Source organism: Fistularia commersonii, chromosome 4 (genome assembly GCF_037954325.1).
Source record: "Fistularia commersonii isolate RoL2024-O1a breed Wild chromosome 4, RoL_Fcom_v1.0, whole genome shotgun sequence".
NCBI classification, from domain to species: domain Eukaryota; kingdom Metazoa; phylum Chordata; class Actinopteri; order Syngnathiformes; family Fistulariidae; genus Fistularia; species Fistularia commersonii.
In genome coordinates, this window is record NC_141287.1 from 16,623,942 (window position 1) to 16,767,003 (window position 143,062).

A 143,062-nucleotide genomic window follows, 5' to 3' on the forward strand; every position below is an offset into this window, starting at 1 on the left:
AGAGTGTAACCACCTTTCATCTCTCCCGCTGACCCACTCCGCCGGCACACCTGACCACCACTCAGCCTTTAGCTGCTTCTTTAATGGACTTAAACATCCTCTGCTCTTTCTTGCATCACTGCAGAGAAATGTAAGTGCTGCTTGGGATTCAAGTCAGATTGAAATTTGATAAAACATGTTTTTAGACCTTGCACCATGTTTGTTCAATTCTTACAATAAAAGAAAAAAAAGACCAAACATTTTTCTTAGACGGAGACCAGCAAGAACCTGAGTTCTATTTTTTTTTCTTTTCATGGATTGTTAATAATACCCTGGAGATTACCTTGCCATCCTGCAATTCTTTTTTTTTAAAAAATCTTCATTGCACATGGTGAAGTATTGCAGCTCATTTCAAATAAGTTATCATAATGAGATGAAATCCATTTAAAACTCTGCTCTTTAGATTGACAGTCATTGATGATTAAAAGGAAGCATAACAGAGGACGCAACGGAACATGTTTGGAGGTAAAGTGCGTTCCTGCGTGGGCTGCATACAAAACACAATTCAATTGCAAAACTACATCACTAAAGATTCTCTGCTGTCCAGGTCATGGTAAATCCAAATGAGTGGAGCCAACGGCCCAGGGGACATTTGCAATGATTGTGGCGTTCTATTGTCCATAAACAGAAATGCATTCTAATCCAGAAAGAAGCTAGAAAAAAAAAAAAATGTTGAAGAATTAAGGCATAGAAACAAGTTCAGGAACATGACCTGTACATTTAAGTTACAAGAAAATATAAATTAGAGAAGAAAATCAAAAGTAAAAATGTACGAAATTGATTTTTTTTTTTTAATTCCTCTACTTATATGATAACCTGTACCTCATTTTGCCAAAAGATACTTTAGGTCTTCATTATTTTCACTCAGTCATCCTCTATACCGCCTACCCTGCACTGAGGGTCGTGGGCGCACTGAAGTGAATCCCCTGCTGTCATCGGGAAAGAGGCAGGGTTCACCATCTGTCAGTCACAGGGCCTCATATAGAGACATGTGAGCGTTCACTCTCTCATTCACACGTCTGGGCAATTTAGACTCTCCAAAGAGACCTATTGCACATTTTTGGATTGAGGGAGGAAACCTGCAGAGAACTCATGGTGCTACATGGAGTACATGCAAACTCCATAAATGAAGCCCCTCAGCTGGTCTTGAATGAGGGAACTTCTTGCTTTGAGGTATAAGCACAAACCACTGCACTGTGGTGCCCGCCCAATTTCTTCATTTTTTTATTCTTTTGTGACCCGAACCCTGAAATATAAAGATGATTTTAGGAAATTGATTTGAGACTTAACATGCTCCTACTTTGCTCTTCCGTGATTCAAGCCTTTGTATTTTTGAAATATATCTAATAGAGCTTCAACTCTCCACCTGATGCTGTAAAGGACAGTGCCATCCTTGGAGATCCTCAGCAGCTTGTTGTCTGTTGTGACATCATGGAAGTTGGCTCCCTTCTCATTGGCAAAGAAGAGGTCAGGCTTCCATATGGAGTCAAGCATGGAAGGGTCCAGGTCCAGGGAGGAATCTGGGTATTTACTGTATGCAAGCCGTGGGTCATTCCACTTTTGCCGCAGGAAGATGTTCACTCTGTAATCCTGCAGACAAAACAAACGGCTTTGCATATTTTGCAGTTCAGTCTTGTTATTTGTGAGACAACATGCTGGTGACTGAATGTTGGTCATCCATAATCACTTGTGAAATATGATATTAATTATTTTTGGAAATATGCACATTTCACCTGTTTGATTTTGTAATACATTACAAACAGATCTCAGTGATATGCCAACTTTTTTGAGAAATTAGCCTGTTTGTCAGGATCCATTACAGGTGCTCATCTTTTTTCGGAACAGCAAAATACTATCCAAAAACCAGCAGCTTAACTATTGTTTGTCTGTCATTTTTATGCAAAGGTGACAAGCAGACATTCATATTTTGTAAGAATCAGCATCCACATGTGATTGATGTTTTTATGTGTATTTGATGACTGTTGATGGAGTCAGGTGACTGACCCAAAAACAAGCCATTTATTTGCTAGGATAACCCGTGGGAGGAAGGTCTGGAAAAAGCTGGATATCTCCTCGCCTCGGAAAAGGGATCAGAAGCAGAATCTAATAAAAATAATGAGCCTCTCATTTAGACCAAAGTGTAAGAAGGAAAAAGCTTGGTAAGCCTAAAAACACGCTGACAATATATAGGCCATCTCCAAATCTAATATTACCTCCATGCTTGTGCGTAACTACGTAATAATTATTTGAAAACAGGCCGTAGCACAGGTTCATTTTGAAGCTGTCCTGCCTCTGGTTCTGGCTTTTTCCGTTTGGCACTTGTTGTGTGGTCAAGTTTTGTTGTCAGGCACTTCAAATGTGCAGTGCTGTATTTAATGAAGTAATTATGATATTGTATTGACAATAATTCAAGAAAGTTGGCATATATCTGAAAGATGGGATTTCAAATTATAAACAAGAATAACACTCTAAAAAACAGCAATAGTTTTTTTTTTTTTTCTTAAGGCTAATGTATCAAGTTGTTTGAAACTGAAACATAAATGAAATTCTTAAATAGCCCCATCATATACAAACTATCATGTCATAAAAGAAAAATTATGTAAGGGATGAAATGTAAGAATGGCTTTCAACGCACATCTGGCAAGTTCTATATCATCCAGCAATGCTGTCATCCAGCTGAGCTGAAATTAAACCAATCTGTTGTCATTAGGGTAAAAAAAATGCTTCAATTAAAAAAATAAAAAACTTACAAAAAACTTTTCAAATTAATCATCATTTTAGAGCCATAAAAGAAGCTAAATGATGCATTTATTGGATGTAGCTAGAAGTAAACCAAGTGTCACAGAGCAGAGTGTCATGATGATGACAAGCTCTTGTGTTGTTTGACATTTCATCAGCATATTGGCGGTTCCAAATATTTTCATTTGTGTCTTAAGCCGTGTAATTCCCTGGCACTTTTATGAACTCCGGTTCTGACACAAATTAACACCCTCCATTCACGATCTAAGTAGTTATTATCACTCATTAGGAACTGTTTGATGATGAGTGTAAATGGCAGCATCACAGGTTTTATATCTTTATGCTGCTGGCAGTTTGTTGTTGTCATACATTGTAAATCAGCTTCTGTGGGAGCTCCAACCCCCCACCCACAGTTATTGGCTTCACTTAAAAGGATTTACAAGTTGGGATTTATTTTATGAATTATTAACATGGCCTAATACTTGTACGGGGGGCGGGGGGGAGGTGAAGGCATGATGGCAGCAAAAATGCTTGTCTTTTGCTGTCTGACACTATCATATTTGATTGACACCATGTGTAAACTCTGGATCCGCCAACTGCTTCTCTGATGGCAAAACAAGTAGGAATGGATGAAAAAATAAAGAAGTCAAATTTTTACAGACAGGATGATGGAGTTTTAACTCCAGAGCAGGGCTTTAGAGCACCACTCACCATTGTAGTTTCTGCTATAGAACCAAAGCTGTTGATAAATATGTTGCAGGTAACATTTACTGGTGGACCTGCAAGTTGAGGGACAGATAACACATTGACACAGTGTAGCGACATCAGCCAGAGCACTCACCATAGTCGTCTCTGTGACAGAGCCGAAACTGTTGATAAAAATATTGCATGTAACGTTTACAGGGGGACCTGTGAAATGGAATGACAATGACATGAGAGGAAAAAACCTTAAAACCATCTGGACTAGGGACGTTTCTTAATCAGTTTACATGCTGCTGCTTCACTGTACTGTGCACATTGACAAGCAAAAACAACTAAAAAAAACATGCAGGCAGCCATGTTTTTAAAGACAGATATCAACGTCATACTAGATCTGATCATTTACAGTTAAAGAGCCCTGACAGGGTCATGCTCTGAATTATTTTTTCAAAAATCACATCTCTGTCATATTATATTGTTCTGTGTTTCAAAGTAATTCTCCCCTCCCCAAAATATTGCCCCTTTCTTCCATTTTGCATTAGCATCTGTACAGTACAGTGTTTCTGGACTCAATGTTGTGTCCATGCTATTTCGATTGTGTTACAATATCAGTCGTCTGATAATTATGTATTCCACTTTTTGTTACCTAGTCTTTATTGTGTATATTATTGACCGACTGTTTGAATTGAGGTCTAAAGGAAAGGAAATGAGGATCTATTTCCAATGTTTTGATAAAGGATTTTGCATTTGGGGGTGATACCATTAGATAATTATAGTGTTGTACTTGATAGACGTATACAGTGATGCCTTTCATACTTGTGTGGTGATCTTCAGAACTTTGAAGGGTTCCCCCCCCCCACTCCCCTTTATTCACTGACAAGGGATGCATGCAGTCAGGAGCGAATTCATGCACACACAGACATGCTAGTATTGTTAGTTCATGTATCCAATCATAGCATTTTTTCACCCGGCAGAGTGAGTGTAACCAGCATGCGCTAATGAACAGTGTCATTTTTACTCTGCAGAGCGAACAGAAATGTCTTTGCGAGGCTCGGCAGGTTATGCCATTTCAAGTCACAGTAAATCTTTCCTCTCTGTGTGATAAGTGAAGTTGTAAGCCCTTCCCGTACCCTTTCCCTTCGCTTTCCTCATCAATATTGTATCAGACTTGGTATTATTATTTGCCTCAGTTTGTCGTCAGGTAGCTACATTTAACAGCGGAAGCAGAAAAAATAAAGCGGCACCTTCTCTCACAACAAACTCAGCAAGGAAATCTAGGTCAGCCTTCAGAAATTCAACATTCTCATCAAAGTATGACTAGGGGGGTTCACATCTGTTTCTATAATGCAGTGGGTTCACGTAAAAATGTGAATTGTTTCTAGTTATAGGGTGAGAGGGAGTTGCTGGAACTCTTTATCTGCCCTTAAATAAACCAGAGCACACATTTCATTTCATATAAAGCTGTGTATAATCTTTTTGAGGTTGTCCTTTCTGATTTAAGAACAAACACCTTCAGTTTGGGAGTCCCATAAAAATGCCAGCTGGTGTCAAACAAGCTGTCCTTTCAAGTCCATTTCAGCAATGTTGTCAACAATCATCCCAGATGGATCCAGAAGGTGTGCGCCGTGGTCGCTCTGTGCCGAGGCTGATCAATCGTTTTGCTTTTCTGTCTTGATGCTCAATATCCCGAACTCAAAACAAATCCCTCCCCACCTGACCCAGCTTAGATCGGGCCCGGGCCCCAGTGGGCCGGCCTCTCCTCATGCCGCTCCGCTTCAGTGACAGATGCTCCGTGTGTCTCTGGTATCACAGCAAAACAACACGGGAGGTCGGCAGCCTGCAGCCTCGCCACTGGGGCACTATCAATCATTGGATTTGACATGGTGGCATTCTCTGTCAACTGCAAGCACTTGTTATACACCGGGATGATCTCTGATATTTGCAAACTTTTCATTCTTTTTAATTTTTAATGGAAATATTGATTATATCTGAATTCACTTTAACAAATGATATCAAGCTGGCGAGAGGAGGTTGTTCTCGATCCACTTGCTGTCAGGAGAGCTGTGCTGCTCTCAGACAACGTGATTGGTTTGCTTTTTAATCACAGGATAGGCAGATGATATCTTCACAACATATTCAGAACCTAATTGGAGATAATGTCAGACTCAAATGTGTTTACAGTTAGAATTCCCTGCAGGATACTAGCCAAAAGTGGTTTTGTGTTCAAAAGAGGGAGTGAGGAGAGGAACACAAACACACAAACCTTTAAAATTGGGTCTTATTCGTGCATCATACCCCGATGTTCGACCCATGAGAGAATCCAGAAAGTCTGACGGGGACATGTTGGAGGAGGACCTGGAATCGTGCTCCTTGGCGTCCACAACTCTGAAACACACAGCAGAAGTCAGACAGGAGTCATTCAGGTTGTCACCTTATAGGGAGTGGGGAGTGATTGACAGGCAGAGATAAAGCAGAAAACACGTCAAGGAACATTCGTTCACTGAGGCATCATGCAGGATTTTGACGGTGTGTTACTACGCAGACGTCACACTGGGATATGAATCCATGAAAACACAGAATCTTAAAAAAAGGACACTCACGATGTGATTCCAGGTTAAAAATAATGCAAAGGCAAGAGTATTGAGTAGAATCAGTCCTGGTTTAAATCAATGGTGTTATTGCTCTAGTTTATAATAATGATAATAATAATAATAATAATAACAACAATGTTACTAATAATGATAGTACTGATAATAATATTATTAATAATAATAATAACAATAATTATTATTATTGTTATAAAACGCCATTCTGGACATTTCTGTTTTGATAGAAAAACTCACCGTCACCAGTTTCACTACTTCCAGTTCATTCTGTAATAACACCTTATTGGAAACATGTGATAATGGATAAGTAAATTGACCTACCTGAAGTTGTTTGTCCCCATTAAATACGACAGTAAAGCTCCCAAAACCATAAGAAAGGAGCGATTCATTCCGGGTGGTGTTCTCATGGACTCTCACTTTTTTATTTCTTCCATATGTTCAGGTTAGTTAAACACATAATCCACACGGAGATATCGCTTTCTTCCTGACCAAGTCGTGGGCGTTTGGATGTTCTTTTGTCACGCAAAAATAAAGGAGACATTCCTTAACGCGGTCACAAATCATAGTTTAGTTTCACGAAACTCTCACTCCTGAAAAAACGATTTCTCTGCGAAGAGGAGGTGCAAAGAGCCGTCAGACGTTCGGGAAGGTGGAACTCGCATCCCCTGGAATATTTCTGCTTTGGCTTGGGCTCAAGTCTTCGCCCCGTGGAGAAAATCCGACGGCCTGTTTTTTTTTGTACTGATGAAGTGAAATCTTTCGCAGGTGGAGGACCATCCTCTGTGGAGGAGTGCGAGCGGAACGCCTTTTCTCATTTCAGCACTTGGACAGCTCTCGTTGGCGTTTGCGCGCAAGCGCAAAGCCTTTAAAAGTGGCGGACGTGTGCTGGTTTTCAATAAGTCAAACGAAACGAGGTAGGCGATCGATACAGAAACTCGGTGAAATACCGGCGTCGATGGCTGTTACATAACGGGGAGTTATCAGTGTTAAATGCTACGGATTGAGCTTGGCGAGATGGGCTCGGTTTCGGTTGGAGTAAACCACCCGGGCGCGCAGCGGCGCGTCCAGGACCGGCGGGCTCAAAATCAAATAGACCACGATTTTCAACGGTGCGTTTGTGATTTGTGCACAAAACTGCGGGCTTATCAACTAAACCGCGCCTCTTGGTGACTGAAATGCACCTGGAGTCAGGAAAAGGTGAATTGAGTCACGAGGAGGTGAATTGAGTTGCAGATCCATGATTCCCGTTTAATACGCAGACGTTTACGCAAATAAACGCCCATCGTGGCCACATCTTTATGTGTTTAGAGCAACAACCTCCTCCTTGATATGAAAAGTGTAAACAAAGGATGCGCCGGCGAGGAGCCTGTGGGAGAGTATTTGGTGCCCCGGTTACCCTGGAAACAGATTTCAGTGGCGCATCATTGGAAATGCTGAAAGGTTGGCCTCCCAGAGCGAGACGGAGGAGAGCCGACTGACAGACACAGACGAGACGACAGGAAATATACTTTAGGCTAAATGCAGCCCACGGGAGGGTAAGAACAGAGATTTATCTTGCCGCGCCAAATAAATCGCAAACATTTTTCAATATACATTTCTGTATGTCGTGTGGAGGATAGAATGGATGCGGACCTGACAGTATGAGGTTGTGGCGGTGAGTGGGCTGCGAGGCCTCCTGGACCACAGGCATGAATGACTCATTCCACATGAATTCACTGGCATGTGCTGTGGAGGAAACGACTATTAAAATGTGGTGTGGAAAACAAGTATTTCATTCACATCAAACCAACTCCGGGCAGGGTGTTGTGAGTTTACTCTGGGCACATCACATGCCTCAATGCTGTGACACGCTCCGGGCCATATTACACTTAGTCTGACACTTGGTTACTGACCAGTTTCCACATCATCTTGGCCTTTTGCAGCCCCGGGACACGTCTTTGTGTTCTTCTCCTTTTTTAATGCTGAGGTCCAAATTACAAGTGTCACATTGTATCTCACAGCGGGGAATGTGTGGCTTGCTCTGGTCTGGGGTTTCAGAGTTTGTGTATCATCAGGGGACACGTGTGCGGCCCGGTCTTTGTTAAACTGCATTAATACTGAATTCTGCCTATGAAATATTCACGATAAGCACATGTACTGCATCCTCATTTTGTTTTTTAATCACCAAAGGGAAAGACGTACATTTCGCTGTGTCATGCATTATTCACATCCCCCAGATTTATGATGACTGTAATGCCTTTCCACTTGATATATGGCAACAAAAAGATTCATACCACAAGTATTTGGTGAAGCCACTTAAATGACTACAGTCTCTATTTGTAATGGCCAAATTCTACTTTGCGTTCAAGACTTTCTTTTTTTTTTTTTTTTTTTTTTTTTAATTTCCTCATCTCAGAGACAGCTGCGGTCGCCTTGTCCGTATAATGACAACCAACCGGAGCATTAAAATGGCAAAAATGGCCATTAGTTTCCATAAGGGGAGACGTTGCGCCAGGTAGGGTCATACAATTAAAGGGGAAAAAGTCAAATCTGGATGTCATTAAGGGGAGAGGGAGAGATTTAGCGTCTCTCTCGCCAAGAAGGGAGAATAAAACAGAACAATCCTTTCTACAAGAGCTGTCTGTCTCATTTATCCAACAGTTTCTGCACAGCCATTAAAATTACAGGCTCCAGACAGGCAATGGTGCTATTTTTTAAAGCTGCCCACACACAACAAAGATTAGTCATTACTGTCTGTTATACTGTAGGGAATTAAGGGTGTATTGTTGTCTAAGGGGATTACCATCACAATTTATTTCTTTAAGACATCTCAGATATATTAATAGTATAGGTTCATAGTTTACATTTGAATATCCCAATCAGGAAGTGTTCATTTTTATTCATTTATTTTTACAACACTATGATATCGTAACATTTTTCTTCCATAAGATGGTAACCAGCTGGCATGTCATCTTTGCGGGCTGTTGTCGTTCATCCCCCATCAGGTAAACTGTCTGGAGAGCTCACCTGGAAACAACACGCAGGATTTACCTCCACGATGCTCACGTTCACTAGTCTGAAGACAATTGAGATCTGCAGAGAATCCATTGCTCCATCGATTCCTTGTATCTTTATTCCACTTAATGACTTTTTCGCCCCATAATTCAACTCATGGGCTGATCCTGTGCCTTGCAAGGATATACAGAAGTAACTTGCAGTGGGAGCTATTTCTGCTTACATGCCGGAGGAAGAATCGAAAGGATTTAATGGGTGGATTCTTGAAGAGAGGGAAGGATTTGTACATTCTCTTGTGCCACAACACCCGGCACAATTATCATAATCTCTCTGTCATTACAAAACGATGCAATTCTGAGGCTTGTATGTGGCACACCAGATTGTGATAAACATTTTAGATACACGCACATTCTGGCTGACATACAAACTAAATAGGATAAATGTTTTAAAGTTTCCTGCTTAGTGTATAGGAGGCATGGAGTGGACTATGGTTGACTGAGCAGCCTAAATGCCCACCAGAGTGCTGCTCCTCCTGTTATCCCTCAGGCCACATGAAGAGAGCAGGGGCGGGCTATTCCAAAACTCATCTGTCAGTCACATCCCTCCTTCATCAGTGGGTGTAACCTGACAGCCACAGATCCTTTCTCCTTCGCTGAGCACTGAAACCCTGCTGATCCCTCGTCTAGATCCCCATACTCCCCATTACCTCCATTCCTGCACTTTTCAGCGCTTGTACAGCTCTTCTCCTGGATCCTCAATGTATGCATCCTATTGAATTCAATTGATTACTTTCTGTTTGTTAAGCAATCACTCCTCAAGCGGGGTTGTGACATGTTCCCACTCAAATTTGCATGTCATATTGCTTCCCCTGAGTTGCAGTTTCCGTGCAGTCGTCCAAATCTAAACCACAGTTTTCCCAGCCCGCTGTCTGCTGCTCCAATGTTGACACTGGCTTACAATTTATCTGTATCTCGCTCGCAGGCTTCTCTCTTGGAGTGTTGTCACTGGAGTTCTGCAGCTGTCAAAATGTTGCAAAAATAGATTAAAGATCGAATGTAATTTCAGTCGCTTAACTACTTCAGATCAGTTGTTCCTTTCAGAAGCGCACAGAAGTATGTTAAGAGACCAATTACACTGGCAGACTGAAGGAGCTTATTTCCTGGCTTTTTTAGATATTTATGTGGGAAATTAATCTCTTATATACAGAGGCTTGAGCTGAATATTAACGTGTTCATATTCCAAACTAATGGTTGGAATATTCTTATGGCAGGGAATGTCGTCTCACGAAGCCGGTTGGAAAGCCTCACCAGGTCTGTCAGAAGAAACAGGGAACTTGAGGGCTCTCTGTACATGAGATGTGATGTGCTTGCACAAACATGGCTTTATGAAAGTGATTATCATGCAGGCTGTCCAATGGAAGAACACATCAAATGACTGCCTGTCACAATACGATGAATTCGGATCTGTAGACACGAGAAGTATCCTGAAACAGAAAAGCTTGCTTTTTCATCCAATGGTGCTACTAAACTTTGATACCACAAACTAATTGTTATTTTTTCAGATTATAAGAAGTCCTTGAAGAGGAAGGGGTTCATTCTGTTCTCTTCCAACCCTTTGCCTCTTTTCGTTTCATCGTTTCATCTTCTCTATTTTTAAACTGTTTTCAGGCATCATCACTTTTTATCATTTCACACGTTATTCAAAAATATCATATTACATACTCATATACATTATTCCCTTGTTTATAACCTGACAAATTTTTTAACCCAAAAATGAATGTTTTTTGGCAGAATTTATCCTGATTAAATACTAGATCCACTTCATAATGTCTTTCTTGGCAAGATGCAATACTCTCAGTTGTAGAGGCTTTCATTTAAAACACTTCATTTATATAGTCAGTTTCTGATTCTTGTCAAACACAGCAGATGAAAGTGGTATAGGTACTGTGCTTTCAGAAAAAGGGGAAAAACAATTCTAAGGTTGAATTAAATACATTGGTCTTTTACCACTCCTATCTATTCTGTTTGATATGCTGTCCTCTGTGACTTCCATGGATTTCACGAGAAAAAATAAACAATAAATAATGTATGATATGTTTATTAACCATTGGTTGGAGCTTATGGTGTGAAAAAATGTAGTGGGTTTTGTTGTTTATATGAAATGGTTCTTATGCCATCCAGAAAATGACAAACCTCTATCCATTGCTGTAAATATTATGTCCCTTATAAAAGAAATGTAACTGATTTCAATTGTTCAATATAAAGAATAAATCATCTCATATTTGTAATATGTGGTTGAATGTTTTTCCAAAATAAAGATTTGTAATAAAATTTCAAAAATAATAATTTAAAGTTGAGTGATTTAATATTGTGTATTTTAGATTAGACAGTAGAGTCATATCAGCCGGTGGTGAGAAATGGTTGGAGACGTTGCCTTGACAGCTGTCTGGTCTTAAACACTGGGCGGCTCCTCTCCTATTAAATCTGACCAGCTACTTGTCTTCCTGATCCCAAAAAGAGACACATTCCCTGTTTTTTTTTAAATTAACATCTATATATCACATCGTGCTGGAACAATTTCTATGCGCCATGACTTCAGTAAAGTGCACTTTACAAATTAAAAAATGACATCAGAAAAAGAGAAGGAAAGCCTTCATCGTAACACAATGAAATTTATCTGCTGCATTTTGTCCAGCCGTTATAAGCGGTGAACCAATTCCAAAAATCTTTTATGGCAACAAGAGAATTAGACCCGAACATGCTTGTCTCATGCACACCTGTGGTGGCTTGGTTGCATGGCAACAGTCATTGAACATTGTGTTGCTTCCATCCATGATGAGTATTATGGACAACCCAATGCCAAACGGAGAAGACTGTGACTATCAATAGTTAACATAACGCTTTAGCAGCTGGTTTCTCTGGTTTATTTTACTCACCAGTCTAATCCGTGTGAAAATTCAGACACAGTCTTTTTCAAATGTTCACAGACTATGTAGGAGACAAATAAATGGCTCTCTAATTTTGAATGCTCGAGCAGAAACAAATGAAACCACTATGACCTTAGTCTGCTTTTCATTCATTTTTCTTCCTGCTAGAAAGCACCCAACCTTGTACCTTTAATGAGACAAAATCGCAAGGTGACAGTATCACTATATCATATTTAACACAACCTTTCCCTTATTGCCTCAGACAATAAATTGTATTGATTGTAACGGTAAGAGTCTGCCAGTTTTTCAGCAGTTTCTGATCACTCTCTGGGGTGTCGTCATTAAGTGGACGTTAAAAACGAGGATCCCTACCATGAAGTTCCCTCGGGGAGATGGAACAATCTGGTTTTATACTTATCACCGTTTTGAAATGTCTAATTAGAATGGTGGAGTTTTATTAGAACCGCTTCAACAAAATCTGAAATCCAGCTATAACTTTGCAAACATGGTTTCCCTTAAGCTGCCAGACAGACATATTTATCTTCAAATGAAGTTTTATAGCATATTTGCACTGTAGCGTGATTGAACAATTCTCAAGGAGTAGATTTGCAAGAATCCTTAAATGTTTTTGATGATGAAAATAAAGGCGAAGGGATTTGTGGCACCTTACCCAGCTCTTCTTCAGGTCAATAAAACCAATAAAACCAACTTAAAATGTATGCCTGTTCAAATACTCTTTATCAACAAGAGCTATTATTCTAATTGTTTATAATTTTAAGGCAAAATGTATCCATTTCTTATGTACTTTATTGTGCAATTAATTGAACACGACCATTCTTAGAGTACCACAAAGAAGGTTTTATATGAAGCAGAAAATAATGACCACGATATTAATAAGATATATTTGTCTCTTTTATCTTTTTTTTTTAATCTGTTTTTGATTAAACTCATTTGATTGATAATCACAATCACGTACCTCATCTTGAAAATGAAAGCACTAATGGAGAAAAGTACTGTCAGAGCTGTCACATGCATGATTAGACTTATAATGAATAATTTTCATGATAAATAAAATGAAAAGCCATTTGCCTTTGAGTAATACAATAATAAACACACATTATTAGAAGATGAAAGAAAATAATGACATTAGTTAGCCATTTTTATCCACTGTCTGGACTTCAAACTGAGTGTAGACTGCCACAAGGTCAACTTCAATTTCTAATTTGCTTCTATCTAAATTGTGTTCATCAGCTAATATATTCAGCACCTCACTACATGGCTGCAAGCAGGACTTATGAAAAGTGGCTGAAGGAAGGAGTATCAGAGAAGGGGGCCTTGTTTCTCTTGGTGCTTTAAATAATCAATGGGATAAAATTAGGCAAAGCCATACAACTTGTCATCTTCAAAGCAACAAAATCTGAAATGCAGAATGGCTTCCTCTTAGTTTAGAGTTATTTCCATAAGCATATAAGGTGTAAAGAGCACAGATGAGCATATTTTAATTTCACCTAAAGTGTCAATCATTGTCGCTGGTTGTCACATCATAGCGCCTCTCTTGCTTGTTGGCACCGTTATCACTGGGGAACCATTTTTAGAAAACTGAGGGGCAGTAAACACAGTTTCCATGGAAACATCGCAGAGACACATTGATAAGCGGATTGGAGCAGCTGTATTTCTCTGATGACGAATGAAACCTCAAAAGCCGAGAGGGTTTCAGCTGGCGAACACAATTAAACTCTGCCAATATGCTGGAGAAGAGGGTACCACATAAGCAAGCAAAGGAATCTGTTTGATTTCTCATTATGGAGCAGATAACAAATGACTGTTATCTGGTTTTGCCAAAGCCCCCCTCCAGCTTTGCCTCCTGCCAGCCCAGTGGGTCTGCCTGTGTGTCTGAGAGCAGTTGCAAATGGGCAACAATTTCCAATTAGATTTCACCTTACAAATGGATATATTGATCGGGTGAGGCTGCCCTCATCAAGCTCGAGAGAAACAATCAGGTGCAATTTAATCTGGCGTTTGTCAATAATCTCAAGCACATAAAAAAGGGAATATATATAAATGTGTTTACTAAATATAGAAATAATGCTACGTGCATTATTCTACATGTAATTTTGTGAGTGAACCAATACGTTTTTTTTTTTGTCCAACGCTGACCAGCAAAGAACAAGATTATCAGATCATAAGTATATATAGATCATAAGTTTATATAGAAACACTGACGTTTTATGGTGGTCTGTTACAAGTCTTGAAATAAGTATGTGTTGATATATTATCAGCAAATGTAATTAATATGTTTTAAGCCTCCACATTCAAAATGCTAATTTTTGTGGTTGTGTTGTATATCTTTAATGCATTTTTTTAAAATCACATATACATTTAAGAGCATTTTGATGATGTCCTTTGATGAGCATATTGAAGATTCTTTATCACATCATAGGTGTATAACCAATATGGTTGGGGAAAAGTAAAACATTTTCCTCCAGAAAGTACAAAGTAGTACTGAACAGAGGCACTTACTTTTCAAAATTCATATTTCAATATTTGACTAAACATACTTTCAGTCTATTCGTTCCTCTTGAGACCCACAAAGGCCATGTTAAATGTAAGTTGTCGCTGTGTTTGATCTGTAATGGGGTTTTGAGATGAGACTGTTTCAATAAAATATAACTCGATTCCGTTGTCTCTGATGGTTCTTATGAGAGAAGCTTTGCCCTACAGCAGCAAATCTCCCCTCTGTGGCTTGCAGGGTTCTGGAAAGGCTGCACAGAAAGTACAAGTGCAGTGACCTTAAAACAAAGGAGGTTTCCTCTGAAACACCAAAAAGGTGAAGCTCCAACCCTGGCGTGTTGATAGAAACCAACAAACCGTCCAGTGTCAGCTAATCTTGTGAGATTTTGCATTGAAGACCTTCATTGGTCCACAGGGAAAATCTATCCACCCCACAGCACACAGATAGCTTTTGAACAGTATTGAAGCGCACTGATCAATGGGGGAGAGGCTCAGGAATGAGCCTTGCCGACAGTCTGATGTGTCTGTTTTCCAATCAGCACAGCATCAACGGAAGACAACGTCCCAGTGCAATGACGGAGAAATATATGACGATTCAACCTCTTATGAAACAAAAATCAAACTTTGAAGCCTCATGGGGACTTTAGATTTTACACCTTATACCTCATTCTACTTGGCTCTGACAAGTTTGCTTCTAGAATTAGCAACATCTGTTATCACTTCTGCAAATTCAACACAAAATATCAACTTTAATGATCTAATTAATGTGTAATTCCTATCTAACTTATAAGTGATAGTTATAAACCTAAGATTCATTCAAATCTTAGATAAATGAGGTAATAAGTGAAGGTGCTGCTGATTATCAAATACTTGTTTGAGGATTTTGGGACCTTAGTTAACAAGGGTAAAAGAAATAAACAAATAAATCATATATCTTTTAATATCATTATATTTTCATAATAATAAAATATCATGTTGAATAGATCAATATAAGAAGCCTGTAACATGTGAAAATAGTACCATGTAAAATCAAAGGACATCTTTTGCCTTTTATTTTTTCTTTCTTTCAAAAAACCACTTCATGTACAAAGACAATGTAGTTTAGTTTCAATACTTATTCTGGCACGACTGCTTCCAAATAGCTGGGAGAAATTAAAAATACATGACAAACAAAAGCTAAGGTCTTAAGAGATTAATGATGCACATTCACAAAGAATCCTCAAAAGTCCTTTTGTTTTCTTTTGTAGTAGAACACAGACAAACTCGGGTCAAAATAAGCCAATGTCTGACCGGTACTGAAATCAGCGCATTTAATAGCTGCACTGAGTCATGAGTGAAGTAATTGAAAGTAGTGATGAATGTTTGCTATTCTCATCTCCACAGAAGACAATCTTCCATTATGTTCACAATTTAAAAGCCCAGTTTCCCTTGAGACAGTGGAGCTGCAGGCGAGAATGCATAAATAGTAACATCAACATAAAACGCATATTACGGTAAAACCGCACAGCATGGAGATCATTTGAAGCCATGCGCCGGCAAATTAATTTATATGATCATAAGATGTGCTTTCTAACACAAGCATCTATGTAACAGTTCATAACTGTTGTGACGTCTCTAGGTTCCCCTCTTAGTATTCCAGTCATTTGGTCTTTCTAAACGAGGAATGAGAACTCTGGAAACAGTGAGGAGACTGTTGAAAAATCCATCAGCCTAATAAGTATACACTTGACACAATTCAAGGACTGGACCACATGCACAATGCTAACGCATGACAGCTCTAATGGCTTCTCTGTGAACCCAGTCCTATTTGTTCGCAAGGTGCAAAACTCACTATGAATCATTCCCATTTAGAGGTTACCAAACCTGTAAATGAATAAAATATGAGATGGTGCATATATCTCTAATTAGTATTGACATTGTGTTTAGAAAGGCAGCAGGGAAATTATCTTCTCAGCAGGGATGGAGTAATCAGCCTGAAAATGAAGGTTATGAAGCATCACTTCAATGAAAAACATGGATGATACAACCATTCAATTTGACGTAATTGCTTTGAAATATATAAGTCACACACACGCACACACACACACGCACACACACGCACACACACGCACACACACACACGCACGTATGCACACAAAACCATCTCATATCATGCATCATCATACTTGGGGTACCAGCAACGTTATCAAACTTATACAACTGTAATACAACCTGTATGATTGAATCTACCAGAGAGGAATGATGTTTCAATTTCATTTAGACAAACATGATCATTTGTCTTGCTGTTTAAATATACCAATTAAGCACTGTTCCCTATTGGGGGGCACAGGGGAGGATCTGAACAAAACACTAATTTGGTCAAACCTGATGCGTTATTATATTTGTTCAGTTTTGCCTTCAAAAAAATCCCTCACAAATCAAGTGGACATTAATACATTGTTAATTCATTTTACGAGTAATATCATGTTGATTCTCTTTCCCCCTTTCGATCAAATGATCGTATTTTGAGAAAATCAGAGAAAAAAAAAACATTTCTTTCATTCAAATATTATGCTTGCAATAGTTTGGTGTTTTTCCAATTTTGTATTTTTCCACCCCAAAGGTTTGTGCGTAATGAACAAAATAGACAGCCTTTGTCGCTGTTCAACAGAATGCCAGCATTTTTGTCTTTCCCAGATGCGCATATACAGATATAGTCATGACAAAACAGAAACAACACTCAAGTTCAACATACGCGTGTGTATGTGTGTGTGTGTGTGTGTGTGTGTGTGTGTGTGTGTGTGTGTGTGTGTGTGTGTGTGTGTGTGTGTCTGACTGTAGGCCACACACATAAGCGAGTATGCATTATAAATATCAAAAAAACAGGTTCATTAAAAAGAAAGCAGATGATACATTGCAAATGTTTCTTACTCCAAAGACATTTAGATTTCAATTTCAATTCACAAAGACTGCTCTCACTCTTTGCCATGTGGAGCTTTTGTATTTTGTTGACACAGACATCAGATTGTTGCATTTTCACGTCGACACCGCCAGACAAGATGTGAAATAGTATTATTTCTTTGAACAGTAAAACACAGACATGCTTCCTGGCACGGCCTATCCATATAAATGCATACTAATAATAACCTGTTTATGAAGCTTCTCAGAATGATGTTGAAATAAATGCTGGCAAGCTTTTCATTATTCAGCAATCACATCCTGGCACAGTGGATTTCTTTATCTTACAAGTTCACAAAGGGACAGAGATGTAGAGCTCGCACACACATGCACACCAGACGACATGGCCTCATTTTATTCTCAAGAGAGTCAACAGGAGTACAGCTGCATGGAGGTGATACCATTCAAATAACTTAAGTCGCCTGTCATCCAACGCGTTGATAATTTCCCTCAGGTAAACTCAAGCACACTACTTTCTTAATCTGTCAAGTACCATAACGGTGCTCCTCTGGAGAAATTTACTTCCAACAACTGAGATATGAGAAAAAAACCATATCAATGGCACTTGTTAATTGAAAATGCTCAATTATCTGCTATCAAATGGACAGCAACTGCTGTGTGTGCCATTCCTACGCGCAACTTTCTACTTGATATGCAAACCGTTTTAAAATGAACACCGCTCGGTAAATATTTGTCGAACATGAGGAACAGAACGGAATATTCCATTTGGCAGATCGAGAAAATATTAGCTTTCGACTAAATCGAGAAATTAAAGTTTGAGGTTAATCCTTTACCCTTGGTACAATTTCCAATTTCAGTGTTTTTCATCTGATTGATCCCGTTATTATGGAGAAAACACTTTGGCTTTATTTGCAGCTGCACAAAACAGTCCAAGCTCTTACTCACAGACTTGCACACAGGTCAAAAAAAAGAGAGAGGCTATGGTCCACAGGTGGCCCAGAGGATGAGAGGCTGCCACAAATTGCAAAGTACTGCAACCATATTTGACTAGCTCTACTTAAGCATGGATATATGGCTAAGTGGGTTTCGTCTCCAAACTCTATTAAAAGTTGTGAGAGGTAGAGGCTTCTGTGGGTGGCTTTTCTGCTCTTTTAACCCAAAACCCTCCGGCTGTCAGAGCTGGACCACATGGGAACCTTCATTCATTTCCAATTCATTGACTAACTGCAAACGAGCTGGTCGTCCTGTCACCGGGCCAGATAAGGTAGAAATATTACAGATCGACCAATTAGGTTTGTTCAGGCTCTATACTGATGCAGATTACTCTCGAAAAATATGTTCTTAAAATCAACGGAAAATGAATGTGTGTTGGATATATTAAATATCTATTTGACTGTGGCCTGTGACATCCTTCTCTCCTCTCTTGGCCAAATACTTTCCTTCTTGCCAGCCAATAAAAACAAAGTGTTACTGATAATATGAAAACTCATAATTCATAAGCCACTTATTAGTTACGTCATCCCAAATCTGCATTATATAATCGAGAAAAACTTCAACCCTGACATCTGTCCAGGCATCTTCAAGTCAGTTAGCTTAGTGGGTGTGACACAAAAACAGCTCATGGAATAATTTTGATCTTGAGAAGTATCATAAATTTGGTAGCATCCTTTAACAGTACCTCACGTTGTCCGTCATGAAGAAATAAAACATATTTGGATGGTGGTGGTTTCCAAACATATTTTCCTGGCTCATATTACAAAAGCACATTTTAGTCTATATTCAATTATTTTAACACAGCAAAACATCTGTCAAGTCATATGTGACTTGTTAATTAAATGTAGTAAATGTAGTAATTATATATTGTTTAAATCATAGAAATAGATTCAAACAGACTGGGGAAATCTGGCCCTACAGCCAATATAATACTTTTATGCTTATGAGGAATCTGGTTTGAATTAGGGAGCAGTAGAGCTCAAGTGGCAAGTGCACCCAATAAGCCGGGCTGAGAAAAACAAACAAACCAAAAAAAAAAAAAGAAGATTTATTTATGGATTTATTTATGTATTTATTTATTCCATTGTTAGCCTTTGAGCCCAAAGTCATACAAACCACAAGATGGCAGCACAACACAGACAACCATTACATTAGTTGATAAATGTTCCAGTTACGTACTTAAGTCATACAAATTTCTCATTCACTCCAACATATAAGATGTGAAACAAACAACTACAGAAATAGTGGATTTCAGCCTTAATCAGATTGTTTTTCTGCTCATCTATCAGATTCACCCTTACACTGCAAAGCTTCCTCTTTACATTTAAATTCAGTCAGCGGTGCATCTTTTATGCTATTGTGAGTAATAGATTTGCCGTGACCCAATTATCCCGGGAGTCATGAGGGTGTGCATAGTTGCTCTTTGTTTTTCCATTCCTGAGTTAGTCTAAATGAGTTCACCAAATTTGGTCACTCCCAGCTCTTTTCACCAGTTACACTGCCAGATACCAAGAGTGGCAGATGTGATGTAGGTTGCTGTGTTTCCATCCTGCAGCTGGAATGTGTTCTCTCACAGCTTCACACTCCAGCATGAACGTATCAATCCTCAGGGATCATATGGATAACACGCTTGATAGAAGACTGTCTCCTGCAACATAGGGCTCGGAAGGAGAATTAGCCTCGATGCTGCTCTGCTGTGTGGCCTCCAGCTGTGCACATGCCTGTGGGGTTACTGCCCTTTGGCCCCGGCCACAGAGGCAGTAAGTTACGGAGCATATCATAAGAGTGTTGCTTACATATTCATCACTCCCCTTGACCCATATGAGTCGGTCACCATTGTGCAGATCTGTTTAGACTTGAGCCCCTTGGTGTTTGCAGAACCACCAGCAGAGATATGAAACTCCTCCAAGACCACGCATTTCTTTTGTTAAACTCCACGTAGAATGAATTCATTTGGAGGCTAGTGAGAGCTTTCATAAAGGTATACATAGTCAGAAATTCAATTCCCAACATTCTTGGTGGCAAAATTAAAATTTCAAACTGCAGGTAACGCTTTTTTTAATAGATTTTTTTAATTGATTTTTTTCATAGATAATGTTTTCAGGGCACTGTCCTTAAAATGACAAGGACAGACTCTTTTCCTGGCTGCTTTTTAAAATACTATGCCAGATGTGATTTTTTTCTTAAACCCTGCATGTTCTTCAGTGTGTTTTAATCTTGGTATACTTTCAAAAAACTCTAGATTTCCCTGTCACTTTTCTTTTTTTGATAAAACACAGTCGCAACACATCTGGATTACACAGACATAAATCACATTGATACTTCATTCACTAATACAACACATACTAATACAGTAATACACAATTAATACATTGATATTATTAATACTTTTTTCAATCTTCAAACGTATTTTGTCTGCCCGGTATTCTTCACTTGATTTTTTCATTACAGCACGTGATGTCGGAAACACACTTCATTCCACCAAAAGAGGCTCTTAAAAGAAATCAACGACGCAAAACATGTCATTGAATGTGCAATATGTGACACAAAACTTTTGGTTGTGACTGAAAGGAATGAATTAATCTCTCAAATCTCAAATCAAGAGTGGAGCTGCAAGTTAACCAAAGAACAACACAATACACAATACACTGCCTGGCAGAGGCTGCAACTTTGCATGGAGGTCAAAGTTCAACCGGTGAAAAAGCAGCTGAATTTAATCAAATCCATGCTTATACGGGTGGGGGAAGAGACATAGAAGCAGAACGATTCTGTGTTTCATGGACAAACCAAAAAAATTATCACACTTTTCACACAAAATGTTATTCATAGGAAAGTATTGGCAGTCAAATGTCAGATTTCATAAACAAGCATAGCTAATGAGCGTGGCTAAATCCATTTCTGAAATGTGCTGTTTAAGTAGTGACCCAAAGTGACAATATAAAAAAAAATTAGAGAGTTTGGATCCCAGTTTAATGGGAAACGTTGTTTTCTGATTTAAGCATGATACGTTTACGAGTTTACATGACTCGCGTACAGGGAAAACCATCAAAAGTGTTCAGTGTAACGATCACCAGCAGGATTCAACGCAGCATAGCTGAACCGGTTGCAATTTGTATGCACTAATAAAGCTTTTTCCATGAATTTCTGCTTTAAGTAGATATTTTCTGTCTCTGTACCAAACCCTCATCGATTTGGCACGGTCAATAATAGACTGCAACTTCAGCATGTGTTCTTTTGATGCCAAACAGGATGTGTATCTTTTTTTAATATTATTTGTTCCTGCAGGATTATGAACTGGCTCTTTCCATATGTCATTTGAGGAGAAATTGGTCAGACGACTCCAGCAGCGTTTGCTTTGAAATCTCTGCATTACATACACATTGAAAGGATTCTCTTTTCCAGCATATCCTGCATCGGATATACTCTCACTGCTCTGAAACCATGGGAGCTTTTGTGCTTGGTTGAGAGCTTTAATAGTTTTTCCTTGTTTGCAATTAGATGGCTGTGTCTTACCTCAGTTTATTCTTTTTGTTACCCGTCTCCATATCTTTTTCTCCGTGCTTTCATGTGTAACGCTATGTGCATACAGAGGAAACTGTTTAAATAAATGTTCTGCCTGTTGCTTACACTCTGAATATTTGGTGAGAAACAACATGTTGGACACCCAATGTAAACCAACACTTTGCTCGCTTGAGATATTTAAGATTTCAGTTTGAAACAATGAAACACTCAACAAATCATGACACTGAAAGCCTAAACCTATAAGGATCATATTTCCAGCATTCCATTTCTGTGTCACATTATTCAAAAATAATAAAATCTTGAAAATTTGCGGCCCAGTTAACCATAATAAATACATCCACACAGAGTAAAGACATCATTCATTAAACAATGTAAAGGGCTATCCTGTTGTACATTTCTAAATAAGTGACATGGCCATATGTAGCTTATATTGTCAGATAAAAAGGCTTTGTGTGATGTTTTGTTATGCTCTGGTCCACCCTATTAACAGTTGCATGCCTGCTGCCTGCCAGCTGCTGTGCCTGCTGTAACAGCCAGCACAGTGCTGGAATGTTCCCATGCAGATCCTCTATTCACACAGACAGGCAGACAGACATAAAGACAAACACATGCACTCACACACACACACACACACACACACACACACACACACACACACACACACACACACACACACACACTCACACACACACTCACACACACAAAACCATGCTAACCAGTCAATTTTTATTTATTTTGCATGGCAGCTTAGTCTATGAACCTTTTTATTACCTACTATTTTTTTGTTTGGCTCTAATCAGAGTATCTTTTTAGCTTGTGCTAGTGAGAGCTGAGGCATAAATTTATCAAATTCAAAAGCTGACTTTTTCATCATTGACAGGTTAAGATCTATCTCAACCTTTTTGAAATTCTGCCTAAAACATTGGTTTATTAAAGCAAGTATCTGTTGATGTGATTCCTTTCCTGCGGCTGCACAGGCAAAGCATTTCAAGTTGGGAAAAATCATAAATGTATCAAACAATAAAAACAATAAAAATGCATTTTTAAAATAAAAGATAAACTCCTATCGTTCCTCCAGGGTTGACCAATTAAATATTTGCCTTTCTGCAGCTTTTGTGCCCACCATGTTGGGATGATGCCCTGTTTGACCATGACACAGCTCATTGAGAGTTGCCCACTTGGCCACCCATGAAAAGATTGGATTGGATCAGGGGAGGACAGACCTCCTTGGTTACCGGATACCAGCAGACTGGATTGGTGGTCATTGGCATAGTTTCAGCAAAGGTTCAAAGAGATAAATTGCAGTCACTGACCGTCCACACACATATTATTATTATCATATATATATTTACAATATAGAACATCAAATATATCAATCAAACCAAATATTGTTAAAATCATGTTTATAAACATAGACACAAAAATGCTGTTGCTCCAAAAAACAAAAAAACAAAAAAAAAGACCCACTTGATTTTATTTCCTGTATAAACCCCGAATGTTCGGATGCATATGTTTACCATGCAGACGTGTAAATGTTTGTGGATTAGTTAAGTGCATCATTCCCCATTACAGTGGTGAGGTTGAGAACATAAGGAAGCAGTGCTGCATTTCAAAGTATCACGTAAATCTCTTCTGTCAACAAGGTACTAATAGGTTTCCTATTCTCTAATTTTTAACAAAATTTAGCATTTGTTGTGCAAATGTCAAGCAAATATACATTTTTTTTACCTTTTTCATAAAGAACTAGACAGTTATTAATGTATTTTTTGTGGATGCGCTTTACTAAATAACCATCTCTGACCATATCGTACACTTGCAGCCCTTCAACGTTCCTCGGATTGTTAAAAATATAACTTTTTCTGCACACATTTCTTGAAGCAACATTTTAACGGGACAACTCATAACCAAAATGTAATAGAAAACTTTAATGTTCATAAAATCCAATTGAACAAAGATAAGTAAAAATGGAATTGTAAAAGCCGACTTTCCTTATTCTACGATCTCTGACCTCTGATGGTAACTAACTGTGAGGTCAAAAGAGGTGAGAGGATAATGATTCAGCCCAAACGTGTGTTGTTCCCTATCAAAAAACAGAACAGAGAGGATTTGTTCCACTTAAAGGGAACAATCAGTAGCGATGATGAAGTTGTGAACAATCGGAGGTTTATCAAAAGTGGACGACGACCAGAGAATTACAGGCATGTTTTAAAACAGTTTAGTTGGTGAAGAGCTGGTTAAAGTAACTTAATGAGCGCTGTCTGACTATTCTTCACTGAATACTTCACAGTTTTTGCACTCTTTGACTTAACGTCAACAAGTTTTATTTGTCTTAAGTGATCACAATCTTGCCCCGATGTGAAAATGCTCAGGCTGCATCAGCAGGTTTGTGGAGAAGTGCTTGGGTTTCTTTCTAGATAAAAAATGCAATGCTAATCTTCATTTAATTTAAATCCATTGAACTCATCTTTCCAAACACTATTTGAAAACCGATCTGCACTAAAACAGACACTTTGGATGGAAAAGAAATACCAATTAGAATGTTATGGTTGTTTTTTTTCTTTTTTTCTTTAATCCATAATTCTTTCGGCTCATCTAATCTTATTTATTTTCATTTCTCCCTGTATGGAGCGTCTGAGCTCACACTGGGATTTCCTCCAGGGATCAATAAAGTATTTACAGATTTTTTTTTATTCTGAAATGAAGCCAATGAACAACAGAAAACAAAACACAACAAAAGAAAAGAAAAGAAAACAAAACAAAACAAAATCTTTACAATTACAGATAGTGGCATTCTTGGAGTCATTTCTTTTCCATTTTTCCTATAATAAATGCACCCCCCCCCCTCCACTGGGAAACACTTGCAGCAATGATCTGCAGGCAGACTCAGCCTGAGCGCCTCCCATCCCTAATCCCGCCGTGACGTCACGGGTCAGCCTCCAAAGGGGCGCAGCGGTAGGTGCTGGAGCAGCCAGGCGGCCAGTTCGCATCCCGGGACCCAACATCAGTGTCGCTGCTGGGGCTCAATTTTAGGCTCGATCGCTCAACATCGGGGAAAAGAAACCTACAAGTATGGGTAAGTTGAACCGACGGAATGCGGAGATAGAACAAACAAACAAACAAGTAAGCAAGCAAACAAAACAAACGCGTGTTTGGCCGTGCCTCCGCCACAAACTTCTTTTACTCTTGGTTGTTTTGGTCGCTCTAAACGGATTGTTTTGAGCTAAACTTGAAGTTAAAGTGAGTGTAGAAGTGGACCGGTTGTCATAACCGCTTGCATGTCAATCGCTCTTAAAGCAGGCTGCAGGAGCAACGTGAAGAAAGCGATTAAGGAGATTATCAGGATTCCTGCACTCCACCGTGCGAGTCAGCATAGGTGTTAAACCCAGATCGACGTGCGGTCTCTTCTGTCTGTCTCACTCCCACTTATTTATTACCCCTTTCGATGGTTTTGTTTGATCCAAACTTTTTCAATTGGCCCCGCCTTTCTGTTATTAGTTTCCGATCACTTCTGATCTGCGACCACTCGACGTGTTGTTGCACCGCTTGCAAGGTTCCTGGTTGGGAAAGGGTTATTCCCTGCACGGCACTGTAGACGTAGCTGAAAAAGTATTAGTCAAATGCATCATAGCTGGAGTTTAAAGCAGGCTAAAGTTGGTAATTACTCTAGATGGGCTTAGCTGAAACTGTCCCAACTTCAAATCAGTCCCAAGTGTTGACCATCTGTGCTTCCAACCTGAGGGGATTCGAGGGGAGGGGAAGGGAAGTGGGGATGCATTTGAAGGTCTGACTGACTAAGTGATAAACTGTGTGCCAGATGTGATAGAAAAACGGGAAATACACTCAGCTTTCGCTCTCATCCTGTGTGGACTCCGGGGTGAAACGCCCCGGAATGAATCCTGTCCTTGTAATTCTTGGATTTTGAGCTTCAGCGGCTTCTAGAGGCTTGCGTCGTCGCCATGCTGCAGCCAAGGCCTTGCTAGACGGCGGAGCTGGAATGAGCATCAATGCTCATTAATTTGCTGTGAAGCTCCCACAGAGGCGTCTTTATGCTCCTCATTTGGAGCCGCTTCTTTGTGAGACCTCGGTGATTCTTAAGGCCGAGAGAAGTTCTGAATTGCGAGCTTCAGAGCTGATGTCCACTGAACTAATTCCCCACAGCCCCCGATTCTCTGTCTGATCTGGGCTGTCAACCTTTGTGTATCGTCCACTTCATTACACACAGATATTCTGGACAGTGTAGCCTTTGTGTGAGGAGATTAATCCGAAGACTCCCTTTCACATGAAGTTTGTTTTCCATGAAATCAGTAAAGTGATTGACTTTGCATAACCTCTCCATTCTTACAGTGTGTTTTGATGAACATGGAAAACTTAATTCAAAGATCATATAACTTATGTCAGATTTGACTTTAGGAAGACCTTCGACTCACATGGGGAAGGGGGGGGGGGGGTCGTTTGTTTCACAGGAACGATTTAACAGTGCACAGGCTTGTGTGCAGGGTGTGGGAGGATGACTTGGCCCGTCCTTGCCGAGCTCCGAGTGGTTGTCGATTAAGAAAGTAGGCAGCGAGTCATTTTCCACAAATGCCTTGTTGGATTGTTGGTGTCAGTCCTTGTGACACTTACACCATCCTCCAGTTTCAGGCTGCCATTAACCCACAGGATTGGATAAGATTGTTGTTTTCACTTTTGCTTCGCAGCCTACCTCGTGGAGTAGCATAAAATGAACAAAATCCTGTCCGTGATTTGGCCCTTGCTTAAAAAACAGAAAACTAATATGCCAAAATGTATTTTATAGTTTTTCCTCAAAGCCGTTGGCAGGGTTTAGGACATTTTTTGAGGAGGGAAAAGAAAAGAAGGCAAAGTTCTATTTGTTAAAGTGCAAAATGTTCATCACTTTTCAATTTAGGTGATGCGTGACTATAATTTATATGCATAACATTGAGATTATCCTATAACAGATGGTTTAGCTAATCAAATACAGCGAGTTATGGACACCAGGAAAACTCCTGGAGGCTGGTCTGGGGTATACTCTATAAACTTTTTCCTCATGGAAATACTTGCAAACTTTCCTCTCAGAGAATTCTGGACTCAACATGTTTTGGTCATGTGGGCTGGATGCAACAGATCCAAATGTTACATCACTGTTTTTGGGTAATTAAATAAAAAAGCGACTTGATCGCATCTTGGCCAGCTGTTCCCGACTCATGGATCGTTTCTACTCGAGGTGGCCTAAACCTGGAAAAAAACATGTTAATAGGACCTTGACTGCAGATCAGACTACACAGTAAAATATTTTTGGGACCTTGATCGACACACAGGCAGATAGCGTCCTTCGCAATGATTTTTACATGTGTGTCTGGGATGTGTCTTCTGGCTCCCACTCTTCAGTTGGAGCATTCCTGTTCCATCTGAGCGAGGATGTCTGGAAAGTGTCTGATTTTTCATGTGCACATCAGCGGTGATCCCTGTCACCCGCACATCTGGTGGACTGTGCGCTCCGTGACCCTGCATCCCGAGTCCAAGAGGAGGGAAAGACCCACATCTGCCAATTCTGTGCCAACCAACTTTTTCTTTTTTTTTTTCCTTTATCTTCTTTAGTCAACAACTTGTCAGCTAACGGCAAAGCAACGACAGGGAGTCAGATTATCCGCCCCCGAGGGGAACTCTGGGCCATGTGCTCATGCTTCTGTTCCCCAGAGATCCACGAGAAAACAAAGTGAAAGAATGATTAACGGGAGAAGTGGCCAGATGATGCAGAGCGAGACATTGAACTTTGGTGTTTTCGTTTGCACGCGTGAATCAAAGCATTCTTTAGTTTGCTCCAAGAAGATGCCTCCCTTTTATTTTCATACCCTGAAATGTAGTAAAAATAAAATGTGCTAAACTTTCATGACCGATCCCACATTTAACTCCATCATCAAGAATTCCGATAGCTTTTTGTCTGTAGTTGGCTACCATTAACTATGTAGAATATCCTCAATAATGAGGTTGCTGATATCATGGTTACACGATTTTTGGCGTTCTTTCCATTCGACATAAGATCCAGCCTCTCTAATGATTATACTATAGACGACTTCCATACAGTATATTTGCATTTGTACAACTCTGGAAAAGAATAAACCCTGTTCGTTTACTAAAACTTAATTTATCTTTGTCTTTGCTCCCCACTCCACTTTTGTTTCCCCTCACTCATCTTCTCGTCCTCCGTATTTTCCCCTGTAACACAGCAGGTCTGCCAGGGCAGTCATGTTAATTTGCAAGGATTTAATAACTCCTCTGTCAACAAAGAGGACCATTGAGCATTGTGACATGAAATGATAGGAATAGAAGTTCCTGAGCGGGGATGCCTGTTCAAGCATGTGCACTGGCCATCACTTTCACTAAAAGCCTATTCAGTTGAACAGAATGGATGCAAGTGTGTGTGTGTATGTATTCACCCTTGTTAGAAATGTGTCACACTGCCCCATGCTAGAAACAGGATGGCATTTGAATATATGATAAATGCTTCTTATACAAATGAATGAGGCCTTTTGGAACATGGTATTTAAAATGCAAACAATATTGTTGATGTAAGTTCATGCATGCAGAGTGCAAGGGGATATTTGCCCCCCGGGGCAGCAATCTGTATCAGTGTTTTGTTCAGTCAGATGATTGTTCTAGAATGCCTATCGAAAATAATGGGACAGTGCAGCTGATGAACGTTCATTCACACATTCAACTGGCTTTCAGCCCCATACTTTTCTGCTATCTACAGTAAACCGCACCGCTTCGCTCCGGATGCGTACGGCCCCAAATACACTGTGTGCTTTGATACATTCTCACCGTATCACATGAGCAGGAAAGTTTGATTAAATAATCAATAATGCTTTCAGAGAATGCCCTATTTTTCCTTGTCAGCCTTGGGCATGTAGCCTAATTGATCATAATGAATGCTCTGTTGAAGAGACACTGAATATAAGCATTGCCTCTTTCCACAAAAAAGGTCATCCATGGCAGAAAGGCTGGTACCCTCGATGAGGTGAACAGTCTACTTGTGGTAAAGACCTTGGCCTCAGTTTAAATACTGATGCCACTGCAGAAACTCTAAAATCCCTTTAAAGGTTGGATGTTTTGACCCTCTGATATGATAAATACACATAGCTTTTTTTTTTTAGGTCTGTTTTAGGAAGCAATGTTGAAAAATAAGGATGATTCATGGTGCTTCACAATGTTTGAGAGTTGGTTGGGTTTAGAGATGTCCAAACCACTGAATATTCTATCTGTAAAGCTAGTTGAGATAAACACAAAAAAATAGTTCATGCACTGTAGCGTTCCAACTCCTGGTAGAACTTTCTACAGCAGATCTTAACAACTTCTTTGACTCATCTCCATGTAGAGGAACAAAGTCTCTCGCGGTGGACCTACTGTCGTGCTGCAGATCGAAAGCAGGTTGCAGCTGGTGAAAAGTATTGGTCCATATGTGGCTATTTTTAAGATGAGTATTGTGGCATTTTTCTGGCTGTGTCATGAGACTGTTGCAGGAGGATGATAATGGAACGCAACTTTGGAAACAACCTTCTCTCAAGGCTCAACATTTTTGCTGCGTCTTGACCCAAATCTGAAGTATGTCCAATCGGGGATTTAGATCACAGAGTTTTGCAAAACCCTCTTTGTTGCTGCATCTCCTGCCAGCATTTGCCACACAGTCCTTGTAGATTAGCTTGTTTAGCCTGACCCATATTTTAGTGATGGTGCACAAAACACCATGAGCATCTGTGGCTCCTCTGTTGTCTATCTATTCCTCACTGATTTCAAATGTTTCACTAAAAACGCTGTTTAGTCTTTAATTGCATCTCCCAAACATTTTATCTCCAAACCATGCCTTCCTACTGTCTACTGAAAATGTTAAAAATACATATATAAACTAAACACATAGTTATGAAAGCCTCTCCACTTAATCTTTCTCAATTATTTGTACACAATCAAACACACACTGACTTGCCACGCAGCACATTACTCCTTAAGAATCACATCGTTTGTCTCATCTTTCGTTTCAAATTAAGGCATATAATCAAATTCAGACATCAGATTTGAGCGATCATAGTTTTTGTTTCATGTTTGTACGTTTAGCATCAGCAGCTTTAATGATTTTCTGACCTAGTTTGTGTGGGAACTGCTTCTTCCTTATGAAATCTTTCTCCTGTTCTGAAGGTGTATTTATTATTTACTTTTCAGTGAGTTTGTTTCCGTCATATCCAGTGTCAGTCCTTTCCAGCCCTTACATGTCTGACCGACCACATCATTTTTGTTGCCAGGATATTGTCCTTATTTAAACATTTTTCAAGACTCAAAGCATTTATTGTCTGTACAGTGTAGAAATGAGTTTCCCTGTACAGTGAAATTCCTACTTTGCTGTCCGCAGTGCATTGGGACATGTGCTGCCAGAAGAGTTTCAGTCTTCAAATATTTAAAAAAAATCATTGTCAGACTCTGCACACACAGTCTTCAAAAAGAAAATCTTTGACAAGATGATTTCTTGATTTATTCTATTGGTTTTCTTTCAAGTCATTATTGTGTGCGATGGCAAACACATTATCTTGGAATGTCACTCTGACACTTTTAGACGATAGGACAATATGATATGTTTGTTTTCTTCCTATTAATTAAATATATTTTCTTTTTTCTGTACTGTTTATGACTTCTACCTGAATGAATATGAGGGCTCAAAGCCTCAACTTGAGACTGTCCCTGACAAATATGCTAATAATTTCAATCCTGGCTATACACATCTGCTAAATAATCAAATGGACTAAATTAAGATAACAAAATATGAGTCTGCAATGTGGTGGCTGCACCTCCAACTTTTTTTTTTACAGTTTTAACATTTCTTTTATTTCTTTTATTTATTCATTTAGACCAATTATTATTGCGATGCTCCAGGCGGCAAAGTTCTCAGATGGAATGAGAAGAACTAATAGGGGAACCAAGTAATTTCCCCTGCAAGATCATGTGTGAGAAGTGAGAGCAGAATTCATTAGTCTGCTTTTCAACTGTGGGATCCTGTAGGATTGAGCTGCTGGCCGTCAGCCCACTAAGTGTATTCAACCCTTTACAGACAGGCCTTTGTCCTCAGCGCTTTTACACAGCTGCTAAACAACCGTAAGACAAAAGCATCTGGGGTACCCTGGCTCACTAAAGAGAAGTGCTCACCATATGAAGAGCCTTTCCAGACAGCCCAAGACCATTTGGATCCTGCCAAGTACTGTGCTGGGTAAAAATTGAACTGGAATTTAAATTGATACCTATGTAAGCCCAAATGACTTTCCCCATACATATACAGCATATGTTAAAATGTGTATGTAAACATTTGATGGGAAACAAAGAAGTAGAAGACGTGTTTCCTCTAGAAATGAACATGACCGCTCTCCCTTGCCCTGGAAAAAAGAGAGAGTTTTATTGTCTGTTTATGATGGTCTAGAGCTGGGGTGTCGAACTCATTTTCGTCTGGGGGCCACATAAGGCCTAATTTGATGTAACATCATTATCTAGAAGTAACACTAAGTCCAAATTTTTCCTTTGTTTTAGTGTAAAGGAGGTAAACAGGTAAATCATAAAAATCTTTATATGCAATGAACTGTTCCTCTAAAAAAAAATACATGATGAATTGATATTAAAAATGAATATTAAGAAAAGAATTGATGAAATTACACCCTAAACACATTGTTGAGTTAAAAGAGAAAATCTTGTCACTGTGGGAAAATTTGCCGCTTGAATTTATTAGAAAAAAATTGATTGGTAGCAAGTATATGAGGAGGTATAATGTTTACAAGGCTAATGGTGGCTATTCGGGTTATTAAATCAATCTTCTTAATTATGCCTATTTTTTTTTTTTTTTTGCTATCATTTCTGTATTTTTTATAGAAATAAGAAAAGATCGTTTTAACAATGTCACTAGATGTTTTTTCATCAAAAAATCATTTTGTTTTCAAATTTTGAAGCTAAATAATACATTGTAAAGTTACTTTTTCACTTTTTCCTTGCCCGTTTTTTTTTTTGGAAACCTACTGCATAAACCCCCCAGATGCATGTGAGAAAAAACATGCGGGCCACACTCACACAAAGTTTGATTTCAGGCAGGAGGCCACAAAATATTGTGCCGAGGGCCGCAATAGGCCCGCGGGCCGTGAGTCTGACACCCCTTGTCTAGAATGGCCTGATAGACCAGAAGAGGTACTTTTGCCAAAGCAGTTGGAAATATGAAATTGCTGAGCTTTTCAAACAGTGACCAATGCAGCAAATGCAGTAGCTGAGGAAGAGTGTTTCATTTTGACTCAATTGCTGACCACTGGATCTTAAAAAAGAAATGGCTCGAGACACAAGAATGAGAAGTGAAATTCCTGTCAGGAAAAATGGCAGTTCCTGTCAAGATTATCAACTTAAAGGGTCATTTGTCTCTGTTCACAGTTTATTTCTCTGAGAGATTCTGAAAATCAACTCATGCAGGTTCAGTGCTGCTGTTTATGTTGCTCACCTGAGGTTCACCGCCGAAGAAATCACCAGCAAATAGCAGCTTCAGGGGAGAGGAAATCCCAGATGTTTCTGTCTGAATAACAGCTTGACCTGTAACCACATGAAGACCGTTTTAATATTTCAGCTTTGTCATTGGACAACTCATGAATCATTTAAGATTTTGACCTGATCTCAATTGCAAAACAATGCTGTAAGTACAGTACAGTAGCATGTGCTTTTCATCACTAGATTTGACTCTGCGTCCTGTCTCAGTATCAAACTTAACATGATGATGCTTGTGTGTGTCAAATATATTTACCTTATAATGCTAATTATATTAATATATTATTGTAATTTTTCTTTTTCAGCTTTTTTAACATATGTTTATCATTATCTAATAGTACTTTTAATTTCTGGACTATTGAGCGCACCTGAATATAAGCCGCATGGGCTAAAAATAAATGAAAAAATATATGTGTACATACATAGGCAACACTTGTCTATAAGCCGCAGGTGTTCACGTTGTAACATGAGATATTTACACAGACAGATTTTACAGAGAAACCTTTTTTTTTTTTACTTTTAATTAAATACATACAGTAACATCCACAGATACGTATTGGAAATGCTTTTTTCCAAACACTGACTGTAGGAAGAACTTCATCTTCCTCCTGCGCACTAAAACCATTAAAGTTGTCTTCTTCAGTGTCGGAATTAAACAGCCTCAGATGTTCACGGTAATTTTATTGGTGCTATGTGACGAAACGAAATGTTTTGGCGACATGAAGCTCGTTAGCCTCAAAAAATCCATAAATTAGTTGCATCATTGTTTAAGCTGCAGTGTTCAAAGCGTGTGAAAAAAGTAGCGGCTTTTAGCCTGGAATTTACATACTTGCTTTTTATGTGAAGTGATCTTGATTGAAAGGAATAGCGCCAATGTTCTGTTTTCCCCTCCATACAAAGCTTATTCTCCCAGGAAAGAAAAATGAAAATGAACAAAGTGAAAATTTCTATTTATTAGTTATATTCTTTAAACTAGGAGGGGTGTCATGCAAAGAATGATTACTTTTTTTTCAACAGCCCTAAGCTAGAACAATGTGCACATGAAGTTGAGGAATTGAAAATGGGAACAGTATGACCCAGGAAAAATAATTCTCATCCAAACTCATACAAACCTCAAGATTGTTTTATAACACTGTTTCTATTTTCTCCCAGTATGAGTGATCAAATTATCGAAAAACAAATCAATGAGAGGTAAAAGGTTTAGAACATGATAATCATGCAGGCAGCACATAATTTCACGAGCCATACATGAGCTACACTTTGTCCAGTAGATGGTTCTGAGGAGCTGCTTTTCAGGGTCTAAAGCAATAAAGAAGTGGATGGAGCCTCTGAAGAGCTAATGCTCCATCTCTCTTGCCAGGTACTGTATATACTGCTTATTGATTCACGGTTGTGTGTGAAAAAAACACTTCTCTACAGGGGTTCAACCGTAAAGGTTCAAGCCAAAGCAAACTTAGTTCTTGTAGGGTCAAACCTCATGATGCCAGGCTTCGATACACCCATGAGGGAACCATTGCCCAACAGTGGTCTGAAGTTGGCTTCTCTGTTGTAATAGCGCTGGAGATAAATCCTCATAACTTCAGGTCTGGGAGGCTGGTCTGCTATGTCGGACTTGCTGAATGGAGGTTTCGTTTCCTTCCATTCGGGGTTGAGGAACTGTTCTAGTGGGGGTTGAAATGGGTGAAGTCTCGGGTCAGGGGTGAGAGGTTGGCAGCGTGAGACTGATGACAATAATACTGGCTGGAGCAATGCGAGAAAGAGATCCCAGCAGCTGAGGGAGACTTTGGAGGCCGGGCACCACTCATGGGAACCCCTCCCCACCCCCACCTCTCCGCTGTCGTCTTTGTGGCTCATTATGTCTCTATTGTATGTGTGTTCACATGTCTCTGGTCTGGCGTTAAGCAGCTGGAGGATGAGAATGTTTGGAGTTGTGGGGAGCTTTAGCAGTTGATGAACCTATGGAGTGTGAGACATCACATTGAAAAGCCTTTTACGTAATTCTGTTGTTAGACTATTCATGTTCTAGACCTCCCTCTCATTTGGTTGATATTTGATAATAGATTTTGAAAATGAAGCCCAACCAAATGGCAGTCCCAAAACACATTAATCATACATCAGTGTTGTTTTTAGATATCATGAGCATCTTTAACAACCTCAAATCCCCCCCAAAGTTGGATATTTAAGTTAAATTGAATTAAAAGTGATCCCATGATAAGTTCAAGACAATATTTCTACAACATCCATCTTCTTCCTCTTATCCTGCACTCAGGGTCACAGATTTCCAAAACGGTTTTGACAGTAAAGTTTTTGTAATGTAAAAATTGAATTGAGCATCAAAAAGTGATGTCACAGATGAAGCCAAAGATCTGGCACCAAGAAGACAATATTGCACTGCCTGTGTCTGGGTTAAAAGCAGTACAGGCCACCATGACCCCCAAAACAGCACTGGAACTCAGTATTTTCATCGCAGTACAGTGAACCGTCATTTATTGTGGGGGTTTCGTTCTAAAAAATAACCCTTACTAGGCGAAATCTGCGAAATAGTCAGCCCTTGCTGGCAGTAAATGGGCGTGATACTCTTTGAACAGCACTCGTCGATGACCTGAGATCCTCCTCCTCTTTGCTGTTATGAATGTCATCACTGTCAGCGAAGGTTTCAGAAAGTTTTTTAGCTTTGGTTTGGATAACGTTGGTATCCTGCATAATGTTCTTTTTCCTGCAGTCATTAATCCACAAAGCTAAAGCAGACTCCATCCTTACAATGGTCTTGTTGCGATCTTATGTTATTGTCCTCCATCTTTATGTAGCAAACGGAAGGTTCATTTATTCTGTAATGGCGCCCTACAGCCGTATAGCTTCTACCTTCATTCGGCATGTTCAGAAGTTTAACTTTTCTGAGATAGTTAACATCTTCCTCTTCCTTGGGCGCGTCGCCTTTGGCGGCGCAGAACGTTTCGTCAACATTGTGGGTTCTGTCACAGAGAAAAATGTACAAAATGTAAATTTGGCAAGCTGTACAGAGACAAGGCGCAGAGATTGTTGACACTGATCTACCGTCCTTTAGCCAATTAGGATGCAGAAAACAACATACTGTACTGTAAAAAAATAAAAGCAGTTAAAAAACTGCACAAAAAAAATCTGCAATACAGTGAAGTTGCAAAAGGTGGACTGCGTTATAGCGAGGGTTCACTGTACTGCGAGATGAGACTACATTAGATTGAAAAGATTTTGAGCAGGTGGTCTCTTGCATAATGTAAGTGAAACTAGTTAACATCTATTCACTTTCACTTTTTCTCTCACACTACTTCAGTGAAGCTGATTGGACAATCACAGTGCTTACTTTTGCACTGTATTCTCTGCAAATTTGACATGCACATTTGGACAGAAAAAGCTGCCAACATGTCATGGTGTTTGCTGCATGTCTGACAACAGTGGCTGGACTGAGACCCTTCAGTCCACCTTTGTGTCAGGAACTTCAAGGTGAGTCACAGTATGTGGACTTTTTGTTGGATTTTGCAGTTCAAAACAATATGATACATCATCCATGTATCCTAGCATTTGTAATGTATACAGAACAGCCAACCTATCCAGGAAAGTTCTCCGTTTGCTTTTAAGCAATCAATACATGTCACAGAAGTGCACTTTCCTACAAGTACTGACACAGCTGTTAAAATAAATAACTGTTTTTTTGTTATAAAAAAGTATTTTGTTTTTTTGTTCTCATCACACACAAGCCATTTCTCTCACCAAATAAAAAATTACGACAATTTCCCTGACTACAATACATTTCTCCCCTTCAACACACAGTAGTCCCTTGTTCACATCGATGATTTAACGGGCGTACGTGGATTTAATTTAAAGTCTTTAGTACTTAAGATTTTGCCAACTGACTTCTTTTCATGGTATCAGCTGGAATAATCTTAATACAACACACTTTTTGGTACAAGTCTGGCTTTTTCAGCTGCACATTTAGTACCTCCTGGATGGATGACTCTAAAAAATGTTCCAGAGTGAGACTAGAGATTCAAAATTCAAAGTGTGTATTGTCATATGTTCAGAAACATGTTTCCCTGTTCAATTAAATTATTACTTTGGTGTCCACTGTGCAAGAACATTACATTATTTTCAATACAACAAACATTATTCAATAGCAAGTTCTTTGTTTGGTGTCTGCTGCATCATCTTCTTCAAGAAATTATAGGTCTTTTCTTATTTTTATATTTACAGTTTGGCTTAAAAATCACTGGTCAGTGCTTGTGACTGACAGGCTCTGCGGCCTGGAATCCAAATGTCACTTTTCTGAAGACTTTGTGCTTTTAAAATAGATTCTCACCATGAGGAGATCAGCACAGGTGTCCTTCAAGTTTTTCAATATGTAAAGAAAATAAGCAAAACGTGTGCCTCGTCATTCCCTTCATCTACACTTCCTTCAGTGACCTGACCCATTCCTTTCATGAAGGCATAGAAATTCCTCTGCGGTTGGTGAAATCGCAAAATCCCACCTGTTTTCTTGGGGGGATTTTCTCTCTTTTTTTTTTAATAAGTTTTAATGATTTTTCTGGCGCAGGCTGGGCAAAATGTTGATGCTTTGCACATGTTTGCTCTTTACAGACTTGGCTTTCACTTGATGCTGCATCTCCACCAAGTCATGATTTGAGTCATCTTGGGCTTCTTGGCATCAAACTGGACGTTTAGAAATGTGATGTTGGTTCTATGCCCTCCAAAAATCATTTAGATATTCATTTTGTCCTTTTTTGCCACAACATATCCTTATGTCACAAACCCTGTCACCCGAGCAACACAAAAGGCTAGTCACTGATTGTGGTTCTGAGCTAAATATAAAAGTGGTTATGGTAATAAATATTGCATTTAAAAGCATTAAGGACTGTTACGGAAGGGTTGCAGGATTTGCTGTAGTTGATGGATTATCATGTGTCTGGAGGTGTGAGGTCTTTAAGTAACTGAAAGATGGGTGCAGTTTTCCTAAATTGGTTTAGAAAGAGTTGCCAGATGAAATCAGATTAACTCACAAAGTTTTTTTTTTGTACTTTTTCTTTTTGATAAATATAGTAATATATGAAGCACAGTAGCTGTCGGTATGAGTGGGTTATACGTTTGACATAATGCGGTTGCACTTAGAGTTGTGATCTGCTAATAAAGTGGAGTTTTCTCACACATGGTGTCTCTGAAGGCTCCCCAGAGAAACTTTAATGAGTGTTACCCCCCAATATGGAAAAAAGAAACAAAAAAACAGTGGCTGGGTATTTCCTAATTCTCCTTGGCAAAATATGATCACTATAAGGATTGAAGGAACATAAGGCTATTATCATGAATTATTCTAACTGGATAATGGAGATGTATTTTCTTACAGTCATTTTTGGCTGATTTACCAACTCATAATGTAAGACTGACTGACCACCAACCAAGGACCCGTTCTAGAGTCATCATTGAATATTTAGTATATGCTCTTATTCATTGAGGGAAAAACAAATAATAGTGCAGAAAACATTTGCTTGCAGTCATCTGGCTGTATGGGGGGGCGGGGGGGGGGGGTTGTACTTCCTGGCAAAGATTTTCTCATTTGACTCCAGCATTTATTTATGAAAATCTCAATTTTCAGGTTTTGGTATTTTTGGTTTTCTGCTCTGCCAAGCAATGGTGACTGTTTCCAAGGAACTTAAGGCTAACAAGGCTGGATAATATGAAGCATCTGTGTTCTCTCCCCCTTCCTGCAATACTGTTTTAGCCAAAACCACAGTTGCTGTGAATTTGCCAGGAAGTCAGGGCTGTGAAGTCATTTTTAGAGGAGAACCATGGCTGCCAGGCAACCCAGAGTGTTGCTCCATTTCCAGACCTAATATGATAGTAACACAAACATGCAATTAGAGAACTGCTGAGTCAGATACTCTGGGCATTGTTTGGTCAAATGCTCATTACAGTGGGTAAATTTCAATTTGGAACTTGTGAAATGGAAAAACACCAAGGCATAAAGTATGTTCCTGTTAGCAATTGTTTGAATAGCAATTTTGGTTTTCTGCTGTCATACCGCAAGATGGTGTGATTTCTCGAGCCGATCTTCTCTTGTGGGGAAATTCAGCAGCAAACTCACAATTTGTTGGTTTGTGGGATAATATTTTTTTCTGAAAACGGATACAAGAATTGCTCGTTAAGTTTTGTTTTTGAGGTTAAGTGATTGTAGGTAACACACGAGACGGTCTTGGTATTATAAAACATGCCTCATACCAACAGAACAAGTATAGGTGGTGAAGAAACAAAGCTTCTACGTCAAGGAAGGGAGTATCTTCCTGTTAAGTAGTATTTCAAATTAAAATGAGATGACTATGCATCTCCACCTTTATTGATCTGATACTTATTTATGTGTACAGATTTGTAAACTTCTAATCTGTTTCAAGATAATGTGTCTTAGTCCAAGCAGCAAAGGAATATCCCAGATTTAAAACCCAGTTGATACAACTGTGAATAATCAAATTTACTGCTTTTTGACAGATCCGTAAAGAAAAGAGTGAAATGCATCATAAACCATCCCACGGTGGTTTCTCTTCTCATGTCTGCATGCCTCTCTGTAGTGACAGAGGACAGTATTTACTGCATGTTTTTCCATACTGCTAGGGTTTGTTTTTTGTCTTAGTGAAGTAAGTGTCTTTGTATAGTTGAATTCTTCCACCCGTTGTGACACACAGTAACAGAAGTCTTTATAGGATGACATGGAGGCACACTTACTGCTAATACTTTTAGGTTGTAACACAGGTGCAATTTTGTATGCTTGCTCATTTGGCAAAAGTGATTTTAAAAAGATGGGAAATCTGTTTGTTCGAGGGAAGTAGGTCGACAAACTACCGGTCGATGTGTTTGATTCATCCTGCCTGGAACATGAGTGCAGACACAGACCATATAGCAAATTGATCTATGACGTAGGGCTGGCCTTTAAAACTAGGTTAGTAATGTCACTTTAGGACAAGACACTTATTGAGGTCACATGAATCTCAAGAGGCTTTTATTATATTTTGACATTAAGGTACTGTTCTTTGGTACAGTACTTTATTCCAGCTTTTTGGATCAGTTACAGACGTATAACTTCGTGTGTATATTTTCTCAGACTGTTGTTATTGCGCTTAAGTAGGTTTTTTTTGGCTTACACGGACACCGATGCGATTCCCTGAGAACTTCTTCCTCAGTGCAGGCCGAGCAGGGTGCAGGTCCTCATGGGTGACTGAACAGTGAGGAGCATTCAGGCCCCCAGTCTCACAGCATGAAAGGTTGACCCACAACCAAGCCTCGTCCATTTGTAGGAGCTTCATCATCATTCAGATGACGCCTTCAAGGAGTGGTGCAGTCACAACTCTGGGAATGAGCTTGCACTACTCCAGCCGCTCCGTCTGCCATGGTGTTTCTGGGAAAGCTGAGCGTTGTCAAGCTTTTCTTTTGTGTTGTGGTTATCAATGGAATCAATGCATTTAGGTTGGACATGTTTTCAACTTGAATAGCCATTAAAGGTCAACCAACCACTATTTATTGTATTTGAAAATGAATAAATAACACAATATAATAAGCAGAAAAAGCGTTGGTGGGTTTGTAACTGCAATTGTGCTGATTGGTGACAACTAAGAGGACTGTAAATGTATATTGTTGAAACTATGTTACCAGAAAGTGGGACAGCCACATAGGTGAGGACTCAAGTCTGTCTTCACCAGTTTGACGTGAACACGAAGCTGCTTCTTGGCATTGAATTGTTTTATGCTGTTAATGGGACACACATGCTCACTCATATAATTTAAACGTTTAACTGCAACAGTGCACTGAAGTACAATGATTTTATAGTTATGTTTTTAATCGTAATGGTTTCAAACATCTGAAGTAACAGATGTTTGTCTTTTCAGTAAAGAGCGGGAGGTCATTTTTAAATCTATGTTTATTTCATGGGGTGGGTAACACCTCTAATGCTGCTGTAAACCGATACAAAATAAGACAAACAGGAGACTGGGAGGGGAGTATTGGGAGCTGTTTGAAATGTGATGACTGAAGATCAGCGATTGGGATTAGTCATTCCTAAAAGATGCTGCGCCTCAGCCCTTCTAGTTAAAATTCATGGTTGTGTTTAAAAAGAACTGCGAATAACAGATCTCAAGAATCTGTCTTTGGCTTTCCATTAATTTCACATCTTTTTAACTCCAGAGTATTGAAAATAATAAACTGTCTCACCAAAACTTAAATCATCTGAATTTAGAAGTGAAAAGAACAGTTTAACCCTTCAGTATTATCCCAATTGAAGTGGACCGCCTCCCTTGTTGAATTTCTAAAGCTGCTCAAAGTGTAGAGAAAATAGATTATCATGGTGCCATGCCATGAATTAATCCAGAGATCTTGAGAGCATCTGCCTATGGTGTTCTCTTTGGCAAAACAAAATGGTTCCCACACAGAAGTCGCTCCTAACAATGTCTGTTGATAATTTGAAGGCGGTAGTTCGTGACTTCTTGCAGGAAACTTTTTCCTTTTTTAGATTCAAAACATGTTTTTGTGCTTTTGACACAATAACACATTCCAGTATTTATCATTTTTGACAGCTCATATCAAAACAATCAAGTTGGATAAATAGTAACTCGTTCTACCTCGCTGTTAGATCTGGTGCCATTATTTTGAAAACGTAATTGACCAGTGAGGACAGGTAAGGTCCTGCATATTAACTTGGGCTCCTACATGAACACAGAGGAGCAAAGGATTAATCGACAGCAGCAGGAAGTACCGGGTATTATGTGTCTTGCTCAAGGGCTGTCCTTTGTTGAGGAAGGGAACACTTGTGTCTTTACACCCCTCCTCCTCTCACACGCAGCAGAGCTCAACAATGATGTCCACATTTTGTATAATGAATCTGCATCCATAGTTTTCTTAATTAAAAAAAAAAAAAACAACCTTAGATTTTAGAGAAAAGACATCATCTTCCGTTTGAAGTCAAAAGACGTCGGGTTCTTTATTCGCATACAAAACATGCTTCATCAGCAAGAACGTGCTTTGAGTTTTGCATTGACTGATCATTTCCTCCACTTTCTTCTTGATCTTGAAATTAATAACAAGAGGTTTGTCTTAATAACAGGGTGTTTTTCATTATTTCTAATTAAATCCAGGTTCTTTAATGCTGGAATTAAGATGTTTTGAATTTTCCTCAAATGTGTTTTAATATATTTACACATTGTAATTTTGAGACCGTACAGATGGATAGGGGGTTTGCTTTTTATTTGGATAGGCCTCGATACCTTGGAACTGGCAGCATCTACCGCTCACTCTCCCATCATCATGTGAAGAGTTGCCGGCTAAACTCTCCCAACTTCATAGTGTCAGTTCTTCTCGTGTTTAAAATACCGAGGGTGAAAATGTTTGAAGATTACTGGGGTATTTGTTATTATGGGATCCCCGCTAAGTTCACTTCCCTGACCCCCGAGGCTCCCCCTCTCCTCTTGCGCCCCCTCCCCCCCGCTGAGGTCTGGTATCCGTGAGAAGACACCACTCCAGTGCCCCCCTCTTCCACGCCAGTGCCCCCCCCCATTGAAAGGCCTCTCTCCCCCCTCATTAGCATGCCCCCGAGGCTGCTCAGTGTGCCGCTGCCAAACAAACACAGCCAAGATCTTCTTCCCTCTCTCTGGTCATCTTCTGCCATCAGTCTTCCCCTGTCTCCCCCAACTATTTTTAACAAGTTGCTTTCATCTTCTCTGCATTACCTCATTTCACCATCCTCGTCACCTCTTTTAAACCTCTTTAATTTGGAAATTTCTGCACTCTTCCACTTTCCTCTCAAGCTGTTTCCTTTGTTGCTTTGAGCTCAGTTTCCCCCTCCAGGAAATGTAGTGTAGATGTGCTGTACTTTGCTGTGCCTTCTTTTATAGGAGTTAGAAAATGCAGGATGGACATGAAGACAGATGTCAGGTTGCTGATGTGTGGTGAAGGAGAAAAGGGTGTATGGTGCAAATTGCAGCACAAACACCTCCCGCTCTTGAGCTCATACTTTTCACCCCTGCCTATACACCACTGAGTGGGGTTTTCACTCATTCACACTGCTGAAGTTGGGGTCCCAACTCCCCCATTCCTAACCCCCACTCTGAGGTAACAAGGCAGCTCATCAGGAAACCTTCTTTTTAATATTCATTAATCCCTGTACTACAGGGCTGTTGCCATTCATAGGTTTGGTTCAGGATCTGTGTAATTAATTTGACTTAAACTGAATCACTAAACAGGTGGTATTTAATGTATAACCGGGTATGCACTTGGATCATTTAGATCCTTTCCGACAAGATCTGCATATCAGACAGATGGTACCTTCAAGGCAAGAGAGGGGGAGAGAGAGAAAGAGAGAGAGAGAGAGAGAGGAAGGACAGAGGAGAAAAAGCTAGAGGACAAATGTGCAGGATAGACAACAGTGAAGCAGAAGTAGGAAGCAAGAAGGAAACATTTTTGTTGCATTGGAGAAAAACAACCATGGAAACTCCATCTGAAGAAAACCAAGACCAGAGGCAGAACAAAAGAGGTACCGATGAGTACTTACAAAGAGTTGGTTCAGTTCCTTTGACTGCTATGTTTACTGGGGCTTTAAACTACCTCAGCCTGATTTCACTCCAAACAATAGTTAGGCAATTTTTTTCTCAGATTGCCATTTAAATGTCACATCGTCCATCTTTTAGAAGTGCAATGCACAAAATTGTTGTTGCTTAAGTTATAGCGTATGCTTCACTACCTCTTCAGACTTATTGTTGATATCTGATAATTAATATATTTGTTCCATGGTGGGCTCCTTTTGCTTTTTTTTGTGATCTAGTTAAGTTGTGATGAAATGAGGTTTCCAGCAGACAGTGCTTCTGAATGCGGATTGTTGTGCAACCACTGGTCATCATCCTTGTTTTAAGGACAATGAGCCTGTTGCAGAATCCAGAGCAGATCAATCAAAGCTCCAGGGTACGTTTGAGTTGCTCTGTCAGGGGAACCGGTGATTAATGAGGAGGACGAGGGGCCGGCAAGGACAAAGGTAAATGAGCCAGGCAGTCTGACAAACAGATCTGTGAGGGCTGTGTACACTAAATGAAGACAGTATCATTAACTTGCTCACCCCCTTTCATGTAGGTATTATCGTTTTTCCACCGCTATCTTTTTTTGTGCGCCATTTCCTGCTTGAAAATGGCCTACTCTTTGCTTCATTGATGGGATGTTCTACAATGAAATTTTAACAAAATAAACTTCTGAAGAATGTACCGTCGGATGTCCTAATATGATTTTTGTGAGATAAAAAGTTCTTCCAAATGATCCATTTATCACATAATTCATAATTTCCTGATAGTGTTATTCATTTATAATTTCCCTGCCAAATCCTCATCGGGATAAACTCTTCATTTTTAAACATGTGAGTATAATATATAAAGACTACCAGATAAGACAATAAAAGTTCAAACTTCAGTGCACCTCAATATGGCCTGTAGGTTGAAAAAAAATCAATAATGGATATGTGGCAACTGGACTTAATTTTCTTGTTCAAGACATTTCACCACTCATCCATGAATCCGGAGAACTTAAGAAGCCTGTTGGAAAAGAAAAGGAAGAAAAGAAAAGAAAATCAAGTCCAGTGACCCCAAGGAGAAGATTTTGACTGAGAACCTCCACAGATGTGAAAATGTGTTATTTTCATTTTAGCACAAATTAACATTAAACAAAGGTTCAAGAATCGTATCCTGCTGGAACATTTGCTGCTTGACTAAAAAAAATCAAAATTATTCATTATTGGCCTATCTCTTTGCCAGATAATATCATTTATCTTTTTTTTTTCAGTTATCTATTTTCTCTTTATTGTACCAATTGTAATCCAACATTACCAGCAAGAATCTTCATTATGATTTGACTCATGAGAACAATTATAAAAAGTCTAACTGTTGCAAAATAGTATCTTTACTTGATAAGTGTCCAAAATTTCCAGTAAAAGAAAGAAATTATTGTCCAAATATTGAACAATGTATCAGAATTAAACCTTCAATTCTGCTCACTGCTCCAACACCTAAATGTACACGCCTGAATTCTGCTCCCATATCTACCCCTCCTTTTCCCATAAATGCACATGAAATAATTATGACCCATTAAGGCCATTTTTGGCTGTTATTGTCATTAAATGCGTCCACACATTGGACTTCCTTCACACACACACGCGACAGGCTTAGCTCATTAGCTATTATTTTTCCCCTGTTGAATAAGTAAACCACTTTTGATCACTTTGCGGGCTCAAATTGCCCTCATCTCTCGGGAACAGCCATTATAGCCATTATGGCATGTTTAAGAATTGTTCCCCTCAAAGTAGAGCGTATGGAAAATAAGACTGTTTCTCATAAGTGGTGCTTTGGCAGTTCTCCCTAATGGAGCAACACACAACAATATAGTCACAGCTGTAAACAGGCGCATCTGTTAGCAATGAGGCTACAAGTTAGAATCGCAATCAATGTTGTTTTCAACCGAGCTTGAAATCTCCAGTACTCAATGGTGGGATGGAGGAGTGAGAATGTTGTCTCACTATTATGTGTCCAAGTTTGTCTACTTGCTGATCTCAGATCTTTTGGTATATATATTGCATACAAGTTGTTACTGCATGACTGTGTGATACCTGTGTATGTTTTTCCTATTTGTGGGCGTATTGAACAGAGTTGGGACCCCCCAAAAATTTCTACAGCTCTTTACATGGCCTTTTGTGTGTGAAAGCCCAGCATCAAGGGAGAAGTTAGACATATTTACGTTCCGCCAGCTGTTGGGAGATTTCAGTTTTGTGGTGACGACAAGCCACGTTGAAGATATAGATGTTACTGATGGACAGAAGGCCTTGATGAAGCAGGGCCAGCTGCTGTTTGGGACTGTGCGCCCGGGAAAACCAGGGTGTTGCTATACAGGAATAAAGTCCCCCTGGAGCTGGTCCATATATCAACTCCATGACCCAACTCGCAAACGAATTCCAGTCCCAGCTGACATTGGGCGAAAGGCCAGTTACACCCTGAACCGCCCGCCAGTCGATCACAGGGCCATATACAAGTAATGGGGAAATAGCACTGACAAAATCTTCAAAAATCTGCAAATAAACCAAAAAACAAAACAACAAAAAAAACAATAATAACAAGAATACATGGGATGTAATTAAAATAAAAAAACACTATCTATTAAAAAAATCAGCATAAAAATTTAGAGAATTATCACATACTGAACAAGGCTCAGGGTCATTTATTGTTACTCTGAAACATGTCTGTGTGTGAAATGTTGTGAAAATCACCAAACCCTGGTCCGAGGGCGCTGCTCAATAAATAGATGATGAAAACGTGGCTGTTATACATAGAGAGGGAATGAAACGTTTGAGTGTTCAGAATACGGTGATGTTCATATGATTCATATGGACATGACTCCACTCTAAAAACACTTATCAAGCTGTGACTCTTTCTGTTGTTCTGCACAAGACGTTCTGGCTTTTTCTTGGATGTCTATCTTCTTCATCTATCAATGTCATTCTCTAATTCGATGATTTGAGTTGCTCTTACAAACAGGATCCTCCCGGAGTGTTGAGTGGCTGCTGTGGCGCATTGCGTACACATATGAGTCTGGATGGGTTCACAGGATGGAAGCTCAGTGGTGGGCTTGTCCTGGGCCTGGAGCCTGTGGGCCGGAAGGACAGGGGTCGTGGTTCACTGGGCTTCTGAATGAGCCCTGAGAGCCCGGCGTGATGGACAGTCTCGAGCTTTGCACAGTGGTTCTTTGTATCAAGGCTGCTTGGACTCTCTCTGTCTCAGTTTTATTCTGTCTCATAATGTGACACACACACACACACATTCTCACACAAGACTCTTGTGATGTTGATGTGGTAAATCGAGCCTCATGTTGTCAACTCAAACAGTCACCGACTTGTTTCTGGCCTTTTTTCTTACTCTATTTTCACAGTAAGGTCTTCCACCCCTTTGCATGCTGCAGCTGAGTAGAGAGTCTAACGAGAAATATTAGTCAGGAACAGGACCCATGTGAAAGTCATCAAAGGGACAATTTGCCGGCGTGATTTCATTTGTGATGCTCACAGAGAAGAAACCAGTAGAATCCAGTTAGCGCAAGCTTGTTGCTTGAGAACCATCTGCTCATGCTGTTATTCCCTGGTGAAGAGCATGATTTTAGCTTTGGTCAGCAGAAAAATGCATGTCTTCTCTAAAGTTTACTGTCTTGTAGGCCCACTGACACTTGCCATCTGTTCTTGTACTCTCAAATATACTCAACAGCAATAGTCTGGGCGCTTTTTGTTGCCCATCAGTTTGAAGACTAAAGGTCAACCTCCTTAATGCATTGTGATTAGTATAATCACAGTAGTATAATAAATAATAACCGGAACAGTTATATGACGTTACTGGGTAATGAACAGAAATAGCAAGCAGTGTTAGTTTGTATTTCAAATGTTATCTAAGATGACTATCAGGTTTGGTGAGGAAATGTAACCACTGATGTTGCAGTGAGCTGTAGAATAAACTTAAGTGAGACCCCCGGAGTGGTAGTAAAGGAGAAGTGAAAAAGAAATAAATAGTTAGGGTTAGGCTTAGCCAGCGTACTGTTTCTGGACATTGGTGTCACAACCGTCATCTAGTGTATCCGCATATGTAACGCGTCAACATATCGAGATCCCAACAGAAGTGGTGCCCAGTTGGATATGACTGTGCGGGAAATCGATTAATATTTTCCACGTGACAGCAGCAATTAATTCACCCAACATCTTAGTACAAACTTCTAAGCTCATAAAGGTGAATTCAGGATATTGTTGGGTTGCTGTTTGTGATAAGAAGGGATATATCTATTTTGTACTTCAAACTCAATCGCCTCCTCGAAACCCATCTGCTCAAAGAATTTGAATCTTTGAGGTATGTGTGTAGGACTGTTGAAGACTGGAGTTCAGCTTTGTCGATCCCTTCTTTGTCGATCCCTTCTTTACAAAGAGCTGCAGTCAGAACATGGTAAGTTCTGACTGCACCTCTTTGTGAACACAACAGCCTAGTATTTCTGAGGGTACTGATCATTCAACCACATCAACAGATTTATTCTGCTGTTGGTTATGTGTCAGCCAATACATTCATTAAAGCTATGAAAATACCACCTTGGATTTATTGTATAATAAGACAATTTGGGTTTTGCTGGTGAGAGAGGTGTCTTTGTTCACCACTGAATAGAGTGCCTAAAGACATGTGTGTGGTGGAAATAGATCTGTAATATTTAAGCCTTTAACCAGCAGTGTCATTCCGAATAGACGGATGGCCTCTACAACAAACCACAATGGCGAAATGGACATTAATCACAGCGATGGTTTCTTGATCAGCTTATTGGCTTTCAAGCATAATTTCTTTACAGTATGTTGTCAACCTGATCCTCTGCTGTTAGTCTGTTAGTGGCTGAAGTCGTGTGTGTGTGTGTGTGTGTGTGTGTGTGTGTGTGTGTGTGTGTGGGTGTGGGTGTGTGGGGAGTGGCAAACATTGAGTATGATCATGTCATATGATATTATTCTGACGTTATTGTTAAGTATCTTGTGATTTAGTTTCATAATGGACAACTTTGCCTCATCCATTTTTTTTTAGTACAATGAGTAGGCGATGATCGTGTGTGTGTGTGTGTGTGTGTGTGTGTGTGTGTGTGTGTGTGTGTGTGTGTGTGTGTGTGTGTGTGTGTGTGTGTGTGTGTGTGTGTGTGTGTGTGTGTGTGTGTGTGTGTGTGTGTGTGTAAAAAGAAAAAAAAGCCAATACTTGTTCCCTTTGTTCCCTCCCTTCCCTCCCCAGCTGTCAAATCTTCTGGCATCTGCTTATAAATAACTGAGAATCGTGGCAAATTTCTACATCTTAAAGTTTCTGACACTTTGTTTCGACACAATTTCAAGTTATTACCTAAAAGATATAAATAATGACCACCCTTTTTCAATAGTAGTGGGCTTTCTAAAAGTGGTGTTTTGTGGCTGCGGAAGAATTGCAGTGTTGATTCTAATTGTGAGGGCTTGTTGATTTATGTCCAAGATACACTGAATCAAATCTACCTGGAAGTGACAGCCCCTCTAATAGCAACTTTTCTTTTAAAAGGCCTTTATTTACTTTGCAGCAAAGCTCAATATCCTGTGTAGCGCTGTGCTCCAAGTCTTGGCCCGCTTGTCCTCCATATTTGCACATTGCAGAGGAGTTTTGTTTGCTAGAATGTCGTGACTCTGCTGTGAACTGAGTTGTTAACATTCTGTCGCGACAGTTCCTCCACTAAGATGTGAGATGTGAGATCTATTCTGATGCAGATATTAGGAGCCCAGGTATTTATGTTGAGTTTTGCCTTCCATTTATGTATTCTATTTCTTTTTTTTGTTTTTTTGTTTTTTTGTTTTTTTTTACTTTTCAAGGTATTGACATTAGATCCGTTATCTGCTATTAAAGTGATGTTAAAATGGTACAATATTATTTTTTCCTGAAAAATCAAAACATTTTATCTGCACAACACAAAATATAGAAAGGTCTGACTGACAGTTTTTTTTACTCATCTAGAAAAAAGTGGGAGAGGAAAAATTTAATGTTTTAGTTGTTATATTTCTTATACATCACACTGAACAATATTTTTGTCAAACAAATTAGACACATAATGTCTGAGGTGGCTCCAGATATCAGGAAAGCTGAGGATGATGTCAAACTACAACGTGGGAATTGAACAACATTAACAACAAAAACGGGGTCAAGAAATGGAAAGATTTCCCTTTGTGTTTACCTAAAAAAAAAAAAAAAAATGTTAAGATTGAAGGAATGTTAGATTTAACACCGTAACTTTACAAGAACAGAACTGCTCCAGAAGAGAACAAATAAAAAAGAGACCATTGCAGTACAGTAATCAAAGAAGAGTGAATAAAGAAAATTGGTGTGTCCACTCATATAGTTTTCTCCCTAAAACCGTAAAGCCCTGGAGACTCTCTGGTGCACAGCCCTTTCCAATCCCAGAAGTTCCTCAATCTCAACCAAATACTTTTTTTTATCTCCCAGCACTACACAAATAGTCAGGACGAGGAGTCTCACTGCAAACATATGATCCGAGCAGTATATCTCGTAATTCCCTTTGTCACAACCGAGAAGGCAAATACAGATGAACTTTTAAGATGCTCTCTTCCTGGAAGAGGCAGAGAAATGAACATTGTTGGTAGCATTTATCCTTAAACTTTTTCATTTACCAACTAAATAAAGACAATGACAGTTAAATTAAACACTACATTGCGTAGCCTTATAGCGTTACTTGTGGTTTCACACTGCAAATGCCTTTAAGTTATATTATGTTGAATTATAATAATTATTTCATTTGATTTAAATAGTTTACTCTATTTCTCCTCTGACATGCCTATAAATATAAATACAAAAAAAGAAAAACTCTGTAAAATCTGTCATTTGATTTTGAAGCCACTTGGTGGCAGCACAGCAGCTGCTGTGTAAGTAAACCACTGCCCGTTCAGCGCGAGAGCAGACCAATTGACCAAAGCTGCATTTAAAAAAAAACAGTTGAAATCAAAGTGAAGATCAAACTGTAAAGAGATAAATGAGTGAAAGGAAGGCAGTTACAAGGCCAGAGCAGAGGAGGAAGTGTAATAATGATAATAAGAAGAGGGACAAAAGGCGAAGGACAAGGAAGACTGGGCTTGCTGACGATTTCAACACGGTGATCTCGACACTGTTCATCACAGGAAGTCATCAGTCAGGCCTTTGGCATCACTGGACCGAAGCTGAAACATTGTCCAAACATGAAGGCCTTGTCTCTTAACATGCAGGAAATAGAGAGTGAAAGATGAACCATGACTGAACGTTATAGTGGGGTGAAAATAAAAGTGTTTTAAGAAGTGGAGAAGCTGCTGCGAGGATGGAATGTAGATAGCAATATTACTTTTATACTATCTACAGTTAGGAAATAGTTAATCAAACTTTGGTTAAATGTTTTCATATAATAGTATGCAAGCTTTCATCATAGCTGAAAGCTACTCATCACAGCTGCCGTATCTAGAGGCAAATATGAGTGAACAGTTGACATATTTTCACTAAATTCAATCGCATGAAAGCACCCGCCAGAAGTTAGGGAAGGAGAAGCAACTTGATCACGTTGAAGAAGCATGATGTCCGTAATGTCGCGGAAGGAAACTGCACTAGTTCTGTAAAACAGCTCTATATGAAGACACTAAAAGAATAATGAACTTATGTTTATATGCAATTTTACTTGCTTTAATATGACTATTGCAGTTATTGGGTTTAATTTTTTAGCTGTAGACGGAGACAAGATGAGCTATGAGGATAACATCCTGTCAGCCACATGTGTGTCTGATTGAAAGCACATGGTGTGTTTGCGTGTGTGCACACTTGGTAACCAGTATCAGTTCACAGGATTTCACAAGGCATAAAAACACATGGGGTGAGACCCGCTCATTGAGGTCATTTCGTTCTCTCTCTCTGAGTTGGCATTGATTTCCATTGCAGATCGCTGACACCCGCAGCTCTGACCTGCTGGATGGCCATTAGTGCCTTTTTATATGAAGTGATGAATTTTTATTTTCAACATAAAGCACGGCAGCTGCTCGGCGTTCCCGTTGATCAGGATGTTTTCCTCCATTGAGGCCTAAATTAAAGGATGGTGTTTTTGAGATTGTGGATCTTAAACTTCAGACGACTCTACCTTTTCACTCACCGTGTGTTTATGGTGGGGGAGATTTAAAGAAAGAGCTTACCCACTTGTTAAGACTTGCCTTAAGACATACCTGCTGTATCTCAGGGATGCCTTCTCGCTTTTGACCTGACTTTTATTTGGGATGCTCTTCTTCTATCTTTTATTTGTTCTGTCCACACTGCAATGCATTATACACGGTTTACAATACAATTACTGGTAAATGTCCTTCGAAAAAAAAAAAACCTTTAGCAGTTTTTTAATTTTAGGTATACAAGTACATTCTTATCTAGGAATAGACATCCTAGACCGGCCCAATAGACATCCCCAACCTTTTTTGCGCCATGGATTGGTTTATGGAAGACACTATTTTCACAGACCGGCCTTCATTTGCTCCGACCTACATTTGCTCGATAATCATGTTTGTAATGACGCATAGGCTGTAGTCTAATAATAAATCATCCGCAGTCGCCTTACGTCAAATGCAAGCAGCAACATACAATAAAAGAATTTATTCATAAATTAATAATCAACAACATCTCTGTAAGTTAAATTATTTATTTTAGAACAAAAATCCTTTCTAATAAGAAATAATTATAATAAAAAACTTGATTCAAGTTTGAACTATAGCGACGCATGCATTCGTCTGTGCGTTCATTCTGCACAGAAGTCACTTTTTCAAAATAAAGCATCTTTAGACTGATAATCAATTAAAAAAAAAAAAAAGAAAAATTCAAACGTTCTGTGCGGCCCATTACGTAATGGCCCGTGGCCTGGTGGTTGGGGAACGCTGTCCTAGACCTCATCAGCTACCGTTCCTCCAAAGTCTTGAGGTTGAGAGGGTGAGCAGCTTCAAATACCTGGGTGTCCACATAAGCGAGGGCCTCACCTGGTCCCTCAACACGACACAGATGGTCAGGAGGGCTCAATAGCGGCTGTACTTCCTGAGGAGGTTTGGCATTTCACCTTAAATCCTCAACAACTTCTACAGCTGCATCACTGTGTGGTACGACAGCACAACCGCTCTGGACCGCAGACGCCTGTAGTGAGTGGTAAACACTGCAGAGAGGATCACCAGAATCCCACTGCCTTCTCTTCAGAGCATCAACCACTGCATAGTCCACAGGAGAGCTGCCTCCATCGCCAAGAAACATGTCCAACCCCAACATGGACTGTTCACACTGTGTACACGACATGATTAAAGAACTCGTTCTACCCGACTGCCATCAAACACTTAAACAGCTGACACTCATTCTTCTTGCACATGTAAAGCCTGCTGCTGCTGAAATTGCACTCAGCCTTGCACTTGCACCTCGCACTGTGAGTTGCGCACCAAGCTGCACTCAAATGTCTAATTTCACTGCCACTGTTCTATTGCAATGTTCATATTCATATCTAGAATCACATTTATAATCATTATTACACTATTTCTATCATCACATCTCCAAATGCACCGTGGACAGCAAAGTAGGAATTTTCACTGTGCAGGGAAATATGTTTCTACACTGTACATGTGACAATCAATGCTTTGAATCTTGAATTTGAAACGTTCAAGGGATCTGCCTTCAGCTTACGGTAATTATATTAGGAGGGTATTCGTTTTTCCAGAATATAATTTGATTATTTATATTGTTAGCCTGTTGAGCTCACTTAAGAGACTAAATTAATTAGATTTTTATTTAGAAGAGTAGTTTTTGTTGAAAAATATCCTTATGTATGTTCTAGATTCTAAAACAGTGTTAAGGTTATCTAAAAATTGCTTACGTCTATAGATGATCTTTTAAAATCACACTTCTCTACACTGATACTTGGAACTAGAGTCTTACTTTCAAACTGGCATGTGATGAGATACAATAGATTGTATAAAATGTGGGGGTCTTGCATGAATTCCTTAAATTGTAGATTTTACTCTGTGTTCTCACTGTCTTTGCGGCTCCAGTGGCGGACGCATGGGTCACACGAATATTCATCTTATATTTGATATAGCCACCAGTGGCCTGCAATCCTGTTGGTCCATGTTGACATTAAACCATTTAGAAATCTGTTTCATGATGTCTCATGACACATTCCTGCTGACAAGTCTGTGCTCTTTGTTTAGGTTGCTTCGAGTGCTGCATCAAGTGTTTAGGCGGGGTGCCGTATGCGTCTCTGGTGGCTACCATCCTGTGTTTCTCTGGAGTCGCCCTTTTCTGTGGGTGTGGGCATGTGGCGCTCACTGGCACTGTGACCATCCTGGAAACCCACTTCTCCAGGGTCACTAGTGATCACGCCATGCTGACCGATGTGTAAGTGAATGTCAGTCTTATAAGTGTGTGGCATGCGTCTTTTTTTTTTTTTTTTTTTTATAATGAAATTGAAAGCCTGATCAATTTTAGGGCTCTTTTTTACCAATTTTATTTTCCATAAAGGGCTTCCATTTTCTCACAAGATAATGAAAATTCTCAGATGTGTTTTATGAAAAACATCAAGCCCGAGCACATGAGAGCAATAACACTTCATGAGGCTAACTTCACTGAGGCTATTTTTTGCTTATAATGTCTCCCATGTTTCACTCCTAATATGGGCTGCTTTTATATTTATTTATCTATTTTACTCGGTGTCCATAAATTCAATAAATAACAGGAGGATGTCAACATATGTTTTATATTAGTAAGGTTTGGAGTTCACTGTTTTACTTCAGCAGTCAGTGTCTTGGCTGATGATTTCCAGAAACATCTTTCACCTGTTATCGCTACTTTTAGACCAAGAGCCTCTCTTCATCTTACAAGAGCTGGACCTTTGTCTTCATCAAAGCTACAAAATTAATCAAAACTCCATCTGTTTTGATTAATCATCCTGAGTTTAATGCAAAAAAAAGATTTAATGCAAAAAAAATGAGAGAAGTGTGGAAGCAGTTTTTTGCGACACCATGAAATCATCCTTTTACATTATGTGTCATTTCAACCATTTGTAATGTTGAAAACTAAAAAGTAAAATGGTGGTTGACCTGTGTTTAGCTCCTTTTTTACATTTCCGCCATCTCTAATCTTGTTTTTTTTCCTTTGCTCTAACCAGAATACAGCTTATGCAGTATGTCATCTATGGTATTGCATCATTTTTCTTCCTGTACGGGATCATTCTGCTGGCTGAGGGCTTCTATACCACCAGTGCCGTCAAGGAATTGCACAGTGAGTTCAAGACTACCATCTGTGGACGCTGCATCAGTGGAATGGTATGTTAAAACAAGCAATCTGACTTATAAAAGCTTAAATGATGTCAATATCTAAAAAAGGAAGGTGGAAAGTCATTCACCTGATAATGATGCAAAAAAAAAAAAAAAAAACCTCTTCTGTGTCTATGAATACAGTTTGTGTTCCTCACATACATTTTGGGAGTCGCTTGGCTCGGCGTGTTTGGCTTCTCCGCTGTGCCGGTCTTCCTCTTCTACAACATGTGGTCTACCTGTGCTACCATGAAGTCTTCCATGGCAAACATCACCAATATCGACTCCATCTGTGTAGATGTTCGTCAGTACGGTGAGAGAAACTACTCAATTTTAGCAGAACACACTGCTATAACATTTAGATTCACAAAGGCTGATGATGACTGTTCCATCTTCATAGCTTTGCTTTTGTAATTTAAAGCGACACTGGGGGACTGGGAATGGTCAAATAGAGACATATTGGAGAAGTCCAAATTTCTCCCTTTTAAATAAGAATTGATTTCTAATCAAATTCTAATTGACAATATTACCTTGTGGTCAAACCTGTTTTTCTCCCATTTTCTTTCTCGGATAAAATCAAAGTCTTTCAATACAAATCATATACTAGTCCTCGTTTACGTGTCAAAACTCAAAAATACCACTAGAGACTTTTGTTGGTTTGTATTCTCAAAACTAAGTAATGCTACAATACACATCTCTTTATCTGAAAATATTCACAGTGATGAAGAATCATATGAGGGGATTTTTTAAACTCAAATAACCATTTTATTAAATAACATTTTGTGGCTTCAGGAATTATCCCCTGGAATGCCACGCCAGGCAAGGCCTGTGGATCCACACTAGGTGACATTTGCAACACCAGTGATGTAAGGCCATGTCTTAATCTCACACACATTTAACATTTTATGCATATTTAATGATGTGTATATATTTTTTTGTTCACCAAAAATGACTATTTACTTTTTCCAGTTCTACCTGTCTTATCACCTGTATATCGTAGCATGCGCCGGTGCAGGAGCCACTGTGATTGCTTTGGTAAGTTGACCCCCTCTTTTGTCTCCCATCCTTTCAATCCCCTTTTTTTTCATATCAAAGATCCGTTTTTATACCTTTGGGTAGTTTTTGTAACTACGCCAAGTTAGATTACAGATGGACTTTTCCTCGGCTTCTGTTCCATTTGCTGTCTACCATCTGCTTAATGCAGATGATCATGGCACCATATTTATTATAGGATGGATTGAACGGAGTCAATTCAGCTTGAAGGAGTGTCTTGTCATCTAAATATCTGTTCACTTTACTTGCTTGTCACATTGCTTGTGACAAGGAGGTTACTGGCATGTTCTCTTACTACCTTCTCTGTTCTCTTCCACCAGCTGATCTACATGATGGCTACCACTTATAACTTTGCTGTTTTGAAGTTTAAGAGTCGAGAAGACTGCTGCACTAAGTTTTAAACTGTTTAAAAAAAAAAATTTAAAAAAAAAGCACAGTGCGGCATTTGACGCTGCGCTGAGTAGAGACCATGCCACTTACAAGAATTGAACTAAAAAGCTGAGAATAGAAAAGTCTACATCTCTCCATTAGTATGAAGTGTAAATAGCCGATTGTATGCTTTCTTTAGCACTTGGTATCCAGGGATTTTGCTTGTCTGGGGACACCTGATGACATTGTCTTCAGAATCGGATGCTGTTAAGTTGACTAGTTTGTCCTGCTTTACATGGCAATCACCATCAGCCTTTTTAGAAATGTGCACGCTTAAAAGACCACACAAGTGTTATTTATATTTGTACTACATTAAGCTTTTTTTTTTTTTACCTGCACATTATAGTACTTCGGATAAAGAAAATCACAGTATTTAGCAAGCGGTGCTTCACCCTACATAACTGAATCAGTCAATAACAGTCGGAGCTGAAATGTGAATTTGTGTACAAACTGATCCCATGGAGATGTACGATGAGTTCACATAGACAACTGATGACAAATAATGAAGGTGTTCTCAGGCTTTATGTTTTAAAATGCCATACTAGCAGTATTGGTGACCACTAATTTTAATGAGATTCATTTGTGAAAGGTCAACAGACCATTGGCAAAGTGCCTTAAGGTTATCCTTACATTTTTTTTGGTTTCTTTGCTTAGCCTTGACAATATTGCAGCCAACCCTTGCAAGATGACGTGTTTCCCAGCGAATTTTCAGCATTCGTTCATTCATTCATAGTGTTCCAACTTAGATTCAGACTGAACCTAAAACCCTTCATCAACTGTATGATGCTGATGAGTTTGATGGTTTCTATTTGTTATTAGAAGTAACTACACACAACCAGTGCATCCCATAATGACAGGTTAGGCCAGTACCACAGGTAATCTTCTACACGAGGCCCTATGCCTCATTTTAATTCCATGTATTTTGTGAAAATATATTTTCATTTTTTAGAGTAGGTTAAATGTTTTCCTTTTTTTAATGAGAGCTGATGCTGGTATTGCCTCAGCTATTTTAAGTTCATGTTTTTTTTTTTAATTTACTTTTATTCTCTCTCAAAGTGCTGTTTATTTTTTATCTTAACACTGAGCCTGCATGCTTACATTTTTCAGATTCTGTGCTGTTGATAGTCACTTACTCTTCATATTTCATATATTTAATTTTCTCCTACTTTTTTGAAGACTGTAGCTTTTTCTTTCTATATAAAATAAAAATCTTTGTTTACAGAATGTATCCTTACCTGGTCTATTTTCTTACAAGGGTTAAAGGAAGTATACCTGAGTTTGACACTGGAACGGGTCAGATTCACAAAATGCAGAACCACACACTTTTGCACTAACCTCCAGAAATTTAGAGCTGCTTGATGCTTGCATGTCCACCCTCTAGCTCTCTGACTTGACTCATTCTCACATTTTGAAACTCTATATTCAGTAGTGTTGTGCAAAGCAAGACAGTAACTCCAACGTTATAATTGTAACAATAGTGTTACAACAATTGAGGTGTGTCTTTTGTCATTCGTGTGTATTAAATGGGATCACCAGATTTTTGGGGGCATTCACCATTTTGCCATGATATGGAACAAATAGAGAAGATAGAAGTTGATGCACAAGATAACAAGCATGTAACTTATTTCTCTTGCTTAATTTTATTCATTTGGCGTTCAGCTGCTCCTGTCTAAACTGCATTCTGGAAGCAAACATTTGCTCAATCTGTTATTTTGACATCTTGCATAACAGGGATGTTTTGTAATTTCACATAATTTTTCAAGATGGGAAATTCACAAGTCACAGTAAGTACGTGAGAGAATATTTGAATTGTTGGAGGTTGTATTTGATCATTTTAGCCAATTATTACACAGATTACCGGTACCCTTTCTTGTGGACTCTTGCCCCTGGGTATCAATAATATTGTCTCACTTACAAAATTATGGCAAATTATGGTGGATCTTCTCAAAACTTTGTGTTTCCTCTTTAAAATACGTTTTAAACGCTTAACTTCACATTTGTTTATGTCTGTGATGTACATACTCTAGCCCTGACTCCTGTAGCTTGCTTTGCATCTTTGACATGCTCACCGGCCATCCACCTCACCCTTCTCTTCCAGATCCACTTCCTCATGATTCTCTCAGCAAACTGGGCCTACCTTAAGGATGCCAGTCAAATGCATGCCTACCAAGACATCAAAATGAAGGAAGAGCGGGAGCTGCAGGACATCACCTCTCGCTCAAAGGAATGCCTTAATTCCTACACATAAAGACTCAACCCCTCCAACACAAACGTACACACACACACACACACACACACACACACACACACACACACAAAGACACATGAGGCCAGCCAGTGTGGCCCTTATGGACCAAGACAATGCCCAGCTAATATATCCTGCCAACTGCCCTGACACTGTGCAGTACTAACCAGGCTCCAAACTAACCAATGCCTCTGTGTTGCTTCTGCACTAACTCACCAAGACGTGTTTGGGAACCGCTACTTTAGGTTTGTGTTGTCTGTAATTTCCTTTTTTTTTTTTTTGTCACTAGAAGAAAAAAAATAGTTTGATGTTCATTGGCTTTCTCTAGCCCTTTTTTAATACTAGTCTTTGCTGGTGAAGCTTAAGACATTGCACTATTCCTTTACAACAATTAACCAAGAAACATGTTTTACAGTCTTGCTTTGTTATTAATTCTTACCTGTGGTTGCAAGTTGTAACTGCTGAATGTATAGCATTTAATGAACTGTGGTGCAGTTTGCATTGGTTTAGGGGTGTAACTAAACGTCATGGTGCTGGTATCCAAACATGCATGTAGTGATTTGAGATTATCTTAAAAAATTGGCGAAAAAATAACCGGGACAATTGTGTAAATCGAAATGATTGAAACATTATTAATACAGACAAACTGTTTTTTCTTATAAATTTACTTCAAAATGCATTTAAATGAATGTATAAGGACAAAGAAAATTCAATGAAATGAAAATGATATTATTTTGTGAATACACTATTCATATTTTTCATTAAAACTGAAACAACACTTATTTGCTAAATGTTTTAATTATTTCACTGTATTTCCTCGAGAGATTAAATGTGAAACCCCACCATAATTGCAGACTGCACCAATGGTCTTGGCCCAGTTCATATTAAATATACAGATAATTAAAGGCCTTGAATGTTATGCAAGAAATCAACCATAGATTTGATACCACAAGGAAATGGATGACCTCTGAAATACAATTCATTGTAAAAAAAAAAACAAAAAAAAAACAACTTGATTGTGCTTTTGAACCTAGTATATGCATATGCATTCTAACTACATTATCATTTTTTCTGATCTCAGTTTTAGATTTGAATATCCATTGTACATCTATATAAAAGCTAGAACTTCCATGGCCTATATTAACACTACCTCATCTGTGAACTATGGAACACTGGAGCAAGCAACACGTCTCCTTGTAAAACCATAGGTGAGAAATTCAACTCTACTGCTCTAACATCTCTCACATGTATGTATCAGGTTAGCCGTCCAGTCAACCAACCACATGTCAAGAGGACCTCTGTATTACTTTCAATTCATGGTAACGCCAAAAGTAACTGATGTGAACATCTGCCAAGTAAGAATAGGAGTTGAGTGACAAGTCCGGTCCCTTTCTATTCCTTAAAGCAAATCAAAAGCATACCTTTACCAGAGAAATGCTTTCAGCTAACAATCTGTTATACCGACTCAGCAATCTTATCAAAGTTGTTGAAAAAGAAAGAGTATTGACAGATGCAGCCAGTGTTGTTCCGTGTGTTGGTGCAGTAAGAAACCATTTAGATCAACTGATCTTAAGAACTTGAAGGTATGAACAATGTACAATTTTATTTAGTTTTTGTAAGAAAGAATCTTTTTATATATAAATTCCTTTTAAGTACATCAGTTCTTGATGTACGACTGTCATTAAACTCATGTAATCCTTCTTTCCTGTTAGTTGACTTACAGGGATATGCTGATGTTTCTTTGTTGCATGAAGATGTGTTTCCGGAGTTACACAAATTATTTAGTCATGTATAGTGACTTTAGTAGTAGGCAGTGTTTGCCTCTTTCCTATTTTCTTACCTTAAAATAATCAGTTTAAGACTTGAGCTCAGTTGTTATAGATGCTTTTTTAAGGTTATTTTAATCAAAGTTATATGAATGTCCATTAGTCTTACCTTGACTTTTCAGATTGTCAAGGGCTTCCTGAAGCTGAAATCATTTGCGTTGAAAATAACAGTACCCTTCAGCAACTGGTATTCGAACAATTGTATAGCAATCCAACTTTTTAATTTTAGCCAAAGTGAAAACATCACTGTGACTCAGTATTTTTTCTGCAAATATTTAGTAACTGATGAAGCGCAGACCATTCCACAGGTGTACAGTGCTCAAGCAGAAAAATTGGTAGATGTCCTGTTAAGGTGCATCAGCTATCTTAATCTGCTGCCTGCCATTCTAAATGAACCAAAAAAAAAACCTGAACTGCTAACTATTGGTCATTGAGGAGAAAAATCCAACACATGCTTTACTGAAAACCCCTTTGACATTACACAACTGGCCTGTTCGCTGTTTTTTTATGAAAATAAACACCTGAAAAATGTACTTTGCAGTGGTGATTTATTTTTATTATTTTGTTTGACAAGAACGTCTTACAATGATTTGGTCACTGTGATTTATTATATGACAATGACAAAACAAAATGTAAACAGTAATTGTCTGTTAAAAACAATGCAGAGACCTTTTCTAATTTCAGGTTTATAATAAGTAGATCACCAGAAATCTTCTTCATCATCATCATCCTTGTGTGAAAATACTGCAATGCTGGCAAAACAAAAACAAGTTAATTAGTAAAAGCCTCCTGAAACAAGAAATCAAACACAAAGCCAAAAATAATAGTATTCTCAGTTGACTCCTCCTTAGACAACTAGAACAAACAACAAGATATGAAAAGGACCAAGAGACAAGAATAATGAAAAAAAATTGAATGTTTTGGGGAGAGGATTATGTAGGCTTATATTTATTAAAGTTCCCTGAGGCAACAGTGTAACTTCTGAATTTTATATGTGAATGAAGCAGACAGTTTCTTGAATCTATTTTGCCACTGGCCAGGAGTTACCTATTCTCTTTCTCCTCCGACAAACTATTGGACTCTGGGCTCTCATGCCGGTCCTCCTCTCTTCCAGGACCCTGCCAGCCAAACACCAAGTTAAACACACAGATCAGCTGCTGCAACAATGCTGGAGAGACATGGGGTCTACTAAGCAATAAACACACGTGGTGGCTGTAGGTCACCTGCGCATGCTGCTTCTCTCTTGCTTCTAAAACTATCTTCATGTATTTCTCCAAAGGGTTTTCAACAGGGACTTTGGACTCCTCTGTATAGTTATCTGCTCCTTCCTGTCCCCCATCCTCAGTTCCTGTTTCCAGTTCCTCCGCATGCCGTGCCTGCTCCGTCTGTTCCACCAGCTGGTCATGCACAGATACGGTCAGACTGTCTTCATAGTAGTAATAAATGTGTCAGGGTCAGAAAAGCATGATTACCATATCTCTCTCTTTCTCCAGTCTCTCCAGTTCCTTCAACTCCCGCTCTCTTGCTTCCTCTTGCTCTCTTTGCCTCAGTTCTTGTTTCTCTTTCCTTTCTCTCTCCCACGTCTGTTCCTCATATTTACTTTCTGATTCTGAGGAAAGTTCACCCAATATTTGTGGATCTTCTGCAAAATAATAGGGCAGTGGTAATGATAAATGTTACTTTTGCTGGTTGTGACTTCTATCAACTCAAGTAAGATTTTTTTTTTTTATTTTGGTGCAAAATAACAACACAATTGTCTCAAGACATTTTACATGTACAGCAACTCTATACCTCATTCTCTAAAATTATTTACAAAAATTCCACCATGAGCAAGCACTTGGCGACAACAGCGAGGCAAACCTGCATTTTTACCAGGCAGAAACCTGAGCTTTGAGTGGGGCAGCCTTTTGCCTCGACCGGTTGAGGTAAAAAGACACGAGAGAAGGACAGAGAGATAGAAGAAAAGAGTGTGATAGGGGCCGAGTGGGTATAAGGGTTGGGAGGGACAGGCACAAATGATCGGATCACAATTTAGTAACCTGTAGCTGCCTACAGTTGTACACATGAGAGATCAATGAGACTGATGACTTTGCCACACAGTGCATGCAGAACTCACCCACTTGGCCGTGTGAGTCTAGCAGGGCTTCAGGGAGGTCCTGTGGGTGGGAGACGGAGGGGCCATCAGGGGCCTCCTTAGGGAGAGGGACGGCAGTGTCCAGGAGAAGCTCTGGAATGTGGCCGGGTTCTAGAGGGAGACACACACACAAAGGGAGCTTTTATGCTCCACTATAATGCAACAAGGCCAGAGGACCAGCAAAGAATACATAATCAGCTGCCCTTCATCTTCACCATTGTGCAGGGCCACTGAAAGGACACTTTGGAGGCCAGTCACAAACTCATTAAAAAACAGCCTGTCTAAAATCCAAATCCATACTGGATGTGCTCCATTTTCTTATGCAGTTTGAAGGACAACTAAAATAAAATGCTCTACAAGGAAAAAAAGAGACTAACCACAATCATTTTCTTTGAAATTCTTTACAAGAAATACTTTGCTAGATATAATTGTCCTATAACTCAAAATTTGCCAAAGTTAGCTGATAAACCGTAACCCTTGGAAAACACAAAATTAAAATGTCCATTTTCACAACTGAAGTGTACAGGCGAATCACTTTAAGAATTCTACAACAATATAAACCATGACTGAGGCAAAACACTGTCAATTTAAAAATCTGTTGCCACAGCTGAGGCCGTGTGATGATGGGAAAGTACAAAGCTCTCGCCAGTGAATTAGCTTTATCATTTTGAACTGTTGTCAACAACAGCTCGCCGATGCTGGCCATTTTAAGGGAACTGATAGGAAAACATGTTCAGATAAATTTCCAGGACTTTTGGCCTTTCCCTCTAATTTCCATAACTAGAAAAGGTATACATTTGTAATGTGGAATCCTGAAGTTAAAAGGACTAAGATAAAAATACAGGTGGTTGCTGTAATCATCCCCTCAAGATTAATTTACATATGAGTTATGTTGAATGTACATGCAGGCTATAAAATATATTTACTGTGTCTCAATTTTAGCCCTCTCATAACAGTGAACATTAAAATAGGATTCTCATAGAACAAAACTGTGTTGAACAGTAAGGTAATAACACTAAATATTCAAAAAAAAAAAAAAAAAAAAAAATCACCTGACGAAGTTCCAGTGAGATCTTCAATCTTTATCTCTTCAGGCTGTGGTGAAGACCCCAAGCTGCAAAAGACAAGATGGAGTTTCAGTGCAGTAATGAGCGCATTAATATTCATTGTCATTCTTTGAAAAAAAAGGCACAAATATACTGCATTGTCCTTGCAAAGACAAAGCCAGATGGTACCTGGGTGAGTTTCGCGCAGTGCTTTTGAGCTGAGGACTGCGGGGCGGACTGAGCTCAGAGGAAGAGTCACCTGAGGTTGACACTTTGTCATGGGGGGCAGGAAAGAGCCCCCTGTCTGCTGACAGGTCTGAGAATGGCAAAGAAACCACCACCTCAAATAAAGACAAGACTGACATGCAACAAAATAACATCCAATCAAAACACAGAGGGCTGTTTTTTCAATCTTTACATGGATCTGATATATGTTTCAAATACTCAAAAATAATCCAAAAAAAAAATGTTTATCTTCCTGCAGTTAAAGGGGTCATTCTTTACAATATTGTCAGGATAAGGCGTTCATTGAAGGTACCTTCCACGCTCTCTTTCTGAAGCTTTTTCGTGGCAGTAGAGTACGGAGAGGACGACAATCGTCGAAATTCAGGCGACTGCTCACCCTGTGCTTGATTGTCTCTTAGAAAGAGTGGTTCCGTAAGTGAATGGAGACTATGATCACTGAAGAGGCCTGAGGACTTGGACTGGTTTTGATCTTTTGAGAAAGCCAATCTTGGCTTGGAGGCTTGGTGGGGGTCCCTGCTGTCATAAGGTGCTTGAGAAAGAGTTTTGGTAGTTGGAGAAAAGCTTGATCTGTAAAACATCTTAGACTGATGGGGTGAGTAGTGAGAATCTTGTTTCCTCGGAGGAGATTCAGGACGATGTGAAGGACGTGCAAAGGAAAGAGGTCTTGGGGGAAGCTTGAGTGAGATGACGGCTGGCACTGCCATCTGCTGGTATCTTCTGTATGCTTCCTCCATAGTCTCAGCCTCCCTCTTCAGCTCAAGAATCCGAGCCCTAGCCTCAGCCACTAGCTCCGTGTTGGACTCTTGAGAACCACTCCAAGGCAACTTGTTTTCTTGCGAGGGTCCATCTTCTACACCAACATCCCCGCAACCCTTCCTGGTCCTCAGTGCAGTGCGGTCAACATAGATCTCAGGAGACACCAGATTGTCAGCACTGAACTCTAGCACTGAGCGATCGACAATAGATGGCTTGGGGTTACGCAGCACTTCATTCTCAAGAGCTGCCGTTATCACAGAGATAACACACAAGAGATGGAAGGAGAAGAGGCAAAGAAGAGGGAAGTTATCATCTAAAGATAAAGACCCACCACCATGAAAGTAGCATGCAACTAGAGAAAGGCATATTCTCTGCTAATTTGACAAACAAGTACCTATGATAAGTAATTATTGCAACAGTTTTGTTTTTTGCAAAACTAGTTTAAGATTTCCTTTACACATGTGTAGGATTTCCAAACTAATTTGAGCCCAACATTGTTTATAAAAACAAAGTACCGCATTACAGTAACTCAATTCCACCTTATCCTTCTCTAATTAAAACACATCACAGTAATATTTTTCCGTAATTAAAAACTGGTGCGCACAACAGACGTGCTACTTCACCATGAATTGCACTCATTATATTGTAAAACTGTAATTACACCTCAGGGTAAGGTTTAGAGAAATGTGAATGACTACACAAATTTTGTTGACATATTTCACATTTTCTGGGTGTTTCAGGAATGTTCATCTAAGAAAAATTAAATGTAATGAATGACCAAGCTGACTCATCTCTCGAAGAAGTGGCACACATGCATTTCTAGTCACGGGGCACCTTGATGTGTTTGACGAAGCTGCATCTTAAGGTCCTCAACATGATCCGTCATCCACTTTAACTTATCCTCATACTCCATCAGCTGCTGATGGAGCTGACCGCATCGCTCCACCTGCCGAGAAGAACAGCAGAACGTAATAGTATGAGTTACTAGATGAGTTACTACAAGCAAATCTCCACAGGAAGCCATAAAATGCTGTTTGCATTTTTCCCCACACTCAGTGAGAGGGTAAGAATTGGCCGACCTCACTCTGGAGCTGTGCCTGCAGCACCTGCTTCTGGTTGTCAAACTCTTCCTTATCCAGCCTGTGAGAGCCCTGCAGTCTCTGTAGCTCCATCTGCAAGGCGAGCTGCTCTTTGGAAGGCTTTCCCATGTCTAAGAGAGGGTTATTAGAATCATTCCAGTTCAGACAGGCAGTACCTATTCCTCACTCAGCTATTCCAGTGAGAAAAATAATCTGATGAAAAACCACTGGGTAATAGAAAGACATTGGTTTATATTTGAGATTTCTCATGGTTCAGCACATGGGACTTAAAAATGGAGAGAAGCCCAATCCTATGTGGACCATATCCTTGAAGATTACTTTTTTCCTCCAAGACAGGTAAAACATTGGCTGTCTGTTTCTGCTCCTCAAACCCTCTTCCTTCCCTGTTCTCAGTTCCCAGTTACATAACAGTGCAGCGAATACTCCGTCCCAAACTGCCTCTCACACAGCTCAATAAGTGGATTCAAACAAACTAATTAAATTTATGCAACTTAATAAGCAATACTTGATTCTGATACACAGGAATTTCAGGGTGAATCAAATATCTCTTTGGTGTTCCAAACATTAAAAGTAAAAAAAAAAAAAAAAACCAACTTCATTTGGTACAGCGAGTTGATCAGACAAATACAGCATCTCATGGGAACAGTAAGTGCTTCTCACCTGCATGGAGAAGCCGGTTTTCCTCCTGAGCTTCCTCCAACTGCTTTTTTAAAAGCTCAGCTTGGCTATGCAGCTGTGTTATCTCCCTTTTCAAACTGGGATAGTCACTAATGCTCTCTAGTCTTTCCCTCAACAGTTCCTGCTGCTGGCTCAACAGAGAATTCTGCTGCTGTGCTAAATCGAGCTCCACCTAGAAAGCACAAAAACACAGCCAACAAAGCAGCTGATATAATCACAACCAACCATATCGATTTATTGTACTGTATTCAGATTGCATCACTCACCTGCAGCCTGCTCTTCTCTGAACACACTCTACTGTGCTCATCTAATGTGGCATTAATTGCAGCTGACTCCTTTTGGATGCGAGCAGTTTCCACTGAGGGAAAGAGTGAATGTGACAATGATGTTAAAGTCAACAATCAGATGCTTTCACTTGCATTCATATTAACACTAACCTTTGTTTCTGCTCTCATTCTCTGATAGTTTCTCTGTTCTCTTGATGTACTCCTCCTTTAGCTCAAGCTGATACCTTACAGACAAGAATTTAAGACAATTATACTCCAACAGCAAAGATCTTAAAAAAGGAAATGTGGACTTTATGTAGCTGTTAGCATGTTTGTGTCACAAATGAATTTACTGATGTTTTGTCATAAGCTGCCTAAGAAAATAACATACACTCAAAATCAAAGCATTCCTTATTCTCTGTGTATAGTTTGTATTATTTCATAAGAACATATTAATACTCAGACATCTGACATCTCGACTGAGGTTGCCTCTTATTGGCAATTTCACGATGTGCGCCTGCCTTCCTGCTGTTTTCTGAATCATTATTCATGGCTCTCCTTGCAAATCCTTCTCCTTTACTACTATGGAGGATTGCTCTATGATCCAAAAAGACCAATTCTGATGGAAGTATCCATAAAGATATAAGGACAGCATGTTCGCCTGTATTTATTTTCAACTGTAATATATCTCCATTGTGTTTCATCTTTATATTTTTAATTTCATTATGAATGTATTCTTCTTAGGCGGCATGGTAGCGCCATGGTTAGCGCTTTGGCCTCACAGCATGAAGGACCCTGGTTTGATTCCAACAACGGGACCTTTCTGTGTTGAGTTTGTATGTTCTTCTCTGTGTCTGCATGGGGTTTCTCCCACAGTGCAAAAACATGCAGCAGGTTAATTGGGAACAATTGCCCCGAATGAGTGAATGGGTGTCTGGTCTTTGCAATTTAAACTGTCACAAATACTTCGGATCCAAAATGCCTAAATAATCAGCATCCTTTCTCCTGTTGAAATCATTGACACTTGAATGTGATGGGTCTGTTGCCCATGAAATTATCTAGCTTTTAATTCTATTTTTGTTTCAACTTCTTTACAAGAAATGTTGGTCTAACTTGTGGCCCTTATTCTTGATTGTGTTGTACAGTAAAAGATTTTATGTTCTGTCTAAAATAAAATACTGTGATTCTTTTTTGTGATTGTTATTCAGTTATTTAATCAGCTATGTTAAAAGGTTTACGAGATCAGCTTAAAAATGTTTAGGGTCAAAAGAACATGGTTGTCAGAATTTGCAAAAGTATGTTTCTTTCTTAGCCTCCTATAGTGTTATAGTGTCCATACAGGCCTCCCTAAGAAGTTGTTCAGAGGGTAAAGCTGATCCGGAATGTTGCTGCTCAAGTCCCAGGTAGTGCCGAGGAAAAGGCTAAAATCACTGTGACCCTTTAACTTCTTTCCAGCTATACAATTGATCAAAAAAGTGACTGAATTACTGCTAGTTTTATGCCGCACTGAATGGTTGTTTTAGCATAAATGCATATTTGATCTGCTGTTTGCTTATGAGCCATCTGAACTCCAAGCTCACTCCCCAGACACCTGGTTGTCTGCTCTCTGTCTCCAGAATCGAAGCCTCCAGTTTTTGCTGGCTGATGATTCGGTGTGCTGTTGCTTTTCATTACAACTGATTTGGAGATTTGATTCATTTCTGGCACTGCTTCCAATTTGTTTTTTTGACTGAATTCTTGTGCCCATTCTGGCCTACTTCTTTTTGTATATTCCTATAATCATTTTTAGGAATGTTTTAATTGTAATTAAATGCTATTTTTTTGTGTGCGTGTGTGTGTGTATGAACACACACACATGCACACACACGTGCACACACGGACGCATATAAATACATATACTTACTTCCAATTTCCATATACTTTTTCTTACCCATTCAGTGCTTTCTTGACTTTTTTTTTAACTGATTTTTTGAGGAGCCGTGATTTTTGCTTTCCTCTATTGTCATGTCAACAGCCTAAATGCAAAATATATCTTCTAGTTCCATGTTTTAAAAAGCATCAACTAGAATGACTTGGCAACAAGCAACAAAATTCTCAGGAATGTGTTTTCAAATACCTGCAAATAAAGTTATTTGGATTTTCTGGTTTCATTCACAATCAGGCTGATCAGAGGAACAATCTAATGACCTTGTTTGTATAACTGGACTATGCACTTAATATTCTTTGTCTTTGTTACTTTTGTCTCAATGAATCTTATGAGAATATAAGCCAAAATAAGATAGAGAAAGTGATAATGTTCACTGTTACAATACCTTGAAAGATCATCCTTTAACCTTTGGTCATATGTACTTTCCATTGTCTTCACAGCCAGTTCTCTTCTCCGCAGCATCTCTTCAGCATTCTTCAGCTTGTCTTCTTGAATCTCACAAGTCCTGTATTAACATTTTCTGTAAGTACTATTTTCCATGGCAATATCAGACATTACATTGAATTAAATATATGATATTTAATCTCTTACTTTTCAAATGCCTCCCTTTCCAGCCTGAACTCATTTTCTCTGGCGTGCAGTGTTTCGATTTCTTTCAGTACACTCTGCCTTTGCATGTAGATGTTTTTTTCTTCGATCTAAAAAGAAAAGGAAATTTTCATTAGAATAGAATAGAATAGAATAGAATAGAATAGAATAGAATGCATTTTTAATTGTCCCACTGTGGGGAAATTTCAAATCACTTCCAATTACTGACTCCATTTGACTAACACAAGTGGAGTTTCTGTCAATAAAAGGTCAGATGTCAAACACTTGCACAACAAGTGCACTCAAGCAAAAATGGACAGCACTTGTGTGAATGTACCTCTTGCTGTTTCTGCAATCTATCGATCGCATTTTTCTCCCGAATGCTCACTGTCTGTGCCTTCATGTCATAGGTCCTCTCCAGATCTCGTTTCAGCTTGTCAAACTCCCTCTGATACTGAGCCTTTTCTTCCATCTTAACCTTCGTGATTTCAACATCTTTAAAATGCTCCATCTTAACAGAAAACATAACCAGGGTATTAGCTGTATCAAAGACACTATTGATAGACTTGGTGGTATTTGTCTGAGGTACAAATGTGGCTGGCCTTCATACCTTTGCCACAATTTTTAAATCATGAACTGACCTTTGCTTTCATTTCAGCTTGCAACTGCATTTCCAGTTCTTTTCTATACGATGCCAGTTTCGACTCAAATGAAAACCATTTGTTTTCACCGCGACTGACGTTCTCATATTCCTTGTCAATCATTTTCATCTTCTCGACTGTTTGCAAAGAGGAAGAAAGAAAACAAAATTACTATGTTCAGCACTTCAGAATTAATTCAAACCAGTCAATAACAGACACCGCAGCATACCAAGAGACTCTCCGTAACTTGCTGGACTGGCTGTCTGAGTGTCTGCATCATGGCAATGGCCATGGGTGTGATGGTGTGTGAGCTGTGTTAGGAGATTGATTAAGAAGCCTGCTAAACAAAAGGAAAACATATTAGGGACATGAAATGCATGCAGATTTTATTGAAAGGAGGATAATAATAGACCTACCTTTATCACTGTTGTCTTTGGTCAGAGTCTGCAAATTAAAAAAAGACACACTGTTATTTATAATTAAAAACACCTGTGGCGCAGTGGTTAGCACTTCAACCTTTACAGCATGAAGGACCCTGGTTTGATTCCGACAAGGGGACCTATCTGTGTGGAGTTTTCATGTTCATGTGCCTGCGTGGGTTTCCTCGGGGCTCCCACAGTCCAAAAACATGCAGCAGGTTAATTTGAAAAAATTGTGAGAACTGCCCAGAATGAGTAAGTGAGTGAATTCTGTCTGTGTTTGTATGTGACCCTGCAATTGACTACTGATCTGTCCAGGGTGTACCCCACCTCTCACCCAATGACAGCTGGAGTAGGGTCCAGCACCCCCTGCGACCCAGAGTGCAGGGTGAGTGGTAGAAGATGGACGGATGGATGGATGGATGGAACACTTAGTATGCATTCATAAGGGCTGGGAAATACATCAATGTCTATTGAATGTCATGTGATACTGAGCAATGAGCAAAACCAAACAGTAATTATTAATACCATGTATTCCGCACAGAGGGTTATGGGAGGAGAGGTGACAGGAGCCAATTTTCAGGTACCATGTTGGTGATATGTGGTAGGGTTTATTGGTCAATTAAAGAGTTAAAAATAGATAAACAGCCATTCACTCTCTGCTGCACGGACAGAAAATTTGAGAGTTTCAGTAAACTTCCTGCGTTTTATGTTCTATGGAAAAGAACAAAACGTGCAGAGCCTGGAGAGAACCCATGCTGACACAGAGAGAATGTGCAAATACCTCATGCAAAGGCCACCAGAATCAAACCCCTGCTGGGAGGCAGGAGTACTGACTACTACCATTCTGTGTTAAAAAATTCTGAAAATATCCATATCCTGATCCATCAAAAGAGTTGAGCATGAGATGCTATTTATTTAGTGACCGATGCAAGATCGAAAACACATTGCATACACTGGCAATAATGTCGAGGCAGTTGCAAAAATATGATCAGGGAATTATCAAATTTGGGATTTTGTAAATGATGCTCAGTCAAAATCATTTTGAAAAAAATTCTGTGATATTGACACATTTATTAGAGGCTGCATGTGAACACTTTAACCCACAACCATGGTGATAAAATAATTTGCATTTTACTAAAGACAAAATTTTCAATGTTGGGTATTTGACTTCTGGATGTTGATGACAATTTTCCCCATATTGCCCAGTCCTTTCAATAACAAACATGTGAATTACCAGGGATTTGTAGAGTTCTGACTGGGGGCCAATATTGAGGACACGAAGAAGGTCCTCTGTCTTGAGTACCTGGTGAAAAGGGGATTAAAAAGCATCATTTAAACTTTCTCAAATTGCACATTCCGTGAACATACCTGTTTACACTTCAATTTGCACTCTTTCTTTCAGCGCATCATGTGATTTTTTTTTCATTTCTTTGCACTGTTTAAAATTTCTCTGCACTGTTTATATCTTGTTGCAATATAATATGCTTGTTATTTATTTATTTACTGCTACCTGTATGGCTTCACTGTGGAGAGCAAAATAAGAGTTTCATTATACAGGGGAGAACGGTTCCAGATCGATTCAACTTTATTGTCAATACACATTTACAAGTACAGGGCAACAAAATGCAATTTATCTAACCAGAAGTACTAGAGAGCAGCAGGTGCAGATATAATAAATACATTAACAATATGTAAATTGTACATTACGTCATCAACAGCTGATTTACAGATAGTGTGCTATGAACATATTATTCAGATGAATACGTATATCAAATCTAGTACACTATAGACGGGAATCATGAACATCATTTGCAAGTACAATTGTACAGGTGATAGGTTATCCAATGTGACAACTTGCACTATGGATGTTTAATGTAACTTTAAAAGGGGCAGTAATGCTCACCTTCTCTTTGAACAGACAACTTTCCGGGCTGAACACAGAAAGTGTGTACTCGTACCCAGACCTCCGGAGGTGATCCGCCACGATTGAGTTGCAGGCAGAGAGCAGCAGGGTGTCACATTTATCAGGGACGGACGGGGACGGGGGTTTTAACTCCTGGATGAGTTGGTTACGCAGTTGAGTCTGAATCGGAGAGAGTCGGTGAACAACAATAGCAACGGCGGAAGGTAGGTAAGTATGCGCAACATTAGCCAACGGAGCTTACTTTTAATGTATTTAGCACTCCCTTCTCTTTAAACGTGTGGTAAAGCCGATTCCTCAGTTCGTCGGCGGATAAAGTGTCCTCTTTTGCCGCAAACATCGCTGCCGGTGTTCGGTGGTCCTGAAAGAGGACAAACGCAAGTAAGCGCTTGGACTAAAATGGCAAAGAAAACAGTAATAATCCTCTTCCAACAAATTGAGCTAATACCGGGCTTTATTCGTCCTTTCTACGGTGGCATTTTTGCCTAGTTGTTTACATAATCTACATATGTGCCCCGTAGATTTAAATCCACCCGTCAACGGAAACGCTACGTCCTGTTGGCTAATGGTTATGACGTCACAAGAAACGTCAATCACTTTCATTACAATTTAAGCATTTATTATATTTTAAAGAAATATATTTTCTATGGGACCCCGTTTCAAAAGACAGCTTTTGGTTAACACTCAAATGGCAAATAAAATATATAACTTATATTGATAGATATTTGACTGCTGGATTATTACGTCATTTCTTCGCGACTGCTTTCGCCGCTCTCCAGGAAGTGAATCTAGCAGGTAAACAGAAGTCGCTGACATTGAATCTGAATTCTGTTTAGCATTTCTTTACTTTGTTTTTGCCATTTTTATGTCATGTAATACCTGCTTTAGCTGCATTGTTATCGAATAACTCGCTAAGCGTGTCAGGAGTGCGTTGGCACACGGTAGCTTGCTCGGTAAGCGCTTCAGATACAGTCATTGACACATCAATGCAAACATATCAGTGCTCACCTATTTGTTTTGTTTTGTTTTTGACTGCAGGAAAGTGCTATTGAGGTAGACAGAAACAGAAAATAATGTCTGGAAGTTTTTACTTTGTCATGGTTGGTCATCATGACAATCCAGTGTTTGAGATGGAGTTCTTACCAGCGGGGAAGCCCGAATCTAAAGTAAGTTGTACCTCTTCGTCGAATTGTCTTTCAGTGCAATTCTTTTTAACTTCTGAAATACCACTGGCTTTGCAATTAATAAAGTAAGAGTCATATTATCCTAGAAACAAGTGACAACTTACCCCTCCTGATCCTTTTGATTATATCTGTTGATTACCTTTTTTTTTTAACCACAGGATGACCATCGTCACTTGAACCAATTCATCGCACATGCTGCCCTGGATTTGGTGGATGAAAACATGTGGCTTTCTAACAATATGTATTTAAAAACTGTGGATAAGTTTAACGAATGGTTTGTTTCAGCGTTTGTCACAGCAGGACATATCCTTTCTCCCACGTTTCATAAAATTGCTCACTTACGTTCTAGAATGGTAATTGTCAGTAGACAGTTGTTGGGGAAAAATATCCTAATTTGATCTGTTGGCCTCATGTATCAGTGACATAAGTTCTCACTTAAAACTGTTGATTTTCCCTAATGATTTGCATACATATCAGATTCATCATGCTCCATGATGTGCGACAAGAGGACGGAATCAAGAACTTTTTTAATGATGTGTATGATTTATACATTAAGGTAAGTTATCCTGTGGTCAAACTTCATCAAAGGCATGGGTTTCTTTTCTTCAAGTGTTGTAAGTTATGTAACATTCCTTTTGTCCTCCAGTTTGCAATGAATCCCTTTTATGAAATCAATGCACCGATGCGCTCCACGGCTTTTGAGAGGAAAGTACAGTTCCTGGGAAAGAAACATCTCCTGAGTTAAATACCTCACTTCCATAAGACTGGAACATATGCTATCTACAAACATTATTTGTATGTCTATATACCTGAGTTCTGTCGATGTTTTACAAATGTTTATTTGCAACTAATACATTTTGAATTATGTGTCTCGTCTGATGTAGTTTTTCAATCAATATTTTGCAAACCTTTGTGCATGCAAAGTTTTGAAATGAGATTATTTCAAGCAAGAAAAATATCAAAAATTATAAAAATGCATTGCCTACATTTTTGTTTCCTATAAAGTGTGTACTTATCTCAGGCTTGACTCTTCCTTTTGGCTGTTCTCTTCAGGGGTTGCCACTGCAAGTCATCTGCCTGCATCTAACCCTGTTCTCTGCATCCTCAACCCTCGCATGAGGCTTGACTGGTTTTGATATTTTGTATCATGCTGTTTGTAAGCAGAGCAGCAGTATCTAAAGTCATCAGTTCAGCTCAAACTTCCTGGCAATGAATCAAGGTCAAAACTCTTTCAATTTTGCTTGGTTTGAAATGAAAATCAGTTGCACAGTTTTGGTCTGAATAGACAAAGTGAAAAAAGTGGCAAATAAGTATCATTTAACACTTGATAAAGATATTAAATTTTACATACAAAAAGTAGTTCAAAAGAAATACAAAAATTAAAGCAATAAATCCAAATAATTGGGGAAGATTCTTTACTCAGTGGGCAGCATTTCATCACACTTTTCTCCAGGAAATGTCTCCTATCATTTAAATCCGTGAGTAACAAGATAAAAACATTTTACAAAATGTTTGAAACTAAGTTTCCAGAAACTAAAGTACACCAGATGCCATGCTAACCTAACATATCAGGGATTGATTCCCTCAGTGCTTTAAGCACGTAAGCCTAATGTAGTTATTATGCAGTAATGTACACAAACAAGAAAAAAACCCTTTATTGTTAGTCACACAAGTTAAGTGCCTTAGCTTATTTTTGATTCAAAGTAATCAGGTTATTGAACTGCATAAATTGCAGGTGTATAGACAATTTATTTGTTCCCTAACATTTGGAGGCAATATTTACACTCCAAGCAAGAAAACATTTGAATTTGTGGTCACACGATGAGTTTGCCTGGCAACAAAAAGACAACCATTTGAGAGGGAAATGAAACCAGTTCTGTTGCTGTATTTTTAGGTACCCTCAGGGAGAGTGACGCCAACATAAAATGTACTATTACCCTTTTAGAGTCTGACCTTAGAAGTAGAGCAGACCTACATTATTGTTTTAGTGCTTTTATAGTGAGACTAGGACAAATTTGTAGTGCTGAGTGTAGTCTCTGATCCTAACTATTACAAGCATTACCAAACCTTTTATGGTACAATAGATCAAATGTTCATCTGCATCATTTCTTTTTTAAATAGGATGATCTTACATGTGGCACAGCCTCATCACACAATCAGCATCATGACAAGTCAACATTAGTGATGATGGCCTGATGTTATGAACAGCAAGTGGCAACAGAACGAGGCTTTCTATGAAGCTTGACTGTGTCTGTTGGGATGAGGTGGTCCGTTCTCTCATCCACTGCCAAAACTCTACGGACTGCTTCCTCAAAGGCCACTGCGACATTGGTTGCATCCTTGGCACTGGTTTCAAAATAGGGAAAGTTGCCATTTTCCTGGCACCACTGCTGAGCCTGCTCAGCGGACACCTGCCTCTCTGTCACGTCCAGTTTGTTCCCCAATACCACAAATGGAAACTTCTCTGGTTCCTTGACATCTGCGTAATAGATGAACTCCTTCTTCCAGTTGCCTAGGTTAAGGAAACTCTGGTTGTCATCAACACTGAAGGTGAGCAAACAACAGTCAGACCCTCGATAGAAAGGAGTCCTCAGACTGCGGAAGCGCTCCTGACCAGCCGTGTCCCAGATTTGTAAGGTTACCTGGTGGCCATCTACCTCCAGGTCCTTATTGAGGAACTCCACACCGATTGTGTGGAAAAGATGGGCGTCAAACTTGTTTGTGACATAACGATTCATAATGGAGCTCTTGCCTACACCACCATCACCCAGCAAGATGACTTTAAGCAGGGATGTTTTGGTTGTCATGGCTGTTCAAGCCTGTTCTTCCTCTGTGCTGAATAACCTGTAAAATACAGTAAGTTATTTCTCAGCAGCAGAAAAACTACACCACAGTGCTTCTCTGTTAAATAGTCCGAGATACCAACATTAGACAAAACTACGATCTGCAGGTTTGGTAAAAGCTCTGTGGTTGCACCTTTTTGACTCACCCCTGATTGATTTTGGCCTCCCCCACTTTTCCAAATCATGTGCTACAGACCCTGGTCCACGATCACATGCTAGTTTGATTAATGTTGATGTAAAGAGCCAAGTCGTTGAACTGGCTGTAACATAATGACGAACAATCAAGTTCCCGAGAAAGAAATAGCACAAGAATGCAGTTACAGCTGATCAACATCGTAACGTGCGAGAGGTGGCGGCTAACGCACGTCTCACAATATTACACTTGAGCTTTTTCTGTGCAAATCCCCAGTTATTTGGCTTAAATGAAATTTCAGGTTGCGTAACGAATCGTTGCAACGCACAAAAAGGCTAATAAGATAACTGAATAAACTTGAGGGTCTGTCAGCTACCAAAGTTAGTGAACACAAGATAGGTAAACAAGGCAACACAACAGGAGTTAGGTTTAGTGCTTCATTAGCTAACTCAATATTGTCTCAAGTTTATTCTAGCATAACATTTCCTGTAACGTACCTTCCCTTTCGGGGCTGGACGTGACGGTCCAACGGGGTGAAAACCGCAGTAAAAACTGTAAAATATGTTGTGCATACGTCGTGTTTGACAGCTTCACGTCGTGGCTTTGCTGGAGAGACGGCACCGTCCGTTCCCTTTCTGTATACTCCAAAGGTACGGCGCTAACGCGGCTAGCTGATAATAGCTAACGATCGCTGAACTGCACGGACAACAGCGTCTGGTCGTATGATCTTGTCACAAAGAACCGACCAATGAGCGTGTCCGATTTGTCGCCACAAGAGGGCGACGTCTAGTTGTGATGCAGTAAACGCGTACTGGTATTCACAGTGTGACAGCCGTCCATGAAATTTATGGTGGCATTATCTCAGAATAATTATCATATCACCTTGCACTTTGTCCAATGTATGATATTATTCCCTTCACTTTCATTCTGATATTTTTCAATTGTGCTGAGTTGCAGAAACCGTGATATGAAAACACCCAAGGATAACACCGGACAATGTCGGGAATAATTGAGAGAACAAGTTGTTTTGAAACAAATGTAATGGTACAGTTTGAATAATAAAGCAAAATTTACAGCAGATACGCTTGTATGGTTTCGATCATATACACTTCAAAGAGGCTCCTAATATCAAATTAATTCACTAAAGAATTCACATTATGTGTCAAAGATAATTTGTCCGTTAACTTCAACAAAGCAATATCACGTACACAACGACTAAACATACAATACTGCTAAACATAACTAACAGACAAAGGTAAGTTTTACTATTCCTGAGATCGGAGTTAACGGTATTGAGATACGATGTGGCAGCATGGTAATAAAGTAAACATGCACTGATTGAACATTATATTCCTTTCCTTGGATGTCTTTGGGTTCGTAGAGAATAAGGAACTCCAGAGAAAAGAACATGCAGAGGCAAAAAGATGCCCATGTAAGTTGGATAGAACTGTTTAGATTGCAAATTCAATTTTTGAATCACTGATTCTCAAAAGACTGGACTGTGGTCTTCTTGACAAGGGCCGGAGGTGAGCACAACATTATCCAGTCCGATCTCTCCTCCCACACCCTTCCCTCGCTGAGCTTCAAAGATGACCTGCAAGGTAATCAGCAGTGTCATTGCAGCTTTATGTTTTACATCATTGTGTTGTGAGGATCATGGGCGCTCCAGGACTTCAAGTTTCCAGGTTCACAAAAGTAGTGTGTGTCTGGTGTTTTATGAAAGAAAAGACTTCACCTTTAAAGGCTGTGTTTCGATGCATTAGAATAATCAGCTATGTAATTTTATTGTCCGATTTTTTGTCTTTACATACTTTTTTTTTCTTGTTTCAATCAAATTTTGCAGTCATTTTCATTTAATCGTTGTTATGTTTCATGTGAACTCGTAAACTTCAAGACACTTATTCATTTACATACATTTCAGATATTTGTGTCACATGTGTGAGATAAGTCACTATACTAGAATTCAAACAGTTTTGTCATTTTGGCAGTATTTATCATGCTGAGCTAGATGGTGGTTGCAAAAACTTGCAAAAAAATCAGTTTATGCCAGAAACAGATTACTTGCAACTTGCATATTGTTGATAAAAGAAAGAAATTGCTCACAGTTTGTGGGGCCGCCCCTGTCCAGGCCACAGTGAGAAGCTCTGTCTGCCAGGCTTGATCTGTGCTATGATTCTGCTCCCATACAGGGTAAGCAGAATTATCCAGGTGCACCCTGAGAGTCCCAACATTATGGCCCACCACGCGGTAGTCAAAGGTGAGACAGAAGCTGCCCTGCTGGACCCGGTCATTGAGCAGCAATTTCAGCTGGGCAATATCATCCACCTCTCCAAGGAGCCCACTCATGGACATGTAATACTCCTCACCTAAATGCAATTGCAGAGCTCATGAGTAGGGGCATGTGGCAGTGACATTTTGCTCAAATTGATAATTTTGTGCAAGTTAGAAGCAACTTTTTTTATGACACTTTCTTTGAAAGTCGGATTGAATGACTGAAGTTTACTTCATAGTGCATAAGGTGCTCAAAATAACAGCAAAAACTCAACAAAAAGTCCAACAATATTCCTGCCATATTTTTATTCGAGCCTATTACAACATACAAAAAAAAGAAACCCAAACTTGATAAACCAGATCATATTTTTCTGGCCAGTGGTATTTTTGTTAAAACAAATGTGTATCTGGCGACAGTGGGTAAGTATCATTAACGTTCATATCTCTAGAGGAGAAATACAGCTACTCAAACTGAAATGACCTTGATACAAAAAGCAGTGTAAGATAAGGAGATCATCAATATCAAAAAAAGGGATCGGTCATTTTCCTACCATTGTTGTGGTAAGCAACGCTCCAGTCAAAGTCATCAGCCCTCTCCTGGACCCACTCACATGCTCCTTGATCAAAGTTGCAGTCAATGATGAACTCTAGTAAGGGAAAATAGCTCATTTTCAAAATTAACCTGTTACCATTCATTAATTTCTGAAATAAGGTAGATATGCATATTTTTTTTTACCTTCCTGGACTGGTTTTATTTGTATTTTTTTTACATCAGTGGCTGGACCAAAAACGGATTCGAAGTCATCTGATACTGCATTTCGAAGAAAAGGGGGAGAACATCTGTATTTATTTTCAGTTTTGCATGCTTAAATGTCTAGAAATAGAATTAATAATGTCATCCCATAAGTTATTTTTTCAATAGATTCCTCAAATGTCTGTTACCTTGAAAAAAATCATAATAGTAATAATGAGGCAAAGATATTTCACATACTAAACAAAAGCCACAAAGGGGCTTTTAACCAGCAAGTTTAGACTTGCCCTGCTGTCACTCATGTCTTCAGATGGAACGACAACTTTAAGATGTAGCCCTCAAGCATTTTAAAGCTTTTGTAGCAAACCACCCCTACGCAGGACAGCTTTAGACAGTTAGACAAGTGACAGCTGGGGTTACTGAACCTGCACAGCCAGAGTAGGCTAGTGTTAGAGAAGACTCCACTCCTGATGACAGGCTTCCCTAGTTGGAGTCAAGTCTGTTTGCACAACAGCTGTTTTGGGTAAAACATAATAAAAGGCTTCGTAACCTTCCTCACCCTCCTCCCAGGAGATGGGAAGCAGGGCCAGGATGGGTCGTATCCCTCAGCTTTCACATGCCAACAGAATGAAATTCCTCCCTGGAGGTGAACGATGTCTCAGGGCCTGTCTTCTCTTGCTATCTGAGTTCTTACACAGACACGGGTGTTTTCATAAAGATCGAGATTAGTGGTGAAAGGTAACCTCATTCACAGGCATTGCAAGTGAGACTCAACGCAGTTCATGACCACACTACCCACTCCTCTTCAAGGAAACTAGTTTCCTTGTTACTGAGCTATTCTCTCAGTGGACTTTGATTTCCCCCCCTTATAGAAATTCAGAGTTATATTTGTTAGGCAGTTTCTCTAATCCATCAGTTAACTCAATTTAGTAAACTTTAAAGTTATAGTAGCAAAAATAAAAAGGAAAGCAATACATCAAGATAGATAAAACATAAAGTAATTTCATTGCTTCGGCTTGTGGTTCATAATTGCTAATACATTATGTATTAATTTTGAATTTATTGATATTTAAAAGACGCATCTTATCTTATCTTATCTTATCTTATCTTATCTTATCTTATCTTATCTTATCTTATCTTATCTTATCTTATCTTATCTTAAACTTGACAGCCTCTAGAAATGTGACAGTTACACCTATGGAAAACAAACTACACAGGTATAAGATCAACCGTTCACCCTCTGGAAAATACCTTCAATGTTTCTTGGTCTTTTCAGTTGTTTAAATTTCCTTTTTATCTTTTTTTTACTCCAGGGCAATCAAGAATTAAAAAAAAAAAGAAAAACGTTAAATTGAACGGGCAATATATCCAGAGCCATTCATACTTTTAGAAAATCAATTACTGTGTGGAGAAAAATGAAACATACTGAAAACATCTCCTCTTGGATTAAGCTGGTTGTGTTCGTCATCCTCTGCCTCCTGCTCCTCCTCTTCTTCCTCAGGAGACACTTCTTCCTGTCTCTCCTCTATTGGATTTCCAATGTAGACCTCTCCATCATAGTCAAAAGGCTGCTGGCGGATCTTTGGAGGGGGTGTCACAACTGGTTCAGGAATAATGTTTTTGACATCTTCATTTTCAACTTTGCCTCCCAGAATGCCAGGCCTCACTGGGGAGTCTGGGATGGCTACAGGTAGGGAGAGGAAATTGATGAGACATGTGGAAATGCAATCAGGAATGATCTACACTATTGTACATGTCTGGTTTCAAGTAGGTTTTATCTGTTTTTCCAGCACTGCAGTGAAGACAAAAAGGAATATAACACTACATGCAAAGCATCACATAACGTATGCCCTTCCATATATTGTGATTAGTTTTTTCAACTGCACATCCATGAGATCAGAGTATGTAATATGAGTATGCTCTGCATTGCTAATGTCAAGCTTCCTGTGTTTTGCAGCAACATTTTTGGTTATGAGTGAGAAAGAGAGTTAGAGGAGGGATTCCGCAAAAATATCAGGGGAAGGGAGATGATTGGGGATGCAGGGCAAGTTAGCAAATAGCAGAAGCAAAGCCTTGGATTCCACACAGTCTCACCATTGAGGAAATCATCTGCACTGCCTTTTTCTCCATCCCATGACCTCTGATAAAAGGGCTTGACTACAAAAAATAAACGCACCTTCATTTACACCAAGATCCCTGACCTCTTTTACTTAAATCATTTCACTATATATTGTTGGTTCAATGTGTATCGCACTACCTTCTTTGACAAATGACCAACAGCATTATATATGGTGGTGTATTTACACAGGTGTGTTAGCAATCTGAGTTCCTTTTACTAACATCTGCAAAGAGGAGCGGGATTTGACTGCAGGAAACCAGCCTTGGCAGGACTACTGATGGTTTTTACGTCAAAGTGAAATATGTAGCAGTAAAACTTCGCCTGGCTTTTCAGGGGAGCTGTTCAAGAAGTTACGAGATCTTTTCATCTCTAGTGTGAAGTTATAGAACAGATAAAATAGGTGCCTTTGTATTAATACATTGAAAAATTTCCATGTGGCGGGTTTTTCATATCTCACCGGAGCATTCAAAACCATTGCCTCTGAATCCAGACTTGCACCTGCACTTGTAGGATCCTTCAGTGTTCACACAGATGGCATGGTGGCTGCACTTGTGCGTTCCAGCTATGCACTCATCGAGGTCTGGAATTGCATAATTGTCTATTTGTAATGGAAGGATCATGCGTGATTGTTGATGATTCTTAGAATTTTTCTCGTATACCTTACCTACACAATCATATTTGCCATCGAGGTATTTCAGATCATAGCCTTCCTGGCACTTGCAGTAATAGCTGCCAAATGTGTTGACACATTGTCTGTTGTACGGACAGAGATTCTTCCCAGTAACACATTCATTAATATCTGCAGGGAATCAAAACAGGTGATGCTGCAATTATCAAGTCACTCCATAAGCAAAAAAATATGCAGTGAACATTTAAACAAATTTTGGAATAAGAAAATAAATCAATAAATAACTTTCTAGAGTCCCGAATGGGGGTTACACAAACACTAATGTTAGCTGTAATACACAATACGGTGCATATTGCAAATTATGGGTAACACATGAAGTGATGACAGGCCTCACTGCAAAGCAATGAATTAACCTCCAGTTGCCAAAATAGAACAATGTCCCAAAGGTTTCTTCTTACTTCAAAAATAGCACTGAAGCCAGCACAGATGTTTAAATTCACTTGATAAAGTTAAGGGATCTTAAGGTGTGTCCTATTAATATTGTTGTCAATTTATTTCCTTTTTTCCAATGTATTCTTCTTATCTGTCTTACCCTTCCCTGACTATTCAAAGAGAACTAATTTACAGTAAAACTTTCTATTGTTTAGGTGAGCTCAATCATAACAATTCCTCCCAAGCTTTAACACATTAATATTGCAATTAAGTATTGAATCCAACCTTAAATTGTAATGTACAAGAGTTTTATAGTGCCTGGAGAATAGCAAGGCACAAAGAATGCTATTGAATAATACTGTGTATGATAGGCAAAGTAATCTCTAAGGCTGTATGGGTTGTTTTCTTCTAAAGACTGAATGTTGAAGTTTAAGCAAGACCAATCCTGATCTCTTCTTGTATGATAAATGAATACAGCATATCTCTCTTACCACAGTCTTTGCATTACATGCAACGTTAGCAGAAAACTCTTATCCTACCACCATTATTGGTATGTCAGATGTGCTCAGTTACAGCTGAGGCAGGTTTGTGGTTGTAACCGGAGCCTAATTGCATCCATCTGATTTACCAGCCAGGCATGCAAAAGCCATATAATAGAATATTTAGAGTTTTCCACTACACATAAACTCTTAATCCACAGGTTCTTAGCCAAGTCCAGCTCTTTCCTCTCTGTCTCTTCTATTCAGAGGGAAGTCTGTTTCTTTATTCTTACAATGAGCCTAGGACTATTTCAAGTTTGACTTTCTTTATATCTGTCACTTTTGGTTGCTCACCTACGCAAGTCCTCTCATCTTGTGCAAGTTGTAGCCCTGCAGAAGGACAGAGGCAGCGAATCTCCCCATGTACTTCCTCACATCCATACTGACAGTGAGCAAGAGAGCATGTCCTTGAATCTACATAAAACATCAAACAAAGCAATAGCGAACAAGTAATTCCACAAAAGCAAACTTAGCAATGTCAATCATGTTTACTGAACAAACGATGGACAAGACTCACTGGCACAGGATCCATCGGGTAGTAAGGTGTATCCATTGAGACAGTAGCACTTGTAACTACCAAATGTGTTCATGCAGCGATGTTCACATGGACGAGGTATCAGGCCACATTCATTCAAGTCTGGGAAAAAGAAAATGCTTCAATAATGTCACTTGCGGCACAGATATTAACAATATAGCCTCTTAAATAGTGATCTATTTAATACAGGGAAAAATCAGGCTAGAATTACAGGCTAGAAATGTGACCCACCTTGATTACATGTCTTTCCTGCATACCCCAGGAAGCATTTGCATTTGTTGGGGCCAACACACTCGCCGTGCTTGCAGCCGTGCTCACATTGTGCTGGTAAAGTATTTAAATTGTGAAGAAAAAAATAGCAGCAATATTGGTGGTTGGATAACGATGGACCACAGTCAAAACCACACATTTTTTTTTCATTGTTCAAGCAAGGTTTTTCAATCTAGACTATTATTCTATCCACATTTTTGTGCATAGGAAATCATCTTTTTTTGGAGAAAGTATGCCAGACCGCAGTGTCCTCAGATTCACCTTTTGGGATAATATTTGGAAAGTTAACAAGAAACCTGAATTCAGCATAGTGGTTGTGGATGAAATAAAGGAAAAATAAACCAATATTATATAAAACATTTCCTGTCACTGATTGAAAATTAGTGGGACAATCAACTGAAACCTTTCTTACCTTCACACTGTCCCTTACTGTTTTTCTTCCAGCCATAGCAACACTCTAGTCTCCTGCCATAGCGACACACACCTGGTTGGCTGCCAGTAAGAACTTGTCGGTATTGCCTTTGTAGAAGAGAGAGAATGAGAAGGTAAGATGCATAGATTCTTTGTCATGGCAAATTTTAATTGACAGCCTGCAACATCCGATATTAGAACTGGGCTTCGAGCAAAATTCTGTCTTAAGAACGAAAAAGAAAGAGACAAGGGGAACTTTAATTTATATATATACTTGAGTTTGGTTATGTAAGAAAATAATCTGTTTTCCACACAGTCCATGCCGTCACTTGTTTGCTAAAGTGCTGGTTTTCAGGCCACCTATGGTTTAACTTGCAGTAGTGTGACAAACCAAACATCAACAAAGCATCCTCTTATCGGGCTCCCTCAGTGATTAAAGAGAGGCTCCCCATGGAGCAACAGGCAACTGACAGGATGTTCGGCTGTGCAAATGGAGAAAAACACACAAATCAGACCCTTTACGCAGTTTGACGTTCATACATCATAAATCACCTTCGTCAGTCTGCACTGAGACTGAAGTGTCACATTGCTCTCAGTTAATTGTAAAAATGTGTTTATTAAGGTTCTTATTGCAATTGGTTTGTAAATGCCTGGATAATCAATGACACCGTTTCCTTCGGCACAGCATCCTATAATATTCCCGATGTTTGGGTTTCATAGGGACGTCATCCCATAAGCGGCCTCGGCTCCAGAGAGACTGGTTTTAGGAGGAATGTGAGACTCGATAGAAATAAACCAGAATAGCCGACAGGAGAGAGGCTCCTAAGTGTGACAGGTGCTCTGCGGTCATGTGCTGCATTTAGCTGACACACAAACACAAGTCCATGGTAATCTGTGTGGTACCGAGGGCCATGGGTACATACCATCAGAATTGTTTTCCTGGAGAGTTTTAGCACATATTTCAGTGCAAAATCCAACTCCTCAATGTAACATTTTTGGGTACCTGAATTACTCAGTTTACACATATTAAAATCATCAGTGGGGACCGATTAGACAAACTTGTTGCTTATGTAAATGTAAAAATGTTGTACTCAACTGCAAGCTAAAAAAATCTGAAATCTAAAACACAGTGGCACAGAAATTCCTGAAGCATACTTAAAATATCAAATATGTGAATATATACTTAAAGTATCTAGGGGGACAGTAGTTCCTAAGACCATATGATCAATGTAATTTATATTGTAGTTTTTCTTTATTTTTTATGTGACCAACAAACATACCTGGATGCATTTTTCTGATGTAAATTAGCTTCACCAGATTGCTAAAGGAATAGTATTGTGTCATGCGTTTTATGAAACAGCATCAAGTAAATGTTTACACTGGCACTCATCAGACACAGTGTAAAACACATAAAAACAATATTAAAAAAATTAGATATTATGTAAATAGATAAAGATATGATACATTCTTCAAAACCTTTGTCTGAAAAGTATTTTAAGGTTTTAAAAAAATGAGGTAAATTTCCTCCTCTCAGGTCCAAAGTATCAATAGGAAATAGTCAAATAACATACAATTACCTCGAAAATGCCCAGCTAAAGTTTACACAAGCGTATGTGGAATTCTCTGTTGACTTACCTGAGGGCTCCTGCACAATCACAGATGTGGATCAGGAGGAGGAGAACACTGACCAAGATGAATGGCTTCATGTCTCTGATCGTGAGCAGCCTGAGTGTTTTGTTCTTTGACTTCTGTGGCTGCAAGATCCAGCTATTGCTCCTGGGTGCTTACGCTCATTAAAATACCAAGGCAGGAGCACCACTCAGAGTTAAGCCTTTGCACAGCGCTGTATTTCATCTATATCCAAGGAGAAAAAAAAAGAAAGAAAAACAGTTACTCAGTGTCCCATAATTTGCTCCTTAGACTTCCACTGAGACTGGAAAGCGGGGCTGACACTTGGTGAAATGACATTGCGGAGTGAGGATTACGCTGTGACTTCTTGAAGTAGGAGTGGGTGGGTGTGGGAGTGGGCTGGGGAATATGTTTAGGGGTGCTCTGCTCTTCCCTGAAACTCTAGACCACATGGATGCTTTTGTAGAGTCTGATGAATGCAAAAGCAACAATTTAAGCCGCAGTGAAAATACCACAACCCATTCAATTGCTATATTTTCTTGTTATATTCTTTACTGTTATATGGGTTTATACTATATTCAAGGTTCTCTGTAGCACTGATGTTTGCCCCGTCCTGTTCTTTTCTCTTTTTTTGGCTGGATAATTAGCTACATCAGCTAATTGTGGAAGTCAGGCATGTATAGGCCTGTCATTAGCAGCTGTAGCTCTCTTTGATGCCCTGCTCTCAGGTAGCACATAAAATTTTGCTGTCTCATACATCCTAACTCTGAGTGTAGCCATAAAGTTGTTGAATGAGTTTTCACACTTCAACATCTGGTCCAGTTCTCCAGTGCTTCCAAAAAGAAGGGCAGACGATATTTCAAGTGAAAGCAGCATACTTTAGTTTGCATTTGGAGTTGTTGTATGTGTGTTGTTGAAGCACTATTTGATGCCGCTTGTTGTCATCAAATCCTTCTTTGACATTACTTCTAAGGACCATTTTTGGGGTTCAGTGAAACCCCCCCTCCCCCCACCTACCAAACATCCCTGAGCAAATCATTGCTTACTCTGCATTTGTTATAAAAACCATGAACACAAACTAGGATTGGTTTTGGGCAAATAAAAAAAAATATTTTCATTAGACACTCATCTTGCAGATATTATAAAATATTAAACAGATTCAAATATGGAGTCATAATTCTGAATAATCTCATAGCACTTGCTAGCGACTTGTGTAAAGGGAAGCAGGGGAAGCACAGAAGATGTGTAGATGTTTGTTGTTGAATCAATACTAAGACAAACTGACACAATGATCATATAGCTACACTGGTTTGCAAGTAGCTTTGCAATATGAAACACAATCGTGACACCTTCAAGAGAACTTGTCCGTGGGGACCACATGAAGAAAATTGAACCCATCTGAATGTGTGTGGTTATGTTTCCTAAATTATGGTGGCAAAGATGATCCGTCAGAGGAGGAAATTTGACACCAGGTTTGTGTCTGTGAATCAGTGTAACAAGATCCTGATTTGCAAAATACCATGAAGGTGTGAGATAAAGTTCAGTCAATGTATGTTTTATTATTTGCCTCCTGTGGACTGGGTTATTGTTGGTAGATAAATTGCAACAAATTCAATTTTTAGCTTCACTTACAACCAGCGAATGATGGAAAAATGTTTACAGAATTTGGACAGCATCTAAAACAAAAGCAGTATCTCTATATGACAGAGTAGTTTTTTGGAGGTAGCAAGGTTTTTACAAGCAAGATTATTCTGGAACTAATACATATTTAATTTTCCATTCTAACAAGCATTTGTAACACCTCACCTGTTTGAACTGTGTAGCAGCGACAGGAGGGACGAAAGTCAATTCTTGGTTTTGAAAGATGTTGCTTTTCTGTCTGAGACACAGAGCAGCTATTTATCATTCCTAAGACAGGCAGGCATCATTTGTGAATTAATCGGCAAATTCCATTTTGGACACAATCTATGACTATTCATTCATAGATATTATTCGTTAATTTACTTTTGGAATGTTAAAAGACTATCCAGAGAGTTTATTTCTTCAGAATTGAGGCGGCGTCCGTCAATCATTCTGCTGGATCAAACTTTTTATAAACATATCAGTACCAGACTTCATGTACGCCTCAATGCTTTCTTTTTCTCCAAAACAGACGTTGATAATCAAATTTTCTACATGACATTTAGTGGTTAACATAATGACATGCTGGGGCAGAAATACATGGAGAATTTTGACAAAGCAATAAAGACATTAAATGAAAACATCTTGTTAAAAGTGTATTCCCAGGTTATATTCTGCAATTCTACATAAGACATATAGTCAATGCATGATTATGACCGTGGCACTGTCAACTTGCATTACACTAGTATTATTCCCATGTGTAAGATAATAAACAGTACAGACTTAGACATTTTCCTGTCTGCAATGTAATCCGCATTCTTATTCATTCTTATTAATCACAAGTATTTCAAAAACTTTCGCATAAACTTTCTTAGAAAATGGTTAAAATACTTTTTTTTTTTTTCTGTTAAGAACCCTGCATGACAAATGTCTGGCTTTGTGTTTGATTTTTACATTTAATCTGAACCTTGTGCAAATGTTAAATCTTTATTCTACTTCGTGAATCCCAAGTTGCATGGATTTTAGTGGAGAACAATTTAAGGAAAGTGGATATTCACTCCCATATTCTGTACTGTTCTGTCAGAGATCCAGACACAATTGGCGACGCCTTGTGCAAATATTCCTCAAGGAGCCTCATATTACATTTCATTTTTCTGTAACAATTTTTTCTCCCACAAGAGGGCGTCAAACAGTAGATTAAGTTGCACGTTTGAAGTGTCAGAATAAAAGGTCACATATCTGCACGTTATCCTCGTGTCTGCGTGGGTTTCCTCCCACATTCCAAAAACATGCAGCAGATTAATTAGAAAAAAAATTGAAAAATTGCCCCGAATGAGTGAGTGAGTAAATGTTGTCTGTCTTTGTATGTGGCCCTGCGATTGACTGGTGACCAGTCCAGGGTGTACCCGCACTGCAGAAGATGGATGGATGGATGGATGGATGGATGTCTCTCTTTACTTAACAGTTACTGCTAAGTCAAAATTCTGTCTTCTGAATAAAATCAACCCACTGTTCTTTCAACTAGATTGCAGATGTATTTGAAATTCCCAGAAGGAAATAGAACATCCATAGCTTTCCAGAGAATGCCAAACTAATTTTACTTGTATCTGAAATGGTGACACTAATATTGTCACTATTCTATTCTATTCTATTCTATTCTATTCTATTCTATTCTATTCTATTCTATTCTATTCTATCCTTCTTGACATAACTACTTCTGAAATTTCCCTGAGTTACTGATTGATTTGTGGTCATCATTATTTGTAGGTGAATGCAATTTGAATTGATCATTGAATTAAATTTCAAAAATCTGCTGTTTGTAAATAGAATTTTGTCAGGGGGATTCATGATGAGCTATGTCTGATTTTTGTCACCAGAGGTCCCTATTTGACAGCATATCTTCCTCTTCTTTTTCGGCTTTTCCCTTCAGGGGTCGCCACAGCGAATCAACCTTCTCCATCTGACCCTACTCTCTGTATCCTCCTCTCTAACACCAACTACCTTCATATTCTCTCTCACTATGTTCATAAATCTTCTCTTTGGTCTTTGTCTAGACCTCCTGCTTGGCAGCCCCTGTTCCAGCATCCGCCTACCAATATATTTGCTATCCCTCCTCTGTACATGAGCCAACCATTTCAGTCTGGCCTCTCTGACCTGCTCTCTGAAACATCTAACATGAGCCATTCCTCTGATAGACTCATTCCTGATCCTATCCATCCTGGTCACTCCCAAAGAGAACCTTAGCATCTTCATCTGTGAAGATTTGACAGTATATACAGTAGATTATTTTGTGTGGAAAAATGCAGTGGAATACATCACATCATGGTTCAAGTGCTTTGGCAGGAAAATACAACCATTTCTTGATCAGGGTTTTATTTATCTTGTCTAGAGGTGTAAACAGAGTTCACTAGGTTATCTAACAGATCAGAACGTGTTCATGAATTGCCTATATTAAAAGACATACAGTATGGTAACTTCTTTTTCTTCTTCTTTCCTTTTCGTCTTTTCCCTCCAGGGGTCGCCACAGTGAGTCAACCTTCTCCATCTAACCCTATTCTCTGTATCCTCTCCCACACCAACTAACCTCATATCCTCTCTTACTATGTTCATGAATCTTCTCTTTGGTCTTCCTCTAGACCTCCTGCACTGCAGCTCCAATTCCAGTATCTGTCTCCCAATATATTCACGATCCGTCCTTTGCACATGACCGAACCATCTCAGTCTGGCTTCTCTGACCTTCACTCCAACTTGTCAGCTTGCAATCTTCTCCCTTCCATTTCAGTGAATTAACTTAAACAGCGAGTCTGACAAAATGTAACATTGAAAAAACTGGCTATAACTTGATAAAGCTGATATTGAGGTTTAACACCGGACCCATCTTTAATTATATCTCTACCTGGTGTGGGGACATTCATTCATCCAAACAGTGATTCTTTGCACAATTGCATCGTGCCTTTTACAATAAACGGAGAGACGATGTTGTTGAAGCATCATTTTGGATTGCATGTATGCACACAACCACATCCTGCCCTGAGTGGGTGATGACAGCAGTGGTGAATGCAATAAATGTCAACTGCTCTTTTAAATGACTGTACATCCGAATGTACCTAATGTCCAATGACAATATTGCATTTACTTTTCCACATAAGATGTTTAACATTATAAAGAAAATAATCAAAAAGCTTTCTTTTAAATCTATGAATAATTGGAAACATTCTGGCCTGATGACATTTGTAATTTCTATAGCATTCCCAACAGAAATCTGATCATTTGGGTCTTAGCTCGCGGTAAGTCAAGTCGGTCAGTTTACTAAAATTTAATATTTTAAAACATGCCGCAAATGGTTTCACATGTAATTCCATATAAATGAAAAAAGAGCAAATGATTGAATTTTGAAGAAAATTATTTTCTTTTATCTCGAAATCAGCTTAGTACTTAAAGTTATTGAGTAAGGTGAAGGCTGATGCAGATGGATGTATCTTCATTTTATTGGTTGACTTTATAGCTCTGCCTCCGTCAGCGACCAATATCAGAAACCTCCTGTAATCCAGGTAAATGCTGTCAAGTTCAGTAGGTCCTGGAATGTAGTGCTGCAGATCCACAGATCACTCAGTGACACTGCTGCCGGGTGGGGTTGAGCTCAGTGAGCTCAGGGGATTCAGGCTGTCTGTGAGATCACACACACACTCTGTCAACCCTAAGCATGACCAGTCAACATGCTGAATGCACAATGGACTATGGCCTCAGTTGGACACCTCCTATTCCTCTCATTAATAATGCAGCAGGAGAAACACTTGCTCTGTACCGGGGAGGCTTGAATGGGAATTAACGGACATTTTGTAACAGTTAACATGTGAGACAATTATTTACAACTTGTCTTTTGCTGTAAGAAAATTCTGTCACACAAATTGTTTAAGTTACACTGCAGGAGGTTGATGGTGTTGCTTCACTGCAAACAATGTCAGATGCTTCACCAGAGTTAGACCTCTGTCTTCATTAGAGGGGACATTATTTACTGCATAATGGTGACTTGTCCTTGCACAATAGTTTGTTGTGATTCCTTTTTCTAAGTGATGCTAACTAGAACTTACGCACGCAAGAACATTACATTTATGTCTCGCAGTTTAATGAATATTACCGTTTTCTAATGTCTTTGCTAAGCTGTAGTCAAACTCTCTTTAGCTTTTCCATTACATTACATATTGATAAGTAACGTTCAAATTGCGCCATTTTTCTGGGGTTGCTTTTAACATTAGCCCAATGATAATTCTTCAAAAAAAAAACTCGTTTTTCGGCAAGATGAGACAATTTCATGGATCTCCTGGTATAACTATGTATCTTTAATGTTTGACACAGTTGAAATGGTCACTTAACCCTTTAAAGTCAAAGACTTGATATAAGTCAAAGACTTTAAAGGCCAGTGCAAACCTGGTTCTTTTTGACTGGGGGAGCGTCTATGATGGATACAATTACAAAAGTATGCCGCTTTTTAGAGAACCTACTCTCATGTTCGCATAAACTGCATGCCTAACAGGATAAGACATGCTGCTGTATGACTTTTAGCCATGACCAAGTCAGAGTTTTAATGCGCCTGCACTATTGAAGGGCTCATAGGCTCAAAATTCTTATGAATAGCAATGTTGGCTTTACAGACTGTTGTGGTTATCAATAAAGTTCTATGAAAAGGAAAAGAGCCCATTTTAATTTCCTGTTTCTCTGAAGGATACAGTTTGCAGTTATTGCTGCAGGAAAACAAAATGGCAGAGGATAAAGTAATAACTCTGCTGTTTGGAATTCAGATCAAATCATAATTAAAGGTATTACTGCTCTATATGTTGTCTTGCTCATGCGCACACACACATAATGTGAATGAAGCCCTCATATATCTCTGGCATTTCTTAACTAAAATTGCTCAAGTCATGCTGGTTTCATAAGTCTAGCAAGTAGCTGAACAGAAATGAGACTTGTCACAAAACCTACTGTTTCCTTCAATAAATGAAGCTGGAAGCAGCCTATGAGAAGAGGAAGAGAAAATGTCATTAATAGCAGAAGTTAGATGTGGCAGCAGAAACAACCTTTGGACTTCATTTTGTGTTGTTGGCTTTCATACAAAACAAAGTATTGCTAGGCAGGCGTGCTGTGACCTGCCCACTCTGTCAAAGCACCAGAATGCTGACCTTTTGTAAAAAAAAGCTAAGATATAAAGTCATGTATCTCACTTTTTTTAATTTCAGACACTAACAATGACTTTCAGGAATGTAACATGATGAATATATAATTTCTATTTCGATGAAAATAATGACATGAGGACTAACTGCTCGATATTTCTATCCACAAGTGTAAATTGTACTGAAAGAGAGCAAGAAGGCCTTCACACCGATCAGCTTTCAGTTGGCCAAGGGATTTAGCCAATTCATCAAACTTGATATGACTAACAACTGCTAAGATCTAAATGTATCTATCATTAGAGACTGGAGGCTCAAAATGTGGTTTCAAAAATGTGACGTAGTTTTGATTCCCTGAAGAGCATCAGTGTCTTACTCAACATTTGAGGCCCTCCCTGTCAGCCAAAAGTAACCATTCCTATGTTCTGTCAGGACAATGCATGAAAATCGTGGCAGTGAGAATGAGTACGAAATAGACGTTTCTCTCTCACTCTTTCTGTGTTTCACTCATTGAAAATGCTCTTTAATAGAATGTGATTGTGAAAATGTATCGGTTGGTCTGACCCTTGAGTCAGCTCTCTTTTCATATTTAATGGGTTACTCTGTGGCTTGTGATTCAACTTTCCATCAACTTTCTTGACAATCAGGCTGAAACAATATCACCACAAACAATCTGACAGATTTTCATTGCAGTGTTTGACCCATGTAAAAGCTTGACAGAATCTGTCGCTCAACATATATTAAAGACACTCATAACCATTCTTGCTGTTGATGTGTAATTAAAGTATTTTGAACAAAACTGTCAAATTTAAATATTTAAGATTTCAGACACTGATCAAATGTATCAGTCCTCAAGCATCATTTGAGGACTGATACAGAAGTTGCATGTTGCTTAGCCAGGATGGTGCTGCAGCTCTTTGGCCACATCCTGTTGCACAATTTGACTGTGCAGTGAGTTTTGACACTTTCAATAATAAGGCCCTGGAGCAACTGCACACTTTACCTGAGCTGGATAAAATTCATTTTATGCGCTATTGTAGGGGTTTCATTTAATTTGGATGATGACAAGTTTTACTTGCCTGCAGTCTTTCCTGGAAGATAAGTCACAACATTTATCTAGCTGCGGTTTTGTTTTGGCAAACTATAAACTGAAGTATAACCTCTTGTCACTTCTCTGAGTTTTTGGTGTCTTGTGGCAACATAAAAATAGAGTGATGGAGCCAGATAAACAGAAACAGAATCAGGAAGTGCATGCGCCTGTCTTTGTCTTTCAAAAACAACCTCCCACTTCTTCCCTCACATGACAACTGACACATATCAGTTGCCCTATTCACACACACACACAGACACCCACACATCCTGATATACACAGGTACATTACCTCTCACATCCTGTTTCTTTGTCACACAATCCATCTCATGACATGTGCAATTGCAATTATGCTGTGAGCTGATTTCCTCCTCATAAACAGTTATTGGTGAGGTGCAGCCTCTTGTGCCCATCAGGATGATTCTCTTGCAGTCAAAGCTTGCATTGCATGCACTTGCCACATTGCATCACACTCTCCTGTATCTTCATCTGCACACTAAGGACACATCAGCTTCACACACACACACACACACACACACAAAGTGCAACAACAGTCAAGTCCAGCTACAAAAGGAAGTAACATATGATCCCCTTTTTACAGATCTCTCACCATCAGATTGGGGGGTTTAAAACCAACGTTGTCATGCTATTTCTAAAATGAAAACTAAATTTACATGCATACACTACAAACTTGTAAACCCTACTTTCAAATAATTCAATTTGCCTCTTTTTATGTTTGTGTTCTGATCTGGTTGCCTGTTTCCATTTTGCAGTCATTTATTTGCATTATGAAAGTCTTTTAAGTTGCCTATTGCATAGATGTTGTCATTACAGATATGCAATAATAGTACATGTAATAACCTTTATAAAAGAGGAATTTAGTAATGATCATAACTTTGGGACTGTATAAGCTTTATATTGTAGTTGGTCTGGAAAATACTAAGAATGATACATTTCCTACTAGACTGTTATTCATGTTTTTACACTGAAACATTCCTTTGTTAGCTCACGTTGCACTACGAGAACACATATCTGTTTGGCTGCTCACACTCTGTAATAAGTAGTTTTCAGTTCATCCCAAAACATACAGAGAGAAAAATCAGGTCTCACAGTTATTTCTTCTGTTTGCTAATTTTGCTAATACACATGCAACTTTGCTTTTTCTATGAAGTGCATGACTGTCAATCTGAAATGAAGTAAGTGGAGATTTTATTTTGGTCACACATAGCAACCATTATTGTGTGGTTTCAGGATTGGGCAGCTCACACCCTGAGGTTTTGTGTTCGCCTATCCTACAATAGCTGCAGTTTTTTTCCCACCATGGGTGTGATAATGCAGACAAAGATGAATTGTCCTCGCCTTGGTGTGCCTTGGATGAGGCAGAGAAAGACGCTGAACACACAAGGCACATATGAATGCATATTCTTCTATGAGTTTTAGTTTTCTTTGTAATTCCTTTGTGTAAGGATAAACATGTAAATCATTCTTATTAACCTTAATTAATTGTAATCAATTGTAATTAATTTATTCTTTAAATCTCAAACCATCAAGTGTGTTTGGTCAGTAAACTCTGGCTTCTTTGCGAGGAACATTGGCTCATGGTATCAAATACATTTCCATTTTGTGAAGAATTTATTTCAACTGTTGAAACATTTGGATAAGGGGTCCAATCTTTTCATCATGTCTATCAATTGTGTTTGCCTCAATATCATGAGAGTTGCTTAAGATTGCACAAAACTTATAGACATAAAATGCTCCAAAGAATTTTTAGGTGAGACCATTCTAAAACTGCATGTGGTGAAACTTGCATCAACATGTACATCATTCCTTTGACCCATAGGTGAAGCAACAGGGCTGAGCACTAAAACACAAATCAGAGACAGGCAGTCTGACAATTCATTTACAAAATTCTTGCTTAAAATTATGTCAAATTGATAGCAATAACATTAACATATTGCATAATTGAAAGATTACAAGAGAGGAGATCTTTGGCAGAATGTTTAACTAAAGACAGGTGAGAGATGCAGGCTTAGAAACATATTGTTTTTTAACTACCACAATACCATATGTGTGTGTGTGTGTGTGTGTGTGTGAATAAAGTACAAATGCATATACGTATATAAATATGAATATATAAACATATACATATCATATATGGGTGCATGTGCCTGTGTGCATGTGTATGTTATTTCAGCACATGGTTTTGTTTGAACACTTTACTTCATTGTGTTTTATTTGACCTGGATTCTTGTCTTTATGAAGTAGTACGTTAACAAGTAAATATTGCTTTAATATGTTTCAAACATGTAATGACTCCCATTTAATGATTGTATCATTCAATTGGCCTGAAAAGTTGCTCGGATACTATTGGATACTCGGATTTAAGCTCACTGTATTTTTTGTCAGCTCAATACGATCATGATATGGGTTATTTAGTGTAGGTCATACCATCACTAAAAAGATAAAAGAGCCCTTCGCCCTTGTTTGTGTGTTTGTGGGAGGGTTGTAGCTGATTAAAAGTCTCCCATAATAATAAACTGATTCAAGTCTAACCTGGTTACTTGAAGATCATGATGCTGTGGTGACTAATTTTCTAAGTCGATCAGTCTGCAGCTCGGAAAAACACCATACCCTCTAGATAATTTGAAAATGGTATTATACTGTCTGCTGCCATGGAAACAAAGAGCGGGAGAGACGAGTCCAGCATTGATGTTTGCAGCGGAGAACAAATCAGAGATGCAGACATGGGCCTCACCGTAGGACAGCTAGCAGTTGTGAGATCCCCGATATGACTCCTCCATATGTTGTCTGAGAAAAGAACAGGGAACTGGTCTGATGTTACAAAAATTGTGCATGTTTTTATTGTGTTCAAAATATATATGCTTATATCTCACATTATAATGGATCTCTTAAATATCAGTAGGTACATCCAGACATCGCATAGTCAATAACTTGAATTGAAAAGTCAACTCACAACTGCAAAGATAACACAAGCTATGTAATGTCATGGCACTAGTGTGGACCATAGCTACCTGGAATACAGGCCATCAAAGTGGGAAGGTTAATGAACATATGTTTGGATGGGTTCTGTTATCAGATTATTAGCTTATTTTAGCAGTGGTCATTACAAAAATCGGATAGACCCTAACATTAATTTATGCATTATCTCTTCCCCTTATCCTGCCAGTGTTGCACGGGTGCTGGAGCCTATCCCTGCTGTCACCGGACAATAAGCGGGGTACCCCTTGACCAGTTGCCAGTCAATCCCAGGGGCCACATGAGGAAACATACAACCATTCATGCTATCATTTATGTGGGGGAAAGTCTGAATCTCCAATTCACCCCCAGCATGTTTTTGGACGGAGGGTGGATACTGGAGACCCTGAGGGAAACCCACGCAGAAACAAGCAGATAAGCAAACCCTACACAGAAAGGTCCTGTGATGGAATCAAACTGGGGGCTGTGAGACCGGACCGCTAACCACTTCCCCACCGTGCTGCCTGATCCAAAAATTTGCAACCGAAATGAATCAGTAAAGAAAAAGAGAGAAAATGTTAACTATAAGAAAGGGTATTCTAGAAACACACGTCCTGACTTTTAGCTCCAGATCTTGGTACAATGTCTCTTCAATTTTTCTTAATATATCAATACTAGATGCTGACAGCTTATAGTTTAGACAATTTACTGTACAATTTGGTTCACAATATAGAATATGTTTTGTCAGCAGCGTGGTGTCATTCTCAAAGCACATCACTCAATGGCTTCAGTGGCATCTGTGTTCTTTATTGTGGGCTGCAGCCCTTCAGTCCAGAGGCAGCCCTTCTCCACAGAAGCAGATGGTCTCTCTGTGCCTCTGGCATAGTTTACCACAAAGAGCCATTAAGAGTCAACACTGCATAATTTGCATTCCTTCTCATGGATGGTCATCACTTCTTGAGTTGGTAAACTCACACAATTGATACAATCAGTTGGGCGGCATGGGGCAGGGGGCCAGAAGAGTTGTCCTTGCAAACCAAATATACCTGGTTCCTCCTGGCCTGTCAGAGTGTTGTTGAGCAAGACACTGAACCTGTAACTGCGCCCCTGGCAGTTTCTTAGCTTAACTGCCTTCCTTACCTTAGCTGCTCATGGTTCATCCATGAGTTCAATGCAGGGGTCACATTTTACTGATATTGCAGTCGATATATAACTGTATGACATTAAGACATTTCTTCTTCAATCAGAAGTTGTTTGATCGACTTTTATACATACATGTTTTCACCCTGATTCTATATGGGAAGAAACCAGTTTACTGAGACAAACTGATCTGCCGTCATTGACATTCAATGGCTGCTTATTTTTGGAATAGTAAACAAACTTGTTTCAGTGTTTTTGTTGGCCATCGGTTATGTTTTGCAGATTTTAATCAGAAACAGTTTATTGGGTCACTTAATGGAAGGTGTGTTCCACTGGAGTTAAGATATTAGTTGAAAATACTTGTTTAGCTTAAACAAAGCCTCACATGACAGATCAACTTGTGCCCAACCCTTTGGAGAGGTCTGTTGCCTCAGCACAGCAGTTATGCGCTATAGTCAAACTGTGGTTATGTAACTGCTTTCTCCTACATGCACACAACTTTTCTTTATGCAGAAGGTAAAAACCATTCAACTTGCATTTTTCAGTATTGTATGATCCAAGGGGTGCGTCAAGGATAGGATCATCAAAAACTAAAAGCCTCAGAGGAGGCCAGATGTATCTGGTTTCCAAGAGCACTGTAGGAGGACCTGAGCTCATGAAATTCCCCAATAATACTATACATTCTATTTTTGGAAATCTACCACAATACTAAAGTTGATACATCTAAGCCGCAAATTCCGTCACGGAACATTTGTCAGTGTTCATGTCACATCAAATCTTACACTTTACTAGTAGTGTACCGAAATGCATTACCTGAATTTGTAAATCGAAATTCTTAAAAGCGCTAGAAGCTGAATTGGACGATTCCAAATACTCTTGAAGTGGAGTTCAAACTTCAAAATCAGGGCAGGTAGTCTTTCCCTGCATACTAACAGAATTTAGCTTAGTCTGTTTTTACCTTGAGTCACCCACAAAGTTAAGCAATAAAGCAGACCACACATTTAGTAGTTTGTTTTTATTTTGCATATTTAACAAACTTGTGCATTCCAGATTTACAAAAAAACAGTTGTGGTGCAAGCATGTACAAATGCTGGGAGTTGAGCTACAAATTGTTAAAGTAGGGTTCCTTCAGTGTGGGACCTGCTTCATGACACACCCATTCCTTCTTGGAATGGGGTTGCAAGAACAGATGACCAGGAATCCATGCCGACAGAAAGCCACTGTAACGTGCTGAGGTGAAGAGGTGGCAGATGTACAGCAGTTTCCCCCTCTCCTCCAGAAGCACTAATTAAAATTCACGTTGGAAAGTGATTAAAGAGGCTTGAGGGATGTACAGGCATGACACCAGTCATTAGGACGCAGCCTTCTCCTGCTCGATGGCTGCAAGACAATTGACTGGTCAGTCATCTTAGATTCAGTAGTCAAACACCAGACAAGTCCCAGCGACACTTACTTTCTTTGGTTGGCAGAGTGTTTTTCTCTTGGGTCTCAGTCTTTTTCAAGGCGGTCTTGTCAAATGCTGTGACCTCTGAGACGTCAGGTTTGTCAGACATGTTTGCAGAATCTCTAAAAACATTAATAAAATCAAAATTAGCCATGGGTATTTTGTTTCCTTTATACAAAAGGACTAATGCTTGCGCCGTCATGGGGGAAAAAAAAAAAACGATGCATTGTATTCATGCTTGGGATTTGTGTGAGAGGACATGTGCAGCTGAGGAACCACCGCCCTTTAGTACAAACGAACCTATAGCCATGGAAAAGCCGCGGTCTGCATCACGGACAAGCCGTTAACAAAAACAAAAAGCACACGCATTGCATCACTTGGGCAGATTATTTTGGGCCAACGTATTTTAAAAAAAAAAAAAAAAAAAAAAAAAAAAAAGCAACTTTTAGACGTATAAAGCGGCCAACCATTAAGGATGCCCGCTCTATGCGAAGCGGGCTACGCTGGCTCTAAAATTAGCACAGGTTCAAATAAGAACGGATAAGGTTACTTTTGTCATGTTTAAAAAAAAAAAAAAAAAAAAGTTTATAACTCACCGGGCTCTTGTGCGGGATGCGTGAACACAACAAACGTGGCAACAGGAGCAGAGTGACAACGAAACGGGCGGGCGGTCTTTAAATACCGCTCGGTATGCAAATTAATACTGACGTCACGTCAAAACTAAAACAAAAGCGACTGATTATTTTATTTTTTTTTCTTAAGGAGCAATTCGAACGTCGACCGGTGAGTTATAATTCGCATACCCCGATTAAAAAACAAACAAACAAACAAAACAAACGCCTTCCAGAATCGTGGAAAAAACAGTTTTTCGAGCAGCTGCTTCCAATTAAATAAGTGAAGCGGCCACCGTCTGTTCAAGTCGTGTTCACTTCCGCCAACCTTTCAACATTAGATATTTAAAACCAATCTGGAATCGCTCGTTTTACAAAGAAACTCAACTATCGTTGAAAGTTTATGACGAGTGTATCCTCTTGCTCGGTGACTTGCATTTCATATAACCAGTTCAATTCAACTCATATTAGTGGAAGTGTATCATCAGTGACACCATATGGACGAATGAAGTAACAACTTGGCCATTTAGGTACAATTAGTTTACTCTGTTAACTAATTTTACTGTAAACTTATTAATATTATTATTGTTATCATCATAAACCTATAATTATGGTAATATTGATAATAATAATAATGATGATATGGTGGCACTGTGGCTGCCTTAGAGCAAGGGGCTCCCTGGTTCAATTCTGACAGGTGGCCTTTCTTTGTGGGGTTTGCATGTTGTCACCGTGCTTGTTTAGGTTTCCACCAGATTTGCTGGTTTCGCTGGTCCAAATACACGCAAAAGGTTGATTGGATATCCTTTTTTGTTCGGACTTGTAGTATGTCTCCATATGACTGACCAGCAATGGCTGCAAGCCATTGCCCTGGGACACCTGGGTTAGGTTCTGGCACTCTTGCAACCCTTTGTGCAGGTAGGTGTAGTACAGATAAGTGATGCAGATAATGAATTATTATTTTTATTATCATTATCATTATTATTATTATTTTTATGGGTGATGCAGTGGTCAGCGTACCTGCCTCACAGTAGGAAGTACCCTGGTTCAGTTCCCACGGAGGGCCTCTCGGTGTGGAGTTTGCATATTCTCCCCGTGTCTGTGTGAGTTTCTTTCATGTTGTCTTGTTTCTTCCCATAGTCCAAAAGCATTGAAAAGGTTAATTGAAAAAAGGTTGGGAAAATTGCCCAGATGTGCATATAAGAAAGTGAATGGTTGTTTGTCTCTATTTGTGGCCCTGCGATCGACTAGGGACCGGTCGCAGTCTCTGTATCCGGCCTATTTGCCCAATGTCAGCTGGGATACGTTCCAGCATTCCCACAACCCAAAGTGCAGGATAGGCGGTAGATAGACTCAAGATAGACATTTTTATGTTGAGAAATGGTGGATGGTTGGATATCCATTTTATTACAGTTTGTTCCAGTCTATTTTAATCAAGCCACTGTGAATGTAGCGGTATTTAAATGGAAAGCTGTTGTTCAGGCATTCTGAAGGACATGAAAGAAGAATGGTTTTGATTTTATTCTGTTTTAAAATATACGTTACAATCATTATTTGTCAGATTTGAATATTCAGTAGATTACATGGAGATTTCTAAAAATGGAAGTAAATTTATACACATTTGAATTATTCTGACATCGTTATATTGACACACAAATACAAAGCGTCTGCCATGATGTAACAGAAAAGAGGTGTCACGTCTTTAGTTCTCTCATGTTAAATTACAAGCCTATTAATGCTGGACTGGAAAAACAAAACAAAAACATAACATATACCCACAAAAATACACACACCAAAAAACTGTAACTACCAAAACAAGAACAGAGTGACTTTGCATAAGTTCTAAATCAATTTTTTTTCTCGGTGGTGTCATTTGCTTGTGAAGTACGTCTGGTAAGTCTTATTGTACATGACTTGATTGTCCACTCTGATGACATTTCTCAGGTTTTGCCAAAACCAGGGTTCTGCAGCTGCTGTTTTTGGCCACTCTACAACACTTTTCTCACATAGTCTTCTCCGGAGTTGTAAGAAGTGAGAGTACTGCAGTACAGGCTCCAGCATCAACAGTATTATCACATCCACATTTTCGTCAAGCAGTCTCTGATGAGCCAGATACATGGCCATTTTGAAAACACCGGTCTTAACATAGCCCTCTGTTAAGACAAACATGGTCTTGCGGCTGTATCGGATGCTGTGAATGAGATTATCTAACATTGGGACTCCAGGTGTCCAATCCCTCTCCTCCAGACACAACGGAGGACCCTTCTCTCCCTCTTCTTCCAGGTTCCCAATCAGAGTCTTCATCACCCACTCAGAAACATGTGGGTCTTTGGTGTCATAAGTCACAAAGACATCATAAACACTGTCCGATGAGTTCAAATAACTATATCCCTTCAGTTTAGCTTTCACGAAAAGTAGGATGTAGGATGCATCCCAGTAAAATAAATGAGCAACTGTTGCCACGGACATCAAACCAAAAATAAAGGAACTTGTGAAAATGCAGAGCAAGAACGCTTCATTGTCATTTACACACTGGGTAATGTCAAATTCTATCAGAAGTAGGCCCCTTTGGTTTTCTGGCGTTGCGCATTTCACCTCAGTCATCAGTCTAGGGATTTTGATGTCAGTTTTTTCAATCCATAGAATGAAATCTAATGAATCACATGTACACTGATATGGGTTTTTGCTCAAGAGCAAGGTTTCCATAGTATTCCCAGGCTCCAATTCAAAGGTGGACTGATTGACAATTGCCAGTTTGTTGTTGTCAAGATTGAGTATCCCGAGGCTTTTTGCACCCTTTAAGAAACCATTTTCCAAGTGGAATATATGATTATTACTCAAGTCGAGGTAGATCACAGTGCTGGTAGCGTTTGTGTTCATTCCTGTCACATATGTCAAATAATTGTTGCTCAGATCTAAAATTTCAAGTTGATGAAAAGCCTTTAGTTTCTCCCATTGAAAGTTCTTAAGTTTGTTATGACTTAAATGTAATGTTTTGAGTTTTCGAGGCAACAAATTATAGACCCTGTCTGGTATCTTTGCAATGCTATTGAATGATATGTCTAAAATGGTCAGGTTAGTGAGGTTAGTGAAAAGGTGCATGTAGAGATCCTGTTTCCAAAGTTTTCCAAGATTATTATGATGAAACTGGAGTTCTGCCAATGATTGGCTGCACATTTGTTTTGTTGTTAATGTGTAAATGAAGTTATTACTCATATTTAGCACTTTCAGAGAGGACAAGTTTTTCAAAAAATTCAAATTAAGCGTCACCCCATAGGCTTGAAAGTAGTGAGGATTGTAACTGAGATCTAGCACCTTTAGCTTCTGTAATTCATTAAAAGCGGTGTCATGGGCCAGATCAATCCGATTATATGACAGGTCCAGGTATACCAGGTCACTGAGTGCACTGAACTCTGTTCCATTGAGTGCTGCTGAAAATCCATTTTGTGAGAGGTTAAGACATGAAATATTTCCATAGTCATGAAACTGTGCTGAAGAAATGAAGAAAAGATTATTAGAACTAAGGCTCAGCACGCGTCCAGAGTTAAAACACGTTGGCTTAACAAAAGCCTGTGTTGCCTGGACATTCATTTGCTTTGAAGGAGGTTTTAGACTCGCTGAGATGGAGAAGTCCCACTTTTGATTCAGGCCATCAGCTGAACGTTGTTCTTTTACTGATATCGGATGCAGTCGATTTTCTGCAAGATATATGACTTTTAGATGGGTGAAGTTCCTGAAAATATCAGAATCAGACTTTATAATAAAGTTGGTCCCCAAGTTCAGTACTGACAGATTCTTGAGGTTTTGCAGAGGTCTAAGAGTGTCCCGTCTGAGCTCCTGAAATACCAAACCCTCCAAATGCAAAGTTTTAAGTGAACGTAAATTTGAAAAAGCATCCGAAAGATTGAATGTTTTAGGATACTCCTTTAAGAGGAAGTTGAAAGAAAAATCAGCTTTTTCCAGCTTTTGAAGGTATTTTAAAAACTTTGCATCACCAGAAATTACTTTTTGTAAAAAGTTGAATGGGAGAACTAGGGCGCGAAGATTACCCAGACTCTCAAACCAGGAAGAATTCAGGTGGGTCAGTGAGTTTCCACCAAGGTCCAGAGTCTCTAGCTTTATTAGATCATGGAATGCATTATCATGTATTCTAAGAGAACCCATAGGGCAAGAATTACAGGGAAATGGAGCATTTAGACATCTTGGACAGTTACCATTTATTTTAAGGGTTTTTAAATTATATAACCCAGAAAAATATCTCTCAGAAATGTATTGAATGTGGTTTGATTCCAGGCTTAATGTGACTAATGATGGAGGTAAACCTTCAGGAACATGGCTTAAGTTGTCAAAGGACAAATCCAAAAGGTTCAACTTCGTCAATGCTGCAAAAGGATATTCTTTTATGATCAGTGATCTCAAACAGCCATCTGGGAAAAAGCAGTTTCTGGAAAAACAAAGTTTTGTCAAGTTTTTCAGGCCACCAAAGCTCTTGTTATTCAATAACCCGATTCTGTTCTTGTTTATCATAAGGATTTCCAAACTATTAGAGAGATTGACAGGTACTCCAGTCAAGTTATTTTCATTCAGTGTCAGTTCAGTTAACTTTGTCAGATTTTTGAAAGTGTTTTTATCAATAGTCTTAATGCAATTTCTATCCAGTCTGAGAATGGTGAGATTCTTGAATTTAGAAAATGAATCAGCTTTAATATCCTGAATGTTATTTCTTGACAAATTGAGCTCTGTCACGTTACTAGTTATGCCATGTGGGATTTCAGATAGACGGCGCCCTTGACAGTCAAATTTGACAAATGAGCTATTTAGGTCAGTGACATCACATAGGAACTTTGTTGAAATCCGTGGAGGTTTACATCCAGCTGGCCAGATCAGGTGATGGCAACACACACAGAGCAACAGGAAGTGAGTCCAGGATATGAGATTCTAGAGATAAACAACACGATTAGTAAAATTAAGCAACCCGAACTAAGATGTTGTGTCACGACATAAAAACGATATCCAATTGGCAATGACAGGCTTCAAGACATGTCAGCATTTCTGTAGCTGTGTGATGGATCAAGCTACTTGATTTGATACTAAATGACTCCTCTATTTGCTCTTCTTTGAGACTGTCATTTAGACATTGTTCAAGGTTGGAGTCATGGTTGCAAAATTATACTCTTTAAGCAAAACACATTTGGTCACAATGGAAAATCCACTAGTATTAAATATAAATATCTGTTGTCAGAGAATTAACTCTCAATGATATGAACTTAATGGAATTTTTTTGCATGGATTTGTGATAGAAACCATTATGGTAAACAGTAAACAGATTTATGAGCAAAGAAATCTTTACCGTAAAACACATAATTAGATACATGTTTAAAAAAGAAAAGTAAACTGGTCATGCAATGTCATATCACAGTGAGTTTAAAGCCAAAGGTAGGGCATAGAAAAATCAAACTATTGTTACAAATGCTCATAGCTAATGTTATGTATATATTATTCAATTGCAAATTTTCCCCCTGCACGATGAATCAAAGTCTATCTATGCATTGAAATGAACTTAGTATGTGACCTTTTGATCAGTAACTCACCATTGTGCCTTCCTCGTGTTCCTTGAATGATTTGAAAACAAAATGAGAGGTTCAAGACCCCAAATGCCAGAGTGCAAATGCGAGGTATTATGAGTACCCTCTGGCTCGAGCGAAATGTATGATAATGAATTAGTTTTAACAAGACAGAAGTAGAATATGCAAAGCAGAAGTATACCTTTTTCACTTCCCAGTTTCATAAATGACAATTGAATTTACGGTATTCTTTTATAGGCAGGATAACTGGCAGTCATCTGATTGGTCAACGAGAACAGGAAGTCTGAACCATTACTTGTGAAATACTACAATTACTAATATAAACACAGTTATTTTATTTGAATACTGAGATGTTCAGACACCATTTCAAAGAGAAACTTTCAGAAAGGTCTAAAATATGACATTTAAACAACATGTTACACATTTCATTTATTTTTTTAGAGGGTCTCTTTGAAAAGATTGTTATATTGTTTGTGACTTTCAGTTGCCAACACGCTTCTCAGACTGAACCAAAAGTAAGGCTGAGTTCGAGGATTTTTTGGCCACTCGAGGACAGACCGTTTATACAGCCTCTTCCTCAGTCTAAGGTACCTTGAATTACAATGAACTTTCTCCAGCAAGATCAGAACAATTACATCATTCTTCTCATCCATTAGCCTCTGATGGGCCATGTAGAAAGCGGTCTTGAAGTTTCCACTTTTGATATATTTGTTGGTGAGCAGGAACACCGTCCTCTTGCTCCTGTGGATGCTCTGTGAGAGGTTGTCAATCAGGGGACTCCCGGGTATCCAGTCTCGTTCTTCCAGACACAGGGTCAGTGGGCGGTCTCCACGTTCCTCCAAATGGACGCACATCTCCTTGGTCACCCACTCCAACACTGCACTATCTGTTTTGTCGTATATGACGAAGGCATCGTAGATGGTGGTCTGAGAGTTTAATCTTCTGTAACAATTGTACTTGGCCCTGCAAAAGTGGTAGATATACCAGACATCCCACATGAATAGATGGCTCGAGATGGATAGGAAGAGGAAGCTGAGAATAACGGAAGTTGTGAGGATATAGGGAATGATTGTTAAGTAGCTGTGCTGGCAGGCCAGCAGGTCAACTGAGATCACAGGATGGCCGCTTTGTGCACCTGGGGCATCACAGGTAACTTCCGTGCTCAGTCTGGGGATGGTCACTTGGGTCCTGTTTAGCCACAGGACAAATGAAGAGGCATTGCATGTGCAGTGGAATTTGTTTTTGTGCAAAAGTAACTTGTCCATCAGATTCACAACCTCGTCTGGGAAACTGGATTCCTCAATATACGTGATTCTATTAAAACTTAGATCCAGATATTTTAAGCTGTAAGCCTCCTTAAGGAAATCTGGTGTGAGCTTTTGGATTTGATTTCCACGTAAAATCAGCTTTTTTAGAGAATTGGTACTGTTTGACAGCATGGCAGGAACACTGGTCAAGCTGTTTTCACTGAGATCTAAAACTTCCAACGACGGCAGATGTCGCAGATGTATCCAAAGAAAGGACTTTAGTTTGTTGTTCCGGAGGTAAAGCTCAGACAGTTTCTCTGGTAGTCCAGTGAAGACCTCTTGCGAAATGGAATTGAGGTTGTTATGAGAGATGTCAAGGCTCTTTAGTTTAATCAGTTTCTTGAAATAATTGACATATCGCGTGTTACCATCCATCCACAGCCTATCTAAGCGATTGTCTCTGAACTCCAGCTGTTCCAACGATGCACTCTCAAGCTCTGTGTTTGTGGAAGTAGAAATCTTATTGTGGTTCATCCGCAGTGTCTTGAGATTTTTTAAATGCTTTGTAAAGTTTAGCATGTGAGTCAAACCCTCTGACTCAAAATAATGGTTGTTGTTACTGATATCCAAAACCACCAGATTTTCAAGCTCTTGAAATGCAGTGGAATAGAGCATGTCCAGTCGGTTTGAGGAGAAGTCTAGATATTGTAAAGTAGTCAAACCGGTAAAATCTGAACCATTCAGAGTTTGGCTCATTGCATTTCCGGACAGATTGAGGCATCTCAGCCCTGTCAGATCGAAGGATCTCGGATGCAAAAAGAATATGTTGTTTCTGCTCAAATCTAATGCTTGGCCAAACTTACTGCATTCTTTTTTGACTAATGATCGGCGCACACCGAGTTCCTTTTTTTTGAATTTGCAGCTCCGAGCATATTCATCGTATTGGAAATAATGAATTTCCTTAACTTCTCCGTGGTACTGGATCCCAGCTGCCATGGGGGACCAGAGAAGAGGCTCCTCTCCCCCTCCAGAGAAACCAACAGCATCTTTCTCAGCAGTTGTAGAAGATATTTTGTTATCAGAGAGACTTATCACTTTAAAGCTTTGCAAATCAGCTATCAGGGTGGTAAGATTTGTCATTTTAATGAAGTTTGTACCCAAATCAACTACCTCTAGCTGTGGTAGGCATTTTAAAGGCCTTATGCTCTCTGGTCTCAGTTCTTGAAACACAAGGCCCCTCAAACGGAAAATTTTAAGAGATTTTAGCATGCAAAACTGTTTACTCAGTTGCAGAGTTTTGGGATATTTCTGTAGCTCGTAGTTAAATGAGAGGTCCAATTCTTCCAGTCCGCCCAGAGAACGAGGGAAGTTGATGTTTCCTATTGTTTTTGCTAAAAAGTTTGATGAGAGATCAAGCTCTTTTAGCTTGGTTGTGTTTTTGAACCATTCAGATGGCACATATCTTAAAGAGTTACTGTGCAGGCGCAGTTTCTTGAGTTTTTTAAGCATTCTAAAAGCTCTGTTATTTATTTGAAGGGGTGCATCATTCGGGCATGGATTGCACACATAAGGAGCATTGTAACAACGAGGACAGTTTCCACTGATGTCCAGAATTTCTAAGTTTGTTAAATTTTTAAAATGCTCCTCTGTTACTACTTGAATTTTGTTGTTGTAGAGGTACAGCTCCTTCAGACTTGTGGGGAGCTGGGGTGGAATAGATGACAAATTATTTGCTTTTAGGGACAAAAGTGTTAAATTTTTAAGCTGCAGAAATGCACCGTCCTCTATGATGTAGGAATTATTGCATGGGTTACGATAATAACAATTTTGACCGAGGTAAAGCTTTTCTACATTACTAATCTTGGAAAGGTTCCTTTTAAACATTCGATATATGTGATTCACTTCCAGACTTAACAGGAGAAGATTTGAAGGTAGGCCCTGAGGAATTGCATTGAGCTGGTTCCCATCCAGATACAGTGCTCGCAGATTCTTCAGGCTGGTAAAGGTATCATCGTCTATAGTTACACTTTTGGTGCACATATTGTCCTTTGGGCCAATTTTAATGGGCACACAATTGCATCTCATGTCAATCTCTGTTAGGTTACGGAGATTGTGAAAAGAGGTGGAGTTCAAAGCGGGGATATGGTTGATGGTGAGAGTCAGATTGGTGGTGTCTCTTGGGATGTCATGAGGAATATCTATGAGGCCCCTTGCAGTACAGTCCACTGTCACCACACTTCCGTTACGAGCCTCTTTGACCTCACACGGCAGGGTTTTGGGATATGAAACTTTGGCATTTGGCAGGAAGGGGCAACTGAACAAGAGCAGCACTGCAATACACATCTGTATGGAAACAAACACAGCCTTCTGAGAAATGCATGAGGATGTGAGGGTAATTATAAAAGTAGAAGAAAAAAAATAGTAAGCATTGCACAAGTTGCCAACAAGATGATCACATTTCTATCAGCAGATGCTCTGACATATAATAACGGAAGCATTTTTTCCTGGCCTTCTTATGGTCAATCTTCCTCACCACATAGTAGGAACAACTATTCAGTATATGTAGAAAGATCGATGACTCTTACCGGGTAGAAGAACATTCTTCAAGAGACGGGTTATTAGTCCGGCAGCAAGATCAGTTGGATTTCAGCAGAAATGAATGTGTTGCTTCCGCGAAGAACGTGAAAGTAACAGGTGCTTTTGCTCCCACAGTTGGTATATTTACTCAGCATCACTTCCCCTTAGTCAAAAACCACAATTGTTTCTCATTTAACAGCTAATTCATTTGTGTTTGGAGTGTAATGTAAAAAAAAAAAAAAGAAATAAAATAAATATTTTTTTATTTTTTCTTCCCAATGTCAGGTCTCAATCATTGAGTTATTAGGTGGTTTAGGGATCCACATGAACCAGCATAAATGGTATCCAGTGTTTAATATAAAGACAAGGGTGGCTTGGGACTTCATAAAATAAGTTTGGGTGTTTCACCTTAATTTCGAGACACCTAATAAAAATTACAGAAAAGCAAACAAAGCAAAAGGCAAAACAATGCCTGATTCACCCCCTTCATACACAGATGCACAAACGTCATGCAATTTTCTGCTTGTCTATTCTAACTTGACAGCAGATTACAAAGTGAAATGGGCCATCATCATCATTAATGCAAAAAGCATTACCAACACTCAGGCCTGAGTAAATGGTAAAATTATGAATTATTAAACATTGTTATAAACTTAGACTTTGGTCAAGCATTTCATATGAATAATGCAATTTTAAGAACAAACTTACACAACCTCAAAAAGTCATTCTGTCAGCTTTACTTATTCTGTTGTGTTGCTGCAAAAAGCAACCGAAACAGAATTAAAGGTTATAAATGTGCATCATCTAAATAAAATCTAGCATTATGTAACATGTTTGTGATATAAAAAGGAAGAAAGTGAATAGACAATGACAACTTTGAGATAGCAGTTTTCAAAGTTTTAATCTCTTTAATCATCTTGACAAAATAAGAGTAGAGTGTACACAGTGCCCATTTGTTAAGAATGCATTAAATTAAGGTGAATCCAACAAAGAGTTTGTGCACAACTTTCATACCTTCATTCAATGATGATAGCTTTTCTTGTGCATGATTTATCCAGAGCTCTCTCTCTCTCTCTTTCTCTCTCTACACACACACACACACATGTATGTATGTATGTATGTATGTATGTGTGTATGTGTGTGTGTGTGTAATATTTTTACAATTTATAAATAATGTACTAAGGTTGTGATAATCTCTATACCCAGCCTCTAATATAATGAATAAACAATTTAAATAATCTTTATGATAGGATATTAGATAATGTTCTTGGGCATAGGGTCAGAGGGTACTAATTAGGAAGAGGCCATAAATCTATTTAAAATTTGATGATTGTTATACTTTTCTTAACATATTAAAATACTGTGTACACAAGGCAATATTTTTCTCCCAGAGCCATTCACATTAGCTTTACCTTTTATGTATGGCTTACGGACAAAATTAACAGCGGTTTATTTGTTGCGTAGTGTTTTCAGCAACTGACCCAGTGTGTTTACAACAGCAGACATGGTGGCAGAGTGATGTGTCAATGCATTCACACTTTGATCATTGGTGGAGTTTACAAAAGCAGCCTCAGCAGCTTTCAGCACACAGACATAGTTCATGACAACCTCATTCACTTTGGCTACCACCTGACGGGGCTCCAACTCCGCGCCCAACCCTTCTACTAATGACATACAGGCTTGTGATAGGCAGCAGAGTGCATGGAAGCTGTGTGTCAGGGTGAGCAGTAACTCCTCTGGGCTACTGACCTCCTCAGCCATTTGGCTGCAGGCGCCACTCAACACTTTGGCCTGCATGAAAAGCAGCTGGGAGAGTGTTCCCATGTCCTCTTTGTTGACCCGTGACCTCTCACCTCCAGATATGTTGCCTGTGCTGAAACGCAGTAAGCTACTCATCTCTAAGGCATCTTTCCGTGCAAGTGCGAACCCTCTCTGAAGGCTGTAGGTTTTTCCCTTCATAGAATTTACATGGGCTAACCTTGCCTCGAGGGTCATACCATTCATAGCAGCGACCATATTACTCTGTTCAGAGTTAGATTGTGCTTTCAAGACAGTGTTTTCATCACTGCAGGAAGCAACAGAGAACAGAAGCTGTGAGGGCTTCTCTGCATCATCATCGCAACCTTTTTTTTTCTTTCTCCGTAAGAAGCAGACACTAAATGGGCGGTAGCACCTCCACGACCCTGTGCTCAGCCTCGGTGTAGTTGTCTCTTTCGGCAAAGGGGATGCGTCTCTAGACGGTTGCCCGCCTGTTGAATTCAAAGTGACTGAACCCTGGGAAAAACTCTTGAGTACAGTTTTGGTGGAGTAAGTCCCCCATTCTGTCTGGGACTCTTGTTGCTGAAAATTTTGTCCACCGATCGTCCCTGTGAGTGAGGCTTTGGTCTTCTCCAGCAGCGCCTCCAAGCTCCTGTAGCCTGGCATTACGGTGCTCCAGCTTCTCCTGAGCGTCTGAGACCTTCGCGGCTTCCTGAGGCTGCCTGTTATAAGGTCACATGAAAATCCACTTGAGGGGAAAGCCAGGGTATGTGGGTGGGGCTCCGGTCCGGCCTGTGTTAGCCCACTGGACACTGTGCTTCTTATTGATGATGATGGTGACATGATTTTGATGGTGGTTCCGGCCTCATAACACAGACTTAAAGATGACTCTCGCCCAGCCTTAATCCATTGTGTGCAAGCTACACTAGGGGTAGCAGGAAAACAAAGACAGTTGTTAAGCATCTACACACACCCTGTGTGCAGTGGCATCATTCTAGAAAGATCGAGTTATCGAAGCAACAATGGCGGATATTGTGTCTTTATGTGTATGTGTATATATTTATGTGTGTGTGTATATTTATCAATACACTTTAAAATCCGTATAGAAAATGATTTTGTGTTGTATTATTTTGTCAGTCCAGCTGAATTAAAAGTTCGTTTGTTTGTTCATATTTGACCAAAACTAAGTCATGACATTGTTGTCGGGATGCCTGAGGCCAAAGATCACAGGGGTTTCAAAACCTTGGGAAAACAAAACGAAATGCATTTACACGGATGACAATCTGATATTTAGCCATTAATTCCTAACAATTTGAGGGTGACTTTGGTTCATCCATTCACACATCCATTAAAATCAAGATTGATTTAGTTTTACCTGTGGTTTCTTTAATCTTGGGCAATCTGTGATTGTTATCCCTGGAACTCCCGAACCCAGGCTCAGCATTATTAGCCGCGTGGATCTTTCTCAGCAGAGTAGGGTCCATGGAATGACCTACCTTCCCCTGGCCCGGGAGACCATAAGCTTTTTCTTCACCAGTTACATAACTCAGCCCCTTGAGCGTGGACTCCGATAGTCCGTGCATATTGTCTGTGACACAAAGGGGAGAATCCATGGGAGTGACACAGCTGCTACCGCCTGTGCTACAACCGGCATCTATAGAGGAACTTTGTGAACTCTGGAGTGAATGCATGCCCTCACTCTGTATGGATGACATGCGTTTGCTCACATGGTATTCATACAGTCTTGTTACATCTTGTTCTGATGGTGGGATCTTAATTTGCGGCTGCTCATCATCCTGTATAGATTCATCTCCCTCCGCAGGGCCTGGCCCTTTGGAAGTAGAATGGAGATGGACATTTGACTGTTGGCTTCTTTCGTCAGAGTCCTTCTTCTCGCCCCTAACTGTCAGTCTGTCTGTGTGTGAAGCCTGTGACTCATTCATACATTCCAAGGAGGGACTGTCTTCCACTTTGGTCCCAGATGCTCTCTGCTGCCATTTTTGTTGCCTGTCTTTAAAGTGAGTCCTGCCCAGATCAAGTTGGTTCATGTAGTAGGAATCTCTCACAGTGAATGCGTTATACTTCCCCACAAGATGAGGGGGCTCCTCTTTAGTTGACTCTTGAGAGGACGAGTGAGCTGTATCACCGCTATCACGCTGGATTCTGCTTTTTGACTCCCTTTGCTTTCCTCTTTGTCTGCTCATTAGTGAGCCTATGTGCATCTTGGTAAAGTATTCACTGACTGACTTTGTTTCCATTGTCTCCGGCTCCATCTCACCACCGTCTGAGTGGAAGAGCTGGGAGGAGGTAACAGCAGAAGATTTCACCTCCTCTTCCTGGGGGCCCTGAGCAGGCGTCAAAACCCCTGCCATACCATCTCGGAGAGCGGCGGCCTCAATATTTTCTTCGGGTGCGACATGGTATCCCTCTGTCACAGAGACATGCATCTTCAGGTGGTTGTCCGGGTGCCTCTGAGCGGCTGCCAGCTCCGAGCTCTCGGTCATCTCAGAGGAGTTGGTTTCGTTGCCTGAATCTGAGGACTCGGGACTAAAAGCCCGTGATATTTCTACACCTGTGTCCCACAGAAAGACAAAACACAGAAATAATAGGATGAGTCATTTTAAGTCAACAGGAGATAATGCATGTTAGTAAGTTAGAAAATTAAGTGTGCTTTGGAATAACACCGTATTAATGCACAGTGGTACCTCAAAGTGATTTTGCAAAATATTAAAAACTACAACAATTCGTTGTGCTTGGCAAAAAAAAAAACACAAACAAAAGAAGCAAAGCAGTAATGGATCTCTTAATCCATGCACAGAGCTAATGGTTTAGAAATCTTTGCCAATGACTTTCGAGCAAAAGTAATTATGTAAGCAGGGGATACAACTCTATATTTCACTGCCATTATCATTTGGGGATAGCCTGGTGCTTTAAAAAGGAATTACAACCCTCTTTAAGTCTGAACACAATAACACATACTACTTCAAATTTAGCCATTGGTAAGCTCTGTCCAGTGTGCGCTTTTTAAACATTGACAAGCCCAAATGCCCAGAAAACCATGACAGTTAATGGGAAATCTCAGTAATATTAATCATTGCTCAACTCTTTGTCTAAATTTCAATTTAAAAAAAAAAACATGCCAGTTTTTTGTACCTCCACATAATGATGTATGGTAGTATGAAATTATTTATTATAAATGTGAATTATAGCTGATGGAAAAGGGCAAACTATTGTAAACATTTGGATGCATATAATTCATTCATTCCGTCACTCATTCATTATTTCTACGGCTTATCCTGGGTTCAGGGTTGAATTGGGGCTGGAGCCTATTCCAGCTGTCAGTGGGTATGAGGTATGGTTTTTCCCTGGACCAGATGCCTTTGGCTATCAGGGTCACATATAGAGAAAAAAAAAAGCATTCACTCTTTCATTCACATGGTTTGGCAAATACAGTTAGCCTACTGTATGTTTTTGGACTATGGGAGAAAACTGGAGAACCTGGATGAGACCGGATGATAAAGTGAAAAATGTTGAAGACATCACGCCATGCACCGACAGTTCATAATGCAATGTCACATTCCATGTATTATATATTAACCTGAGAATAATTAAAGATGATTGATGGCATTAAATCATGATTTGGTTTATTCCCATACTGGCAACAAGTGACCTAACGTGGCATCGAATGATATATGATAAGACAAACATGTTTCTAATGATAGAAATAAACAAGCAAACAAAAAATGGGAAACAGTGTAGATATGAAGAAAATAAAAGACATATGAAGGTACACAAAAATGAGTGAAGAAATACTCGCACAAATGGAAATATAGAACAAAATGGGCTTTATTGAAAAAAACAAACAACAACAAAATCAAAAGTGAATGGCTGGATTGTGTGTGATGTTAATGAATGAACGTTACAATAGTAAAAGAAGAACCTGCGCTACTCTCGGACTGTGACGGACTCTGTTCTTCAGATGCTGCAAGGGCCTCAAGAGCCTTCAATGTGGAGACCACCGCATCGTCCAGGGGCTCCCCCTGGTCATTTCCTTGGTGACCGGGCACTGAATCTATGAGAGACACTGGAATATCATGACTGCTCCCCTGGGCCACATTTCCAGCCCCCTGCTGCTCCTCTTCATCAGAGCTGTCCCTGAAGCCAGGAGGAGGAGCAGCAATGGCGAGGTTAAGCGAGTGCAGCAGTACGTCGTTGTCCTCCTCGTCGTTCCCCTCCGGTGGAGGAGGGAGGGAGGTCAAGTCAATGATGTCATCACTAGATCCAGAGAGTGAGAGTAATGTAGGCTTGTCAATGTCACTCATCACCATGTCCTCCTCACAGCTGATGTCATCCTCATCCTCTGCATCATCCGTTGTCTCAGCATAGCAGATATCGTGCAGCAGGGGCTCCTCGATGCATTCAGTGGGACCAAAGATTTTGGTGGAGTACTGATACCCATCTCCATCTTCTATGGCATCCACCATCTTATAATCATCCTCTAGACGCCTGTACATGGGGCCATGATTGTCTATAATTTCAGGACTTTCATCCATCAGTCTCTGGTAACCCAGATTTTGGGGATTTACACTGTCTAGGGGAGGGTCACCAAATATGAAGGAGACCTTTGCACTCCTAGAGGAGTCCTGGGGTTTTGGTCTTGGTACATTGAGGTATGTTTGAGAATACGGGATCTGGCAGCACTCGACTCTTTCTGACATGTGTATTGGGTACTGAGACTGGTGAATCTCGGTTATGTAGACCGGCTGGTCTTCGTATCTCCCGTGGTCGATGAATTCGCACTCGTGGTTGGATAAGTCTTGGCTGCACCTCTGGTTGTGTCTGTCTTCATGCCCTTTATGAGGTGTACTATAGGTACACTCAATTGGCGGGTAGCTTTGCTTTATTCTCGCACCATGGCCTGCAGAGAGAAACCGAATATGTGAAATTAAACAAAATATGCTCTGATGTATCATCTTTTAATCTTTTCATATGTTTGTATTTCCTCACTATCTTTGTTCTTGGCCACATTGAAGATGGAACGGCGAGAGTCCACCAATAATCTGTAGTAGCCAGCAGTCAGACAGGCCAGATTCATCGCATCAACAGCCTCCATTAAGAGAGTGATGGGCTGTGAATGAGGCAGATAAGCAGATGACAATGAGCACAAAAGAAGTGACAAAGCCTGGAACAGAATGAGCTAATAATGACTGTTACACTGACTGGATACAGCCAGTAAACAATTGCTTTCATTTTGAAAATAACTGAACATTTTGTAACCTTTACATCCAGGACATGCAGCTCCACTCGGACCCTGTTCTCGTCCTCCGTGTACATCTCAATGCGATTGACATGACTGAAATCTGCCAGGAGTGCCACCAGGTTGGTTTTAGTATTGATCACATGGCTGATTCCGTATTTCGGACCCACCAGTAAAGTCACTTCTGTGTGCTTCTCGCCTTGCTGTAAGAGATTTGGCATCAATATTATATTGCACTTCTTAGAGAATGTCATGCAACTTCTGGCTACATGACATCTTTTGTTGCCATAGAATTACTTTTTTTTATTAATGGTAAAATCGTGCTTTTACTTACAATTAGTGTGGATTTAAAAACCCGCCCTCCATAGAGCCTCAGGTCACTGAGATATTTAAGATAATGGACTTTTGCCTGCAAGGCAGTCAGCTGTAATAGAGAGGTGACTGGTGAAAATTACATAGAACTTGACATAATTAATGGGGTATTCTCAGTGATATGTACTTTCTGTCCGGTACTTTCTATCCGTGTCACAGTAAAACACACTGTGCTACATTGAAAAAGCAAAAACCAACAAGAATTAGATTGAAACTCAATAGTCCACCAGAGGATGCTCACGAGTCTTTTTCTACATTGCATATTGCAAAGTGACAATGTGCACACGAGGATGAAACAGAAGATGAGGAGGATAGACATGGTCTACCTTTTTACCAGGCGGTACTAGGTTCTGGTTAGTTTTCAGGATGTGAGTAAGGGCTTTTTTGATGTTCTTCTCTTTCATGCTTGACAGCACAGCAGGGGGCAGGAACAATGCCAGACCCCACTCCTTCCTAAACACACACACACACACGCACACACGCACCACATACACACATGCAAGTCAATGGTCAGATGTATCACCTAACAAAATGTAAGAGTCATCATTCTGGATCAAGTTACTTCCAGAAGTAGTGCAGTTTTCACTTGAAAAAGCAGCTGATATTTTTATTCTGTGGCATTTCAGCACTACAACACTGCTGCAATTATTATTATTTAAAATTCTAAAAATTCAAAATAGTATATCTATTAAATTATATTTCATACAATACAATGAAACTTTTTTTTTCAATCGTTTTACATATTGTTATAGCATGAACAAATTAATGTTAGAAGATGTTCAACATGGCGTAAGTAAGAACCTGGTGTACTTACTCAATGTACTTTAGGGAAACTTTCTGAGACTGCTTGGTATTGATAGTTAGAATATACATTTGCAGAGCAGCTAGACGAAGAGCCGTGTCATATTTCAGCTCTGACCCAAATCTCTCCAAGACCACATCATTACAGCTCTGAAGACATGAGACAAGAGGAGGGGAATATGAGGTTACACTCCAGTCAGTTGGTAAGACAACAACAAGGTCAAGATAGGTCAAGACAGCCACTGGATTATGTTTTTTTTTTTGTTGTTTTGCATTCTTGTTTAGTTTTTTTAAAAAGAGGAAAATGCACAATGATACCTACCTGGACGTAGAGGTATTCAAATGCTACTGCGTCTCTCCTCAATAGGTCCACCGGGTCCTTTGGAACAAATGTGATTCGAAAGAAGCACTTCATCTTGTGTGACCCTGGCCTTTGTGTCACCTAAAGCCCCAGGCAAAGAAAAATAAGTTCCTATTCAGTAATTATTTTGCTTTTTCAAAATATTCAACAATCGAATTATTTATTTAATTTCCTGATGAGTAAATAGATATGTAATAATAAAATTGATGACTGTCTGTCTAGATAAGTTATCTCTGAAGTGGGGCAATATATGAATATATGAATCATTATTGTCTTGCAGCAACATACAATTTTACATATACTTTCAGATCTTCATTTTGCCCATTAGAATCATTTTAATTCTTGAAAAAATCTTTGGGAACACAAATGATAAAAACTGTTCTTAACAGTCCAAATAGCAAAGCAGAGAAAAATGTCAACAAATTGAAATTTAAAATCAACCCATTATATTACATTACAGTCATTTGGCAGACGCTTTTATCCAAAGCGACTTACAACCAATAATGAAAGAAGAAATTACCTGTCAACAGAATCAACAGAATATACAACACATCAACAGAACATAGAACATATCAACAGAATCTAAAAGTTAGTTAGCAATTATAATCACACTTTTAGAATACATTTGGAGCTACAATAATGTTAAGATGGAAAATAACAGGAACAAGTATGACTGTCTGAGAAAAATAAAAAAAAGTGGCCATCTGTATTCTATTTTCATAAATTGATGTGGTATTTGCCTTAACAGAACACCCCAAACTGCAGAATAAATAAAGATTGTTCTCAAACATACAAACATTGAAAATTGTATTTTGTATGTTTGAATTGGAGATTATTACTCATGGCTTTAGCCTTTTATATAAACAGACAGACCTTTTCATTGAACACTTAACTGCAAGGCAAACAAGCACATTCCCCAGAATTTGAAACTATTTCTCGAACATGTTGATATGAAAACTGCGGCAGTGGTTATAGGATGAGTCACTTCCTCTGTTTGGCTGTCAAGGTGTACTTCCTTTCTCACAGACTAAAACAAAAAGCAGCCAACTAACCTGAGTTAGCATCTCCTGCTCATGCAGGAGCATAAGTTTGCTGGCAGATCCTTCAGCTCTTTGCTCCAGCATCAAAGAAAAGTGCTCAATGCTCTTAATGGAAAGCTTCTCTTGCAGGGTCAAGATGACATCCTTTCACAAAGACACAGTTAGTACAACTTCAAAACCATGCAGATGCAGCTGTCTCTTTGCACTCTTGCTGCTGTCATTCTTCAAGATGTCTCGTGGTTAAACACGTTTAAACCTCTTCTGTGAATACAATCTGAATTTCAGCTTCAGTAGAAATACGGTGAAGAGGCTCAGCCCAGCTCATACAGTTCAAACGGCTCTCAGTTTGTGGTTTAAATCATAATATACAGTGAGATAGATTACATAGGTGAATATACTGCACTTTTAATCAGTACAGCAAGGGAGATTATGCAACTCTCTTTCAAAGAGAAGCAAGGTATCAAACAGCACCGACCTTTATGGATGTGTTGCAGTCAAATTTAAATGATTTAGTCTGCCCGTTCTCCAGGTACACCTTAAGAACATTTGGCATAAAAAGAAGGGAGTTGTCCTTCACAGTTTCCTGAGGACAGAAGGAAAAAAACGTCATCACCATTTCTCATTTAAATCTATTAAGTGTTGTTTCTGGTTTACGATAGACAAAGTTGAAAGTCAGAGCCAGAATAGAAAATGCTGTTATTTAAATACCACCAGGAGTAAAATAGAATTCTGAAACAAGAAGACATAGAAAAGAATACGGAAGGGCTGAACGGAACAGAGGCCTCTTTTAACTTGAATTTGTGGACGGTCCAACCTATGTGAGTGTTGCTAATGGCTGATGTCGCACAAGTCTGTCTATAAGTTAGAGACTATTTTTTTCCTTATTTTCCAGTCTTAGATTTATCCACGCCTCTGTGAGCTGCCACCTTACATTGGTTTGCGAGTCCCAGTGATCCTGGGAGCGATGTTGTTGGGGGGCTTTATGCTCCTGGAAGGGTCACCCAAGGCAAACAGGTCCCAGGTGAGGGACCAGACAACATGTGGCTCAGAAGACCCTCATGAAGAAGGCAAACATTGGACCTGGTTTTCCCTCGCCCGGGCGCGGGTCACCGGGGCTGCTACCTGGAGCTTGGGCTCAGTGGCGAGCGTCTAGTCTTCATCCATGAGGCTCGGCCAGGTGCAACCCGAACTAACGACATTAGTCCCTCTTTCCCTGGGCTCACAACCCACAGGAAGGGCCAAGGGGGTCAGGTGCAGTGTGAGCTGGGCGGTGGCCAGAGCGGGGGACCTTGGTGATCCGATCATCAGCTGTAGAAGCTGGCTCTTTGAACATGGTATGTCACCTCTCCGGCGGCGAAGGGACCCAAGCTGGTGCACCAGGCTGAGAGATTGCGACTAGATATAGTCGGACTCCGGACTCACCTCGACGCACAGCGTGGGACCAGGCCTCTTGAGAGGGGCTAGACTCTTTTTTTAAATTCTGGAGTTGCCCCTGGTGAGAGGCGCCAGTTCATTTTACCCACCCTTCATGGGGTCCCTAGAGGGGTTACCAGAGAGCACACCTACCAAGGACTCCCTCGTCTTACTGAGAGACTTCAATGCTCACATGGGCAACGACAGTGTCCATATGTGCACTCGGCACCAACACACCTTAGGTCACAGACCTTGTATGTATCATGGGACTTGCGGCCACATGTCCTGGACACGCGGGTGAAGAAAGGGGTGTAGCTGTCAACTGATTACCACCCGGTGGTTAGCTGGCTTCGATGGTGGGGGAGGATGCCGGTCAGACCTGGCAGACCCAAATGTAATGAGAGGGTCTGCGGGGAACTCTGGCAGAATCCCCTGTAAGAAGGAGTTTCAACTCACACCTCCAGCAGAACTACAACCACGTCCTGAGGGAGGCGGGGGACATTGAGTCCAAATGGGCCATGTTCCACGCTTCAATTGTTGACATGGTAGACTGGAGCTGCGGCCGTAAGGCGGTCAGTGCCTGTCAGGGCGGCAACCCTTGAACCCACTGGTGGACTCCAGCGGTGGGGGATGCCACTAAAATGAAGAAGTAGTCCTATCGGGCCTTTCTGGCCTGTGGGGCTCTGGAGGCAGCTGACAGGTGCCGGCAGGCCAAGCGGCATGTGGCTTTGGTGGTTGCCAAGGCGAAAACTCTGATGTGGGAGGAGTTCGGGGGGACCATGGACCAACGACTTCCAGTGGGCATCGAGGAGATTCTGATCCACCATCCGGCACTTGGGAGTGGGAAGCAGTGCTCCGTCAACACTTTGTGCAGTGGGAGCGGAGCGCTTGTAGATCGGTGGCAATTCTTTGGTTTGGTGGCCGTATGATCAAGTCTCTGCTTTTTGCAGATGATGTGGTTCTGTTGGCCTCACCAGGCCATGATCTCCAGCTCTCACTGTGGTGGTTTGCAGCTGAGTGTGAAGCGGTGGGGATGAGGATTAGCACCTCCAAATCCAAGACCATGGTGTTCAAACGGGTGGAATGCCACCTCCGGGTCAGGGAAGAGGTCCTTCCCCAAGTGGAGGAGTCCAAGTATCTCGGAGTTTTGTTCACGAATGAGGGAAGGATGGAGCGGGAGATCGACAGGGAGACCAGTGTGGCATCTCCAGCGATACCGACTCTGTACTGGTCTTTCGTGGTGAAGATTTACAGGTTGATCTAAGTTACCACCTACACCTATGGTCAAGAGGTGTAAATAGTGACTGAAAGAATGAGATTGCAGATACAAGTGGCTGAAATGAGTTTCTTCCACAGGGTGGCTGGACTCTCCCTTAGAGATAGGGTGAGAAGTTCGGTCATTCGGGAGGAGCTCAGAGTAGAGCCGCTGCTCCTTTGCAGAGAGGAGTCAGATGAGGGGGCTTGGGTATCTGGTTAGGATGCTTCCTGGACGTCTCCCAGGGGAGGTATTCCTGGCATGTCCATCTAGGAGGAGACCTCTGGGAAGCGCTAGGACATGCTGGAGAGACTATGTCTCCAAGCTGGCTGGGGAACACCTTGGGGTCCCTCCAGAGGAGCCGGACCATGTGGCGGGGGGAGAGGGAGATCTTGGCCTCACTGCTTCGGCTTCTGTCCCTGCGACCCAACGACGGGTAAACGGGGGAAGATGGATGGATAGATAGATAGATAGTTTCATCCATAAAAACCCTCTAATTTTTTGGCCTCCAAAATCAGGAAGGCTTTAAAAGCCACTGCTAGATTATAGTAACTGAAAAGAACGCGGAAGCAAAGAAGGAGCTCTGATACACCAGAAAAAGATAGTGCTGAAGAAAAACGACGGCTTGTAAATACTAAATAGACAAGATGTCAAACAAACTGTGCAAAATCAGAAGACATAAAAGACCCTACAGCAGGAAAATAAACTCAGAACTATTACAACTGCCAACTACTGGAAAAATAGATTGTATTCCAGACAGGGATGGCTATTTATACTGCACTATACATATAACATTGTTCATTATTAGTCCTGCTATGGGGAAATTCATATAATTTTTTTTCTACAGGTAGCCGAAGAACTAGGACATACATTTCAGACTGCAATGTTAACAATGCAATTCCAGGACCCCCCTTTTTTAACGAACTAGTCTTTTTTCATGGACTGTCTAATTGTACATACATGTTTGTTGTTTATTTCCTCTCAGATATTCTATGCAAAGCACAGTAATACACAGTGAAATGCAATACTCATATTTGATCAATGAAATTAACATGAATAATATGGTCTACTTACAGGGACTTGGCCATTGATGATGACTTCTTCAGCGAAACGGACTTTAACAGGATTAGTCTTTAACTTGGCTTTTTTGGCTGCACTGATGAAGGCTGATTTAGGTGACTTTTGGAGGAAAGGGGATGAAAGACAAGACAGGTTTAATTAGTTGTATGTATATGTATACATATTTCATATATATCTTCATATTTGCACAGTTCAACATGGTTTCTCTTGGAAACATCAGAAACAGCAGTTCTTTCTGTGCTGATGCAATTTAGGTAGACAAATGGGGGGAGGAGATCCTCTCTGCTGGCGTGACATTGAGGTTGCAAAGAAGCAGCGGGTAAATGGGAGAAATTACAGTCTGGATGAAAGCTGCTGGGTCCTCTGGGTATATTGGGAAGAGTACGCCCACATTTTCCTGAGAATTAAATCCTTGCTCAATTAATTGAAAGACTCATAATTGAAACATCAATATCAAATTTAGGAGTAATTTAAATTCATAATGAATCCATGTATTCATACATCACATTTTGACATAAGTGGAAATGTTCAAAAGTATAAAGGCTTATTGTCACTATGTGAAGAAAATTCATCGACGTCGTCTTTTCATTCCTGCTGCAGAAGAAGCATGTTGTTCTGGCAGCACACATTGGGATTTTTCTTCTATTTTTGGTGTAAAATCAAGCATAATTCTATTTCCTCTGACTTATCATGTGAACTGTAAACAAAAGGCAAATATATGCTCTTGGCTCTGTGTTCACAGCCATCTGCTGCACGGTCACTTGTAAATGTTGATGCGGCAGGTTCATCTGAGGTCTCGCAAGCTTCCGAGGCAACAAAGATGAAAAGGGTTATGAAGACTGCTGCGATGCATCTCCTTTTGAGTCAGTCAGATTCAAGCTAACTGATACTCTTCCAGTGCACCCATGTGGCATAGTTAATGACTTACATTCAAAGACCTGACAAACAAACATGCTATTGGAATTTAGAATATATTTCTCACAGAAGAATAAAATCTTACTGGGTATGGCTGAACAACAGTTAACAATATGGACTCCTTGCAGCTTCTGCAAAGAAAAAAAAGAACACAACCCTAAGATCAAATAAGAGATTTGAATAAGAATCTAATTAAAACATCTCCTTTCACCAAACATTGCAAAAGTTGTGGAAATGAAGCAATGCCATGCAATCTTTGATAAGAATAGAAATACCTAGTTAGCACAAGCCAGCAGTAAGCCTAGGCTGGGCATTGTCTATTATTTTTGTCTGTTGCTTGAATCTTAATTCTTGTTTCTTTGTTTGTTATTTTCACATTGATCTCTTTACCTAAAATCACATTCAATCAACTGATTTTTTCATATGTGGAGAAAAAATATTTAGATACATTTACAATATTCATCCTAAAAAATAACAATGAAATGTTTCTTGAAATTATTACAAAAATCATTTCAAAAAAGAAAAAAAAAAGAAATCAAGACTAAATCCAACTGGAGGACAGTAAACTTCACGCTGATTGATAATCATTTTAATATTATCTATTTTACTATATTTTATAAATAGCATAGTTTTCACTGTGGTGAAAGGGTATAAGTTGATCCATCAGGAATACTCCAGGACTTATGAGCTCTTTTTATAGGCACAATTATCAGCATGTTAAATAGCAGGTAAATGGCAGTGTGTCGTAGTACCTGACAAGGTCAATAACCCTCTCCCTGGGCGCTGAGCTGACTGGCTCATCATTTATCATGATGATCTCGTCCCCTGGAATCAACTTGCCTTCTGATGGACCCCCTACCAACGCGCACAAATCAAACATTAAACACTACAACTCTGTTCATGCATGCCATTTCCGGAGTTGTGGCTCCACTGTGAGTTAACTCACTGCCGTTAAAATGGGTGAATCACTGATGCGAATTGCAGCTGAAGCAGCTTTTCCCTTCTGTTTTCCCTTTTTTTTAGACTCGAGCTGGATATGATATCCATCTATGCGTTGATAAGAGCCGCCGATCAAATGAGTCACGGCAGTTTTAAAAGTTGACTGTACCTGGGGTGACTGACCGAACCACCACAGGTTTCTCACTGCCTGCAACAAAGCCAAAGCCAAGCACTGGGTCTCGTCTCATCTCCACCTTCCGGGGCGCTGGTGGCACAAACTTGTCTCCATCCAGACGAACCTCCTCCAGGGAGCTGCTCTGAGAGACGTGGCTGTTGAAAACATAAAATTATTCAATGTCATTTGTGCATTTGTACAACTGAGGTTCACAAACTGTGCTGTGTTCAACCAGGAAATGTTAGTTTACTACACTGAAATAGGTGGAAAGTTAAAGGTGAAAGGTTTAATACAAAAGTAATGTGCCTGTCATGTCAAATGAAAAAATGAGAAAAAAAAAGTCCATGTCGACACTTCTGTGTTTGGCAGAGCAGAATGTCAAAACTGAAGCTTGAAAAATGTATCCATATTGAAAATCATCAAACTATAAAGTCCTTATTTGAGCTTTTTGCCCTCTTCATCCAGGGGGATGTCTTTATGTAGCGAAATGCTGCAAGCACACACACACACACACACACACACACACACACACATACACACACATACACATACACACACACACATCCAACAATTTCCTTTTGAAAAAGAATTACGACTGAATAAGTCTGGATATAATGTTTAAGATTTTGAAAGAAATGGACAACCTTTACTTTATATGTATAAAGCTGTTTAAATTCCCCTGAATCTCAGGATACAGGGCACTGTTTTTAAGAAAGAACCAAGAGCAGTGCTGCAAAAATAGAACAAGTGGGCGAGGGTAATTAAGCCTCAATGTTTGTATTCTCGCATTGCAGGTATTCCGTGTGAGATTTATTTAGAAGCATCGACTGTTTACTGTTGAACCCTTATGTGTTACAATATTCACTTTTGTCATGTGGTTAAAAATGCTGGTGAGGTTAGATGTTACATTTGCTATTGCTGTGACTGACTGCGATTCCTGCAGACTGCATCGAAAGCTACATGCACACCACAATCCAAGAGACATAGACATAGACAGCTTGACCCTGTTGTTTTCAACTGGCCAACAAATCTGTCCCTGCAACGCTGCTTTTACCCCTTCGACTTCTTCCTCATTTTGTGTGATCGGAGGTTCACAGTGTCTCCCTTGCTGCAAAGCAACAGCAGCAAGCTCTGTATGGTGCCAACAGTGTTGGTTAATTAAAGCTTTGGGCCCCGGCAGACAGAGTGTAATTCACAGTTATTCTTGACACATGTACTGTTCTGCTCTAAATAATAACAATTAATCTTTCACAGCACAAAGACACTGTGAGATCTGTCAATTCCTATTCCCACATAAGAAAAAAAAATCAAAAAAAGAATCAAACAGAACAAGATGTTGGAAGTTCTGTGACTGTCAGTTGATGTTGGAGGATTCCACATATTATTCTTACAACAAAGCTCTAAACATATCTTTTGGGACAGTAACAAAATCACAGTGTGATGGGGGTAGCTTAATTTTTCTTTTTGTGAGATGATCCCGTGCCATGAGGAAATCCAATATATGTGATACCGTCCCGTTCTGAGAAATAAATATATTCCTTATAACATACAAAAAAATAACAACAAAATCAAATGTCATACTGAGGTATTTTAATAAAGCCAATATAAATTAAATATAATGAATTAAAGGTGGGGCTATAAAATGAGATTTTTCATGTCTGTTACAATATGGCAAAGCCTTCACATTGAAGCGTCTACAGCATGTAGTTACTCTGGAGAATAGTTTGCTAAGCCTCAGAATTGAATTTATGTCACTATCCCCAGCATTACTCTAAATTAAATGTTGCATTAATTTGATACAATAAAGCAATCGGGCATAACATTAGTAAAATTATTTTCCCTGGGAGTCATTTTACCTTATTTTTTTTGAAAAATTTTATGTTGTGTGCCCTGAAACACTCCCTCATCGTGCAGTGACTGTAATCATTCAAAGGGTAGAAAGATTAAAACATTGAAAATATATATATATGTGAGAACACACACACACATGTATATACACACACGTGTGCGTGTGTGTGTGTGTGTGTGTGTGTATTTGTGTTATTATGTATGGTACAAGAATTATGCATGGGTCATACTGCAGTATCTATTTGAAATTAAGATATTACCCTTTTGGTTTCCATTAAACTTAGAATAGCCCTTAGATATGATTAGCCTTGCACTGGAGAGTTTAGATACATCCATTTGAAACACATTGATTAAAAAAAAAAAAAAAAAACTCAACACATGAATAGAGTGAGATGGCTGAGGATCAGCCTGAAAAAGCTCAAAGAGTATAGAGGCTACAGAAAAGAAAGTCTTGGGGCAAATAACAGGAAGACACATTAGTTACTCTGACTAACAATAAGTAGCATAAAGAAAGCCTTTTACCAAACATTTTCCATCCATTAAGTGATGACAGAGGGCTCTAAATTCACTCAGCTGTGGTATGGAGAAATGAGCCGGTGGAAAGTCCACTGGCAATGTGCACAGCCTGCAGTGACAACACAGAAAAACTCACTAATTAAAAATAATGAGCTGGGGGTGGTTTTTGCCTTACCAGCATGTTCAAAATGTATATCATGAATCTCATCACAATTTAACAGAACTTTACTTACAGAAAGCTTTCAACAAATGAAATTTTTGATATCTCCGGGCCCCTGTAATATTTACAGTCTAGAAATAAGCTTGTAATTAATTTTGTAATTGATATGGTTGTTATAACATCTTAGAATAAATATATCGGTTTTAATATTAATTTAACATTTCTGTGTCACCAGTTTTGCATGTATAGCTGAGATTATGTAACAATATTCTGTTTTGTCAACTGGTACAGCAGCTTTATACTCATCTTAAAACTAGATACGACTAAGAAATGACAATGGCTTGGTATACTGTGGTGAAACAGCAGGTTGATTGCATGCTTGGTGGGATACCAGTTTTCTAGGTAAAATTTAGGATTTGTAACACACCATTGTGCACCCTCACATCAGCCCTAGCATTTGCATCCATTATGCTATTCCAAACAGACACACTCATGCATCTACACACTCCAATATAGTGGATGACTGATGCACCTATTCTGTCCGTGAAGGGCATGTCATCTGAAGGGTATGTCATCAAGTATGCAACATTATCAATATTGTTTGGCGCAATGCATTTATGTCAACTTCACAACTTTTACTGAGGATACAAATTTCCAGTTGTGTGATTTTGTCTATATGGAGTAGAGATCACTGTGGGAGAATCGAGTAGTTATGACATGCATCCCAAATGGCTATAGACTTCTGTTGTGAGACAGTGTCCCTCTATGTATGGGCATTATTTCCAACACTAACTTCTGAGTCATTGCAGTTGAAATTGAAGAAGTCATACTTACAGAGCATTTTTCATTACAATCGGAAATATACCAAAACACAGAAGTGAAGTGTTATTATGCATGTATACTCTCTTTCTTCCTCTGAGTATTTGAGAATAATTTTGGATGTAAAATGTTAAAGCTGAGTATTGTAAAGTGGCTAGGTTCTTTCCTTCGCATTTAAAGACAAGATTAATGAATCAATCACATTGCATCTTGTTAAAAATCTCTTTAATTTATATGGTAAACCACTAACGCCATAATTATTCTAGATGCACAGTTTCACTGTGTGAGGCTGTTCTTGGCCTTTTGCACGCATGAATTGCCATAGTCCTTAAAGGTTAACATTTTGTCATCAGTCACATTGCAAGTAACAATTTGTCACTTCCTGATCTGATACTAATACATAAAAATGTGGCGTAATTGAAATTTTTAGACAAAAGCTACATATAATTTATGTCACTTTCAATATCTAAGCGAACGTTCTGATTTATAATTTCGTCTCTAGGGTGACAAACTCAACAGATTGCACAAATCAACCATATGGACCTGTGCATTCAGGAAGAGCACTGACTTCTTCCCAGCATGGCCACCTGCTAAACATGGCTTGCTTCCCATCGTGAAGACAGCCATGTATCAAATGTTCTCTAATCATACTCATTAGGTGTAGCTCTATAACAATCTAAACTGCACTCAAAAGCTCAGTGTTAGCCATACATTTAATATAAGCATGTATAAGGAAAAATAGAACCATGAATGCAGAGAGCAGTGTTATTCTTTTAAATTTTACGGAGATCATTTTAGTGGCATCTAGTGGCGAAGCTGTCCGTTGTTGTTAAATTAATATCCCAAACTAGCCAAGCGAGCGGGAGAACCTACGGTGGCCTTCGCAGTAAATTACTTGTGAAGTTGTAACAAGATTTTCCCATCCCATCGATAACACTTGGATTCTCTGTGAATGTGAAGAATTTCAGCTATTGATGTTTTCTGTAACACTGAGAAGAAGAAGGTGTTCTAAAATATGAGCTTGAAAACATCCATCCCTCCCCTACAATATTTGCATTCGCCAATAACAGCTGTGATGAATAGTTTGTGTTGTTAAATATTCCAAAGAAGGAAAGATATAATGTATTATTTCTCAAAGACTGTCTACTGGTTACATCTATTGTAAAGTAGGCAATTTGATGTCATGTCACATGATTACCTTGTAAATTGATCTGTGAAGAAATCATTACCTCATATGAAATATGTAGAAAAGATTGTTAACTTAAGTTATCGTACAGCTACAGCAAAGCTGAAAATCATGAATGTGAAGAAAAATGTTGAGAAAAGAGCAAGGTATACTGAGTATTTAAGAATGTACATAAATATACATACTTATACTGTATGTGTATATTTATAGATACAGACTGGCCTTAGTCTCAATGTTTAGATAGTATTGTAATAACATGGCCTTTCTTGACACGGCTCACAAATTCTGAGTTGGAGATTTGCCTTGGCTGTAAGGAATGGAATAATAGTGTCCGTGATGAATTTGCCCAGCCAACCAAAGTGAAATCATAATTTCATTATTCAAATGGTTTGATTGGATTCAAGACATGAACAACCAGTGGTAAAGGCATTACCTAACAGCGCTTTTTGACTTACCATTTATAGCTGCTCAAAAATCATTTCACAAGAAACCTTGGTTAAGTTAATTTTGATGATGTTGATCCACTCAATTTAACTTGCCTTACCTAAACTACACACATCATGGTCTTGATAGTAAACACCTTCTGGTTTATTTTTGTATTGCTACGATTCAGATATGCTCTTTGAAGGAATATAACCATCTTATATTATCACCCTGTGGCTTTGACAAACTCACACCGCCAGTGTCGGTCAAAGAAAATTTTGATTAGTCATTAGATTATTCATGAGTCTAGAAAAGCCGTGAGTAGAAAAGCTAAAGCTCAAGCCAAACAGCCTACATGATGCATCTCATCTAGACACACGCTGCATCCAGAATATTCACTGCTCCTTACTTCTTATATAATACCTCTGGCGTCACGCTTCTCATGCAACAACCCATGTGTGACAAGTATTCACCTCTTATTCAGCACACCAGTCAAACACACACACATTTCTGCAGGATAGAAGTGAATCTAAAGTTTAAGAAAAGACTTTAACACATGGAGCATTTGAAGAGCAAACGCATCACAAAAACAGCCTGAATTAAGTATGCAGAACAGCTAAGAATGGCAGCAATAATTTTAGATCTAATGTGAATGCATGCAGCATATCTCATAAGTGACAGATAAGAGAACAGAAAACTCAACTCAACATACCATCGAATTAAACAGGCATTCACTTGTTACATTAGAAGATGTGCACACAAATGCAGCTGCTCTTTACCTTCATGTACAGATACTCGGAAGGGACAATTACGCAGGACTAATTATGCAGAAAAATGCAACAACACGGCAACCTCTGAGGAACATGCGGACTCTCAGATAAAACAAATCCCTGCAAAGGTGAATTTGTTCTTCAGCAGCAGAAGAAGCAGAAGCAACAGCAGCAGCAGCAGCAGCAGCAGCAGCAGCAAACACCACAAAGTCTTCTGTACATGGGAGACTGCGTGATGAGTATTGTGGGTGTGTGAGAGGGTGAGAAAGAGCGAGAGTAGGCAGGGGCAGAGGAAGAGAGTGAGTGCAGAAAGAGAGGGAAAAGAGAATCAGTATTCTGAATGCTCAAATGGAGACAGAGTGGAGGCAGTGACGTGGTCGGAATAATCATAGGTTTGCAAAGCATCTGGGGCAGGCCACTTACTTGATGTAGCAGTCCCGCCCCTCTCTACTTGAGCTCATGTCCCATCCATTTGGGGGTCCTTGTGAAACATTCCAGGTCCCTGAAGGGGACGGCCAGCCTGATTTGGTTCTGTGGCTGCAGAGAAAGAGAAGGAGAAAACTCAGGTCGTGATAAACTTTAAGTCACAACGACATAGCCGGTTCCGGTGGAACTCATTATCGGCTGTCAAAATTTAATGAAAGAAATTTGGTTACAGTTTGGGTCTCTCAGACAGTTGCCTCATCTTGGGGCTCTAAAAATCTTTAACGCTTTCCTATAGACAAAAGAATAAAAATACAGGTGTCGGTCACATACATCTGTCACCCATTATCATTACAAGTATATTTGATTGCGTATGAGTTTGAATAAAAGCAGCAGCTAAATCAATACTGGAAACTGACACATCATTTCTATTTATGTATATGCATACATACACCCATAATATGTATTTATATGCACACACATATACACTTACAATATCATATCATATCATATATCATATATATATATTTTACAGGTACAGAATGTTTTTTGTCACTCTCTTTTAAATCACTGACCAAATGATATTTAAAAACTCAGTTACATAAGGTAACTTCTTTCAATTATGAATTACATGTATTAACAGATTTAGTTGGTCTCTTTCAACTATTTGATATTTAGTCTTTTGCCTCTATTCGTAGCCATCTGACCTCGGTTTGGTCAGATGGCAAAATAAGTCTGGAAAAAAAGGAGGTCAAACATAGAGTCAATAAACTGGCCCCGACCCACAGACACTAAACCTAAAAAAGCTGGCCAAATCTCCCATTTTTGCTCACTTTGGTCTCTTTCACCAGAACACAGATGAAAAAGGGCTCAAATGTAAGGAAACTTTGACAAAATAGATATAAAGAATAACAAAGTTTTCAATCCCGTTTGAGGTCATTTTACATTTAACTTTGATATTGATTAGATGACAAAATACCCTGCCCTAAGCAACCAAAAACTAGGCTATTGCTAATAATTGTTGCTTTTTTTTGTTTTTTAAAAATCCTCCTTGGGCTCATCAAAATGAGCTGAATAGAATGATTAACACTGAGACGTCCGACCCATAATTGTAATAAACAACTTATGGATTGAGGTGATTCAGCAGCGATAAAAGAACAGCTGATTCGAGTAATGCTTGCCAATGTTTCAAACCCACTGTACACTCGGTGAATACAATTCAAATTAATTACGCAAGTTCGATGCACAAGTGGAGTTGTCATGCCTCACTCATGTGCTTTGAGAGGCATGAAATTGGTTTTGTTTCGAGGTTGTCAGCACATTCTTTACAAAAGAAGCCCAGAGGAATGCTTTTATTTGACGAGTTCATTGCCAAGATGATTCCATGAAGTTTATCAGAGAGAAAAACCAACCACAACCATTGTTCCCTCGACAATCACTTGCAGTCCATTGTACGAGAGATGCTGCCTGTCGAGATTTAACCGATATTGTCACGTTTCAGAAAACCGCCATTCTACATTTTCTTTCCCCTGTGCAACGAGCAGGCAGAAGGTAAGAATCCAGAAGATGTATAATTCGTAAAATGCCTATTTTTTTGTCCACAATCCCCACCCTCCCCTGCCTTGCCTTCCCTTTATCTCCGTCTTTGTGCCTGCACACTGGTGATGCTATGAAAGCAGTGGCAGTAAGTTATGTCACTTCAAAGGCTTGTCTGCTGTGTAACAGGGCTCTTCGCATTCATTATTCAAAGCCTCTCTGTCCTCTCCTCTAAATGTTTCCCCAGTTACTGTACCGACGATAATAAATTGTCTGCGTTGTGTTTAGTGTATCTTTCTGAGTGTGTATATGAGTGTGTTCTTTTGCCCATGAGCAACTATCTCTGTACGTACACACGGCGTGCATCCGTTTCATGTGTTATGAATAAAGTATTGCAATCTCACACACGCAGTGAAAAAGTTGAGGAGACTATTGCAAATATTGCTTTTTATTAATTACTGACAAAATGATCCAGGAAAGTTAAATACAATGATGGGACTTGTTTTTCTTCTCGACAGTCCATGTTATGTTTCACAGGTCTGAATGTGAACAGGAAGCAACCTGATTTTTGATGAATATTAGTGTTTCCAGAGCGATATGGATTTATTTGACCCACGGTACATTAGTTCCCAGTAGCCCTTGGTGATATAAATTTAGATCACATTTCCTGAACCTTATGCAGAAGGACACACAACGGATACTATCTGACACTTGCAGCCATGTTCACCTCATTGATGAGTCCTACTTTTATTTCACCATTTAATCCTTTCGAATAAAATCAACAGCAATGTTAAAGCGCTTAGTATTTGATGTCATGTAACATATATATTTCACTGCTTTTCTTCCATTTATGCAATCTATATATGTCATTCTTTGATTGTTTATTTATATTTTTTTAACTCCACATTCCAAGTGGATTTTTATTAACTTGTGTCTTTAATTTCTTTATCTTACATTTCAGCCCATTCTATTTATTATCGTGTGTTGTCGTTGCTTAGTTTTCCAACATGTTGGAGCTGTTTCGCAACTTCAAAAAAGAAATATGAAGGGTCAAATGGGAGTTTTTTTAAGGTTGTAACTCAATTGTAGTGTATATTTGAAAAACAAGTTTTTGAGATGATAGAGCAAGTACTTACAGGTTCAGATGCTGCGCCCACAAATTGGGTTTCAAAACAGAAAATTTGTTCCACAAAATCCATTTTCTGTCAAACAAATGTGGACGAACATAGTCGCCACAGAGCGTTTGATCTCTGATTTCTTTTGTCAACAAGCACAAGGAGCATTACGCCATTCAGTTGCAGCACATCGGCTCGGGGACCGGCTGAAATGGTTCACCCTCTGGTGGACAGTGAAACTGATCTTGCTCGGCTGCCATTAATAAATGATGCTTGTACAGACACATTGGACTAAGTAATCGAGAGCCAAGTGCATAAACCGTTCTGAACAATTCATGAAAAGGTACCCAAGACTCAGAGCGATGACAATTAGAACAAGAATTTGGAAGAGTGTAGATCCCCAAATGATTTTGCTTGGCTAAATACGATAAAAAGATACTACTGTTTTTGGTTTCCTATTTATGTGTTTGTTATGTTATCATGATTTCTCTGCCAGTCCTTTTCAGCAGAAACCAAAATACACTGGCTCTTGCTTAATTTAACAAAAAGGGACCATCATTTAAGTAATATAGTGAAAATGTGATATGTATAAATCCCTTCAAATGAACATGTGGATTTTGTTTTTTTTTTTATAATTTTGTACATGGCTTGAAATATCTGAGTGAAAAATGATAAAAAGAGCCATCATGCAATCTATTCAATTTCTCCAGCTATGATTTGGAAGATATTCACTTAATTTTAATTTCTGGGAGACAATGAAAGATCACTTTTCAGTCCCTCATCAAAATTGCATGAACAATGTGATCCCTGCTTTATCACAGAAGTTCACTTTCGCTTCCATCTCTCTGAATACCAGCTAGTGTTGAGAAGCATTGTGGTGTGTTATGAAAGCTGTAATCCTGTTAATGTAGGGAGTAACTATGCATTATAGACAAGCAATGGCTAAGAAAAGCACATCCCAACACAGACACTTAAGTTAGTTTGAATTATTCACATTGATTGTCTCCATGAGGCTTTGCTATATGAAACCAGGCCCTGGTACGACCTGCCAGTATTGTACCAGGGGCAATATGTGGGGGTCTCATATATTGAGGATGAAAGAAGCACATTTCTTCACGGGTCAGAGAGTATTTTCTCCGAAATGCGAAAAGTGTTTGCATATAAAAGTACAAGATACATTTTTACTGACATTTATGTGCCGATTGCCAGAAGACTCAAGAGTTTTTTGTTATGGCTTTCAAGATGTTTCCGTCATGCATCACCATAAAGTCTTGGAGACAACCTCAGGGCCATATTAATATCTGTTTTCCCTATGAACTGCCATCAAGGATCAGGCATCAGTTTTTTTTCCTCTTCCAGTGGAGCCAGTTTAAGTCAGCGGCCCTGGCTGAATTTATAGGTTCAGTCTTATGTTAATGTTAATTAAAAAGCAATTCTCATAAGTCCAGAGACAGTCTATGTCAGGGGTGTCAAACTCACATTGGTCCGGGGGCCACATACGGCCTTGTTTGATGTCACGGGTGCCGGACCAGTAAAATCATTACCTAGAAGTAACACTAAGTCCCAATTTTTCCTTTGTTTTTGTGTAAACAAGGTCAACGGGTAAATTATAAAAATCTTTATATGTAATGGATTGTTCCTCTAAAAAATACATGACGAATTAATATTAAAATGAATATTAAAAAAGAATTTATGAAATTAAACCCTAAAAGTGTTAAAAGAGAAAATATTGTCACTGTGGGAAAATTTGTCACTAGAATTTATTCGAAAATTGATTGGTAGCATGTATATAAGGATATATCATGTTTATGAGGCTATTCTGGTTATTAAATCAATCTTTTTAACTTTGCCCTTTTTTTTTTTTGCTCTCGTTTTTTTTAGTATTTTATAGAAATAAGGAAAGACCATTTTAACAATGTTGCTAGATGTTTTTTAAAAAAAAACAACTTTTTTTCAAATATTGAAGCAAAAAATATATTGCAAAGTTACTTTTCTTTTTTCCCTTTCCGTTTTTTTTTTTTTTTTTTGAAGCATGTGAGAAAAAATGCGCAGGCTGCAATGACACAAAGTTTGATTTTAGGCAGGTGGCCACAAAACATTGTTCTAAGGGCCGCAATTGGACCGCGAGCCATGAGTCTGAGACCCCTGGTCTATGTAGTCATTTTTCATTTATGTATAGTCAGAATAACTAAATTATTTATGTTTTTCTAAACATCGATGATCGAGATTACTGACTGAATGGAGAACATCTCTTACTGGGGGATGCTCCCGAGAGGAGTGTTTGGCAAAAACTGTTTAAGTTTTGACATAGCGGGATACATTCTCATTGATCAAACATGGAAAAAATAAAATAAAAATGAAGAAAAGTCTGCTCAAATGTCATCAACATACATATGCATATACATATACATGATTTGATCATCTCTAAATCCTATCTGTGTCTATGTATTTCATTTTCAAAAGTCAAGTGACACAATGAAGCGACGAGGCCACTGGACATAAATTAATGTCCATGTCCTTTTTACAAGACATGGAAATGGTCTAACCCTTTGTGCCACCGAGGAGCAGCCAGAGGTCGTCCGAGGACACTGCAACGTTAAATGAAAGTGATCCAATATTGAGATGAAGACAAAGAATGAATGTGAGGCATACTGCTAAGTACACAAGAAAAAAAATTTTATCCTAAGGTATGACAGAACTGTACAGAAAATATAATGTAACTACCGTGTTTTCTTAAGATAAATCATCATGAGGGAACCTTCATTACTACTTAACCCTCAAACTGGATGGATGGGCTGATGTTTCTTCAAATGAAGTACAAAACCTTGTAGTGCGAGTGCAATTAATGCAATTTCCTTTACATAATCTCCACATTTTAATGGGAAATTTCTTCACTCTTTTTTGGTAAAGGACAGGTAGTGTAGAGTTAAAATAAGGGCATGAGGTAGAGGCCGTAGCAGCTGTTCCCTTATTGCACATTGCATAGATTAAACTGAGACATTTGAGCAAAGATTGGCCACCAGTTTAATTTTATTTGGATATTAAATCGGAGTAAAGTCAGCCGATTCGCCTCCTGAAAAAGGCCCGAGAGGAAAACACAGAAATGGCTCAGACAGCGAGGAACCCCTGCGATTAAAGACTTATGTCTCCACTTCTCATAGACTGCTTCTATTGCTTTTAAGGCTCAAAAAAATATCATTTATTCAAAAGGAAAAAAAAATGGCTGTTGACTCTCCCCTGCCCAACTTTACCTGCACATTGGCTCTAATCCGTAGGTCAATATGAGAGTTTCATAGAACATGTTTGATTTGCGATTTAGTGAGCTTTGGCTATTTATATGTCACGAAAAACCTCGAGTGAGTTGACATTACAAAAGGCATAAAAAAAGAAAATTGGCACAACTTTTAGGTCCAGGTCCACTTTTAGGCATAGGCTTGTAAGAAACCCTTATTTCTGAAGGTCAGGAGAAGTAGGAGTCGTATTGTGTTCGCAATATGTGCTCTTTACTTTTTTTCCTGTTCTTGTGCTATGACTTAGTAGTAGTAAAATAGTAAAGATGGGATAAGATTTGGATATTTCATTCTCTGCTATAGAGTGTATTGTTAAAGATTTGTGTAATCTGGAGGAATTGCATTGCAAAAAAGAGCAAAAATATAAATCGATAAGCTGAACATACACGCTGTAAGGGAACTGATAGCTGTTAACATTTCTTTATGATGAGAACAACTTTATTTATCCCGAAGGAAATTGTTGATTGTGTTGAAATTCTTTACTTGGTTGTCCATGACAACAACAAAAAAATAATTCAAATTGTCAACTAATTCTATTGGTACAAAGTTACACCGATCATCACAAAGTGAAAATTCAATTTCAGGAATTTTCTTGAAGAAATGGATCCTGTGTGTGGATTAAGAATAAAACTAATGATTTACACTCATGACCAACAAAAAGCTGTGGTGTGTGGTGTTCAGATGTTGCATCAGTATCCTTGGCAAAGGTAAAGTACACTTTTAATGTCTAAAAGTTCAGAGGAAGCTGAGAAGCTTGTTGCTTTCAAGATGAGAGCTTTTTCTGTAGGACACCTATCGTAAATCAATAAGACAATTAAAACCACCTTTTTTAGACTACACGGGTATGTCTTTAAAAGAATTGGGTGAAATGCTGGATTAACAAGCCAGTTGGTTGTGGTTATCTTGGGATGGTCAAATTGATATGAAGGTGAATCAATGATAAAGGCATGCTAATGTATATCCTCTCAGGATCTACTCTGTCATCAAATATAGCAGAGTTGTTTTAGAACACAAGACAATGACAGCCAAAATGATATACTCAGGGCTTCAAAATGTTGGTCCACAAATCAATGGGTGTCCTCTTTCAGAAAGTGTATTGAGGCTGGCAAGCATTCAGTTACACATAACTGCTGTTCCACGGCTGTGCTCCATCTGATTCTATGCCAAAACCTCATCAATTCCTTTTTTTTTACAATCTGGATTTTCTTTGATCTGCACAGAAACAATTACATTTCAACAATGACATGCAAAAAGAACTTCCAAATTATACACTATTGTCTTTTCAGCACAACATTCACTTTCATATAAGAGTGTTGATTTTTTTCCTCAATATTTTCCAAATGAATAGTGTATTTGTCTTTGGGAGCTTTGATAGTGTTGCCACGGGCAACCACACTATCCTTAGCAGCTCTCTGGTTCCTCTATATAAAAAGATTGTTTGGGGTTTGTTTGTTAGTTAATCTCCTCTGGTTAGGAATAAAAACTGCATCTGGGACACGGCCCACCCACTCTGACGCTCCTGCAATTTAATGGCGAGCCCGTAGTTTATCTGTAAATGGGAAAACTGTAAACAGTCTCACAAAATAGATATGGTGAATGCAGTTATTATTCTCATACATTACTACAAATGCCCCAAATACGCACTACTGGTTAAACATAAAACAAACCCAGATATCTCAAAAAAGTTAGTGTAACTATAAAGTTGTATAATCATATATAACATAGTGTGCAAGATGAATAGTTCAGTCAGGGTAAATTTAAATAGACTCTGTTTACAACTTTCCATTTTTGGATGAATTTTCTTATATATTGTCCAGAGACATACAAAGTTGTATGAAGGCATCTGTGTTCTCTTTATTATTTATTACACTTCACTGATCTACTTGAACTCCTCTATGCCTCATTGTGCTATTCACAGCTTTTAAGCTAAAAGCTCTAAAGGACGAAGCAAAGTAAATGGCTGCCCGAGAACTCGTCCATCAGCCAGCTGGCTCCCATTTCTGACCCTGAGCCATATCCAGTCTGCGCATCCCTCACAGCATCTATTAAACAACTGAGTATGACAGATCTTTGTGTACTCTGATGAACATTTAGGCTAATCAATGTATGTCCAAACCAATGACTTCTCTTTCAAAAGTTTGCAGTCAAAACAAGATAAACAATTATCCATATAAGAAAACTGAATTCGGTGCGGGCCGAACGAGTCAAAATGTCAGACAGCAGAATTTCGTGTAGCATTGGTTTGTATTTCACTAAAACATTCAAACAGTTTATGGTGAAAATAAAATCATGGAAAAATATTAAAAGTGAGTTCTATCATCAGGAGTTCATGTGAGAATGAATTCTCACATGAATTCTGCTAGTGTAAGCAATGTGTAACAAGTCATTATCTTGATTATATATACACAGTTCAAAAATTTTGTTATCCAAACTGAGTTCGATAAATGAGCATTTCTTCAATTATGCAGGAGGATTTACCTCATAATTGCCTCAGCGCCTATACCATTTATGACGTGCACAATGTGTTATATGAGTGCTACACTAGTAAAGTGATCCAAAGCAGAGCACATTAAACAAATATCTTCAAAATGGCTCTGTCAAAGGTGAAAACACTTCATTCCAAATGAAAGAACCCAAGCTTGTAAAAATTCAGTCTGAGACACAAAGAGAAACGCATATAAAAGATAAAAGAGCCTGAGAGCAGGCAGAAAGAAAGAAAATGTTGCAGCTAATGGTCTTTCTTTTTTTGTAAAATACTATATCAACCTTTGCAAAAATGCATCCTCTAATTGAAATTCTTGTTGACAGTTGAGAAGGAAAAAATCAGTGTAGTAGCAGCAACTCGTAATCAGGGATATCACAGTGTGGTATTATTAACTGTGACAGGATGCAGTGACGTTGGTGCTCCACTGGGAGCTTACTCATGAATGCTGCTGTGGAGGGACACAAACTAGAAAGCACGGGTCCTCTCCTTTGATGGAAATTCTCCAAAATGAATTGGGTTTGAAAACCCGTTAATTGTATAGCATCATCATGCACTTAAATACAAGAAATGCTGAAAGAGCAGTGAATTGCTGTTTGTTTTTCAATGTCTTATTCACTGATTATTTGAAAAAACAAGAACGTATGAGTCATCAACAGATTGCAATGGTAAGAAGTGAGATAATGACACCAAATGGGCTCTCTTTGGAGACACATGCAAAATGTAAATTTATTTTCCTAGTTATTTCCAAAACACTTTTATTCTGTGGTTTTACTGATGGACCCAAATCCTCTTGGGGGATTACTATCCACTCGGCCAGATAGACTCAATCTAGCAGACCTATGGGTGCATAAGGTTAGGTGTTTGGCCCTCGCAACAAATTCATTCCACACAAACATTAGGTTAAATATGTCACATCATACATCCTATGAACGCTTAAAAAACATGAATAAAAAAATCCAGTACCTGATGAACTACATTCCTTGACTTGTTTCAAAGCTGGATGATGTGATGACAGTAAGTACAATTACAAATGAAAAACAAATGCAACAATTTCCTTACATTAAAGTTTATATAAGACTGCTATTTTGCATATGCTGTATTCATCTGCTTTTTAGAAAGAGTTACGAAGTTGACCGTTGATTCATGATTTGTTATTTGGGTAAGAAAGCATTATTCTATTTTAATAAGATTGCAATAGCTATAAATCATTATTTGATTCTCCTCCAACTATTGTAAATAACCTAGTTATGTAATCCTTCATGCAAAATGATTCTGAACATCTAACCAACTGCAATAAATTTTTGTCATTTTTCAAAACATGTATGGTTTAATGGCAGTAAAAGGTCACATACAATGCACCACAACTGCTGTCTGCAGTGAAACAAATTTAAGAACTTAGATAAGACATTTTAGACACATTAATAGGATCTGTTTCTGCATACAGCCCACTCCCATCTCCCTCAGCTATTCATGCATTTTGCATCATACATGACTGCACAACTTGGTCTCTTGAGTGATCAAACACACAGCGTTTGAATCACCCTGTTCTACATGTGATTCCTGTGTTACTCTCTAAATCGTGGCGACATTCATGCAGCGCCACGTTCGAGAGAATGGCACATCCACAGCAGCATCCAGCGGACTCACCCTGACAGCTTTGGCATCTTCACAAAGCTGAACACATCCATGTGTGCTGCAGACTGCAGTCAAGGCATCAAATTTACCATTTACTTCACTCTGGCTCCATTGTCCCACGCTGTCTGTGGCAGCGGAAAATAAATAATTCAGAAAAAAGTGGAGCCTCCACAAGTCAGGTGGAGAGATTAGTCCTGTAGTCTGGGCTTCTGCATGGCTGAGTGATTGCTGTGTCCTCGCCTCAGCAGCACAAATCCACAGCCCATGGAAAAGGATCTGGCAATGCAGCTTCCCCCGGTTACATCCTTCAAAGCATGCCTCTGTTAGCTGCGTTAAGCCACCTTCATTTAATTTCCATCGCAGTGGAATTATGTGCGGGAGCCGTGCAGTAACAACAGCTTTGGAGGGAGGCAGGGAGAGCCAAAGCGAGGGGCAGAGGGAGGGAGGGAGGTACAGTGGTGGTGGGAAATGAGAGAAGAGAGAGGAATGTGACAGGATATTGTACGATTGACGGAAGAAGGAGCCACAAGAATTACTACTGAACGATGCGGCCAGGCTCCTAGAATTCCCTAAAGGCTAGTCTCATCAATCCTCAACTATATATTATGTTACCAAAGAGCAGGAAGAGGTTAAAAGGGATGACAGTGATGAAACAACAAAAATATACAACAGCATGATGCCAACAAAAAAAACAAAACAAAACAGCAGTGGACCAAGAGCAGCTGGAAAGATGGGAGGGCTTAATATACCACCTTCCCCAGCTGAGGTCTCACAGATGCACATGAGAAAACCTACCACTGTACATTTCAAAATGGTTCAGCTGTTAAATGCTTTCTCTGAATGACACAATTCACGAGAAGGCTCCAAGTATTTAATCCACTCCGTCACTGAGAACACAGAGATGATGCAATTGCTTCTAAAGATGCAGAATCTTAGAATTCCTTGTGTGTTTTCAAGAATGTAATTTCTATGATTTATCATGGAGCAAAGAGTACAGTATAAGTTGTGGATCACAGTGACTGAAGTATTCATTGCATGGCAGCAGGGTTGTAAGGTCTTCTTCATTCTATTATGTGTGTTATCTTCACGCCACCATTTGAAAATCCAACCCCTTAAAAGTATGAATTAGCCGCAAAAGAAGAATTACCATGTGACTATTAGCCCATAGAGGAATTACCCCTCATAAATCAAACACGGAGGATGTGGCACCCTTGTCGAAACCTACCAAGAGCCAATTAGCCTTGTTTCAGATCTGAGGAGGTTTGATACTTTTTCATGAGGGGACAGTTTTGATAAAAAAAAGAGAAAAAGGGAATCTCGCCTCACTGTGATCTACATGAAACACACAGCTGCATGATAACATCAAATGATTACTTCTGAGGTGTATCTACACCCTTTTTTACAGCAGGGATATATATAAGGTTATATATTTTTATGACAAACTAATTGCAACAGTATAGTTCAAATGTGATACAGGTGAGGGGGAAAATAACGTTTTTTTATTTAATATAATATTCAGTCTAAGATTCAAAATGAAAAAAAAAATCTGTAAAATACAAATACTAGTACTGTGTAGCTGTCCACTCCTAAGTTCAAAGTGATTTTTTTTAATTTTATTTTATTTAATTTTTCTATCTCATTCCACAATAGAGAAGAAAGTATGTAAGTCTCAACGGCATGCCTTTCCTGAGAATTATACATGCAATAAAGTATGATGTCATGAAGATTTCCTGTGCTGTATGAAATGAAAGCAGAAGAGTGAACCTACCAAATGTCTCATACAGATTGATATTTCAAAAATCTAAATCTCACGATTGTTAAGAAAAAAAATCATACAGTGACTCATTATTTCGACAGCAGTTTAGCTGATGACACATCTCTTGAAGGGTGCAATGAGTCTTTTTTGTTGAAGGACAGGGAAAACTAAGACATCAAGAATAGCCTGATGAGCAGAGCATGTCTGACAATTTGCTTTAAATGCAACCACGCTGTCCTGTGCCTAAAGGATTGAGAGACTCAGCGTATTGTGGACAGTTGTGGTTGCCCATTTGGGCTTGCGACCCCGAGGCAAACATGAGTGGCAGCAGATATTAGGGTCAGACAGCAGCATGATCTAAGGAGAATGGCTGAAGCTTTACTGATAAACCCTGCTGCCCTGCTGATCCCTGACTGTCCTCTCTTGGAGTCACTTGTAAAACAGCTGAATATACTGCTTTGGGCACACTTGGCCACTTCAGACCCAAGTGTGCTTAAATTTGCAAGCCCTGCCTTTGGATTAGATTGCTTGCTTTTAAAAGCTGCCAATAAAGATAGAGCAACCACTCCATATTAATGAATAGCCAAACCAAACAAAAACGGCACAAATGTGTGCAAAAGCAGCTAGGCATTTGATCTCACAGAGAAATGTCCACAAAATTGGATGGCAACCATGCATTAATTTCAAGAGTTATGCTACTCTGCAGATTTAAGAGCACTATATCCTTTATAGTTTATTTTTCATATACTGCAGCAATGTGACCATGTGGCTCTTACTGCCCTATGATCCCTACTTAGCATTAGCTGCCCCTGGACCTCAACCAGATGTGTAACAGCAACTACCACTGCTGAAGAAACTACACTAATCTGTGTCATTTG

The 143,062-nt window shown here is 39.3% G+C and overlaps 10 protein-coding genes across 23 annotated transcripts in view; 2 read left to right on the forward strand and 8 right to left on the reverse strand.

Moving 5' to 3' along the window:
- The window catches only part of glra2 (glycine receptor, alpha 2), a 12,930-nt gene extending 5,860 nt beyond the window's left edge, over nucleotides 1-7,070 (reverse strand). Inside the window, exons 1-5 of one of the 4 annotated variants that reach the window (XM_086145603.1) lie at nucleotides 6,405-7,070; nucleotides 5,741-5,862; nucleotides 3,620-3,687; nucleotides 1,406-1,629; nucleotides 14-118 (exon numbers count right to left, since the gene is read on the reverse strand). In XM_086145603.1, the coding sequence (XP_086001729.1) occupies nucleotides 14-118; nucleotides 1,406-1,629; nucleotides 3,620-3,687; nucleotides 5,741-5,862; nucleotides 6,405-6,490 (605 nt within the window). In that variant the 5' untranslated portion in view covers nucleotides 6,491-7,070. Of the gene's footprint in view, nucleotides 1-13; nucleotides 119-1,405; nucleotides 1,630-3,489; nucleotides 3,558-3,619; nucleotides 3,688-5,740; nucleotides 5,863-6,404 lie in introns of all 4 variants that reach the window. The other 3 variants (XM_086145602.1, XM_086145606.1, XM_086145605.1) reach the window with 3 other exon arrangements.
- A 17,791-nt stretch (nucleotides 7,071-24,861) lies between these two features.
- Nucleotides 24,862-60,465, forward strand: gpm6bb (glycoprotein M6Bb). 2 transcript variants are annotated; one of them, XM_086145609.1, is made up of 7 exons: nucleotides 24,862-25,000; nucleotides 53,276-53,462; nucleotides 54,232-54,388; nucleotides 54,524-54,692; nucleotides 55,172-55,245; nucleotides 55,349-55,414; nucleotides 57,960-60,465. In XM_086145609.1, the coding sequence occupies exons 1-7, from the start codon at nucleotides 24,997-24,999 to the stop codon at nucleotides 58,107-58,109; spliced, it is 807 nt and encodes a 268-aa protein (XP_086001735.1). In that variant the 5' UTR covers nucleotides 24,862-24,996; the 3' UTR covers nucleotides 58,110-60,465. The 2 variants fall into 2 exon arrangements, with proteins under 2 accessions (XP_086001735.1, XP_086001736.1); XM_086145610.1 differs by lacking the exon at nucleotides 57,960-60,465 and adding an exon at nucleotides 55,753-57,087.
- On the reverse strand, nucleotides 60,464-72,222 carry ofd1 (OFD1 centriole and centriolar satellite protein). Of its 2 annotated transcripts, none has more exons than XM_086145607.1 (23): nucleotides 72,106-72,222; nucleotides 71,902-72,018; nucleotides 71,640-71,819; nucleotides 70,971-71,039; nucleotides 69,731-69,758; nucleotides 69,544-69,654; nucleotides 69,315-69,451; nucleotides 69,011-69,184; nucleotides 68,677-68,783; nucleotides 68,471-68,590; nucleotides 66,330-66,403; nucleotides 66,159-66,250; nucleotides 65,875-66,064; nucleotides 65,194-65,324; nucleotides 64,949-65,060; nucleotides 63,651-64,358; nucleotides 63,302-63,428; nucleotides 63,119-63,180; nucleotides 62,049-62,177; nucleotides 61,405-61,574; nucleotides 61,156-61,329; nucleotides 60,980-61,050; nucleotides 60,464-60,684 (listed from the first exon to the last, which is right to left on the reverse strand). In XM_086145607.1, exons 2-23 carry the CDS (start codon nucleotides 71,995-71,997, stop codon nucleotides 60,633-60,635), a joined length of 3,114 nt encoding a protein of 1,037 aa, XP_086001733.1. In that variant the 5' UTR covers nucleotides 71,998-72,018; nucleotides 72,106-72,222; the 3' UTR covers nucleotides 60,464-60,632. The 2 variants fall into 2 exon arrangements, with proteins under 2 accessions (XP_086001733.1, XP_086001734.1); XM_086145608.1 differs by having other exon boundaries at nucleotides 69,544-69,651; nucleotides 72,106-72,221.
- Nucleotides 71,766-73,734, forward strand: trappc2 (trafficking protein particle complex subunit 2). Of its 4 annotated transcripts, none has more exons than XM_086145616.1 (5): nucleotides 71,766-71,863; nucleotides 72,696-72,823; nucleotides 73,000-73,142; nucleotides 73,310-73,397; nucleotides 73,488-73,734. In XM_086145616.1, the coding sequence occupies exons 2-5, from the start codon at nucleotides 72,731-72,733 to the stop codon at nucleotides 73,584-73,586; spliced, it is 423 nt and encodes a 140-aa protein (XP_086001742.1). In that variant the 5' UTR covers nucleotides 71,766-71,863; nucleotides 72,696-72,730; the 3' UTR covers nucleotides 73,587-73,734. The 4 variants fall into 4 exon arrangements, with proteins under 4 accessions (XP_086001742.1, XP_086001741.1, XP_086001738.1 ...); XM_086145615.1 differs by having other exon boundaries at nucleotides 71,828-71,867; XM_086145612.1 differs by lacking the exon at nucleotides 71,766-71,863 and adding an exon at nucleotides 72,419-72,452.
- A 505-nt stretch (nucleotides 73,735-74,239) lies between these two features.
- rab9a (RAB9A, member RAS oncogene family) lies at nucleotides 74,240-76,539 on the reverse strand. Its single transcript, XM_086145611.1, has 2 exons — nucleotides 76,315-76,539; nucleotides 74,240-75,685 (listed from the first exon to the last, which is right to left on the reverse strand). The coding sequence occupies exon 2, from the start codon at nucleotides 75,646-75,648 to the stop codon at nucleotides 75,040-75,042; it is 609 nt and encodes a 202-aa protein (XP_086001737.1). The 5' UTR covers nucleotides 75,649-75,685; nucleotides 76,315-76,539; the 3' UTR covers nucleotides 74,240-75,039.
- Nucleotides 76,540-76,871: 332 nt separating this feature from the next.
- On the reverse strand, nucleotides 76,872-85,724 carry egfl6 (EGF-like-domain, multiple 6). 2 transcript variants are annotated; one of them, XM_086145624.1, is made up of 13 exons: nucleotides 85,409-85,724; nucleotides 83,775-83,881; nucleotides 83,324-83,416; nucleotides 83,075-83,194; nucleotides 82,852-82,971; nucleotides 81,623-81,757; nucleotides 81,416-81,538; nucleotides 80,934-80,996; nucleotides 80,266-80,523; nucleotides 78,825-78,899; nucleotides 78,640-78,735; nucleotides 77,921-78,183; nucleotides 76,872-77,411 (listed from the first exon to the last, which is right to left on the reverse strand). In XM_086145624.1, the coding sequence occupies exons 1-13, from the start codon at nucleotides 85,477-85,479 to the stop codon at nucleotides 77,304-77,306; spliced, it is 1,632 nt and encodes a 543-aa protein (XP_086001750.1). In that variant the 5' UTR covers nucleotides 85,480-85,724; the 3' UTR covers nucleotides 76,872-77,303. The 2 variants fall into 2 exon arrangements, with proteins under 2 accessions (XP_086001750.1, XP_086001751.1); XM_086145625.1 differs by lacking the exon at nucleotides 80,934-80,996.
- Nucleotides 85,725-98,392: 12,668 nt separating this feature from the next.
- On the reverse strand, nucleotides 98,393-99,575 carry tmsb4x (thymosin beta 4 X-linked). The gene is made up of 3 exons (XM_086145626.1): nucleotides 99,433-99,575; nucleotides 98,846-98,958; nucleotides 98,393-98,772 (listed from the first exon to the last, which is right to left on the reverse strand). Exons 2-3 carry the CDS (start codon nucleotides 98,943-98,945, stop codon nucleotides 98,744-98,746), a joined length of 129 nt encoding a protein of 42 aa, XP_086001752.1. The 5' UTR covers nucleotides 98,946-98,958; nucleotides 99,433-99,575; the 3' UTR covers nucleotides 98,393-98,743.
- Nucleotides 99,576-100,949: 1,374 nt separating this feature from the next.
- On the reverse strand, nucleotides 100,950-105,132 carry tlr8a (toll-like receptor 8a). The gene is made up of 2 exons (XM_086145622.1): nucleotides 105,039-105,132; nucleotides 100,950-104,385 (listed from the first exon to the last, which is right to left on the reverse strand). Exons 1-2 carry the CDS (start codon nucleotides 105,039-105,041, stop codon nucleotides 101,317-101,319), a joined length of 3,072 nt encoding a protein of 1,023 aa, XP_086001748.1. The 5' UTR covers nucleotides 105,042-105,132; the 3' UTR covers nucleotides 100,950-101,316.
- Nucleotides 105,133-105,261: 129 nt separating this feature from the next.
- Nucleotides 105,262-113,358, reverse strand: LOC147234926 (toll-like receptor 7). The gene is made up of 2 exons (XM_086145623.1): nucleotides 113,350-113,358; nucleotides 105,262-108,622 (listed from the first exon to the last, which is right to left on the reverse strand). Exon 2 carries the CDS (start codon nucleotides 108,620-108,622, stop codon nucleotides 105,470-105,472), a length of 3,153 nt encoding a protein of 1,050 aa, XP_086001749.1. The 5' UTR covers nucleotides 113,350-113,358; the 3' UTR covers nucleotides 105,262-105,469.
- Nucleotides 109,739-143,062, reverse strand: part of LOC147234927 (FERM and PDZ domain-containing protein 4-like) — a 38,147-nt gene continuing 4,823 nt past the window's right edge. For 2 of the 5 annotated variants that reach the window (XM_086145618.1, XM_086145617.1), the window contains exons 2-17: nucleotides 130,368-130,481; nucleotides 124,217-124,377; nucleotides 123,861-123,963; nucleotides 123,194-123,239; nucleotides 122,188-122,292; nucleotides 118,921-119,028; nucleotides 118,458-118,589; nucleotides 117,367-117,486; nucleotides 117,058-117,194; nucleotides 116,570-116,696; nucleotides 116,206-116,295; nucleotides 115,892-116,074; nucleotides 115,622-115,742; nucleotides 114,555-115,532; nucleotides 111,990-113,186; nucleotides 109,739-111,534 (exon numbers count right to left, since the gene is read on the reverse strand). In XM_086145618.1, the coding sequence (XP_086001744.1) occupies nucleotides 110,306-111,534; nucleotides 111,990-113,186; nucleotides 114,555-115,532; nucleotides 115,622-115,742; nucleotides 115,892-116,074; nucleotides 116,206-116,295; nucleotides 116,570-116,696; nucleotides 117,058-117,194; nucleotides 117,367-117,486; nucleotides 118,458-118,589; nucleotides 118,921-119,028; nucleotides 122,188-122,292; nucleotides 123,194-123,239; nucleotides 123,861-123,963; nucleotides 124,217-124,377; nucleotides 130,368-130,481 (4,951 nt within the window). In that variant the 3' untranslated portion in view covers nucleotides 109,739-110,305. Of the gene's footprint in view, nucleotides 111,535-111,989; nucleotides 113,187-114,554; nucleotides 115,533-115,621; nucleotides 115,743-115,891; nucleotides 116,075-116,205; nucleotides 116,296-116,569; nucleotides 116,697-117,057; nucleotides 117,195-117,366; nucleotides 117,487-118,457; nucleotides 118,590-118,920; nucleotides 119,029-122,187; nucleotides 122,293-123,193; nucleotides 123,240-123,860; nucleotides 123,964-124,216; nucleotides 124,378-129,953; nucleotides 130,093-130,367; nucleotides 130,482-140,440; nucleotides 140,801-143,062 lie in introns of those variants that run through there. The other 3 variants (XM_086145619.1, XM_086145620.1, XM_086145621.1) reach the window with 3 other exon arrangements.

Coding starts and splice junctions, on each gene's coding strand:
- egfl6 (XM_086145624.1), bottom strand. CDS start 85,479: ATGAAGCCATTCATCTTGGTCAGTGTTCTCCTCCTCCTGATCCACATC. Junction 81,539..81,622: donor TGGCAAATATGATTGTGTAG/GTAAGGTATACG, acceptor ATGCAATTCCAG/ACCTCGATGAGTGCATAGCT. Junction 80,524..80,933: donor TGCAGATGATTTCCTCAATG/GTGAGACTGTGT, acceptor CCCTACCTGTAG/CCATCCCAGACTCCCCAGTG.
- LOC147234926 (XM_086145623.1), bottom strand. CDS start 108,622: ATGTGTATTGCAGTGCTGCTCTTGTTCAGTTGCCCCTTCCTGCCAAAT.
- rab9a (XM_086145611.1), bottom strand. CDS start 75,648: ATGACAACCAAAACATCCCTGCTTAAAGTCATCTTGCTGGGTGATGGT.
- trappc2 (XM_086145616.1), top strand. CDS start 72,731: ATGTCTGGAAGTTTTTACTTTGTCATGGTTGGTCATCATGACAATCCA. Junction 73,143..73,309: donor TCAGCGTTTGTCACAGCAGG/ACATATCCTTTC, acceptor AATGATTTGCAT/ACATATCAGATTCATCATGC. Junction 73,398..73,487: donor TGTATGATTTATACATTAAG/GTAAGTTATCCT, acceptor TTTGTCCTCCAG/TTTGCAATGAATCCCTTTTA.
- tmsb4x (XM_086145626.1), bottom strand. CDS start 98,945: ATGTCTGACAAACCTGACGTCTCAGAGGTCACAGCATTTGACAAGACC. Junction 98,773..98,845: donor CACTCTGCCAACCAAAGAAA/GTAAGTGTCGCT, acceptor ATTGTCTTGCAG/CCATCGAGCAGGAGAAGGCT.
- gpm6bb (XM_086145609.1), top strand. Junction 54,389..54,523: donor GACGCTGCATCAGTGGAATG/GTATGTTAAAAC, acceptor CTATGAATACAG/TTTGTGTTCCTCACATACAT. Junction 55,246..55,348: donor ACATTTGCAACACCAGTGAT/GTAAGGCCATGT, acceptor TACTTTTTCCAG/TTCTACCTGTCTTATCACCT.
- ofd1 (XM_086145607.1), bottom strand. CDS start 71,997: ATGTTTGCGGCAAAAGAGGACACTTTATCCGCCGACGAACTGAGGAAT. Junction 68,784..69,010: donor GATTGCAGAAACAGCAAGAG/GTACATTCACAC, acceptor TTTTCTTTTTAG/ATCGAAGAAAAAAACATCTA. Junction 64,359..64,948: donor GCTTCGTCAAACACATCAAG/GTGCCCCGTGAC, acceptor TGATAACGGCAG/CTCTTGAGAATGAAGTGCTG.